The sequence below is a fragment of the Protopterus annectens genome, chromosome 2.part2 (assembly GCF_019279795.1).
Source record: "Protopterus annectens isolate FY-2018-M chromosome 2.part2, PAN1.0, whole genome shotgun sequence".
NCBI classification, from domain to species: domain Eukaryota; kingdom Metazoa; phylum Chordata; order Ceratodontiformes; family Protopteridae; genus Protopterus; species Protopterus annectens.
In genome coordinates, this window is record NC_056730.1 from 1,044,768,523 (window position 1) to 1,044,912,701 (window position 144,179).

A 144,179-nucleotide genomic window follows, 5' to 3' on the forward strand; every position below is an offset into this window, starting at 1 on the left:
AAAAACACACAAAAAAAAAATTCCTATATAAAATTGGATGCAATGTGAGTCGCAAATGCATGCAAAAAACCTTTGCAAACAACTATGTTATGTTCTTTCTATATAAAAATTCTCACATCTGTTAATTCATAAGCAATTGCAACACTGTACATCATATCAGATGTTAAAATGGCAGAATGAATACCTTCAACATAATAAGGAGCAAGTAAAGAATATACACTAATCCAAAACATGAGTTGTCATGCTGCACTTTATAATCAGCATTAGGCTTTATAGCATTCCATTGGATTTCCCTTTAACTCAAAGGATTCCATATGAAACATAGATTCTAGGATGCACTGTGTTAATGTAATGTGGCACTGTGTGAATGTAATGTCAAACAGAAGCACAGGTCTACTACCTAACAGTAAAACTCACATAAAAAAGACACAGTAAAACATAACACTAAATAAAACTAACCCATTCCTAAAACAGGAACGCTCATGCACATACATACCCTTTAGCTGCTGATAGTAATAAACTATTAAACTGCAGCTTAAATCTATCAACTATCCATGGAACTTACATTCAGGACACATTTCATTTGAAGGATGGTTCGATCCTGCACCCATAACTTCATTGCAAGTGTAGACTCCACAAGAACAACACAACACTGTCATCAGTCGCAGACCAAGCTAACAAACACTACTGCTCTGTTTGTTAAGCTCAGCCTTAAATAAACTATCCACAGCGCCATCTACTGTCAACTTCACAATATATCGGTTTAGCTGCTAATACCAAAGAATGTAAACTCAACCTTAAAACTGACAGATATTACTACAAAGAAAATTTGCCCATCTCACATATACACATTGCCTCAAACAACTGTCAACATATTCAGGTTGAAATATATAGAAATAAGTCTTGTGCTCTAATTAGCTAATATACCTACTAAACCCAAGATATTACATTCTTGTCACCAAACTACACTCACCTCCTTAATCTCCTGGCTCGCAGATATGTTTCCCAGAAAATTCCTATTCTCCTGAACAGGTTCCCCATGCATGTGAAACAGAGTTCCTCCGTAACACTACTGAAGACCAGCTTGGACCAATGGATGAGTAATCAGAAATTCCTCCTGATTTGGCACCTATGTCTCAGATGGACAGAGACAGTCAGTAAATTACCCTCTATATAAATCAAATTTGTATGTCACATTTGGGTCACCTAGCTAGGTTATGAGGGCCCTAGTGGTAATTAGCCTAGTATACACCTATGAAGCTATGAACCTATGTATTTGCATTTTTCTACAGTAAATACTTATTCCATGGATATTCATTTTTTTCTTTCATAAAAGTCATAACATCTTTGCAATAAATCAACAGTCTCAAAATGTATATTGTAAAATGTTTTATCTGCCCAAATGGATAAATGATCTCACATCTAACAATTTTAACCCCCATCAGAATTCTAACATTGTCTCACAAATATCTGTCTATAGCAGTACCTTTCTTAGGTGTTATCCTTCACCAGCCATGGCAATACTTATATTGCAGGCCCATTCTCTTTCTTATCTCCCACTGCAACCAGGGTAGCATATGTTTTACATGCGGACTGCAAACCATCATTTCTTTCATCTACAGTTCCAGCACAATGATCTCCTTGCAAATCTAGCTCCTGGAAAACCTTTGTTGTCCAGCAGCTCTATGAATCAACAAAATCCTCAACAGGATCTCTTTTAGTCTGTCCTTATAAAGTCCACCTTTCTGAGCCTTAAGCACCTAAATTTTCATGTTCTCCTCTCTGCATACCGCATCCTCAGTATTCAAAAGAATAGTTTCATCTGCCAGTCCATTATTCACTCGAGCCTCCTTTTTTCAATATCCTTCATACAAAACCACATATCCTTTTCTGTTGCACTTTGTGGATGTGCAGGAGGTCCATCAGAGTGGGGTCTGACAGTGAACCACTATCTTGCTTCCTCTATCCCAGCCATCTATGTATCAGAACTCAGGAAGCTCTGTAGTAATGACTAGGGAAAAATTTCCAGTGCCCTGGACAAATTTCCCCAGTAATATAAATACCACCTCAGGTCTCCTCTGATAAGAGGCTACTAGCCTAGTGGAACTGACTTCATCAACAAAAATAAATAAATAAAAATCCCCAAAATTCCTTCCCCTGCCATCTCTTTCATATTTTGGTGTGTGTGTGTGTGTGTGTGTGTGTGTGTGTGTGTGTGTGTGTGTGTGTGTGTGTGTGCGTGTGTGCGTGTGTGCGTGTGTGCGTGTGTGTGTGTGTGAGAGAGAGAGAGAGAGACTGAATGAGGGATGTGCCTGTTCCAATGCACTGTATGAGCTGCCAGTGGTAATTATTGCCAAAAAGTGCTGATTAGCACTGACGGTGATGATACTGTTTCAGAAATATGCACAAGTCAGTAATAAAGTCTTTTTCATTGTGGCTAAACTTGTCTTAATTGGATTTTCAATGGTCACATAAATGTCACTTTGTGGCAGTTGCAGTTTGTATAAATGCAGGGACTCTTTCTGAATCCCTGCCAGTGATTTAATACAATTACTGACCACCACCACAATCGGATTGCTTATTTATGAGTCTCTTCTTTCAATTTGTAACCTATTCCCTAATACTTTCTCTTATCTTACTTGTTTTGCCATAAATGGATTTACTTTTCCTTCCTTTTTTACCAGTTTAAAAATATGTATGCTTTGTTATTATGTCTTTATTTTTCTTTATTCATTTGCTACAGCTATCTTTCCCTTCCAAAGCACTGCACAACTTTGAATTCTAACAAAGTCTCAATGCCCTATATGCTTCCTTTTGTTTATTAAACAATTCCCTTTATATCTCTAAAATGTCTTAAACTTATCTTTTGCATTCTATGCATTATTCTTCCCATGAATTATAAAAATGGGTAATGCTCCATTGATCTCTCCATAAGTCTTGCACTTTTCACCTTCATTTCTTGAATTTTGTATTATTTATTTTATTTTACATTTATTGACCTGGCTAGTCTAGCTGGATATATGTACATTTTCAGTAGAGGCCCGAGGAGAAAAGCTCCAGGAGATAAAAAATGCAGTTTTAACATACATACAGAGACAGTAACATATAAAATCAAGGCACTCCTTAAAATGGAGAACATCGATATCTGTGCAGTGACTGAGACCTGGTTCAAGGCTCCAGAGAGCACCCCTGCACTACCAGGCTATAACTTATACCACACTTTTCGGCCATGTAACCTGGACTGGAACAGCAAAGGCAGAAGTGCGTCCATATTCATTAAGGATATTCACAATTCCAGGCTAGCTTCTCAGCATAATGCAGCCGAGGTTATCCAAGTGCAACTAACTCTGGGCAAAACTGCAATCCAAATTGTAGCTTGCTACAGATCCCCCACCATGCCCCAGGATTCCCACTCCTCTTTTCTTGATGTACTGGAAAATATTAGGGTTCAACCAAGCACCCTAATAATGGGCAATTTCAACTACCCCACCATTAACTGGGAAAACTACTCATGTACCAACTCCTTCACTCAACGCTTTCTGGAATTCGTAAACTCCAATGCCCTGGATCAACTTATCCATACCCCCACCAGGGGTCAACAATATCCTAGATCTAGTCATTACCAATATGTTCAACACCTGAAGTCAATGCCTCATTGGTCTGATCTGACCATAAGCTAATTACCCTAGATATCCACATCCTGCCCCCATGCCCCATTAAGGAAACCATGGTAAAAAATTTCTCCAAAGCCAACTTCATGCTTCTTAAGACAGAAGTGGTGAACTTCATGACACCCATGCAGATAGACAATACAGTTATGACTACTGAATCCTACACAATTGCACTTTATAAGCACTTACATGAGTGCATGGATCGTGCTATCCAAAACAGAACCAAGACACTATCCTCCAAAAAAAGGAAGCCAATCTGGTAGTCCCCTGCCATAAACAAACTGTACAACAGAAGGAAGAAACTGTTGCAAAAGAGAGTAAAATCCCATGAGTGGAGGAGGTCCCTGGTCAGCCTCAGTAAGAAGCTGCAATCCCTGATAAAATCCTCCAAAGCTAGTTACAAAAAACAAAATTGCCACTGATTCTAAACACAACCACAAAGCATTCTATAGCTATGTCTAGAATCTCAATGGCAACACTCAGATCTGCTCTGAGTTACAGCACAATGGCACTAAATATACAAACCCAACTGATATTGCCAACATCCTGGCAGACAGGTTCAGTGCTAACTTTACCCCCCTCACCCCCTAAAGAGCCCATCTCTATACCGGAAGAATGCAAAGTTCCTGTAATCACGGCTGCACAGGTAAAAACCACACTCTCCAAAGCTAAGTACACAGCATCCATGGGACCAGACAACATCCCAGGCTGCATTCTACATGAACTACAGAACAAACTGGCACCCACCTAAGTACCATGTTCAATCATAGCCTCACCTCAGGATTTGTGCCCGCTGAATGGCGCACAGCGACGGTTATCCCACTCCATAAGGGTGAAGCCACCACGGACCCCGAGAACTACCACCCCATTAGCCTGACGAGCCTGGTCTGCAAGCCCATGTAACGTATCATCATAGAACTTATAAACAAAGACATTGGTAATCTCCAGACTCTGGACCCCGCCCAGTTCAGGTTTGTAAAAGCAGATCATGGATCCTAAACTTGATAGACTTCTTTGAAGCAGTCACCAAAGCCGTAGACGAGGGTAAGGTGGTTCACACAGCCTATCTAGATCTTGCCAAGGCTTTCAACACCATCCCTCACTCTGGAATTATAGATAAACTCACTAAACTAGGTATAAATCCCTATGTCACAAGATGGGTTGCCAACTGGCTCACTGACAGAATCCACACTGTGAAAGTAGCAAACTCCAAATCCGACTTAAGACCAGTGACAAGTGGAGTACCACAGGGTTCAGTCCTGTGTCCTCTCCTGTTTGGTATCTATGTCTCTGAAGTACAGGCTAACACAGAAGGTCTTTGGCTAATGAAGTTCGCAGATGACTGCAAACTAGGAGCCATAATCGAAACTCCTAACGCTGTGGACATCCTAAAAAATGGCCTCACTGAGATAGATGCCTGGTGTCAAAGCCATGGCCTCAAGCTCAATGCCAAAAAGTGCATTGTCATCCCCTTTGGTAAAAACTCTGTACCCATGAACTACAACATAGGCGGTAGTATACTTAACATCGAAAGTGTGATAAGAGACCTTGGGACACAGGTGGATAGTAGTCTCTCCTTTGATAATCACATCGCCACAGTAGTCAGGAAATTCTTCTACATGTCACACCTCATCACAAAAGGTTTTTCATCCAGAAAAAAAGAGGTCATTGTTCCTCTCTACTCATCACTCATTAGACCCGTTATAGAGTACAACGCCCCTTTTGGTATGTACCTCACAAGATATCTACAACAACTGGAAAGGCCACAGAAATACCTCACAAAGAGGATTACTGGCTCAAACAGATACCCTATGCAGACCGTCTCAAAAAACTCCTGCTTTACTCCGTCGCATATCGCCTACTCAGAGGCAATCTCTGCCTAACATACAAAGCTATGTCAAACCCAGAGCTGTTGGACATGCTCCACTTAAAGAAGTCCCAATCCCTCTGAGCCACATGCTCTATGGACCTAAACCTTGTCACCACAATAAACAGAACATGCCGAAGGGATAGTTTCCTGTCCCAGAGACTTCCCATACTCTGGAATAAACTACCTATCTATATCAAACAAAGCTCCTCATTAGTACTCTTCAAGAAAAATCTTGATGATTGGATGGGAAATAGGAAATTCACCACGGGGATCACTTCTGTGGCTCTGCTCGACAGTGGCACAGGAAAATAATTTTCTTGGGTGGCAAAAGCCAGGGTACCTTTTTGGCTGGGCTTGTATAGGCACTAGGACCAATAGCCTAGTCCCTACCTATGAACCTATTATGCTAAAAAGGCTATACATAACAAAAAGGTTGAGGCAAAGGTATATACAGTCAATATGCAGTATGGTACAAAGGTAAGGTACAGAAGTTATACTTGATGTACCAAGAGGAATTAAATTCACAGTGTTTATTGGTTACAGTTCCTACTTTCATTGGTAGTAAGCAGCATTTAACTAATATAAAAAAATAGAATTTAAGAGATGATACAAAATAAAGGAGAAAGGATTAGTCTGGGTTGCTACAAGGGCATAACCAGTGTGATTTCAGGTGACTTTTGAGTTTTTGTTTAAAGAGCGGCAAGGAAGGAAGTGATGTAAGATCATCAGGTAGTAGGTTCCAGTTTTTACCAGCTGTGTTAGAGAACAGTGAGTCCCCTGCCAAGTTGTTGGAGTTACGTATGCTGACAAGTCATTTATTAGAAGATTGTAATGAATTAAGATTTTTATGCGGGATTATAAGGTTTGAAAGTATAGGGGTGTTGTTTGGGTGATTTAGGATCTTGTGGGATATGGTAAGTTGAGACAGTTGTAGCAGGTTTTGTAGTTCAAGCCAGCCCAGCTGCTTTAGATTCAGACAATGATAGGTTCAGAAGGGATTACCAGTGGCAAATCTGGCAATGTGATTATAAGAGTTGACCAATTTGAGAAGATTATTTTTAGACAGGTTAGTATATATGGGGGAGGCATAGAGAAGTGTAGAGATAAGATGGGAGTGGGAAATGGTAGATCTTGCTGCTGGTGTAAGGAATGGCTTAATCCTGTATAGGGACCCCATTTTTCTGTTGACTGTTTTTATAGTCTTATTAATATGGGTGTCAAAGTTGAGATTGTTGTCGATTGTAATACCTAGGAGTTTGGCGGTAGAGTCAGGGGACATGAGGGTGCCATTATTAGATACGACTGAGAAATCAATGGGGGAGGGCTTGCAAGTAGGTGTAAAGAGGAGGAGCTTTGTTTTTTTGGGATTGAGGAGGAGGCAATGTTTTGAGAACCTGATCTCCAATGTGTTAAATACTTTCTGAGTTAGGGATTGCAGTTCTGATGCAGAGTTGGCTGAACATATGAGTATTGAATCATCTGCATATTGAATGCAGGTAGCTTCAGGAATAGCTAGGTATAGATCATTGATAAATTGGGCAGCACAGTGGTGCAGCGGTTAACGTTGTCGCCTCACAGCAAGAGGTTCTCCGGTTTGATTCTCGGCTGGGGTGCCTTCTGTGTGGAGTTTGCATGTTCTCCCTGTGTTCGTGTGGGTTTCCTCCGGGTACTCCGGTTTCCTCCCACATTCCAAAGACATGCATCTGGAGCATTTCTCCCCGGGCCTCCGCTGAAAACAGGCTCTGTGGAACCTAGTCGGACTTTCCCGGTCAACAAATGTTAAATAAATAAATAAATAAAATATTGAGAATAGGAGAAGTCCTAGAATGCAACCTTGAGGGACCCCAAGGATTACTGGTAGGTGGGAAGAAAGACTATTCTCCCAGAGCACTGCCTGCTGCCTATTAGTAAGGTAGGAACTGAACCATTTTATAGTCTGATTGCTAAGTGAAAGAGATTTCAGGATATTTATAAGAAGAATATGGTTTACCATATCAAAGGCTTTTGAAAGATCAATAAAGAGTGCTGAAGAGAGAACATTGTCATTATGGTTTCTGTTAATGGAGTCAGTGAAGGATAGGAGGGAAGTAGTAGTACTGTGAAATGGTCTAAAGCCATGTTAGCTGTTAGCTAGTAAATTATGTTGAATTAAATGGTCAAGTAGCTGGTGATTAATGCATTTTTCTATTATTTTTGCTAAGGGTGATAATAGGGCAATAGGCCAATAGTTAGAAATTCATTTGAGTTGCTCCCTTTATGTAATGGTATAATGTGAGAGATTTTCCAGATGTCAGGGATGTTACCCTCATTTATGGTTCTATTAATGAGGATGGATATAGGATGTGGTACTGATTTGGCTGCTTTTTGCAAATATTCAGCTGGAATTTGGTCAGCTGAAGGAGTACATGGCTTAAGTTTTTGGATAAGCTTAAAGATGAATTTAGTAGAGATGGGTTTCAGATGGAAAGTAGGGAGGGGATTAGGAGAGGAGGTAAGAAGGCTAGATTTATCAGGGGATAGCTGGCAGGCAAGAGATTGAATGGCCTCTGTAATGAAGGTGTTGAAGGTATTAGAAGTTTGGATGGGAGTATTATGATTACATAACCCATCGCCCAGAACCTTTGTGGAATATTTTGGTTTGTTTGTTGTAGTTTGCTATAAAAGTTCTTTTTATCTGAGAGAATAGCCTTTTTTGTTACATTTCTCAAGTGTCTAAAAGTTTGTTGGTCTGTAATATTTTTGGTAGCACACCACCTAGACCAAGCTTTGTTTCTGACTAAGATTTTCTGTCTGGTTTCTTTTGTGAGCCAGGAGGCTGGTTTTGACTTGATTCCAACAGAGTGTTTTAGAGCATGCTGGTCAAGGATAGTCAAGAATTTTTCATTGAAGTATTTGACTGCTCTTCAAGTGAGAGTGTTTTTAGAGGAGTCCAGTCACAAGCATTCAACTCACTTTGAAATAGTACTGGGTTAAAGTGTTTATTGGACCTTGAAGTTCTATATGTGGGAGGTTGGGAAATATCACTTTTTTGTCTGATAGTGTAGGTCAAAGAGTGGTTGCTAATGTCATCTGGTAAGATTCCTACCTTACATGTTTGGAAATGGTTATTAATAAGAATCCAATCTAAGGTACTCTCTTTATTGTTTGGTTTGATAAGTCTGGTAGAAGAGTTGATGATTTGAGTGAAGCTGTGGAGATTAATGTGAGAAGTAGGATGTTTAGTGCTGACACACTTCCAATCAATATTAAAATCCCCTAGAATTATAGTTTATTGTGGGAAAGTTGATGAGATCCAGTTGAGGATATCCTCAAGTGTGCTAGAATTATTGCCAGGAGGCAGATAGATACAGATTATATATAAGAATTTATTTGAGTTAAGTTGAATTTTGGAAATAAGGATTTCTGCCTTATTATCCTGAGGGGGATTATAAGGTGAAGTGGTAACTTGTAGGCTGTCTTTAAAAAGAATTGCTACTCCCCCTCTCTTATGCTTTTTTCGGCCTTGTCTCAGTATATTATATATAAGTATATTTACCAGTAAGTCTTTTCAAACATTGCTCTATCCTTATAAATATCTCATTCATTTCTGTCATATTTATTGTGCAATGGTCTAAGAAACCAGATGTAATTTTACCACCTTCTTGTTCTTTCATATAAATGAATGTCGCTCATAATCTATTTTTATCTTTAACTGCTCTCTCCTATATACATAATCTCTTTTCTTTCTCAAAATACAGTTTACCTCACTGTATAATTTCTCTTCATTCTTTTATGTTTTGTGTTGTTTTTTTTTTTTCAAACCCCTTTATTGAATTATTACTTGTGACATTTTACATTCATATAAAAGTAATCACACTACAGGTAGCATAACAAACATTTTACTTCACATATATTGCTCTATATCATATAACCTGTGACATTACATAAATTATTCAATTCCATCTTTATTAAGCCATCACTTACTACATAGGTAATTATACATTCATATAAATGAAAACAAACCACATCAACACAATCCTAGTTGCAAGCTTTTATATCACAAACCATACTGACACACTCCCAGTTGCAAACATTATACATCACTTATAATCTACGCAATCATTTTCAGTCAAACATTACATAGCTCATTAAAGTCCTGCCGCCTTTTAAACAGCATTCCTCCCTTGCATGTATTGTTCCCACAATTTCCATTTTTCCTATGTAGTTTGCTGCTTCCCTTTTCTAAAGATCTCAGTTCCAGTTGTTTTATCTCTGTTATTATATTCATTACTTCTAGTATAGTCGGTTTAGATTTTGATTTCCATTTTCTTGTAATTGCTTTTTTTTGGCAGCCACCATTATTAGACACAGCAAGGCCTTACCATGCCTAGGCAATTCATAGCTCAAAGAAATTTTATATTTTGTCCTCTTTTACCATATAATGTTTTCAGGTTGTAGATGAAGTCTCCTACTGCTTTTGTGCTTGCATCTATCACTAAATATTCAACTTTCTCAAATAATGTCCACTTTCTTTGTATCATTAGTGCAATTGTAAAGCACAATGATTTTCAGTGGTCATCTGTCTGTTTGTAACTCTTATACTTCTCCCATATCTATTAATACCAGCACCGTATACATTAATTTCTGTATTTTAAAACAAATGAGCAGTTTCACAGCATTCTTCTGAACATTCCTGCCCATATTGCTTTAGGTTGTTCATTCTTATGATGTGAAACAAATCTAGTATCTCATAGAAAAATTGGGTCACTATCTTTTTATAACATCTTCCTTTGTCTTTTGTTTCTTTACCTTGTTTCCATTTGTATCATAGTCTCAGTCTTAGTATAACATTAAGAATTATCCCCCACCCCTTAAGTACATTCCTGCTGTACATCATACCTATTTTGGGTTTCAGCACTTTCATCTTCAATCAATCTGAATGTTTTATTAAGCAGTTTTTGTTGGATTTCCCCTTTCACCACCCTCTCGTTATCATCTGTTTCATCAGTAACATATTCATTCTATTGCACTTGACTTTCTGTTTCTTCCTTTAAAAGTGCTTTTTTATAGTATCACAGCATCATAGCAGAATACTAGGATAATGACTCTAGGTGCCTTTTTAACCCTAGCCACACTTTCCAATAAAATTTGATAGGTATTGGTTCCCAATGGTTTTGTGGGGTGTATATATGCTTGGTTGTGGATGGACAAGCATTTACAAGCTTCCTCTCTCTCTAATAGAGACATAGACCAGGGATATATTTGTGGTTCCCCATCCATTAATTCAAGTTTAACAAGTGCAGGACAGAACTCTGCTTCATATGGATGGGAAGCTTATTCATGAGAATGGGGAGCCTTTGAGACACATACCCGTCCCTCCAGCATGTCCTATTTATGTTCCAGGCAAGGTAAAGGTCCCTGGAATGGGTGTTTTTGATGCTATTTGTTTTATGGATATGCAACAGGTCCATTAGGGCTGGATCAGATGATGCTTTGAAGATGAGGCATAAGTTCCTCTCAGCAACTGTAGGAGACTAATTATAAGGACAACGCTTTAAGGCAGTTTGCATAGGACTTATTTTCTACTCCATGTATTGGTTTTGTAAGGAATCTCTGTGGGTGCTCCAGATGTTGTATATGCCTGGTCATGTTTACACTGAAGGTGGCATTGTACTCAATGACTTGTCTTATTATGAGAGAGGACTACAACAAAACAATGTCTTGTTTGGATTTAGATGTCATACCCTTGCTTATAAGTTACTGTGATGGTGGTGCTACGGTAGCGTTGTCACCTCACAGTAAGACGTTGTCCTGTTCAATTCTCAGCTAGAGCATCTTCTGTGTGGAGACATGCGTGAATGGGCGTACCTTCGTTGAAGGTTGTGCGTCAGGGCCGGCAACTCGGCACGTAAAAATCTACTCCCAATCATTAGCGGACCAGAGTTCCGCTGTGACGACCCCTAATTGGAAAAGCTGAAAGACACAATAACAACCCTTGCTTATAAGTTATACAACATAGAATGATTTCTTCACTAAGTTGACATCTGATGGTCAAAGGCCAAATTGCTGTCTTCATGTGTTCCCAAACTCTGACCACAGGGTCTACTCATAGGGGTGTATTATCAATGTAGAAGTTTGCTGGAGTGACTGTCTTTCTACTGTGATGCACTTTTTGGCACTGAGTTTTGAATCATGACTCTTGGCATCATTTACTAGTCTGTCTTAGACCTTCTTGCAGGACATTTGGGGGCTTCAATGACTGCATCCAATTTGCAATAATCTGTGAACTTTTTCAGTCAGAGACCCAGCACTGAACTCTGAAGCTTCTTACTAGCAAACTGACTTTTTTGTGAGGGTAGACTCCCCTATTCTAACTTCTTGGGTCCTATATGTGAACCATATGGCTATGCAGTGGGTGACAAAGGGGTTTATACCTAATTTAGTGAGCTTGTCCATGGTGGCAAAGTGATGTCAAATATCTTAGCCAGGTTGGGGTAGGCAATATACATCATCTTGCCCTCATCCATTGACTGTCTGATCTTATCAAATAAGTCAACTAGGTTGAGTAGGTAAGACCTACCCTTGACAAACCCAAACTTATTTGGGTACAATGTGTGTAGGTCACCTGTGTCATCATTTAGGATATCCATGATTATTCTCTCCACAGCTTTCCACATCAGGCTCATCAGGCATATTATAATTCCTCAAGTCTGTCTAAGGCCTACTCTTGTGCAGTAAGATAACTGATTCTTTCTCTCATTACTTTGGCATGAAGCCTGTTTGGAGGCTGTGGTTAGACAGTTATTTTAGTGGGCCCAATAGCTCATGTTTCATGCTGTTAGGGAGGCATTCTAAGGCACCATCAGATCCACTGAAACAATGTTTCTGGCCTTGGAGAGCACCTTAAGAACCTGTTATGTAGTAATAATTGGGGGGTTATGAATGTGGGATCTACTTAAGCAGGGAAAGTCTAAAACTGGAGCTACATTTGTTGACCAGGAGATTTGTTATTTCTTCGGGCTCCATATAGGTGGCACCATTTACAATTAGTTTGGTGCATTGCTGTGTATTGCCTTTGATGTTTTAGACATAGATGAAGAAAGCTTTTTGAATGTCCTTGGCCTGGGAGGCTATGTTTACCTCAAATTTGACTTTGGAAGACTAGATTAGTCCCCTGAGTTGCTTGTTAGATGGATGATTGAGTTATTATCTTGCTGGGCATTGCACCTCCTAATTTTGAAATATATTTATTCCCTTTTTATACAACTTCATGGTAGATACAGCTGTCTGAGATGTAAATAGGATTATATAGGATTTCTGTGACCAGTTCCACATAGGCAGCAATTTTCTCAGGGTTAGTGGAGTTTGAAATGTTGCCAGAGAGTCAGTAGCAGGAAATTCACCCTACAATAATTCCTTAATGATCCAGGGTTAGCCTGTGTCCCTGTTCTACATTTACTTCAAAGAAGACAGCTTTATGGTTTGACCTGGCCAGGAAGGGCATTATACTAGGGGAGGGTTTAATGTTCTGTCATGTCTGTGAGGACAGGGTCAGAGATATTTGTACCCTTGGTGGGCATACAGACTAGCTGGTCCAAGTTGTTAACTTTTACAAAGTTCAGGAATCACTAGGCCTGCACGTTAGGTGTTGTGTATAACTGTCTTTTAATTCTGGGGTAGTTACAGTCACCCATGAGTATGCTGCTGGGTTGAATGGGGAGTGTCTTGAGTAAATTAAAGTATGTGTCATGGTTTTCTGGGTTCATAGAGGGGCGGCCTATGGCTTGCAAGCATATGGCATGGAACTTTTTGTATGGTAATTTAGACGTGGAAAAGCTCATGTTTATCATTCTGATCTGCCATGAGTTGAGTCTGTTTTTAATGTTGACAGAGACAGTTCTACCTTTTGTACCGTTTTGTGCAGTAGCTGGTCTAAATGTGTGGAAGGAATTATAGACCTGCACTGCTGTGATGCTCTCCTTGGCTTTAAACCATATTTCAGTAACTGAGCAGATATCTACATTCTCCTGGATAAGGAGAACTTGCAGGGAGTAGAGTTTCTTGTTTAGACTCCTAGCATTGAGCAGTATTGCCTTAAGATTTTTCTGGGCTTATTTAGCTATGTTGGAAGATGTACCAGGTTGGCAATGCCTGGAAAAGGCACTATGGGTGAACAAGGTTTTAACAAATATTCAGAATTCTTTGTAAATACAAGCCACATTTTCTACATAACAATCAAGACAAAACTAACCACCTTTCCAAATTTTTTTGGAATTCCAGCTCTGACCTACTTCCCCACTGCAGCTGAAAAAAGGTTTTCATCGTTTCTATTAATGCAGAAACCTTCCTAAACCTGGAAATCCAGCAACTTGCTCTGAAATTCATAAGCTATGCATTCAAAATATTTTTACAAATAGCAGTACTTTCAATTTGCTTGGTGCCTCACTTTGCTACAGTATAACTTTGGACATTTTGCATCAGTCCAGCACTTCCTCCATCTCTGGCTGCAGTTGTAATGACATCGAATTGCCTTCTCAAAAATCTCAAGTTCCTATCTCCTTGTCAATGTCAAGGAAAACCAGACAATAGAGTCTAGCTCTTTAAAGAATAAGACTGAAAAATCTCATCAATTGCATCTCCCTCATCTCTGGCTCATTAATCATATGGAACAAAATGCTATCCTCAAATCCTGATTGCTACAGATCAGCTCAGTAAGTATCACAGTTTTGCTGTTTTTCTATATCTGTCTCCATTATTACAGTCATGTTCAGTTTTTGACTCTTAGGCTATATAGTTACTCTCCTCTGCCATCTCTGTGTAACAGTGACAGAGCTCTCTCCCCTTAAAGAGTAGATGAACTTCCCTGGTGTTCTGACCAAATTTCACCAAAGCAAAAGGAACATGTTTTGTCTTCAATGAAAATTAGCCTCAAATTGATTAATCAAACCAACAAAACAAAACAAAAATAAAATAAAATATATCTTTATTAAATCATTTTACTGCTTTCATCCTGAAACTACACGGGCTTCATCAGAAACATTAAGAACAAGAAAAGTAGCTCTTTATAAAACCAAATATCAAATCAGGTGACTAAAAATCATACCACCTGATTTGTTAATGTCATAACTTTAAATTCAAAAACAATAGCAAATTCTCAAAATTTCACCTGATTTTATATATTCTTATATTAAGTTAGTGATTAATGAATAAAGTATTACAGATGAAAGCGCTTAACCGATGTTCTTGTGATTGTTTGTGGTTGGAATAAATTGTGTGACTCTTGACCGGGTCCTGCTTCACTCGTATTGTCTTACATAGCTGAGACAGTTGATCGTCTCAATTGTTTTTATTTCTGCAGTTGTCTTTGGCTTTTTTGGGTTACATTTAGTTGTCGCTATGGACAGTACTGAAGTAGTGACTGAGACCTTATTGGACAAGTCTGAAGTGGCTCGTTTAAAATCTAAGCTGGATATTCTAAAAGACAATGTTTTGCGTCTTACTGATGTTGTGGGTCAATTACAGAGAATGCTCGTTAATTGGAAGTCCGTAAATGAGGGTACGGACAATCGTAACTCTTTATGCATTACATCACGCTCTACTTCTATTGAGATACCGAATGGACAGGGCGATCCTACTGGCCTGGCTAAGAGCGTGAATTTACCTAAAACACCTACTGGCAAGTTACAAGGTTGTAATAGTAGTCGTACTAATGAACATGACCTGACTTTTGATTGTTCGTTATTTCAAGTCGAGGATGATACCGAGCGTATGGGAGCTCACCCTAAATGGCAGGCACCCATTAAAACTTATGCTGCAAAGGCTAGAAATAAAATCAAACTGGATAATAAAAAAGGTACTGTACTGAATACATCTAGCCCTCAGGCTTTATCTGCTGATGGCAATGCACTACGTCATAATACTGGACATTTAAATAAATTGGATAATTTTTTAACTAATGATTTTGATTTTACTGTTGCTTCTAAGGGTATTGATTCAGAAGCATATAATATGAACGCATATAATAACAAAGGTACTTTAAAAGAGATGATTTACAGTTTAGGTAAAATGTTGTTCACGGTTAAAAGTATAAAAGTTGATAATGCTTATCTGAATAAATGCATCATATTAGGCATTGTCCCTATGGGACTAAGATTTTTTTAAAATGCCTATGGGTGTAACATTGAATCATGATACTAAAACTGAATTTAATAATCTATTTAATAGTTTTGGTCTCAGCTATATGAAATTAATTATAAAGAAAAATGATGAGAAATTGAGTTTGTTAATTAATGAAATTTATAAATTGAATAACATAATTGTTACTGATTTATTGTTTCCTCAGTGGAAAGATTTATATAATAAGCAGTATATATTAGCTGATAGTAAGGCTGAAAAGATATTTGATAGGAAATATAGGAAGATGCAACATGATGTTGAGCAATATGAGGAGAATAGAGCATATATTTAGAAAAAAGATTATGAGTCTATCCATAAAATGGATTTTAATGAACAAAATGTTGATTATAGACAGATTGGTACAAATTTTCAAGGGGGGCGATATTTCACCCCACAACAGAAAAAGATGTAGCAGAAAACAAATCAACATTGGAGATGAAAGTTTCTAATTGTAGTGTATCAAAGGAAACACTATTATGTAATGAAACAGACATCTTACCACTTGAAAAAAAAAGATGTAAATAGTAACAATGATTTTGATTGCAATATTAATGTATTTATGAATGAAGATAGACAAGTTCTTTTTATGAGGAATGATTTGAAAATATTTAATTATACTTCTATACAAATTAGTGATGAATTCTTTTCCTTGTTTCAAAAGGGTATGAAATATATACCCACAATTAAATTTAATCTGGTAGATACTATTATTGATATCAAATTGTTTTGTTGTAGACTTAATTTAGCATTACTATATAAAAATAATAACAGCTATAGGGCGCTGCCGAACGAAATGAAGAAAAAAAGTACATTTATACCCCCTACACATAAAAAAGTGCAAATTTTTAAAGAATCCACCTGTGCTGATATTTATGAATATAATAGAATCATTAAAGGAAGGAAATTTATTGACAACTTGGAGGATGTAGAGAGAAAATGCCTGGCCGAGCTGATGAGGAATAATGATATTCGAGTAATGAAGGCAGATAAAGGTGTTGGTGTCATATTATATAATACTATTGATTATATTAATAAAGTTCAGACTATATTAATTGAATCTGGGAATTATGATGTTGTTTCCCATAATTAAATAAATATAGGTTACCATAAAATTGATTTAGCTTTAGATGAATATTTAGTTGATAATAGGATAACAGTTGATACATATAACTTTTTGAAAAATGATAATCCTACTTTGGCGACAATAGTATGTATCCCTAAAGTACATAAAAATATCAATAACCCACCTTTCAAACCTATTATTTCTGGTAGTAAAGCCAAGACCTTTAACATAGGTGTAGTTATTGATGAATGGTTAAAACACACTTATCAATATATTTCTTATATAGTAAAGGACTCATGGATGTTTTTATCCAAACTAACTAGTAATAAATGGAAAAATAATTTGATATTTGTCAATATTGATGTGATTGACTTATTCTCGTGTATCCCTAGAGAACAGGGATTAGAATTTTTTTGTGATAGTTTGAGGAAACATTCCCGTCTAAGTTGGGACCGTATCAATTTAATTGTGGACATGATGAGTCTTGTGTTGGAACACAATTATATTTATTTCGAAGGCGAGTATTACAAGCAAACTCAAGGAGTGGCTATGGGTGCATCTTGTGCCCCCATATTTGTCAATTTAGTAATGCTTGAATGGGAGAATCAATATTTATTCAATAGTGACTATTTTAAACATATCATATATTATACAAGATTTTTAGATGATATGTTTTTATTATGGGATGGGCCTACTGATACACTTATGGAATTTTTTGAATACATAAATACTGCTAGTATTTTTCTGAAGTTTACATACAATTTTAGTCATGATGGTATATCATATTTGGATACTTATGTAAGCCATACGAGTTCCGGTTTTCAGTCAGAAATATTTAGGAAGGAAACATTTTCGAACGGCTACCTTGATTACACTAGTAACCATCCTAAACATATTCTTAAGAACATATATAAGGGCCAATGCATACGTGGGGCTAGAATGACATCTGATTATAATAAAATGAAAGACGAAATAAATAATATTTGAACTATGTTTATTAATAGAGGGTATCCTCTAGCCATATTAGATGACTTATCAGCTTATGTTATTAATGAATGGGGTAAAAAATTTTCACCTATTCTTGGTAATGAGAATTTTAACATATAAAGTACTATAAATAATGTACAAAAAGAATATAACAGAGTCTGTATTCTTACATATTCCCCATTCGTATCTGATATTAAGAACATTATAAAGATGCATTGGAATATATTGGTAACTGATGATGAACTATTAAATGTTATTGGCAGGGACCCTACTTTTGTGTTCAAAATGAGTATGAACATTAAGAATTTATTAAATACACATAATTATAGTAATAAGGTAACAAATATCCATACTAAAAAATGTGGACAGTGTAAACAATGTTTTGCCATTAATGAAGATGTAGGAATAAAATTGGATGATATTAATAAGACATATGTACGGTTTAGAAAGGGGAACTGTAACAGTAACAACATTGTCTATTTAGCTAAGTGCAGCACATGTGCTGTATTTTATATAGGGAAAACAGAGAGACAACTGAAAAGACGTATTTACGAGCACCTATATAAAATAAAAGTTAAAGATACTAAAAATGCCCTATTTAGGCATATAAATAAATATGGTGGTACACACATGTTCAAATTTGCAATTATTGATCAAATATTTCTATCAGCTAGAGGAGGTAATCATAAAGCACAGTTATGTGAAAGGGAATCTTTTTGGCAAATTGTAACCAATGCCACAAAATTCCCTGGTATTAATGATTTTATTTCTATCAAATCAGTATTACAACTTATGTAGTTTTTTAGCTGAGACCATTTTTATGTAACATATGTTTTTAATCTTTAGTTTTAATCATTTATGCATATATTTATTTATTCTTATATAAAAGGTTTTAATAGTGTTTATATGTAGTGTGTGTGTATATATTATGCATTGTCACTTTAATTGTGAACTTTCAGTTGTTCATTTTGGCGCCAAAAATTTTTAAAACTGTCAGTAATACACAGTTATGGTGTTCTGATGAAGTCTGTATTTACAGATGAAAGCGCTTAACTGATGTTCTTGTGATTGTTTGTGGTTGGAATAAATTGTGTGACACTTGACCGGGTCCTGTTTCACTCGTATTGTCTTACATAGCTGAGACAGTTGATCGTCTCAGTTGTTTTTATTTCTGCAGTTGTCTTTGGCTTTTTTGGGTTACATAACTTAATACTTGCCCATAAGCCGTGGTGGTACAGCAGTAGCTTTGTTGTCTCACAGCAAGAGGTTCTCCTGTTCGATTCTTGGCTGGAGTGCCTTCTGTGTGGAGTCTGCATGTCCTCCTCGTGGTCGAGTGGCCTCCGAAAGACATGCGTGAATAGGCATGCCTACGCTGAAGGTTGGGCGTTGGGCTGGCAACTCGGCACCATAAAAATCCACTGCCAATCATTAGTAGACCGGAGTTCCGTTATGGCGAAGACAAACAACTTAAAACTTGCCCATCCTTAATTTAAGCACACTGTTAATTAATACCCTGTCATTAAATCTGGGATGCTTCATTGCATCCAGTTATAACTACTATGTTAGCTCTACATATTCTGAAGACACTACCCAGAGATTTATTCCTCAAGAAATTTCTGTTTTTCAAATGATTATGCAACTACAAAGTTAGTTTATTTAAATAAAAGTGAGCTTGCCCTGCTCTAAAAAATGTTTTAAAGTTTTAGCATTTTTGCTCGAAATTTTTAGTTGGTCTTATTAGAGAGAGGGGATTAGCATACCGTAGCTATGCAGATGACACCCGCATTTACTTTACTTTCTATAGGAAACAATGTCTTGTGTGAATTCTTTGGTCATTGATAATGGAGCCATCCATTTTTGGGCTTCAAGTAATTGTTTGAAACTGAATATCTCTAAAACTGATGCTATGGTAGTTCATGCTACCTTAAGAGACTCAAGAGTGCACCTCATGGTCACAGTAGTATTTATGTATTAGAAACAATCTTTTTGTGTTGACCAACTATATAATTTAGGAGTTATCTTGGATTACAGTTTAACACTTTGGGACCAGGTGTCAAATGCAAAATCATCATGTTTAGACTTATTAAACATCTCCAAGATTGAGCACTTCCTGTCACTGGTTGACTTTTCAGTAGTAGCTCATGTCTTGGTATCTTCCAGGGTGGATTACTGCAACACTCTCAACCTGGATTGTTTTCAGATTATGCAGAACTCTGCTTCCACACACCTTACTGTTACAAGTCATTACCAACATACTACTCTTGTTTTTATGGCCTTCACTGACTGCCAATTTGGTTCAGAATTATCTATTAGATTCTGGGGTTGTTATATTTGTCCTTGCATGTCTCAATTCACATTTATCTAAAGGAGATGGTAGAGCTCTATAGCCCTAACTGGTTCTGTGCTCCACCACTCAAGGACTGTTAGGGGTTACATTGGGACTTTTGGTGTTATTTTTTTTTCCTTACAGACTCCCCATCAGTACTAGCTCACTGACTTCAGGGGTGCCTTTCTTTACCTGGCTTCCTCAGGTCTATTAAAACTTAACTTTTAGAGGCTGCTAATGAGGGTGGGATGTATGGAGATACTGACATTTTAGTTATTTTAATGTTTTTGTGTAATTCTATTGTTTACTACTTTTATCTGTGTCATTATTTTTATTAAGTGTATTGAGTGTTTTGTAAATAAAGTGCTGAAATGTGAAGTTGAAGTTTTGATGACATCTTGTCATACTATTTTGAGTAAGGCTATGTCAGTCATCAACTTCTAGACAAATAGTTTTCCCATTTATTTAATGTGAGCATCTTCAAGACCAAAACATGGTCAGTCTTTTAAGAAGGTGTAGGTAGTACTATGACATGCACATCCATGCACCATCTTTCAGCTAATCATTCTATACTCACTACTTATTTACATATTTGACACTGTACTACTGTGGTCCTTATTCCAACCATCTATCTACAACCCCTTTTTCCCAGTTTTGCATATGGGGTCAGATTGTCATTTCGACAGTGACAATCATCTAGAGCCAGGCTTTACACCACCAGGTATCTAGCCCTGCCACAGTAGTTCTTCCACATCACACACTCGCATACACACTCCCACCTATGGCCAGTTTAGAGTGTCCAATCCACCTACTGCATGTCTTTAGAATGTGGAAGTAAACTGGAGCAGCCAGAGAAAACCCATGTGAACACAGGGAAGATATGCAGACTTCACACAGTAGGCACCTCAGCCAAGAATCAAACTGGTGAACCTCTATGCTGTGAGGCAACAACACTATCCTCTGCACAACTATGCCGACATAACTTTATTTTTAATACTTTATTTGGACACTCCTCTACCCATGACTGCCAAGGCATTAACACCCAGGTTTAAAAAGCTCTGATCTGTTGATGAACTGTTTCATGTAACCCAGGGTACAGGGTTTGATTTCTTCCACCACCATTTGCCTGCTTTGTGACTCTAATGAGTCACTTAACCTGACAGTGCTCTCAGGTTGCCCTTGAAAGGGATACATGTCAGTTTGGCTTTTCTAGTTAACAAATGAATAAAAAAGCCTGTAATTCATATTGGCCCTTTAATTACTTCCAACCCCACATTATTTTGAACACTGGGACAGAGCCACGGAAACCAATGATCAAAGTTTTATCCACTGGGGCTACATCATTTTTCAAATGCTCCTAACATTGTATCTCTTCCCTGAGTAAGAACACATGATGTAGTAGCTGCTATGCTGCACCTCACATTGTGTAAGTACATGATGCTTCCACACGGCCATGAATCCAGTCTGAGTATATGCACACTCCTTGGAGGGCTCATATTCTTCAGGACCCTCCTTAGAATTCAGCAGTCTTGGGCCTTACACAAGGTGAAGCTTTATCATTGTGATTTTACCAACCATTTCCTGCTGAGATGGTTGCCCCAGTGTCAGATACTCATGTCCATCTGTCTATGATTTAGAGTCCAAATTTCTGTGCCACAAAACAGTCTTTGTGATCTTTCAACTTGCTCTGAAAGACAATGTACTTGTTCCTCCCATCCAGACTATCCAACAAGAAGAGAAGCAATGAATTCCCTGAACTGAGTCCTGAAAACTCAGACTGCAATCAATTACAGTAATAGTTTTGGACTGACGAATTGTTACAATCCACAACATTTATATTTTTAGTTATATCCATTGCTCCACCTTTATTTGTGGAACTCCATTATCCTGTGCTAAAACAGGAAGAGTGGCTTAATTATCAAAAGGCTGTTCTTTTTTTAACTTTAGATAAAATCAAAATCAGTAAGAAGCATTTAACTCGTATTCTTTCTTTCTGTCTCCTTTTTAAAATTTGGCCGACCTATTCTTTTAATCTGCTAAACCATGTTCCTCTCCAAATGCTGCATTATTGTCTGTTATATATTTCTTCTAAACTAGCTTCTTCTTATGTGCAACCTTTGCTGAGGTGTCTGGGATTGACTGACTATGAATGCTAGTTAGAGATCTCTGAATAACAGCATGACAACACACAACATGACAGGGGTTGCTATATTCTCATAGGTTCATAGGTGATTATTAGGCTAACAGCTAAGGGTCCGTACACGCCTAGCCAATATAACCCAATTTTACCCAATGTATGACTCCTGGGGGCAAGAGGATGGCATGGATTTGTGGCTGTGCATCGAGTAACTTGCAAATTGCTCCAGGTGTGAGTCTGCGATTCCGCATCCATTGATCCAAACTGTATTTGAAGAGGACCAGGAAAGACCTCTGCTTAATGTGAACAGGAAGCCTCTTCCAAAGAAGGGGCAATTTCTGAGACATATTTGTCTCCCCAGCATGTTTTGTTTGAGTCACAGACTAAGTTTAGATCCCTAGATCAAGTGAACCTCATTTTGTTTGACTTGCAGATGTGTAGCAGATCCATCAGGGCTGAATCTGTGACTGCCTTGTAGGTCAGACATCAGTCATCCCTTAATAGTCAGTAGGAGACCATGTAAAAGGATAGGGCTGTTAGTCTATCTACATAGTTCATGTTGTTTACACCCTCTATTTTCTTTGTGAGGAACCTCTGAGATTGCTCCAGCTGCTGTAAGTGCCTAGTCAAGTACATGCCAAATGGTGCACTGTACTTGGTAATTGCTCTGAGAGCTGCATATAGCGAGACTATCATTTCCATGGATCTAGATGCCATACCTTACTTATAAGTTGTAGACACATGGCAATCAAAGTTTAGGCTACTATCTATCTGTGCACCTAGATCTCTTACCTCTGAGTCTGCTGTTAGAGGTGTGCTATTGATGTTGCAATTTGCAGGGTATTTAACTTCCCAAATAGTATGATAATGCATTTTTTCACATTTAGCTTTAGGCCATGGTTCTGGCACCAGTCATTTGTCTGATCTAGACCCTCCTGAAGGATATCTACATCACTGGGGTATTCTGTGATTACCCCCAGCTTGCATTCATCAGCAGACTTTAACATCAAGAGGCCTTCCACATTCGCCTTGACTTCAGCGAAGTATATTTTGAACAGGAGTGGTTCCAGCACTGATCTCTGTAGCATACCAGTAGTAAGTAGCATCTTGCTGGATCAGAATTCACCCACTTTAATCACATGTGTCCTGCCCATGAGACAATTGGCTATCCATCTGGTAATGTAGGGATTTATACCTAGTTTTGTAAGTTTATTTATAATACCCGAGTGGGGAATTGTGTAAAATGCCTTTTCCAGGTCAAGGTAGCTGTTATGTACTGTTTTACTGTCATCCATGGCCTTAGTGAGGGTTCTCTTCTGGAAGCAAGTTGTGAAATTTGCTGTAAGGTTTAGTGCAAAGTGTCTTCCTTTCCTCCTTAACTTCACATTTATATACTTAGTGCTAGGTTTGACTTCTTTGCTTGAATAGAATATGTTCGGAGACGGGTCACCTTTAAAATCTCGAAATCGCGTTTGCCCGACACGGAATCCGACGGGACGAGAATACCGACAACGCAGATGACCGACAAGGTGAGAACCCGACGGACTCGGTAAGTGTGCGATCGAGTGAGGGATTTAGTGTTAGGGAGCGGACAGGTAAGTATGCGATAGTGAGGGACTGTGGGTTAGGGGTGGGTTAAGTGAGTTAGGGTTAGGGTGCAGGTAGGGTGTGTGTGTGATAGTGAGGGACTGTGGGTTTAGGGGTGGGTAAGTGAGTTAGGGTTAGGGTGCAGGTAGGGTAAGTTTGCGGTAGTGTCGGACCTTAGGGTTAGGGTTTGGGTTAGGGATAGTGCATATGTTATGTAGTGTACTGTGTTGTTTACGTGTAGTGTGTTGGTGTAATGGTTTTCGGTGTTTTGCGTTGTCGGCGTTTTTTGTTGTTGGTCTTTTCGTGTCGGTCATTAGTGTGTCGGGCAAACGCGGTTTCGAGGTTTTAAAGGTGATCCGTTCGGAGACATAGGTGTTCAGTTGTTGCCACACCATTACCATCATTACCACCAAGAGAGAGCTAACATTCTATCGTTACTACTTTCTTGTCTCACTCAATTGTCCCAAATACATCTTTGAACCGTTAGCGCCACAAATTAAAGTTGACATTGTTTATTTACTACTTTGATCACTTGGTAAGTGACCTAGTCCATATGCACCATTTATATCCAAGGTTTAAAGGTGCATCACAGGGCTTTTCTTTCTTTCCTTTCTTTTTCGTTCTTTCTTTCTCATCCATCCCTTCTTTTTCTTCCTGTTTTTAAGAATATGATTTTTATTACAACACTGTTTAGACTGTAACATATAATACTTTAAGATTGTCTTTTATAGACTGACTACAGAGCACTAAATAGTTATGTTTTGTTTTTAGTTGTTTTTAATTTCGAGGGATATTTTTTTCAATGCAATTATGGTCTTTTACGTAATGCGTTACTGACTTACAACAAGTATCATATTACATTTAGATAGGTTTTATATTACATATAAGTAGTCATGTGTCTCTAGCCTTAGTAATAGCTAAAACGGGTCTTGTAGTCTAGCCACCATGGCAACAAACAAACCAGACAGGCAAAAAAAAAATGGATAGATGGATAGATGGACAGACAGACTGGCAGAGAAAGTGTCCGTGACTATTTCCAGATCTGCTTGAATTCAGATGGAAAACATATTAATGCAGACTAGAATAATGAATGAAAAGCACACTAAACAATGTTTAGGTGTATTAGAATTTGACAGTTAATGTGTTTGATCTGGATATACTGTGACACTATGACAGAGAGTTTGAGTGAGAGAGAGAGAGAGAGAGAGAGAGAGAGAGAGAGATACTACTGTACAGTCCTTAAAATAAGTGATGATAAAAACAGAACAGGTGGAAAAATTGTGATATAGTGTTTAGTGAGAGTCCAACTACAGTGAAGGGCACGAGAGAAGGGGGTCATTCTCTGACAAACAATGAAGGCTAGACATTAATATATCCATCTTGATTCAAGAAGCCAGAGAATTTGCAGCACACAGCCATACCCTCTTACCTCCACTTAATTGCAGAGAGAAATATTTTCTGCAGAAGCATGCGATAAACCAACTAAAAGACACCTTCATGGTTGCTTTAGATGGCATCCCGTTTTCTTAAGCTATATAAAATGCATTACTATCCACAGAAACTCTGATGTCAGGACTGTCTGAGTCTTAATCCTTGTTTATGTAACTCATCTAGACTAGTTTTCCTACTATTTTAATAGAACTCCACTCTGACCACTTCTTATTTGTCTATACAATTGTATATTATAATAAACAACATGTCTTAGATTATGTATCTTCTTATATGATGTATTCTACTTCAGATTTCAGTTAATAATAGTAGGAATACCAAACAAAGTTTGTCAATAAACAAGGAGGAAAAACTAAATAAATATACTACATCTCCCACTCAGGAGATAATTACAAATGATAGCCATTTTTAAAACCATTGAACTATTTGATTTCTCAAGGTTGAAGGGCTGTAGCAAAGTCATCTGTCAACAAATCAGGTTCTTTATCAGGAAATCAGGTTTTGGTGAGTAGTATTCATCAATTTTTAACCCATTATAAATTCATATGCATTTCAGAAGTACATTTTCCCAAACTGTATACATGATTTAATAAGTGATGAAGCAGTTTCAATTGTAAAACAGTATTGGAGCTACTTTTTGAAATTTAAAAAAAAATTTGTGCTTTGTACAACTCCTGTCTTTTCACTTAGGAAGGGGCATAGTATCAGAGATAGACTTGTACATAGCAAATTTAAAGCTCCATGTTATAATGTTTGTAGGGTCCCTCTTTTAAAGGGTACTTATCTTGTGGAAAATACGTATCTGTATGTAGTACAGACTTTTAAGTATATTAATGGCTGTAACTTTAATGTATTAAGTAGTTTCTGCTGTAACACAGAATGTATTATTTATGCTTTAATGTACCCATGTGATAAGTTTTATGTGGGAGAGAGCAAGAGGTCTTTCAAGCTCCATCTTCAGGAACATATAAGATATTAAAAATTGGAAATATGAAATTCCACTTGCACAGCACTTTTTAGAATACCACAATGGAGACCCTGCAGGTCTGCAGGGCACTGTTTTATAAAGAATAGAAAAATGTGATGATTTTTTTGATGTCCAAAAAAAAGCTTCTGTATAAAGAAACTCTTTTCAACTTGAAATTGAAGAATGAAATGAATATTAACTGAACTGGAACTTTTGACTCTGTTCTTCAGTAATTTTATCCACCCACCTTCCCTTTAGTTTTCCCACCCACCCTCCATGTTTCTGTTTTGGTGTTAATCTTAGTGGCTTTGAAACTGCCCGCCCCTCTTGTAAATTTGTGTTTGGATACTCCTTCTGGGCCCATCTCATTTGCTCACTCAACTGAGTACAGTGAGATCATATTCTGATTTCAAGCACTCCTACTGTGTACAAAGAGAGCATCTGGGAAAGAGAACAAAAAAAAAATTAAGCTTGTTTCCTGCCTTTCCTGTTAAGTGGTCAAGACTGTTTGTAGGCTTCTGAGCCCCCAAGCCCTTTTGTGTTGGAGGGAAGCCTTCTAGCTGAATTTTGTTTCTTATAACTAGCCAGTTTTCTAGTTTCAGCACTCAAATCTGTTTCTTTGAACTCAGCACTTGTTCAGAACTCATTGTAAGCACTACATAAGCTGCAAATTACTACAGCACTCAACTTTCCTCACTTGTCTAGTGGAAAGCAGTTTTTAGTATTTAATAAATAAGCACTTATCCAGGCATGTCTAAGGGTCAGCTCCCAGTGATTTCTCCTGTCTATCTGATTAATCTGGGCATCTTGGGGCAATGCAGCAATTGCCTCATGTACACAGACAACCCTCTCCTCCTACCACCCAACACTACAACCTGTGAGAGATGCACTTATATAACCAAACTGGAAGCAAAGCTCTCTTCACCCAAGACTGGACTAGAAAGTCAAGAGGAGAAGGTAAACACTTGCACCACACCACACTCATCACATAGTCCCACAAAACCTACACCACCAAAAACACACACATAGAAACACAAAACACACACCTACATTCGCGGAGGCTTTCAATAAAAACCTGCCTAAGCATCAGGGACATCCAAAGCATAAATGCAAGCAAACTCCATCCCCCAACACAACCCAAATGACACATAGTCCACAAACTCAGTGTGCCACTCAACCACAGCCCATAAGGCATAACAACGTACCCAACACTCTAGTCATAGGTGACTCTGTAGTCAGGCACACTGATGTTTCACTCACTTGACTAAACAAGGAGAAAGTTACTGTCAGCTGCCTGTCAGGTGCCAGGATCCACCACATAATGCATGCGCTCAGGTCACTCCACAATAAGTACAAATATGACACTGTCATTGTCCATGTTAGTGTGAAGGACCTGAGATGTACCTCCCTGGACTACATGAAAACAGACATGGAGGAGCTCTCCGGTCTTGTATCCCAGGCAGGTATGACCCTAACCCTGAGTAGCATCCTGCCATCACCCAGAATGATACCACAGTACAAGGACAAAATGATTGACTTCGACAATTGGCTAAGCTTCTGGTGTCATTCTAAGGGGATCCAGTATTTGTCTGCCTGGGACGACATGATCGATAGACCACAATTCTTTGCCAGAGATGGCCTGCACCTGTCGTCCTTAGGATTCTGGATACTGGCTAAGGCTCTTGCCACCCCTATAGTGCCTTTTTTAGGCAAGGTTCAAATGACAAATTCACCACCGTAACAGGTACAAGCAAGCAAAATCTGAGGGTAATGCTATTCAATGCTAGAAGTATAAACCTCAAAATGCACTCACTCGAGGCACTCCTTAAAATGGAGAACATTGACATCTGTGCAGTGACAGAGACCTGGTTCAAAGCTCCAGACAGCACCCCTGCATTACCAGGCTACAATTCATACCACACTTTTCGGCCACCTAACCCAGAACGAAGCACTAAAGGCAGAGGCTTGTCCATATTCATTAAGGATATCCACACCTCCAGGCTAGTTGCACAGCATAATGCATCCGAGATTATTCAAGTGCAACTAACTCTGGGCAAGACCACAATCCAAATTGTAGCTTGCTACAGACCCTCCACCATGCCCCAGGATTCACACTCCTCATTTCTTGATACACTGGAAAGTATTAGGGTACAACCCAACATCCTAATAATGGGCGATTTCAACTACCCCACCATTAACCTGGAAAACTACTGATGTACCAACTCTTTTGCTCAACGTTTTCTAGAATTCATAAATTCCAACACCTTGGATCAACTTATTTACACCCCCACCAGGGGCAGCAATATCCTAGACCTGGTCATTACCAACATGGGAAACCGGTGTTCCACACCAGAGGTCAATTCCCCATTGGTCAGCTCCAACCACAAGCTAATCAGCCTAGATATCCACATCCCACCCCCAACCCCAATTAGGGAAACCATCGTAAAAAGCTTCTCCAAAGCCAACTTCACACTTCTTAAGACAGAAGTGGCAAACTTCATGACACCCATGCAGATGGACAATAGAGGTATGACTGTCGAATCCTATACAAATGCACTTTATAAGCACTTACACGAGTGCATGGCTCATGCTACCCCTAATAGAACCAAGATGTTATCCTCCAAAAAAAGGAAGCCAATCAGGTGGTCTTCTGCCATAAACAAACTCTACAACAGAAGAAAGAAACTGTTGCAAAAAAGAGTAAAATCCCATGACTGGAGGAACTCCCTGGTCAACCTCAGTAAGAAGCTGAGATCCCTCATAAAATCCTCCAAAGCTAGTTATGAAAACAAAATTGCCATTGACTCTAAAGACAACCACAAAGCATTCTATAGCTATGTCAAGAAACTAAATGGGAACACTCAGATCTGCTCTGAGTTACAGCACAATGGCACTAAATATACAAAACCAACTGATATTGCCAACATCCTAGCAGATAGGTTCAGTGCTAACTTTACCCCCCCCCTCACCCCCTAGAGGGCCCATCTCTATACCGGAAGAATGCAAAGTTCCTATAATCACAGCTGCACAGGTAAAAAACACACTCTCCAAAGCCAAGAACATGAGACCTGACAATATCCCAGGCTGCATTCTACATGAACTACAGAATGAACTGGCACCCTACCTAAGTACCATGTTCAATCATAGCCTCACCTCAGGCTTTGTACCCACTGAATGGTGCACCGCGACGGTTATCCCACTCCACAAAGGGGGAGCCATGACGGACCCCGGGAATTACCGCCCCATTAGCCTGGTGAGCCTGGTCTGCAAGGCCATGGAACGTATCATTGTGGAACTCATAAACAAAGACATTGGTAATCTCCAAACTCTGGACCCTACCCAGTTTGGATTTTGTAAAAGGCAGATCATGTCTCCTAAACCTGATTGATTTCTTTGAAGCAGTCACCAAAGCCATAGATGAGGGTAAAATGGTTCACACAGCTTATCTAGATCTTGCCAAGGCTTTCGACACCATCCCCTACTCTGGAATTATAGATAAGCTCACTAAACTAGGTATAAATCCCTATGTCACAAGATGGGTTGCCAACTGTCTCATGGACAGAACCCACACTGTGAAAGTAGTGGATTCCAAATCTGACATCAGACCAGTGACAAGTGGAGTACCACAGGGTTCAGTCCTGGGTCCTCTCCTGTTTGGTATCTACTTTTCTGAAGTGCAGGCCAACACAGAAGGTCTTTGGCTAACAAAGTTTGCAGATGACTGCAAACTAGGAGCCATAATCAAAACTCCTAATGATGTGGACAAACTACAAAAGGGCCTCACTGAGACAGATACCTGGTGTCAAAGCCATGGCCTGAAGCTCAATGCCAAAAAGTGTATTGTCATCCCCTTTGGTAAAAACTCTGTACCCATGAACTACCACATAGCTGGTAGTCTACTTAATGCCAAAAATGTGATAAGAGACCTTGGGACACAGGTGGACAGTAGTCTCTTCTTTGATAATCACATTGCCACAGTGGTCAGGAAATCCTTCTACATGGCTCATCTCATCACAAAAGGAATCTTATCCAGAAAAAAAGATGTCATTGTTCCCATCTACTCATCACTCATTAGACCCATTATAGAGTACAACGCCCCTTTTGGTATGTACCTCACAAGACATATACAACAACTAGAAAGACCACAGAAATACCTCACAAAGAGGATTACTGACCTCAAACAGATGCCCTATGCAGACCGTCTTAAAAAACTACAGCTTTACTCCATCGCATATCGCCTACTCAGGGGCGATCTCTGCCTAACATACAAAGCTATGTCAAATCCAGAGCTGTTGGACATGCTCCACTTAAAGAAATACCAATCCCTCTGAGCTACACGCTCTAGGGACCTAAACCTTGTCACCACAATAAACAGAACATGCTGGAGGGATAGATTCCTGTCCCAGAGACTTCCCATACTCTGGAAAAGACTACCTATCTATGTCAAACAAAGCTCCTCATTAGCACTTTTCAAGAAAAATCTTGATGATTGGATGGGAAATGGGAAATTCACCCCGGGGATCACTTTTGTGGCTCTGCTCGACAGGGGCACAGGTAAATAATTTTCTTGGGTGGCGAAAGCCAGGGTACATTTTTTGGATAGCCTAGTACCTACCTATGAACCTATGAACCTATGAAATATGGCACTTTAAGTCCTGAGGGGATGAATACGTCTTGTAATTGGAAGGTTTTAGTATAACATAATTGAATAATAAGTTAATTATTTAATTAGATTATTGTTCGTGATTTTTTATTGTATATAAGGTGTGTTTCAGTATATAATTTTTACTCCTTTGAAGACATTGCTTGCTGAGGCATTGGTTTGTTGTATTTGCTGTATACAGTTTTACTTAGGTTTCCTAGTTGCAGGTAAGTTTTGTTGCTTGAATAGTCTGTTTGTCTTTACTGGCAACTTGGGAAGCTGTTAAATATGACTTTTAACATGCAAGACCTGTCATCTACATGTTGAATCTCAGTAAACTACACAAAGAAAAAGAAAGTTTGAGGCTTCATTTAATAATAACAAAATAACTATATCCTCTAGTTCTTATTTTCTATTGTAAAAGAAAAAATAATTTCCTATTTTGGCTCCAGTATGAATTATTATGGACATGGGCAAAAATAGATTCAGGAATATATAAGGCACAGACTAGAAGAAACAGTAAACTTCATAAATTTTACATGCTGTCATAACCCACGTATGATTTTTAGATTCCATAATTTTCTAGAGTAACAGTTTCAGCAAATTTACTAAATAAACCAATAAAAGTATAAAATAACTGTTACCACATACAGAATAAGTATATGTATGCTTCACTTCTATATAAATCACATTAACTTCCCTCCACACCACATAGCATGCATAGTTCACACACCTGTGTCTCACAACCACTAAGGCTTAACCATAAACCCAACATATTAGTCATAGGAGCCTGCATTGTGAGATACACAGATGTGCCTCTCATCAGGCTGGATAAGGAGAATGTCACGGTTAGTTGTCTGTCAGGGGCCAGAATCCACCACATCACATACGCACTTAAGTCTCTCAACAACAGGTACAGTTATGACTCTGTCATAGTCCATGTTGGTGTGCATGACTTAAGATGTACCTCCCTGGACTATATGAAAAGAGACATGATTGAACTTGTTGAATATGTGTCCCAGGCAGGTATGTCCCTAGCCTTAAGCCACATTCTACCATCACCCAGAATGATGCCCCAATACAAACAGAAAATGATTGACTTTAACACTTGGCTTAGTTTCTGGTGTAGTTCCAGGTGGATCCAGTACCTGACAGCCTGGGAAGATATGATTGACAGATCATGGTGCTTTGCCAGAGATGGCCTGCATCTGTCTCACTTGGGCTTCAGGTTTCTGGCAAAGGCACTTGCCTGCCCCACACTGCCTTTTTTAGAAAAAATGATGAGGTTAAAACTACCAACGCAGAAATTTCAACAAAACCCAAATGGAAGGTCATGCTGCTAAACGCTAAGAGTCTAAACATAAAACTGCATTCATTGTAAGCATTCTTAACCCTGGCAAATACTGATATCTGTGCAGTCACAGAAACCAGGTTCAAAGCTGCAGAGAGCACCCTCAGCCATACCTGGTAACTCATCCTGTCATACATTCAGACCACAAACTGTGGGTAGTAAAGCCAAAGGAGGTGGAGTTTCAATATATATTAAAGACATACACACCTCCAGGCTGGTCAAATAGTATGACGCACAGGAGACACTCCAGATACAGTTAATCATTGACAAGACCCCTATACAAATCACAGCTAGCTACCAGCCTCCAAATCTGAATCAAGATGCCCAAACTGCCTATCTAGACCTCTTCAAATCTAACAAGATTCAACCCTTTACCCTTATCCTAGGTGACTTTAACTACCCAAACATAGACTGGAAGAACTACTCATGCCAGAACACAAATGCCCAGAGATTTCTCAATTTTGTCAATGCAAATGCTTTGGAACAGCTAGTTGATGCCCCACAAGAGGTGATAATATCTTGGACTTGGTGTTAAGCATTCTACCATCGCCCAGAATGCTACCACAGTACAAGCAGAAAATTATTGACTTCAACAATTGGCTAAGTTTCTGGTGTCATTCTAAGGGGATCCAGTATCCGTCTGCTTGGGATGACATGATTGACAGACCTCGGTGCTTTGCCAGCGATGGCCTGCATCTGTCATCCCTGGGTTTCTGGATACTGGATAAGGCTCTTGCCACCCCTATAGTGCCTTTTTAGGCGATGTTCCAAAGATCAAATTACCACCGTAACAGCTATAAATAAATGCAATCTGAGGGTCATGCTGCTCAACGCTAGAAGTCTGAATCTCAAGATGCACTTACTGGAAGCACTCCTCAAAATGGAGAGCATTGACATATGTGCTTTAATGGAGACCTGGTTTAAAGCAGCAGAAATCACCCCTGCACTACCAGGCTATAACGCATTCCACACCTTTCGGCCCCAGAACATGGGCCGAAACTCCAAAGGCAGTGGTGTCTCCATATTCATAAAGGATATGCACACCTCCAGACTAGTAGCACAGCATAATGCTTCAGGTACAACTAACATTGGGTAAGACAGCAATTTGGGTTGTAGCCTGCTATAGGTCCCCAACCATGTCCAAAGACTCTCACTCCATGTTCCTAAGCACCCTGGAAACTATTAGGGTCCAACCCAACACTCTCATACTAGGTGACATCAACTACCCCTCAATCAACTGGGAAAACTACTCATGCACCAAAACACTGGCCCAACGCTTCCTGGAATTCATCAATTCCAATGCCCTGGACCAGCTCATTTTTATCCCCACTAGAGGAAACAACATCCTTGACCTGGTTATTACTAACATGGTCAACTGTTGCTCTACACCAATAGTCAATTCCTCCCTGTTAAGATCCAACCACAAACTAATCACCATGGAAATCCACATCTCACCTACACACCCCCGCATAGGTAACCACCATGAAAAACTTCTCCAAAGCTGACTTTGGGCTCCTAAAAACAGAGGTGGCTAACTTCACGGCACCCATGTCAATGGAAAATAGATGCATGACTGCCAAATCATACACCACTGCACTGTACAAAGACGTACATAAATGCATGGAACTAGCTATACTCAACAGAACCAAGACGCTCTCCTCCAAAAAATAGGAAACCAATCTGGTGGCCCTCTGCCATTAATAAACTCTACAACAGAAGGAATAAACTGTTGCAGGAAAAGATGAAGTCCCAAGACTGGAAAAATTCCCTTATTAGCCTCAACAAAAAGTTGAGATCTCTCATCAAAACCTCTAAAGCCAGCTATAAAGGTAGAATTGCGGCAGACACTAAAAACAACCACAAAGCCTTCTATAGTTATATCAGAAATCTCCACCACAATACCCAGGTTTGCTCTGAGTTACTGCACAATGGTACCTCCTATACTGAGGCAACAGATATTGCCAACATACTGACCGACAGATTCAGTGCCAGCTTTACTCCTCTCTCCCCCACTTACAGCCTACCTCGATCTGGCCAAGACCTTTGATACCATTCACCACTCAGGAATTATTGATAAACTCATCAAACTAGGCATCAACCCCTATATCACTAGGTGGGTTGCAAATTGGCTCACAGATAGAACCCATATTGTGAAAGTAGTGGACTCAGACTGCCAACCAGTCACGAGTGGATTCCCACAGGGATAGGTCCTGGATCCTCTTCTGTTTGGCATCTACTTCTCAGACGTCCAGGCCAACACAGAGGGACTCTGCCTGACCAAGTTCACAGATGACTGCAAGCTGAGACCCATTATTAACTCCCCAAATTATGTAGAAATCCTACAGAAAGGCCACACTTAGACCAGTGACTGGTGTAGAAACCATGGCCTTAAGCTTAATGTCAAAAAATGCATCGTCATCACCTTTGCGAAAAACTCCATTCCTACTAATTACCACATTGAAGGGAGTCCACTGAACATTGAAGGTGTTATAAGAGATCTGGGGACACAGGTTGACAGCAACCTCTCCTTCGACCCCCACATTGAAACTGTGGTCAGAAAGTCCTTCTGTATGGCACATCTCATTACCAAGGGTTTTGCATCCAGGAAGAAAGAGGTCATCATCTCTCTCTACTCTTCCCTCATTAGGCCAATCATTGAGTATAATGCCCCATTCGGAATGTACCTCACTAGACACATGCAATAGCTGGAAAGGCCACAAAAGTACTTCACAAAGAGGATTGTAGGCCTTAAGCACATGTTGTACATGGACAGACTCAAAATACTCCTGTTATTCTCTGTCTCATATCATCTACTAAGTGGCGATCTCTGCTTGACTTACAAAGCCATGTCTGACCCAGCTTTGTTAGAAATGCTACATCTAAAGAAATCCCAATCCCTCCGCACCACATGCTCCAGAGACCTCAACCTCATTACCACAATCAACAGCACATGCAGGAGAGACAGGTTCATAGCCCAGAGACTGCGCATGCTCAGGAATAGACTTCCCATACATGTCAAGTAGAGCACCTCACTGGCCCTCTTCAATAGAAATTTTGATGAATGGATGGGAAATAGAAAGTTTACCCCAGGGATCACACTAGTGGCTCTACTTGATAGAGGCACTGGGAACTAATGTTGGGTGGCATGATGCCAGGGCACTTTTATGGGCTAGGCTTGTAAAGAGGCTCCAGGGCCATTAGCCTAGGACACACCTATGAACCAACACAAGTAACTACTGCAGCATCCCTGCAGTATCATCCTCCCTTGTAAAGCGTTCATGTTTGAAGTCACCATCTCCCCCAACCCCCCTCTAGCTAGGGTCAAACAAAAAAAACTTCTCCAAAGCTGATTACAGCCTCCTGAGGGATGGTATATACAGCTTCACAGCCCCCTCCTCCTCTCTAGGAACTGGCACCAGTATCCAAAACTATACCAAATTACTATACGAACATTTATATAGATGCATGGAATCAGGAATACCTGACAGGACTAAATCATCCTCTGTAAGGAAGAGTAAATCTGTCTGGTGGACATCTGCAACAAATTAACTCTATAACAAAAGAAAAAAATTGCTGTCTAGGACCAAGAAGTAGCAGATGCCCAATTGGAAGCAATCTCTCCTTAGCCGAAACAAGCAAATAAGAGCACTAGTGAAATCCTCCAAAGAAAACTTCAAGTCCAAACTGGCCACATTTACTAGAGACAATCATAAGGCCTTCTTTACATATATCTGTAATCTCAAAGGTAGCACCCAGATCTGCTCAGAACTGGTGGTCAAGGACATCACATATACAAATGCGGTAGATATAACAAACTTGCTGGCTGACAGATTCAGTGAAAATTTCACCTCTCTGCCCCCCCCCCCCCCCCATCAGTAAATCAGGACATTCCCAGTACTGGCCCCTTTCCCATTATATCTAGGGATCAGGTCATCACTGCTCTCTCAAAGGAAAAAAATACATTCTCCATGGGACTCGATGACATCCCAGGCTGCATCCTACATGAACTCAGACAGGAATTTGCAGCACCATTAGGTGTTCGATTCAACCAAAGCCTGAGTACTGGCTTTGTCCCAGCTGAGTGGAGATCAGCCACAGTCATCCCTTTACACAAAGGTGGAGTGTCCACAATCCAGGAAATTATAGACCTATCAGCCTAACTAGCTTAATCTTCAAGGCCAAGGAACAGATTATCATGGGCCTCATTATCAAGGACATCGGTAACCTACAAACACTCGATCCCACACAGTTTAGCTTCATCAAGGGGAGGTCATGTCTGTTAAATTTGGTTGACTTTTATGAGACAGTCACCAAAACTATGGATGAGGGGAAGGCAGTGCACACCACTTACCTTGATCTAGCCAAAGCCTTTGACACTATTCCCCATTCGGCCGTAATAGATAAACCCTCTCAACTAGGCATCAATCCATATGTTACCAGATGAGTAGCTAACTAGCTCACTGATAGAACCCACCTAGTCAAAGTAGGGAAAGCTACCTCAAGCAGTAGACCCGTATCGAGTGGTATACCCCAGGGTTCAGTCTCTGGGCCTCTGATATTTGGGATATACTTTTCTGAGGTGCAGGCCAAAACCAGTGGGCTATGGCTGACCAAGTTTGCAGATGAATGCAAGCTGGGAGCAGTCATCAATTCCCCTAGTGATGTGGAAATCCTCCAAGAGGGTCTCACCCAAACAAATGACTGGTGCCAGAAACATGGCCTCAAGCTGAATACAAAAAAATGCATAATCATCCCATTTGAGGAGAGTTACATCCCCACCAAATATCACATTAATAGCAACGTCCTAAGCATGCAGTCAGTCGTGAGGGATTTGGGCACCCAGATTGACAGCAACCTGACTTTTGACCACCATGTTGCTTCCATTGAACGGAAAGCTTTCTACACAGCCCATCTCATAAGTAAGGGTATCTCATCCAAGGAGAAGGAGGCCATAACATCCCTGTATTCTTCCCTTATAAGGCCCATTACTGAGTATAACACCCCATTCAGCATTTACTTTGCAAAGCATATGCAGCAGCTGGAGAGACCACAGAGGTTCCTCACCAAGAGAATCCAGGGCCTCAAAAATCTACCATACACAGATAGGCTAAAAGCCCTATCCCTCTATTCTGTTTCATACAGACTTCTCAGAGGTGACCTCTGTCTGACATACAAGGCAATCTCAGACCTCACCTTGACGGGACTGCTGCATATCCGCAAGTCAAGCTCCACTCGAGTAACCCACACATGCGGCCTTGGCCTGGTCTGTGACATCAATAGGACTTGTTGACGGGACAGATTTGTGTTCCAGAAACTCCCCCATCTGTGGAATAGACTCCCTCTCCATGTCAAGCAGCGTACCTCTTTACCCTTTTTAAGTGCAACCTGGATAACTGAATGGGAAATAGAAAATACATTCCTGGGATTCCACCCATGTCCCTACTGGACAGGGCCATCAGGTGCTGATTTGTCTATACATGGGCTAAACTTTTTGGCTAGGCTTATAAGGTCCTCAAGGCCAATAGCCTAGTAACTTCCTATGATCCTATGATTCTTCAAAGTCAGAAGCATGATAAGTAATTCAGAAAGGAAAGCAGTGCACATTCGCTTCTCAAAATGGAAGTGGGGAAGAGCAAAGGGTGTGGCTTTTGCCCTGTCTTTGCTTTATTCAAAGAGGGCATCTCTGGTCTGCACTGGCAACCAGTAAGAATATTTTTTTTTACTTTGCTACTTTCAACTAACATTTGTCAATATACCATACATCTGTGCATCTATCTATACAGTTAATATGTTATAGGAATCAATGGATTAAAAAGAATGAAAATCAAAGATAATCATTTTGCCATCCCAATAAAGTCTAATTAATTTTATGTAAGTATGCAAGTATGTATGTATGTTTTTATTTGTTTGCTTGTTCGTTAATTAATTAAATAATTATATTTGTTAACCTGGTTTGCCTTGTTGGGCAAATTCATTAAAAGAGAGGAGTTTGGAAGAAATGCATATAGAGCTGTGATTACACACACATATACACACACACACACACACACACACACACACACACACACACACACACACACACGCACGCACACACACACACACACACACACACACACACACACACACGCACACACACACACACACACACACACACACACACACACACACACACACACACACACAAACATAGTACAGACACCCTTGAAGTAATCAAGATTTAGATTAACACATTTTACTCATTTTTTAATACTGATTTCCTACAAAATACACATACTGACTGACTTCTTCATGTAGTCCGGACCCCCAGCAGCTGAAGGTTTAAAAACTCTACCTTTTTAGACTTGCTTGGGTCTCTACTGCACCAGACCAAGACCTCCCCATGGAGACTGGCCTAACTGAGGTGAATTTAGAAAGGGGGTTTTATGTTTCACTGCTGAAAAGAATACAGACATGGTGGGCTCCTAAAAACAGTTAATGTCTCCAATAAAGCTAAGTAAGGCCCCAGGACAAAATAAACTTAGCATGGAAGCCAACACATTTTACATGTTTTCTTTACATCTGCAGCAGTGTATGCAACATCTGTTTAGGGCATTTAGTGGTGTCATCATCCAAAGGGAGTTGTATAAATTTCTGAAGATTCCATGTTTTAATGTTTCACTCTGTTAAACAAATAAACCATAAACTGACAATAAATAATACTTAAATATGTAGTTGAAGAAATGTATCTGACAGGTCATCACAGTAAATGAGAGTGCATCTATATATCTTGTACAAAATTAAAGCAAGCAACATATCTCACTCCCTTTGTGTGTTTGTCATACAAGGGACATGTTCCAACACTGACTAGCTTGCCAGCTGTGAACAAGTACAGCAGGTGAGTCCAATCCATTTCCTTGTCTGACACCTCCTTAAGAGGAAATGGTTCCCTTTGTTCTGACAATACACAAATGACCAGAACAGAGGGGCACCCTATCATTAAAACTAAGCCTGCCTTGGAGCTATGTTAAAAGAGAGAGAGAGAGAGAGAGAGAGACTGAGGGAGAAAGAGAGAGAGAGAGAATGAGAGAGAGAGAGAGAAAACAGGGCAGGGAAGAAAGAAGTGGATCCAGTACAAAACAGCTAACTATCTAGTATTTCAGATACAGATGTTGCTTATACTGTCTCTGAAATAAACTGAAGTAACAGCTGGAAGTGAATTAAAAAGAATAAGTAGCAACAGAGTAGATAGAAAACAGATATCATCACAGCTGGATGCTGCCCATTCACTTAAACTTCATTTTGTAAATAGTGTGCAGTAGAACAGAATGTCATTTAACAGATTAGTGTGTTTATGTGTGTAGTATACAATATATGATACATATATAAATGAGTGCTACATGAGTTATCTCATGGTGAAACAGTAGTGTTTTCAGTCACTGGTTCAGTTTGGAGAATGATGTAATGGTTGAAGTTCATTATATCAACAGTTACATAATTCAAGGGTTTTTACCTTTTTCAAGTTTATGCAACCCTGGAGTTAATATATTTAATTTTTGGGAGGGTGGGGACAGACCCCTCATGTCAGGGAGTGAAGTGGGGGGTGTGATACCTTCCACGTAAAAAAAATGTTTTTTTTTTTATTTTACTTTTCATAATCACAAATGTAACTATTAGTTTACATTTGTGATTACTGTTTTGTGTTGATTTTTGTGGTGAATTATGCTAATCACCATTGAGTTTATTCAATGGTTTGTGTTTTGATCAAACTCACCGGAAAACATTCATTATAAACTCATATCTATCTATCTAAATATATATAGAGACAAATAAAATCACATATTTTAAACCAAACATATATAAATATAGGCATGTCTGAATAAAATGTAAAATACGTAATAATATATGTACATATATACATAGATGCATACATGCAAACACACACACACACACACACACACACACACACACACACACACACACACACACACACACACACACACACACACACACACACACACACACACACACACACACACACACACACACACACACACACACACACACACACACACACACAGTTCTACATACCTATGTAATATCTTTTTCTATGTTTTTATCACTTCCCACCTAACTACAGTATGTCTGCTTGCTGTTTCTCTGATTTGTATGTTTTTCTAAAGATAGTTATTGTAATGGCATTCCAGAATAAAAACACAGTCAGTGACTCTATTCTCTTATATCGCAGGCACTCCCTGTTCCCTATCACAAGGGGCAAAAAGTCCATGAAAACAGTATTCCTGAACTCATGCCTTACAAAATATCACTGATGCTTGTTTCTGGTTTTCGTGAATACTGTCCTCCTTCAATGGAATGTTGGCCTCTGTGGTACAAGTGGTAATGAGTAGGTGGAGACACTGTTAACACTAGATGAATAAGTAAGCCTTTTGTCAAACACTATGCGAAAAACGTCGTACGGACCCACTTAATTAAGAACTTGATGAGTACAATGGCAGGTCAATGAAGTGTGAATGTTAGTCACAAGACATCTATTTCAAGTATGTTACCATTACAATGCTGCTAATGTGATAATTTAGACCTCAGAGAAAACTGGTCATAAGTTAAGCCATCAGAAAGACTGGAGGCAGCAGCATGTAATCAACAACCAAATAACGGGGTTAGCAGACCAGCAAATAGTGATAAAGATAAGCTTGCCCCAGCTGTTGCAAGACTGAAATACTGTCCCATTTCTGCTAGCAATGACTCTGTCTAGCATTTCAGGTTCACCTCATTTTAAACTGCATTATTACAATGCTTATTTATGTGTAAACATCTGAAATTGATAGATACCTTAATGTGTCTTGACAGTTTTGCTTTGAAACAATTTTACTCTTTCTATATAGGTTTGCCCTGGATTTTTCCATGCTAATGTGCACTATTGTGCATTAAATTTAAGATTTTGTATCTTTAAAACATTCTTACTGTTTAACATGTTTTGTTATCCCCTTATTATCCTTATCTGTATTCTGTCTCTTGAAAAGAATCCTGGTGTGATCTACAGAGACATACTTTATCTTCTCACCTCCTTATCATATCACTTATAGGTTCATAGATTAGTACTAGGCTAACTGCCCTTGTGGGTTATTTTAAGCTTAGCTAATTATCCCACGTGAGAATCAAACCTTGCACCTTATGTCTGTAAGGCAAGCACCTTAACCATTATGCCAACCTCCTATCTTAAAGACAGGTACAGGCCTTGATGAGATATATTATATATTATATTGATAATAAAGATGATCTGCCCAAGTACTGACTGCTGTTCGACTCTACTTGTGTGCTCCACATTCTTCCCCATAGAGATGTTCATTATCATTTTTTTTTTGTTGTGTTTTTTTTACGTGATGTGATGGTGGTGTATAGACATTTTATTTGACAGGCTACCACATTTCCACACACCTGAATACAGTATAATTATCTTTTGAGTTGCATGTTGTCAGTCATTTGTTAAAGAGCCACTGTTTTAACTTGTGTACAACTTGAGCTATTCAGTCAAACGTCACCATCAGATCTGTTTTTCTTCATAAGCCTACATTGGATCCACACTGCCAAGCATCATGCCTGGAGCAGTACAGTAAATATCCTGATACAGTGGTCAGCCCATCGTGTCTGTAATTATGTCATCAGTCTTCCCCACTGACATGGAGTGGAATTATACCAGTTACCCACCAGATCTAAGTCTAATCTACCCTTTCAGTATATATAAGTGATATACATATTCCCCTTTTAGTTGCTTTAGTATTCTGGGTAAACTTCATCTGCCAATCACTTTTTCAGGATCTTCAGTGACCCATGGCTCTATCATATCTGCTTCTTTTGTAAAATAAAATGATTGTAACATATGCTTATATTACTATCACTAAGTATAAACCTGGTGGTGCTGCGGTAGCGTTGTCGCCTCACAATAAAGCACTGACTGGTTTGACTCTCAGCTAGAGTGTCTTCTGTGTGGAGACATGCATGAATGGGCATAGCTTCGTTGAAGGTTGTGCATTACGGCTGGCAACTCAGCACTTAAAAATCAACTGCCAATCATTAGCGGACCAGAGTTCTGCTATGGCAACCCTTAAAAGCTGAAGACACAACAACAACTAAGTATAAACCTTCACTATATTTGTGAGAGAGATGTAACAGCAAAGCAAATAGAATTTTTCCTAAGTTTCAGAAATCTTGCAGATGAATTTATGAATTACTGGTGTGCACAGCTAATGCCTCCTGCATGGAGGCTGTGGAGGGTTTTATCCCACCAACCACATTGTGGAAAACAGCTTCTAGATTTTGCTTTTCGTTTCCAGTTCTCTATCACACATGCAATTCAAATTTGATATTAATATTCATGATAGTGAACCAATCCCCTTTGTCAAGCATTATTACTGCCTGATGTACTTTCCCTTTCATCACTTTTATGGTGTAGCCATTCAGTGCTTTTGCATTTTCTTCATCAAACTCAGTCACATTTACCTTCTGCTTAATGTGCCACTTTCTGAATACACACAGTGTTTTGTTGTTCATAGGATCATAGGATTATAGGAAGTTACTAGGCTATTTGTCGTGAGGCCCTTACAAGCCTAGCTAAGAATTTAGCTCATGTTCTAACAAGTCAGTACCCTATGCCACTGTCCAGCAGGAACACAGGTGGAATCCCAGGGGTGTATTTTCTATTCCCCATCCAGTTATCCAGGTCGAGCTTAAAAAGGTTTAATGAGGTACTCTGCTTTACATGGAGCGGGAGTCTATTCCACAAAATGTGGAGTCTCTGGGACAAAATCTGTCCCACCAATGAGTCCTATTGATGTTAAAGACCGGGTCGAGGTCTCACGTGTGGGTTACTCAAGTGGAGCTTGACTTCTGGATATGCAGCAGTCCCATCAGGGTGGGGTCTGAGATTGCTTTGTATGCCAAGCAGAGGTCACCTCTGAAGAGTCTGTAGGAGACTAAGTAGAGGGACAGGACTTTTAGCCTATCTCTGTAGGGTAGATGTTTGAGGCCCTGGATTCTCCGGGTGAGGAACCTTTGTGATGTCTCCAGCTGCTACATGTGATTTGTGAGGTGCATGCCAAAAGAGGCATTGTACTCAATAATGGGTCTTATAAGGGAAGAATACAGGGATGTTATGACCACCTTGTCCCTGGATGAGATACCCTTACTAATGAGGTGAGCCATGTAGAAAGCTTTCCTTACAACGGGGAAATATGGTGGTCAAATGTCAGATTGCTATCAACATGGGTGCCCAAGTCCCTCCTGACTGATTGCATGCTTAGTACCTTATTATCAATGTGATAATTTGTGGGGATGTCACTCTCCCCAGAAAGGATGATGATGCATTTTTTGGCATTCAGCTTGAGGCCATGTTTCTGGCACCAGTTATTTGTTTGGGTGAGACCCTCTTGGAGGATGTCCACATCACTAGGGGAATTGATGACAGCACCCAGCTTGCAGTCATCTGCAAACTTGGTCAGCCATAGCCCACTAGATTTGGCCTGCAACTCTGATAAGTATATCCCAAACAGCAGGGGCTCCATTTTATTTCCTTGCTCTGTCTCACTTTTTTCCATGGTTTGTATTTATCTCCCTTCCTAATAGTGCTGGCACTCATTTCTTTACCATTCTCATTCTTTTAATAACCTCTATCCTAATTATTTGCATCTTTTTTTCACTTGTATTTCAGGAATGCTTTTTTCATTTTTCATAATGTTCTCTGGTACCTTCCACGAGAAACATAGTGGCGTTCACCATGTTTTTGTTTTGTTGATACACTTCATAGAATGACGTGCTGGTTCTGTGACTCTAGTATTACTTCTTCCCCACTCTTTTGCCATACAGAATCATAGACTCAGAATGTACAAGGCAATCGGGTCATGTGGTGTGATCATTTATGCCTTGCTAGTGCCTACCCTTATACCTTACCTCTGTTTTCAAGGAGTGATAGGGCAGTCATACCAGAGATGAGTTTATAAATGCCCATCCAGTTGTATAATTCCTTCATAAAGGAGGCGAGTGTGTTACATTGCTTGATCTGGAAAGGAAGTTTGCTCCAGGGAAGGAGTATTGGCAAATCTGTTTCTTCATCATGATTTATTTATTTGCTAAAACAGGTTCAGATCTCTGGTTATAGCATTCACAAGACTGCTTGATTTGTAGAGACATAAGAGGTCTTGGATTGTCTGTTCCTCAGTGGCCAAGTAGACAAGGCATAGATTGCCCCTAAGAAGTCTATAGTATTGTAGAATACAGGGATAAGGCCACCAGCCTCTCTTGATAGCTCAGGTTATTTGGTTTCATGATCATTTTTTTTGTCTGGAACCTTTAGGATCTCTCTAACTGCTTGATATGTTTAGTAAGATACATTTATTTATTTAACAGTTGTTTTCCGAGAAAGTGTGACTGGGACAGAGCCCATTTTCAGTAAAGGCCCAGGGAGAAAAGCTCCAGACACATGTCTTTGGAATGAGGGAGAAAACCAGAGCAAATCCACACAAATAGTAGGAGGACATGCAGACTCCAAATAGAAGGCACCCCAGCAGAGAATCGAACCAGAAACCTCTTGTTGTGAGGTGACAACACTAACTGCTGCACCACTGCGCCACCCAACATCCCCAGAGTGGCATTGCCTTTTATGATGGCCCTGCTCAGAATGGAATAAAGAGGGGTCAGGACTTCCTTGGAACTAGAGGAAGTATCTTTTGTGATTAGCTGTGCCAGACTGAGGGATTTCTTGACCACTATGGTAACATGATGCCTAAAGGAGAGAGAGTTATCCATCCATATTTTAAGGTCCCGCACAACATCTTCGTTAGAGAGTGGGATGTTTTCTATACTATAACCTGGATGAATTTTTTATTTTATGTTATTTTATTTTTTGCCAAATGCACCAATATTGCATTTTTAGCATTTAGATCTAGCCTGTTATCAGCACACCTGCTATTAATGTGTGTAACTTCACTTTGTAGTTTTAGCTGATCAAAAAGGGATTCAAATATAGCACTCAGTTTACATTCAGTGGCAAACTTGGTTAACCAGAGTTTCTTATTTTTGATTTGGAGATCAGAGAACAGTAAAAGAACTAGCAGGGAAATCTGTGGTACCCAGTTTGTTACTTTCATGCTGTCTGACAGCGTGTGTTCAGTCCCTCAGTAAATTAGCTACCATCTAACTACATAGAGATCAGTTTGGACCACACTAGTTTATATATTTATTTATTTATTTACTATTTGATGACTGGGAGAGTACACTGGTCAATTGACCCTTTTCAGTCACAACCCACGCTCATATGAGCAAAGGAAAAGCAGTACATGTGATAAAGTTTAAATGTTTGAATAGTATTTACAAAAATATATTTAACAGCTCTGTTTTTTCTTTGTTAGTAAATGGCACAAAGAAGCTTCAACTGGTTGCAAGGCAAAGACAGAAAGATAAAAAAGATAGTCAGACACCCTTTATGAGGGATGCCAGCAACAACCTTCTCACCAGTCCACAGGACAGCAAAGTCAGATGGAAGGAGTACTTCCAGCAGCTTCTAAATGCAGAAAACCCCATAAAAGCTGTACTGCCCCGACATAGCCTACAATGAGAGAAGAGGAGGAGCCCACCACAGAAGTAAGAACAGCACCAAGGAAAATGAAGTTAGGGAAAGCAAAAGGCTTGGATGAGGTCACAGCAGATATAATAAAGATGCTGGGTGAGATAGGGGAGAAATGGCTCCTGAGGTTATTTATAGCAGTGTGGAGAGAAAGGTGTATCCCAGATGACTGGAGAATAAGCATACTTGTGCCAGTGTAGAAAAACAAAGGTGACATTCACAACTGTAGACAGTACAGAGGCATCAAAGTCCTATCACATTGCATGGAAGTTCTGGAGAGGGTGATTGATAAATGAATACGGAGAGTAATAGAATGTAAGATGGTAGTTGAGTAGTTCAGATCTGGATCAAGATGCAGCACAACTGACCCAATGTTTGCAGTGAGATAGATAGTTGAGACAAAGCTAGAGATTAGGAAAGAGTTCAACTGGACATTCCTAGACTTGTAAAAAACATATACCAACGTCCCAAGAAAGCTGAGTTTTGCAGTACTGTGGTGGTTCAAAGTCCCAAAAATATTGTTAAAATTAGTGCAAGCTATGTACAATGACCCAATCACTCAAGTATGAATAGTGTTTGGTCTCACAGAGGGGTTTCCAGAGGGAATGGGCATGCATTAGGGTTCAGCTCTGAACCCACTGCCATTCATACTGATGATGAACTAATTAGCAAATAAGTTAGAGAGGACAGATCAACAAAGTTGGTGTATGCAGACAATGCGACATTACAGGCATTTTCTGAGCAGTACGTTTTCAGAACTAGTTTAATCCGGCAAAAGTATTCCTGCATCTGTATTGTTTGGTTTCTGTCCTGTGTTTTAAATCAGATATACCTGTTGTTCATGCTGCTGCAGAGAGCTTGACCTACTGCCAGCTGTGATATTGAGAAAAGATGTGTTTATTCTCATTTTTTGTCTGCATTTTGATTTAATATCTCTGTAATCTGTACAACTGTACTTATTCTTCTTCTTGGTTGTCCCCACCCACCCTCCTTGTTCTTGTTTTGGTGTTTTGGTGGCTCTGGAATTGCCCTCCCTTCCTGTAAGTCTCTATTTAAACACTCCTCCTGAGTCCATCTCATTTGCTCACTTAACCGAATACAGTGAGATCATATTCTGAGTCTAGTGTTCACTCTACATAATACAGAGAGACGTTTTGAGAAGGCCAACCCACTTAAGTTCTTCCTTCCTCTCTCCTTGCACTTCACTAACAAAAAAAAAAATTCATCTGCTTTTACTGTATTTGTGTTTCCTTCTTCTTAATTTTGCTTTTGCCTCTTCTTAGAAGTATTCAATTTTATTTATTCTGCTGCACTTATTGCTGCTTGGAAGTAGCCTGATTAAATTGTAATTGTTATTCTGTCTTTTGCTTTAAGCACTTGGGCTTCATACCGGTTGTTTTACATTAAGAAGGTTTGTGGTCTGCACTGTTGTGGCAGGACAGGTAGCTTACATCCTTCTAAGCTGGGAATTGCTGATTGAAAGCTCAGTGACTGCTATTCTAAAAGTGCATTAGTTCTGGTTTAAGTACTTGGGCTTCAGGCCAGTTATTCTACATTAAGAAGGTTTGTGGTCTGCACTCTTGTGGGAGGAGAGGCTGGATTCTGCCCCTCTGAGCTGGGAATTTCTGGTCACAGGCTTATTGTGCCTGTTTGTTCAAACTGTTTCTTTCTGAAATTGGTGCGCCTTGTTGCTGTAGCATAGGACCAGATTCAGGCCTGCTGAATCTAGCTTTGTTTGTATAACTTGATCACTGATCCAGGCCATCTTTTTTGGAGAAGGGTCCCCTGCACCCTAGTAGTGGGAGTGTGCAGTTAGAACTTGCCTGATTGAAGACTGCTGGAACAGGGCTCAGTTTTGAGTTTTTTCTGGTTAATTGGGTAACTTGTTTAAATCAGATTGTTTGTTTTCTATTGTTTATATATATATATATATATATATATATATATATATATATATATATATATATATATATATATATAAATTGCACTTTATTCATCTGCTTTATTTGCGTTTCTTCCTACTTTGTTACTAGGGGCATTAACTACAACTCTGAACTGAGTTATATAAAAATAAGTATCTTTTTATGTGCATTTAAAGTGTTTTTTGATTGTATCTGCTTTATTTTCTGAAAAAAAAAAAAAAAAAAAAAAATATATATATATATATATATATATATATATATATATATATATATATATACATATACTTGTTTCCCGCCTTTCTAGGCTAGTATAATCCAGTTTTCAGGTTAGTGCTGAATTCAGGGCTGTGTTAGAGATCTCTGTGTTTGCCCATACCTTACTTGGATAGAAGAAAGTTTCTCTGTTCACCTGTCAGAGAGGGGAGCATTGATCAGCCTCTCTGCCCCTGGAGGAGTGGTTTCAGGTCAGAAAGTAGTAGTTTCTTGGCCAATTTGGGCTAATTTCTATCTCTTTCATTTCCCTGCTATAAAAAATGCATTTGCCAGGTTTTGTGCGCCGGGCAGCGCCGCTTAGCTAGGGTATAACTATTGCCGGCTCCACAAAGTCTCCTTGTCAATTTTTCCCTTGGAACTAGACAAACATTCAACTTAAGCACTCAAGCTATTCATTTCTCAGCCCAGCACTTGCACAAAACTCATAACAAGCACTTATAAACCTAGCACTACAGAAGGACAAGGCTTCCTATTCAACCTTACCAGCCTTTCAGTAAAACAGTTTACTGTACCTATCCAGGCATGTCCAAAGGGCAGTTTCAGGTGTACTCTCTAGTCCAACCGGTGAATCTGGGCATTTTGAGGCAATGTAACAACTGCCTCATGTACACAGACAACCCTCTCCTTCTACCATCAAACACTAACACATGCATGAGATGCAGTTATACAGCCAAACTAGAGGCTAAGCTCTCTCAACCCAAGACTGGATCACACAGTCAAGAGGAGAAGGGAAATACTGGCATCACACCACCAGTCTCACATAGACCCATTAAACCAGCACTGGTAAAAAACACACGTAAATACATGAAAACATACTCAGAGGATTGAAATAAAAATCTGCAAAAGCAACAGCGCCCTCCAAAGCAGACATCCAAGCAACCTCCACCCCGCAACACAAACCATGAAACACATACTTCACAAAACCAGTGTGCCATGCAATCACAGCCCTCAAGGCAAAATAACATACCCAACATATTGGTAATAAGTGGCTCTATAGTCAGGCAGACTGACATCCCACTCACTAGGCTGAATAAGGAGAAGGTTACTTGTTAGCTGCCTGTCAGGTGCCAGGATCCGCCCCATAACACAAGCACTCAGGTCACTCCAGAACAAGTACAAATAAGACTCTGTCATTGTCCATGTTGGTGTGAATGACCTGAGCCATACCTTCCTGGACTACATGAAAAGAGACATGGAAGATCACGTAGCCCAAGCCGATATGACCCTGACCCTGAGTAGCATCCTGCCCTTACCAAGAATAATACCACAGTATAAAGAAAAAATTATCAGTTTCAACAATTGGCTAAGTTTCTGGTGTCATTCAAAGGGGATCCAGTGTCTGTCTGCCTGGGATGACATGCTCGACAAGCCACGCTGCTTCGCTAGAGACGGCTTGCACCTGTCACCCTTAGGCTTTCGAATACTGGCCAAGGCTCTTGCCACCCCCATATTGCCTTTTTAGGCAAGGCTCAAAAGACAAACCCACCACTGTAAATAGCACAAGTAACAAAAATCTGAGGGTAATACTACTCAATGCCAGAAGTCTAAACCTCAAAATGCACGCACTCGAGGCACTCCTCAGTATGGAGAAAATCGATATATGTGCAGTAACAGAAACCTGGTTTAAGGCTCCAGAGAGCACCCCAGCACTGCCAGGCTACAACTCATACCATACATTTCAGCCACAGAACCCAGACCAAAATACAAAAGGTGGGGGAGTATCCATATTCATCTAGGATACCCACACCTCCAGGTTAGTGGCACAGCACGATGTTTCAGAGATTGTTCCCATGCAACTAACAACGGGCAAAACTGCAATTCAAATTGAAGCTTGGTACAGATCACCCACCATGTCCCAGGACCTCCATTCCGCATTTCTGGAAACACTGGGTAACATAAAGGTCCTACCAAACACCCTAATATTGGATGATTTCAACTATCCAAACATTAACTGGGAGAACTACTCAAGTACTAACTCCCTTGCCCAAAATTTCCTAGAATTTATAAACTCAAACGCCCTAGAACAACTGGTCAACACTCCTACCAGAGGTGACAACATATTGGACCTGGTCATCACAACATGGGCGACCGGTGTTCCACACCAGAGGTCAACCCCTCACTGGTTAGATCTGACCATAAACAAATCACTTTGGATATCCACATTCTGCCCCCACCCCTGGACAAGGAAACCACCATGAAAAACTTTTTAAAAGCAAACTTCACATTACATAAGATGGAGGTGGAAAGTTTCAAAGCCCCCATGCTAAAGGATAACACTGCCCAAGCTGCAAAATCCTTTATTAATGCATTCTACGGGCACCTACAAGAATGTATGGATCGTGCTATCCCAAGCAAAACCAAGACTCACTCCTCCAAGAAAAGGAAACCAGTCTGGTTGACCCCTGCCATAAACCACCTATACAATAGAAGGAGGAAACTAGTACAGAAAAGAGTAAAATCCCAAGAAGGGAAGACATCCCTGATCAGTATCAGCAAGAAACAATGATCCCTCATAAAATCGTCCAAGGCGAGCTTTGAAAGAAACTTGCCAATGATTCCAATGATAACCACGCGGCATTCTTTAGCTATGTCAAGAATCTAAGTGGCAATGCTCAGATCTGCTCAGAGTTAGTGCAGAATGGCACAAAATACAATGAACCAACCAATATTGCCAACATCCTGGCAGACAGGTTCAGTGCAAACTTCACTCGCATCTCACTCCCAACAGGGCCCATAACCATACCAGAAGAATGTAGAGCCCCTAAAATCGCAGACACTCAGGTTAAAATAGCCCTCTCCAAAGCTAAAAACACAGCATCAATGGGACCGGACGATGTCCCAGGCTGCGTCCTACACAAGCTCAAAGACGAATTAACCCATAGAGTGGTGCACAGCAACAATTATTCCACTCCACAAAGGTGGAGCCACAACAGATCCCGGGAACTATCGCCCTATAAGCCTGACTAGCTTGGTCTGCAAGGCTATGAAGCACATCATCATGGAACTTATTGACAGAGACATTGGGAATCTCCAAACACTGGACCCTACCCAGTTTGGCTTTGTTAAGGGCAGATCATGCCTCCTAAACCTGGTGGACTTCTTTGAGACAGTTACCAAGACTATAGATGAGGGAAAGCTGATACACACAGCCTACCTAGACCTCGCAAAGGCCTTCAACACCATTCCCCTTTCTGGTATTATAGACAAGTTCACCAGCCTGAACATAAACCCCTATGTGACAAGATGGGTTGCCAATTGTCTCATGGACAGAACCCACATGGTGAGAGTTGCAGGAGCTAGGTCTGACTCTAAATTGGTTACAAGTGGCATTCCCCAGGGCTCAGTCCTAGGGCCCCTCCTGTTTGGCATATACTTCTCAAAGGTACAGACAAGCACAGGTTGACTATAGCTGACCAACTTCGCAGATGACTGCAAACTATGGGCTATAATTGACTCACCGGCTGACACAGACATCCTCCAAAAGGGTCTCACTGAGATGGATACCTGGTGTCAAAATCATGGCCTCAAGCTAAATGCCAAAAAATGCATAGTTATTCCCTTTGGAAATAACAAAGTACCCACAAACTACCACATAGGTGGTAGTCCCCTAAATATGGAAAACGTAATAAGGGATCTGGGGACCCAAGTAGATAGCAATCTTTCCTTTGATAATCACATTGCCAAAGTGGTTAGAAAATCCTTCTATGTGGCCCACCTAATCACAAAAGGGTTTGCATCCAGATCAAAAGAGGTCATTGTGCCCCTCTACTCATCACTCATCAGACCCATCATACAGTACAGTGCCCCATTTGGGGATGTACCTTACAAGACACCTGCAACAGCTAGAAAGACCACAGAAGTACCTCTATAGAGGATCACTGGCCTCAAACAGATGCCCTATGCAGCTCAACTGAAGAAACTCAAGCTGTACTCGGTTGTATACCGCCTACTCAGAGGTGATCTCTGCCTGACATATAAGGCCATGTCCAACCCAGAATTGATGGACATGCTCCACCTAAAGAAAACCTTATCCCCTCAAGCCACATGCTCTAGGGATCTAAACCTCAACACAACAATAAATAGGACGTGCTGGAGGGATAGATTCCTGTCCCAGAGACTTCCCATGCTTTGGAACAAGATTCCAGTCTGCACTAGGCAGAGCTCCTCACTAGCACTCTTCAATTTTTATTTATTTTATTTAACATTTGTTGACCGGGAATGTCTGACTAGGTTCCACAGAGCCTGTTTTCAGTGGAGGCCCGGGAAGAAATGCTCCAGATGCATGTCTTTGGAATGTGGGAGGAAACCGGAGTACCCGGAGGAAACCCACGCGAACACAGGGAGAACATGCAAACTCCACACAGAAGGCACCCCAGCTGAGAATCGAACCGGAGAACCTCTTGCTGTGAGGCGACAACGTTAACCGCTGCACCACTGTGCCGCCCAATGCTGGATGCCCTTGTTTCCTGTGATGCCTCCAAAAGGGCAGCCCCACCACAGACCTCAGCAATTACAGACCCATCAGCCTGATCAGCCTCATCTGCAAAGCCATGGAACAGGTCATAAATGACCTGATGAAAACCTTGACGAGTGGATGGGAAACAGAAATTTTACCCCGGGGATCACTTCAGTGGCTCTGCTGGACAGAGGCAAAGGGAACAAATCTAAGGGGGCGGCGAAAGCCAACACATTCTGGCTAGGCTTATAAATGCCTTCAGGCAAATAGCCTAGTACCTACCTATGAACCTATGAACCTAAGAACTTCAGCAAAGGGTAGGGGAATGGAATGCAAAACTGAAGGCACATGGGATGAAACTGAGTACATATAAGACAAATGTAAGGGCAGCAAACGGGAAAATCAGAAAAAGCTGAAAACTGAGATAGAAGGGAAAATAATGGAACAGGTTAACAGCTTCAAGTATTTGGGATGGGTGGTTGAGAAGGGAGGGCGGCCACGGTGGTGCAGTGGTTAGCATCGCCGCCTCACAGCAAGAGGTTCTCCAGTTTGATCCTTGGTTGGGGTGCCTCCTGTGCGAAGTCTGCATGTCCTCCCTGTGGTCACACGGGCTTCCTCCGGGTGCTCCGGTTTCCTCCCACATACCAAAGACATGCTGTAGGTGGATTGGATAAACTAAATTGGCCATAGGCATGAGTGTGTGTGTGTGTGTGTGTGTGTGTGTGTGTGTGTGTGTGTGTGTGTGTGTGTGTGTGTGTGTGTGTGTGTGTGTGTGTGTGTGTGTGCCTTCTGTGGAAGGTTGGGTGTCAGGCTGGCAACTCAACACCGTAAAACTCCACTGCCAATCATGAGCGGACAGTGATCCACTGTGGTGACCCCTAACCGGGAAAAGCTGAAAGAAGAAGAAGAACAAGGTAGAGGAGAAGGGAAGTCTGAATGAGGAGGTCAAAGCTAGAGTAAGCGGGTCTGCAACCAACTGGCACAGAGTGTCAGGTGTAATATATGATAGAACAATGTTAAAGAAACTGAAAAGTAAGGTGTACAAAACAGTGGTGTGACCAGTACTACTGTGTAGTACAGAAACCTAGGCAGTAGAAGCAGAAAAGTTGAGGAAGTTAAAAGTGACAGAGATTAAATGACTGAGAAGGATGTACACTGTGGGACAATTCCAGAAATGAGGACATAAGAGCAGAAGCCATGATACCTCCAATTACAGAAAAGGTCAAAGAGAACAGATTGCAATGGTTTGGGCATGTGCTGAAAAGCAGAAGACAATCTGATGAAGAAGATTTGGAATAAACATGAAGATGGGGCAAGAGGAAACAAGGGCATCCAGCAAAGAGATGGAAAAATTGTGGGAGAGACGATCTGCAACAGACAGGTATGAGTGTTGAAGAAGGCAGGAGGGTGGCACTAAATAGAGATGGTGGCAGTTGACATGATACTCCGATCCCATGTAGGAAAGAAAATGAGAAAAAAGGGGTTGATGATGATGAAACTATTGTCAGAGGTCTGATTTCTATATTCAAAAGGTAAGTAGTTCCATTTAGCTGGTTCTAGCCTTGAGGAAAGTTCTTTCACCTAGTGTGGTTCTGTATGTTGGTCTTATTAGGGTGAGGGGGTTATTCTGTGAGCTTCTTCATTTATATACCGTATCAGATGTTGGAAGTTTCCTTTTCCAAGGAGTGCAATAGGCTTGTTTCAGGATTTTGAAAATTAAGATACATAGCAGGAAAGTTGTCCTGTGTTTAACCAAGAGTCAATTTATATTTTTAAGGGCAATACAGTGGTGTATAAATGGGTCTGCAATGAAAATAAATATGTATATTTTGCTTTTAGTTATTGGATTTTGCTAGTGTTGTGGACTGACTGAAAGATTAAGAATAGGAGCCCATACTCAAGTTTGGGGATTAGTACACTTTTGGCTATTGCTAAGCAAGATTTTGGTGAAAGAAGATGTGAGATTTTATAGCACATTTTAAGTTTAGCGCTTTGATAATGTTGGCATGAGGTATAGTATCAAATGTTTTGGCAATGCTGAATTATGTGGTATGGACAGCATAACTACTGTCCACAGACTGCATTACTCTCTCAAAAGATTACCAGAGTGATCAGACAGGCTCTATCCAAACAAAACCAAACTGCTGGGAACCAAGTCTTATAAGAGTTTTTATACTGTAGTTTATCAGGTCATTTATGACCTGTTCCATGGCTTTGCAGATGAGGCTGATCAGGCTGATGGGTCTGTAATTCCTGAGGTCTGTGGTGGGGCTGCCCTTTTGGAGGCATCACAACTGCTGTGTGCCAAACCTTGAGGACAAAGCCAGTGGGTAAGCTCAGGTTGAATAGTTGTAGGACTGGGTCTACCATCATTTGTTTAGTGGTGTTCAGCAGGCAGCCTGGTATGTTATCAGGGTCCATAGCAAATATATATTTTTGTTTTGGAAAGTAGTTTTTAACAAGTATTATTTTGTGATAAGGATACTAGGTCTTTAGGTTTATATGTATTTGGAGCAGCTGGCTCTGGATGAAGTCAATTCTATATTTATTTGGCAGTACATTTGTAATATCCACTGGATCAGAGTAGGAATTGTAATTTTGAATGAGTTCAGAGCAATGATGGGTGTTATTTCATAACTTCCTGATGTAGGCAAAAAAGATTCATATTTATCCTTAGTGTCCAATGTTCTTCTAAGTTCATGAGAAGCCTTAGTTTTCCTGATGCTGTTTTTAAGTACCTTGGATAATCTTCTGATGTTATCCTTGATTTTATAGGTCTTTACTTTTGCTACATATTATAATGAGCTTTTATCTGTTATTGTATTGTTTACTTATGCATGTGGCCCACTGGGCTGGTTTGCTGTTTCCTTTCTATTTTGTTTAGTTTTTGTAGGAACTGGCAGGTTTATGCATTTTTTAGGAGAGCATAGAATTAATTTGCATAACTACTACCACTGTCTACATCTGGGGGTACAGCTATTTTAAATTTAGAAAGTTCATCATAGAATTGTAAGAAATGTGTATGTTTGAAGTCTTTGAATATTGTGACATGTGCCTCAGCTGTTTTAGGGATTTTGAAAGAGTAGATTACCAATTTGTGGTCAGACTTGAATGAGGAAGCGTATACTTGTGGGATAGTACATATAGCTGTTACATTTCAAAGGACCAGGTGAAGAACATTTTGACCTATGGTGGGCTCTTTGATTACTTGATCCAGGAAATTCTTGTTTATGAAATTGGGGAAATCTTGGGCATAGCCTACATTTGAATGATATAGGTCTCCTAATTTATTGAAGGGTGGTTAAAGTTATAAAGGACAGTAGAGTTTTTTTTGTGTTTGAAGTTCTTCCAATGTATTTAAAAACTATCTTTGGAGGTCATTGAAAAGGTTCTGTAACATGTTATCATCTAATGTTTTATTTAGGCTGAGTTGAACTTCAGTAAATTTGGTTCGTGGATGTAATGTGGTATTCAACAAATATGAATATTTCCACAGTTTTCATTAGGTCTGAAAGCATGGTAGGTGCAAAACTCTGGTATAGAGCATGTGCTTTCTGCACTCTTGAACCAAGTTTTAGTAATAATATATGCAGGTATCTAGTCACTCCAGTGGCACAGAGGGATAATGGCTTAAATATGACCAAGGCATCCCCAGGTTCAATTAGAATCTTGGGTAACTGATGGAGCAGCAGGGAGAGATTGACATGCCCATCTTGGTCAGGTGGTAGTACATCAGTGTCTCTTGATGACGATCTCTAGTGGAGGCTGGGAACATTACCAGAAGAGGCATGATCCAAATGGTAACAGTGGACCTGGCCAAGCTGCTGTGGAGGTGGGGCAATACACCTCATGCCCACATTGCATGCCTACCCTGGACTATACCACAAGCCACAAATTAGAAGGGGGTAGAAACAAGGTAGGCCGAAGTAAGACCTCACCAGGACAGAAGCTCAGATATGCTGAGCCCCTTTAACTTTGTACTTTGATCAGCCCTAACAATTACCAGAGTAAGATTGGGAGGGGCATGAAGTAGCTGGAAGAGCTGATAGGGTAGGGTACAAAGGCTGGTCTGGTAACAAAAATGTGCAGGAAAGAAGAAAAAAAATAATGCACACATGAATGTGCTACAAATACAGGAGGGCTCCGAGGTCAGGCAGTTTGTTATTTAGACTCTCAGCACTAGGCAGCACCAGGCTGACTTTGTTTACTATGTTTTTAAGTTGAAAGATTCATCAGCTAGACTCTGCCTGAAAAAGGCACAATATGCAAAAACATTTGAATGAGAGCTAAAAGCCATCCCTGGCAAAACAAGTGGGGCTGTACAGCAGTTTATCCCATGCTGACACTCACTGGAGCCCCCTTAAATGACACCAGTTGCTCAGCCAACTTTTGAAATCAATCACCTTTTCCTTTTACCTTAGTATCATTATTGGTGAAGGTAGGATTCTGCTAACTACTAGAGTCTTTTCTGCACTTGTGACATGCACTGGAGAGCACAAAAATGTCTCTCTACATTCCTTTTAGGATTTTATGCACCAGATCAGTTACACCCACGTGGGCCATGACCATTTTGTAGTCATATTTGTTCATCTTAAGGGTCTTGAGGGCCCATGGGACATCCAAGATTCTGGCACAAGAAAAAAACTCAGTCACCTTGTTTTTGTCCAGCATGGTGAGGACAGAGTCTGTATGTCTTAGTATGCAGTCACCAATCACCAGTACATTGTTAGTAGAGCATTAAAGAGTACTTGATTTGGTATGATTCTTTTCCTGGTGACTCATAGTTGTGGATGCAGATGTAAGTGTTGTGGTATTTATTTTATTTATTTATTTATTTATTTATTTATTTATTTGCATTTGTTAACCGGGTTGGTCCAGCTGGGTAAGAATTACCCTTTTTCAGTGGAGACCTGAGGGGAAAAGCCCCAAACAGATATACAAATACATACGAATAGAGACAAATTAACAATATTACAGAGGAAAACAATATTATGGGTACAATGGATAAGAAAAACAAACAATGAAAGTTTGAGAATATGAGTAAGGTAGGCCAGAGGCATGCATGCAAAATATTTATGAAAAGGTGTTCTGAGCAAGATCTCTGAATTAAGTTAAAGTAGGAAAAGAAATGATGATTTAGGTGTGGAGTTAGTAGTGTGCGAGTTTTAGGTGGGAGCATGTGAAGGACATTCCCATTTGCAGGAGAGATGGGAGAGAAGCATGGATTTGAAATTGTTGTGGTTAGGTATATTACGTAGTGGTGTGGGGAGATTGTTCCATAGTTTGGCTATAGTGTGGGATAGTAGTAGTTTACCAATTGGGTGGATGGGTTTGTGTACATGCAGGAGGTTTTGGCCTGTGGATCTCAGGGTACGGGTAGGTGTGTAGGGTGTTAGAGATTTAGCAAGAGAAGGGCATTCTGCTGGTTTAAAGATGAGTTTGTGGGCTGTTGTAAGTTGTAGGTACTTTAGGTGGTTGTGGAGTTCTAGCCAGTTTAGGGTGTGTAGGGAGTGACAGTGATGGGAAGAGTTCTTAGAATTGGTTGCAAATTTGCAGATTTTGTTGTAACAGGCCTCAAGTTTAGCACGGAGTCTGAGTTGTAGGTTGGAGAATAGGGGAGCACCGTACAAGAGAGAGGGGAGAAGAAAGGTAGATGCAAGGGTATGACGAAGATGGAGTAAGGAAGTAGTTGTATCTGTAGAGGAGGCCGATTTTCTGGTGGGTTTTTTTGATTGCTGAGAGGATGTGGGAGTCGAATTTTAGGTTTTCATCGATGGTAATGCCAAGTAGTTTGGTACTAGGAACGATTTCAAGAGGGGTGTTATTGTGGCTTTTGATGGAAAATTGGACTTTGTGGAACTGGGAAGTTTTAGTGGGAGTAAATATCATTAGCTTTGTTTTGTTGGCATTTAGGGCCAAGTGATGCGATTGCATCCATGATTCAATTTTGGAAAAGGCTGTGTGGGTATTAAGTAGAAGTTTGGAGGGGCAGGAGGCTGAGCAGATGATAGTGGAGTCATCTGTGTATTGGATGACTGAGGCTTCAGGGATGGAGAGGTGAAAGTTGTTAATGAATAAGTTGAAGAGCAGAGGGCCAAGTACTGATCCTTGGGGAACTCCTGTGGGTGTAGGTAAGAAAGAGGAGGTTGACTCTTTCCATTGTACAGCTTGCTGGCACGTGGAAAGGTAGCTGGAGAACCAGTTTAGGGTTGAGGGAGATATTTTTGATTTAAGTCTGGTCTTGCTTGACCTTGGAGGCTTAGGCAATGACTTGTTTTACCATATCAGCATATGATAATTTTGCATATATTTATGTGAGTGCTGTAGACGGAGTGGTGCTCACAGACTAAGCTTTTTTTTCAGGGCATTGCCTCCATCTTAGTAAACGTTTTATCTTTCACAAGTAGTTTGTAATGGGGTAAGTAGTACTTCATTGTCTGTGACCTTGAAACAGTGGCTGTACTGCCTAATTATGCCACGTGTTATGAGGCTGCCAGGTGAGGGAAGATAATGTGGCCAACTTTCTATTTAGTCCAAGAGTGTAAACATTTTTGGAAATAAGACTTATATGAGTGGTATTATATGACTCATCTGTAAATTTGTAGTATAATAGTTAATTAGTGGAGGTGCTCTACTAAGGTAAAAGCAGCTTAAAATAACCTTAACTTGGTCCTACATAAAGCTGTAACACTTTTATCACAGCCTCCTAGTGGGTACATCTCTGACTAGTCTGCTAGAAGTAAAACATCAATCAAAGTGTCTCTGACTATTGATTGCAGGTTTGCATGACTCTGTGACTGCAGAAACATAATACTTCCATTTCAAGTGAAAAAAAAAAAAATTAGCAAAACCTGTTTAAATAATAGTACAGACTGCAAATATCAATAGGTGACCATAAGTGCAGAATAAATAAAATACGTTCCTGATTTTTGTGTTCAAACAGAGGTCAAAACACCACTTTTAGCTTTTTCAGCATGTGTGCACTATGATCAGCCCCTGAGTCTTGTATCAAGAACACCAAACACCTCTCAGTTAGCACAACATAGCTGAGCTAAGAATTTAAACAAACCAATGAAAAAACAACTTTTGGTTTCAGTCAATGTTAGCTTTCCAGAAACAGCACCCACTTATCATCTGTTATTGAATAGTCACCACTCTCTCTCTCTCAGACGCCCAAACACTGGCTAAAACTTTGCTGTATCAGTTATTAAGTTATACATAGCATAAACTGAGGGAAATTGGCAGATTCAGCACAAGAAGATACTATAGTAATTAATTAATTCAGTTAGGTGTCACTCCGATTGTGTACAGGGATAAAGCAATGACTAAAGTGCAGATGAACATGGTTTGATTAGCGTTACAAATGGTTGACAGAGTGACAGGAAAGGATGGACATTACAATCCTGGAAAGGTGGCTGGTGACATTGGTATCTCTTGCAATGATCTCTGGTCTGGAGGCATTATGCTTTGGGAGGCATGGCCCTAGTGGTGAGTGGGTGGATATGGCTGAACTTCTGCAGAGATGAGGGAATATGGAACGACATCACCCATTACACAGCCACCTATGGATATTATCGCTAGTCACCACAGGAGGGGGAATTATTGAGTAAGGCATAACAAAACAAACCAGAATTCTGACGGCTGAGACCCCCAGGATATCCTAAAGGTCCATGACTGGCCTCAGCTAGTATCAGAGGAAATCTAAGAGTTGAAGAGTAGTTTGCTGACCCAGCATAGATGTGATGCACTGGGTAAGATGAAGCGGGGATCCCAAAAAATTAATTAAGGAGACTATATGATACTTCATTTAACAACAAAAAAATAAAATAAGTGATCAAAACTTGCTTAAATGTTACTAAAAACAGCAGAAACAGTTAACATGGAGCTGAAGTAGTAAATTTAGCACAGGGAAGCAACACAGCAATTACAAAAATGTAGATAGATAACTGTGCAAACACACTACGTTTTTTCAGCAAGAAAATTTAAATAAAATAAGCAAAAGTTATTTAAATAACAAAATTGTAGAAATTAAAAATAAGTGCAGAAGAAATAAGGTACTTTCCTGATTATTGTCTTTAAAGTAAGGTCAAAATGACACTTTTAGCTTTTCCAGCACATGTGCTCTTTGATCATCCCCCTGAGTCCTGTGGCAAAGACACCAAACAAGTCTCAGACAGCACAATATAGCTGAGCTAAGAAGTTAAACAAACTAATGGTGGGAAAAACAGCTTTTAAACAGCTTTTGGCTGTAGTCAATAATACTGGTGTTCCGGAAACAGTGTGCACAGTCCTGGCTAAACGTATGATGTATCTATCAGCAACTGTTATAAACAGCTGCAAAGCACAATGTATCTGAACTAAAAATTTAAACAAATCAATAAAAAATAACTTTTAAACAGTCTTTGGCTTCAGCCAATAAGGTTAGCTTTCCAGAAACAGCAGCTGCTTATCCTCTCACTAAATAGTCACTGATATCTCTCAGATTGCCACATATTGGCCTAAACTTTGTTGTATCAGTTAACTAGATTATAAATAGCAGCAATTGATGGAGAACAATGGACTAAACACAGAAAAGCAACTAATTAATTAATCCAGTTTGATGACTGTACAATGATGTCACCTTCCAATTTCTTCAATAATGCTGTCTATGCTGCAATATGGTCTCATATGTGTAGCTGACTCACTGAACTGTCATTTTGCATGAACACAATGAAAAAAAAACTGGATAAATAATGAACTTCTTTTTATGGTGGTCTGTTTGGCTTAGAGTGCCTACCCTCAGTTTCTGAACTATGATCTCTCTCTTTCATTATTAAATACTAGACGAAGGAAAAATTCTGATTTCCTACAGCAGAAGTGGTCTCTGTCTTGCCAGATGTAGTTAATCTGGAACAAATCTGGCCTTGATGACTCTGATCCAATGTACTTTAATTCACACATCCTGTGTTAAGGATCTTTCACCAACATCCCTTTCAGTATTCTCACATGTGGTACTGGCAGTCATAGTTGTTTTTATGGCCTTAATACCAGGTAGCTTGTTGGGAAATGGAGATATTCAATAACTCTGCTGGTTTTCTTCTGTAATAGCTGAACTGGCTTCTGTCAGCTTGGCCATGATTGGCAGAGGGCCAGGACAGTGCACTTGACAAGTGAGATAGAACAATGCTGACAAATGTCTGTAATGAGACATGTATGTAAAATTATAAGAAAGTGTCACATTAATGCCATTATGAATCATACCATACGTTCAGGTAAGTGCTAGGCTAGCGGCCCTTGTGGACATTTTAAGCCTAGCCAATTTCCATTTCTTTGTTCGATTTAGCCTGTCCTATTTGGTGAGAGATTGGACTTACCCATCCCATTGTCAATAATTATATAATATTCCTAGTGATAATAACTAGGATCATATCATAGTTAATTTGAGAAGACCCATGCATGTCCATTAGTAGTACAGGGGTAGTTATGGAGTGAATTTTCTGTTAACCATCCAGAGATTCATATAGACAGGGATGAATTTTGTTTTATGTGGATGGGGAGTCCATTCCAGAGAAGCTGTATCCTTTGTGAGATATGTCTGTCCCTCCAAACCATTCTGTTGTTGTTGCAAAAGAGGTTTAGGTCCCTAGAACAAGTATTTCTGATGCCATTTGTTTTGCTGATGTTCACTAAATCCATCATTAATAAGTCAGACGATGTTCTGTATTACAGGCACAGGTCACCCTCTTAGCAGTCTGTAGGATACTAAATGTAGTGGCAGGGCTTTGCAGTCCATGTAGGACGTGTTGTTTATGCCATATATCCTTAGTAAGGTATCTCTGTGGATGTCCCAGTTGTTGCATGTGTCTAGGCATATGCATATGAAAGGGGGCAGTATATTCAATAACTGGCTTAATGAGGGCTTAGTAAAGAAGGAACAATGAAATCCGTAGATGTAGACACAATCCCTTTGTTTCAAACTGAGCAATATAGAACAGCTCTCTTACAACAATGGACATGTTTAGGGCTAAATACTTAGGGCTCTCTGTGTATTATGATGTAACATAAAAGGCCCTGATGCTGTCTTCTTACCCCCAGCCCTACATGTGTGTGAGTCCACACACAACCACGAATGTAAATCATACACCCATGCAGTGCAACAATGCTTGGAGATAAGTTTTACCCTTTGATGAGAATATAAATCAACATAATGCAGAAGCTGTGACTTTGGTTACCTGAAGTCAATGGTAACTGAAAAGACACATCATGGGCCAGTTTCATGAATCTCTACACAATGTGCTGTTATTGTGTGCACATTGCGGCATGACACACACATAATAGTGTGCTATTTTGTATTCATTAAATGTCTCTACACTTCATGTAGAGCCACAAAACAAAGGTAAGCAGCAGAGTATGCTAATTAAAGCATAACTAGCCTCAGTAGATGCTAATTACCAAATCCAAGATGGCAGCACCATTCAGGAAGCGATAAATTAATCATGTACACTTAAAGTATCTCTTTGCCATAAACTCCATAACCTACTGGAATACAGGCATCATTACACTTAGAAAAAAAAGCAATGTTAGGGGCTGCTGCTCTCTTGCATGTGTATGTACAACAGCCTCAAATCTATGCCACTGCTGCTGTTAATAGACCTTGGCCAAGGCGTAGAAGGATATGCAGACCCCATTTAACATATCATGGACTGCATAGTAATGAAATATTAGAGTGATACAGGGTGGACAGGAAAACACTCCAGGAACTCTGCAACCTCTGCCGCCCCCACCTCAGACCCACGGTTAACTAAGGAGAACCTATACCAGTTGAAACTAAGGTATATGTAGCATTAAGGATATTATCTACTGGTACATGCCAAAGACTCACAGGAGATATAATAGGAGTGTTGTAGGCCTCAGCTTCCAGAATATTGCACCAATGTCTTAATGCTATGCTAGAACATGCAAGGGAGTACATCTATTTTCTCTGCACCCCAGAAGACAGAGCAAAAACAATGCAGTAATTTTATGGTGCAACACACTTCCCTGAAGTTTTTGGGCCATAGACTGCACACACATAGAAATAAACGTACCACCTGGTGAACAGGAAAGGACATATATCAACAGGAAGGAGTTCCACTCAGTCAGCTGCCAGGTTGACTGTAATGCCCGAGGGATCATCCTCAATGAGTGTGCTGGTAACCCAGGCAGTTACCATGACTCACACATATAGGTTCATAGGTTCATAGGTAGATACTAGGCTATCTGCCCTAGGGCATTTACAAGCCTAGCCAGAGTGTGTTTGGCTTTCGCCACCCTTTTAGATTAGATGACTGTGCCCCAGTATAGTAGGTCACAGAATATAGCCCATTTAAGGTTAGTTTAAAGTGCCCCTGTCTAGCAGTGACACAGAGGAGATCCCAGGGGTAAATCTACAGTCTCCTATCCAATCGTCAAGATTCTTCTTGAAGAGGGTCATTGAGGGGCTCTGCCTAACATGGATTGGGATGTTGTTCCAGAGTGAGGGGAGACTCTGGGATATGAATCTGCCTCTCCAGCATGTCCTATTTATTTCTGTGCTGAGGTTTAAGTCACTGGAGCGTGTAGCTCTAAGGGATTTGGATTTCCTGAGGTGGAGCATGTCCATTAATTCTGGGTTGGACATGGCTTTATACGTCAGGCACAGATCGCCTCTGAGTAGGTGGTAAGCAACTGAGTAGAGCTGGAGTTTCTTTAGTCTAACTGCATAAGGCATCTGCTTGAGTCCCTTAATCCTCTTGGTGAGGTACTTTTGGGGTCTTTCTAGTTGTTGCAGGTGTCGGGTAAGGTACATCCCAAATGGAGCATTGTATTCAATTATGGGCCTGATGAGTGATGAGTAGAGGGGCACAATGACCTCTCTTTATCTAAATGTGAACCATTTCATGATAAGGTGGGCTATATAGAAGGTCCTTCTAACCACTTTGGCAATGTGATTGTCAAAGGAAAGATTACTATCTACTTGGGTCCCAGATCCCTAATTACTTCTTCCGTACTTAATGTATTACCACCTATGTGGTAATTTGTGGACACTTTGTTTTTCCCCAAGGGGATGACTATGCACTTTTTGGCATTTAGCTTCAGGCCATGGCTCTGGCAACAGTTATCTGTCTCTGTGAGACCATTTTGGAGGATGCTTGTGTCAGTCGGCGAGTCGATTATGGCCCCCAGTTTGCAGTCATCTGCGAACTTGGTCAGCCAAAGTCCTCCTGTGTTAGCCTGTACCTCAGAGAAATATATACCGAACAAGAGAGGTCCCAGGACTGAGCCTTGTGGGACACCACTTGTAACTGGTTTAGAGTCTGACATGGCACCTGCAATTCTGACCATATGGGTTCTATCCCTAAGCCAGTTTGCAACCCATTTTGTGACATAGGGTTTGATATTTAAGCTGGTGAGCTTGTTTATGATGCCCGAGTAGGGTATTGTGCCGAAGGCTTTTGCGAGGTCAAGGTAGGCTGTGTGGACTACCTTCCCTTCATCTATGGCCTTGGTGACTGTTTCAAAGAAGTTGACCAGGTTCAAGAGGCAAGATCTGCCCTTAACAAAGCCGAATTGGGTAGGATCCAGTGTTTGGAGATTCCCAATGTCTTTGTTTATGAGTTCCATGATGATACGCACCATAGCTTTGCAGACCAGATTAGTCAGGCTTATAGGGCGATAGTTACCGGGGTCTGTTGTGGCACCACCTTTATGGAGTGGGACCACTGTTGCTGTACGCCATTCTTTGGGTACATATCCTGTTGTAAGGCTGAGACTGAACAGTGATTTTAAGTGAGGGTTCAGTTCTTCTTGGAGTTCGTGTAAAACGCAGCCCGGGACACCGTCCGGTCCCATAGATGCTGTGTTTTTTGCTTTGGAGAGGGAAGCTCTCACCTGTGCATCTGTGATGTCAGGGGGGCTACACTTTGTTGGGATAGTCACTTGCACGTTTTGGGGGGGAAGGGGGGGGGGAAGTTTGCACTGAACCTGTCTGCCAGGATGTTGACAATGTCTGTGGGTTCAGTGTATTTTTTGTCATTTTGCACTAACTCAGAGCATATCTGGGAGTTTCCACCCAAGTTCCTGACATAACTAAAGAAGGCCTTATGATTATCTTTAGCGTCTTGTGCAACTTTTCTTTCGAAGCTAGCCTTGGATGCTTTTATGAGGGATCATAGTTTCTTGCTAGTACTGATCAGAGTTGCTTTCCCTTTTGGGGATTTTGGTCTATCCTGTAGTAACTTCCTCCTTCTGTTGTATAGCCTATTTATGGCTGAGGTCCACCAGATAGGTCTCCTGCCTTTGGAGGAGTGTGTCTTGGTTTTGTTTGGGATAGCACGATCCATGCATTCCTGTAAGTATCCATAGAATGCATTTGTAAGGGATTCTGCGGTTTGAGTCATAATTTCCACTAGCCCGGGGGCTTTGTAGGATTCCATCTCAGTTCTGAGAAGTGTGAAGTTTGCTTTTGAGAAGTTTTTGACTGTGGTTTCCTTTGTTGGGGGTGGGGACGGGATATGGACATCCAAAGTGATTAATTTATGGTCAGATCTTACTAAAGAAGGGTATACCTCAGGTATAGAACATAGAGTACCCATGTTGGTGATAATCAGGTCCAATATGTTTTCCCCTCTTGTGGGAGTGGTGACCAGTTGTTCCATAGCATTTGAGTTTATAAATTCTAGGAACCGTTGGGTGAGGGTGTTGGGGCTTGAGTAGTGCTCCCAGTCTATGTTTGGGTAGTTGAAGTCACCCAATATAATGGTGTTTGGAGAGACCTTCATATTCTCCAGTCTCTTCAGGAAAGCCGAGTGGGGTTCCTGAGTTTGGGAGGGTGGTCTGTAGCAGGCTACAAACTGGAAGGCAGTTTTGCCCACTGTTAGTTGCACATGGATGGTCTCAGATGCTTCTTGCAGTGCCACTAACCTGGAGGTATGGGTATCTTTGATGAATATGGATACTCCCCCTCCTCTTGTGGTTTGGTCTGAGTTTTGCGGCCGAAAAGCGTGGTATGTGGTATAACCTGGTAGTGCTGGGGTGCTCTCGGGAGCCTTGAACCAGGTTTCTGTTACTGCACAGATATTGATATTCTCCATACTGAGGGGAGCCTCGAGTGCGTGCATCTTGAGGTTTAGACTTATGGCATTGAGCAGCATTACCCTTAGTTTCTTTTTCCTTGTATTGTCTAAGGAGGTGGGTTTGTCTTTTGAGCCTTGCCTAAAAAAGGCACTATGGGGGTGGCAAGAGCCTTTGCAGAGCTTTACACAAGGTTTGATAGTGGTTATGCTCCACAAGGCCATCAACTTGGTTATGCAGGTTATGAACACGAACCATGGCTCATGATGCCCATCAGAAATGCACATCCCCCCACTGAAGAAGGATATAACAATGCCCATGCTCAAATTAGAAAGATCACAAAGCACGTGTTTGGCATGCTGAAGTCACAGTTCCGGTGTCTAGACACATCATGGTGTGCTCTGCAGAATGACTCAGGCACCTGCTTAGAAATACTCACAGCCTGTGCTATGTTTCACAATATCATCTTAAGGAAGCAGTTACACAAGGACAACAAGGACTGGGACCACACATTCCTGGACCACAGGCAGGGCCAGCACATACAGATAAGGATTCTGAGAGAGAACCTCCAGCTGCACAGGGAGTCAGCACAAGTAGGTGTGCACAATATGCCCCTGCATTGGCTAAGAGGCAAAGGACAGTGCACACACATGCTCACCACTTAAGAGGCAAAGGATAACACAGACACACACACACACATCACATAATGAATACACATAACAACCTAAGCACATCCAAATAGTAAAAGTAATGCCAGCCAATATCCACAAATTTTACTTCCCCATGTAATAGCTGTGTATAGATAGCATCATGTAGAGACAGCCCTAAAGGACACTAGTAATACCTGTACTAATGTCAAATAAAGTGTGGGACCTGTAGTATAAATCAAATGTGTAAGAAGATAAAAGTTACTCATACCTGCATTCTGTTAGCTGTAAATGTGGTCAAGCAGAACCAGTGTGAAGTATCCAACAATGGCATTATTGGCTTATATGACTGATATATGCTATATACAGCTATGCATTTTACACAATAACCTGCATCAGGCCAGTCAGCTACCTACTTTATATAAACCAGTCAACAGGCCATTTAGAGCAGCATTTTCATAAGTACATCAATATGCAGAACTGCAATATCATTGATTTGAAGGCATGACTTAGAATACTAACTGAAATAATCACTCTGAAATGACCATGTACAAAAACATCCTAGTTTTTCTTATGTATATATGTATATACATGTGCATAATAGCGACATCTTGAGAAAGGGTTACTTAACTATCCACTCTGTGCATCACACATATGTGCAACACTAAGTCAAAACAAAATTGTCAAAGGGCATGGCACAGTCATTATCATTTGCACAGGGTGGTGTGGGAGGCAGAAGACAAAGGCTGACACCAAAGTAGTGAGTATGTGAAAGTAAGGCACACAGACATTCATTAAAGTAGAACATTTCTCAGGCCAGTAACAGGAGATGTGTCACAATCAACATTAAGGTTTAAGTACCTTGCATTTGTGTGAGTCAGTATGGGCCCTTTCTGTGAAATTGTGTGTGTGTGTGTGTGTGTGTGTGTGTGTGTGTGTGTGTGTGTGTGTGTGTGTGTGTGTGTGTGTGTGTGTGCCTTTGCATGAACATAATCAAGGTCTGTGCTAGCACTGCATAATGGCAGATTGGACTGATGTGAGCCATGCATGGTAGAGTGGTCAGTTCAATTTCATCGCTCTCTACCTTGAAAACTGCCTCTACCAGGGGTAGCACTATCACTCCCACATCCCCAGTTCAAAGCTGGGGTGTTACCTGAACATAAGCAATATCTGCTGGATGAGTTCTCTTCATGACTACGTCAAGGACCATGACCTCTGTGGCCTACCATGTCTGGATGTTGACACTTCAATCACTGATGGAGCAGTAGAAGTAGTGCCATTATCTGAGCAGGATCTGGCACGACCATGTTGTCTAACAGCAGAAGATGCTGCAGCTTTAAGGACATGTTGATGCTGACCCTCCCCAGCAGATGTTCCATCACTGACACTAACCAATCCAGTGTGTCCCTCATCCTATCCAAGCAGGCACCCATATGGTTGAGCCAGTCATGCACATCAGAATATGCCTCATTTAGAACTTACAGTATCTCTTCCGAGGTCATGGTGGAACATGCCTGTGCCTCCATGATGGCCCAATGCATATGTCTGGTGGCATGTAATGACATACCAGTGTTAGTAAAAGGGTGGACAGTAGGCCTCCTATAAGCACCTTTAGCAACCTTCCTGTGTGGTACCATGCCCTCATGATGGCTAAGAGCAGACTCAGCCAGCTCTGTAACTGGAGTAACCACACTACCCTGATCAACTGTGTCATCCTCAACCTGTCCTATATCTGAGGGCTGAGTGGAATGGGTATGCTTAGGCATACTGACTGCGTCTGACATAAGGTCAGGGGATGTGTGAGCCATAACATCAGTGTCAGGCCGAACCTCTGCACCCCCCAGACTGTGCCTCTTTATTGCCACCTTCATCATCAGAGCCTATGAATACTCTGACATCAGGTGGGTCTGAGCTCTGCACTGCCACTGTCAGGATCATCTGTGATAACAAGCAACAAACACAAGAATGAGAGCAATAGTGACTACAAATGATCCACACGGTGTTCTAAACACTCATGTTAAATTATTCTAGATGCTAAAGGACTACAATAATTACTCTCTCCTCAGACCTACATCTAACTAACGGCTACTACTAATCAAAAAAAGTTTGTTTTTACTATGTGCAGATTGTCTTTGGGATTGCAATACTGATGTACCTGGAAAAGAGGAAGGCAGTGGAAAGAAGGCTAATAAGCATCATAATACAAATGACACAACAGTAAGAGAATAATGCTCTGCCTATCACCCCCTTAAGAAATATTTCAGAATCAATTAGACTAAACAGTTCTCCCCCAACAATCTCTATTGGACTGTCTCTTCTAAGCAACATGTCTTGATGTGTATAGATATATCAGAAGTATACAAGTATTAATGCATAAAGAAGTCTAGAATATCAGGTAATCCCTTATATATAGTACATATGGAAGTTGTTCTAGGGACACACTTGACCTATCATCCTCATCAGCACCAACATCAAGGAGTCTGTGTGAACTCTCTGCTGAGCTGTCAGGGTCTCTGACAGTGGACAGGAACTCCTCAGTTTCAGTATGTGGTGTGATTTGGTAGCAGGACCACCCTGTTCATGTGAACTGCAGCTGTCATCTTACAGGCCACTGTAATCATATCAATGGCATAGTGCTGCACCTGATTATAGTTTCTGGCATGGCCATCCATTGTGTTTATGTCAGTGACTAAATTTTGCCATATGCTTTTCCTGGCAGAAATATCACCTTTGCCTTTGTCAAGCAGGAAAAATCCATGGCATTGTAAGGTTTGAATGATGACCTTGTTCTCTGTATCGCTGAGTGGTGGCTTCAAGTGGAACAGATGGTCTGGATGCCATAATCCTGTATATCATAAAACATAAAAAAGACAAAACATATTTGTACCACATAAATTATTCTCCTCAAATAAAATTTGTTTGCAACCATGAACAATTGAACAGACAAAAGCTCATTCAGGACTACACACAAGTTAAGGGACCCACCCCCTCCAAAAAATGTAATGCATTAGCATTTCATCCATTGTGTTAACATTTTTGTAATGAGGACAGCAGTTGTGTAACTGGACTACTGGATGGCAGTATTATCAATAAATAGGCAAAAATTCCTAGTAGAAATGCCAATCCATTATCACTGGTCTCTCCACTGTTGTGGCGGTCACCCCAGGACATCTGAGAATCCTAATACATGTGCTCACTACACATGTATAACTCCTCGAAGTTGATAATAAACACAATACACGTGTCTGCACTGACTTGTGAAATGTTAAGAGTTAATGGTAATACAATACTGTGATATAACCATAATTTTCATTAAAAAATGTGAAAGCAGAGCAAAATCTGACATACCTGGACTATGCCAACAGTGAATGAAAAAATGCATACGTATAAAAACATTATATTGCATATTAGAAATACATTCCAATTATAAAAATGGAAACAGTTTATGAAGAGAACAAACATACCTTAAGGAAAATGTTGTAGTTTGTAGACAGTTCATCTGCAAGTAAATACCGGTAATGGTCAGTCTGTATCAAAATAGTCTCCTTCCTTCAAGTTCCCTAGCTACACTGTTACTTTTATATGGCGCAGATGTCAGCCCTCTGAGCACTGTGAAGATGCAAATGAGATGTTAAATCATTAACATTACTGAATATCAAACTTCTCACTTGGTGTACTGGAGATAAACATCATGTAATGAGCTACACAACTGCATGCACATGCCTTAGGACTGCAGTGAGTAACAATGAAAATTGCTAGCTGCTAACTGCTTGCAAGTGTTAATGATTACTTTGAATACAGCAACAAGCAATACTCAAGAGACTCCTCTCTGCAGTGGTTGTGTCATGGAGAATAGACATAAAAAAGCATGGAAGCACCTTGAGAGAGATATGAGAACAATCTTAATAACACTGATATTTTTTAATAATAGCACACTCTTGACCCTCTTATTAAAAATTGTTCTTCAATGCCAATCAGCTATATTACACATTGAAACAAAGAAGCAAAGAAATCTGCATGGCATTGCATTTCTGTTTGCTAAACTAAGAGAAAGGGAAGATGTTCAGAAAATAAAGAGAAGAAGTAGCTGCAGTATTGGCAACCTTACATTAATATGGTGTGGGCTATTATTAGCCTAAATATGTTGTCCATTTCACATTCATCTAGACATGTTCAAGCAAATGAGAAAGGAAAATGTGATCTTTCTTCTGGTGAACCTACAATTTGGTGGACTGTTGAGTCAGATCTCGATGGAACATACATTTTCTGATTCCTCCTCTAAGCCTGTGTTGGTGGCAAAGAGGGATAATAGATACAACTGAGTGTGCATTGGTATTGCACTGACATGAAGGTTCAAATCCAGATAGTGTACTATTTGGGAGAGTTAATGCTTATTTCCTGAGTATATGATAAGGTTGTAAGACAGGCAAAGTAATTAAATATCCCAGTCCTGTATTTTCATTATTATTATTGCAGGTTGGTTGCTAGTATTTCATTGTTTTATTGCGTTCATCCTTTGCACATGATTTGGCAAAGTACACTTTGGACTGGCAGCATTACATGGCAGTGAATGAGAGTGCACTTCCCAAAGTACAAACTGAAAAATTAATTTGGAATGTCAACATTTTAGAGTGACAGAGGTGCGCTTTGATAAGCACTCTGAACAGCAGTAAGTGAAGAAATTCTACATTTCACCTAAGTATCATTGTAGCACAAGGTATAAATGCAGTGAGTTGAAAGAAAGAGGACATATGATGCAGGGCTTGAATTCAGCTTACAGACATTTTTTTTAACTTGGATATAGAATAACTATATAATAATATTATGTTGTATATGAAATGTATAAGCTGAAGTATGTGATAATCACCTGTAGCTCATGTGTCTTGAGGTTACAGAAGTTGTGTTGCTCTCAGTCACCCATTGCCCTTATTAATAATAATACTAAATTTCTATTTTTTTATTGTCAAGTATTATTGCACTGATGTGATTTTTATGTAATATTAATGTGAAACAATATGTATCTAACTGGAGCTTTTCTCACTGGGCCTCTGCTGAAAATGGATCTGTGTCAAGTCGGACTTTCCCGGTAAACAAATATAAAATAAAATAAAAAATAAAATAATTAGCAGCAAGGGATGTTGTATCATATGACAGCTTGCAAATTATTCTAACAGAAAAGGATTAATATGGGTACTGTGGACAAATCTGTTACATATGTTGTATAAACTCTCAGAATCATACCTCATCACAGTAAGAAGCACTTCTTAATGACATACTTTGTGTCTTGACTGGTCATATGTAGTCTACCAAGTATGACCTTCTGTCTTTGTCTGTATGTCCCCTTTCTGAGCCATTGACACTACATGACATGCTGCTGATGTTAGTTCATATGTTGCTTGTAGCATTTGAAGCAGATGCAAAAATGCTGCACGTCGTGGTAATGGTATAACTGTTGAATGAAAATACAAGTCCTGTTTGGTTTTTGTTTTTTTTTTTTCAATATAATTTTTTGGGGACTTTACAATTTGTACATTGCTTGGCAGAGCACAAAAAAGCCTCACAACTGAAGGAAAAGGTGCAAAATTTAGTTTCATTAGTCTCCAATAGTGAAAACACTCCTGGCACCGTTGCGTGGCTTTTAACGCTGTAGCTTGTATTAAGTAAGTAATATGCACCTGGTATCGACTTTCTTTTGTGGCACAAGCTGTAAATGCAGTGAGTATGGCCCAATGACAGAGTTACTCTGGGGTGCAATTCCATACTTTGTGAAGAAAATTCTGAAATTATTACTCAAAATTTAAGTTTTACTTCCATCACAACTTCATATACTTTTTTTTTTTTTTGCTTTCTGCACCAGTTCACTGCTGAGCAGTGCCCAATCAAGCTTACCTGGTTAAGGAAAAAAGTGAAAAAGTTTATTTGGGCAGTCTTCTGTAGTGCAAACAGGCTTATCAGTGATGCATGAATGTCAGTACTCCGGACAGGGTGGTGCAGCGGTTAATGCTGTTGCCTCACAGCAAGAGGTTCTCTCATTCGATTTTTGGCTGAGGTACCTTCTGTGTGGAGTTTGCATGTTCTCCCTGTGTTTGCGGGGGTTTCCTCCCACATTCTAAAGACATGCTTCTGGAGCATTTCTCCCTGGGTCTCTGCTGAAAACAGGATCTGTAGAACCTAGTCAGACTTTCCTGGTCAACAAATGCTAAATAAAAAAAAAATACTGAGTAGAGAACATCCACCTGGTACAAGAGCAGTGAGTTTATTGCAGAACACAGCTGATCCAGGATTCAAATCCAGATAATGCTTATTTTTACAAAGGGTGTCAGAATGTCATTTCTCATAGCACTTTTATTAGGAAGGTAACACTACATACAAACGGCTATCATGCATTGCAAGAAATGTATCAATAATGCTTGCATACCTACACTTTTTTGGGTAGCATATCTCATTAATGACTTACCTATGAAACCCAGTTAATTGTGTATGCAATTGCTTAAGCCTGGAAATTATGATAAGTAATTAAAACTGCACTAGCATATTTATGATGTGCTCAATACTTTAATTAAAATCAGCTTGACTCCTCTCATAGCCAAACTATGTGTTTAGGACAGTATGTGTTGTGAAATGTGTATGTATCATGCTCCAACCTGTATTACTCATCACATTAAACACCATCCATCTGAAATATATTTGCAAGCAGCAATACTGCCTCTTACATGGAAATGCACTTCCCAGGACTTCTGAAAATCACACCAACATACAGGCCAATTTGAAGTAGGTTTACTATCATAATGTCGAGCGCATATTGCTCGACTCTGCATCTGAGCGACTTTTGTCAGCGAATCCCATAATGCAGAACAGTCAAAATGTCACAAAAACACTGAAATTAACATTTCTGAACACTCTACACCCAAAAGCAAGGGCTAACATGGGTCAAAAAGGGGACAAGATTTTGCGAATCACAACATTTGTATTCCCAATTTTGGGATGTTGCCGCTTTTGTACATACTCGCTCGACTATCCACCTGTTGACATTATGATGGTAAACCTTTGAAGTATATCCCCATTCATATAGAATGCTGTACATATCTAATAACCATGGTGGAAAAGTAGTTTTACTGTAGTGCTGAGCAATAATAACTGGACTTGTAATTTATGCATCCTTTATTCCACAGGTTTGATTCCCACCTTGTACAACTAACATTTTACAGTGTGCAAGGCACCATAAATTATGTTCTAAGTCATCCTATTTAAACTTCCAAAGATCAAGGATTACAAGCCAAGCCATTAAGCATTTCAGTGTTGACAAATGGAAAAAAGTGTGAATAATCAGGCATCACACATAATAAATCTCACTGCCAAATTTCACACCATCATTGCTGTTTGATGAAATCCCTGACTCATTGTCTAGCAATGGATTTCTCTACTTTCCATTGCTCAAATACAGTTGGTATGGATATGCATTTTTGTGCAGTGGTTGTTTAATATGAGATTGGAACTTGGCACCATTTCAGACATAGACTTGTTGCTTGATTTCTGCAGACATGGCTAGTGAGGGAGATATGATGCTAAATTTAAAGTACAGAGGTGGGTTGATGAAGAGTTCAAGGTTTTTGTGGCACTCCTCATAAAGCACTACAGCCATAGCCTGCTATAGGGGGACTACACTGGGTCTAAGTATAAGACCGAAGCTTGTAACAGCCTAGATAAGGCTTTCCCAATGCAAATGGCATCCTATTGCACCAGGAAGCAATATCTTCACCATAACAGGGAACTGATACACTGCAGGAAGAACTTCCTTAGCCAATGGGAAAATGAATTTCGAACTGCCAGCATCCCTCAGTTGTGTATACTGACCCATCACCATTCAAAAGAATGAAGTAGATAACCAAGATTGTTATTCATTATGCTTTCATGTCTCTTCTTTGCTATTGTACAGTTGCAGAAGACACTGCAGCAAACACAAGGGTACCCGAAGAAAGGTTAAATTGCCTTAAAGAGGTATGGGGTATATATGCATCAGGGCTTACTGTAAACCTAATAACCATTGTAACTCTATGCAATATGGCAGTGGTGAAATAAATATTTGTATTTATAAGATCATAGCAGTGCAATTGATTAATGGTACAACAGAGTAAGGCATTCTCATTATACCTGTATGTGGCAAAGGTGAACACTCTACCTACCTGACCCTAACATTCCTAAGTCTCTTCCCGAACACTACTCTCTCTTTGAAAGTAAAATAAAATGGGCATCTGTCCCACAAAAAAAGACCCATACATAGCTCTCCATTTCACTTATGTATTTTCTTAACACACTTGATTTGGTACAATTAGCTGTACAACATTATTTTGTTGTCACCTACCCTTGGTGTGGTGACAGTCCAAATTCAGTAAAATTCTGTCTATAGTTCTGCATTTATGTTGTGAAGAACTGGATAGCTATGGTTCTCTCCCACTACCTTCCCGCACATTCCTCTATTCTTTACTTGTGTCCTCCCCTCTGCTTGCCACCACCCCCATCTCACCACTTTTCTATCAACCCCTTTTTCACATGTTTAATCTGATCAAAAAGTAGAATCGCACACAACACACATGGCCAGAAATGGCTCATAAAAAGCCTTCACGTTTTGTCCTCAGCAGTTATGTTGAGTTTGGCATTGAGAACTAATGATGAGTGATGGCGAATGGCTGCTCACTTCCTATGGCAAAACCTGTTCAGTTGTTGCCTTCACCCATGGTATTCTGGTTATTCTACTGCCAAGGTGCTTAAACATGCAGCACTATCACAATACAGAGTTAAGACAGAATAAAGGAAACACTTGGCAACAGTTACTCTAAAAGTTATTTGACTAGTAGATGTAGTAAAGTACAACTTCCTGTGTCGAATGTTGACATAAATCACTTGTCTGAATATTGCTTTTAGGCCATAGTATAAAGGGTTCAATTCCAGGTGTGTGTCACATTATATCTTACTGTGATGTTATACTTCTATGATATGTTTAATGACATGCATCTTAATTTTTACCAGTTACGACCTTTCAGGAGCAGATTTTGAATACTGTGGCAAAAAGCATTTGCAAAAACATCCATGCCCATAAGGAAGAATTATTAAACCACAGTTACTCTACTCATGTCTTAATCATGTTTTTCCTCTCCTATACCTTCTTGATCACCATAACCATCAGGTAGTGATACAGAGCAGGACAGATTACTAATGAGGACACACCATAAAGATGTGCATTAATGACCCATAACACCACCCTTTTGAAATGTCTGTCCATCTCTCTCTATCTTCACCCCTTCTCTATCACCCTTTTTTTTTGTTGACTGTTCATTAGGCTGATGGATGTAAAGTTCATCTGAAGACATTTTCATATTGTCATTATTTTGTTGAAGGCTAATACCTGCATCTTCATTTGGCTAAATAGGTTATCACTGTTCTTTCAATTGTACAGTTTTTACACTTCTGAAGTAAGGTTTCCTTTGTGGTGTGTTGAGATAATGATCATATCTCTAAACATCACGTCAAGAATTCTAATCCAGTATCAGCTGAATCTTTTATTTACTATATTTAAGCGTCTCTTTCATGTGTATGTGTTGTCTATGGATCTGTCTACCCCCTTCTGTTTTGTCTGTTGTAGTCCTTAGCATTTCCATGAGGTCTGGCAACATGTAAGAGTACTATGCAATGCTAAATGGAATTTCAAGTGTTATTGCAAAATGTGGTGAGTTTTTGCCTTAGACTGCATTGGCATAGTTAGCTTAATGCAAATGCCAATGCATCGTCTGTGCTACACTAAAACAGATTTAAGGTAATAAACTGTGATAGAATTACTCTTCCATATCCATCCTGCCGGATATCACGTAAAGTGTAAGGGAGGCTACAACTGATATACTGTTGCCTACCTGATGCCTTTACTGAATATGTTGCAAGTGTCTCTTAGAATGTGATTGAAACTTATTGCAGCATGAGTTCCTCTGTGGTGTGCTTCGATAACCAACCTCTCTGTAAAGTTTTATTTCTACTGTCAAAGATTTGAATCCTGACATGTTATACACTAATGTAAATTTTCTCCATGTTAATATTACTAAATGTGTGCTACATCTATTATCAACAAACCACCATCCCCATATCACCATCATGTTTCCAATTTCATTCTTCTTCAAGCAGATGTATATGGATGTATTGGTTAATTTCACTCCTCAACAGTCTCTATTCTATGTAGATCATTTCATGGTACACAGCAGGGCACCTTCTGAATGAAGAAACACCTAATACAAAAACACACCATAATGATGTTTATAAATGTCCCATAACACTAACTCTTTTGTGTCTCTCCATCCCTGTGTCCCTCATCACCTCTCCTGGTTTAACATATTATACTGTAAAATATTTAGTAAGCTGATAGATGAAATGTCCATCTTATATCGTTTGGATACTGTCCTTACTCTGAGGAAGCATAATGTCCACAATTCACAAGACATCCTGCCCTACACACATTTAGGATAGGTGCTGAGTCATACAAATATTTCAAAATACATACCATTCTTGTTATGTTTAACAAATTGTACACCCAGTTACCTGTGATTTCTCTTAAAGCAGGGCTGATATGTAATAGGTATCAAAGTTTATTTCAGTAGGCATTACTGACACAATTTGGGCAATCAATATATTTAAGATAGTCATTCCTAAGTAGTGTTACAGTCATGATCATAATTACTTATAATAATCACATTTTGGTACCCTTTGTATAATTACCTGCATACTAGATTCAAACCCTGCTTCTCTGCACTTACACCTTGTCCCAAAGAGAAAGGTAGATGATAGATGGATTTTCCACACTCCGTACTGTCCAGAGTACTAATGGCCTTGCATCAATGCCTAGCCTGTTTGCACTACAGAAGGCTGATCAAATTAAAGTGTACACTTTTTTCCTTCAGAAGTGATCCCTGTTTGCTTGACACCTAACATTGCACAAAGGGGGAAGACAATTGCAATTCATTTTTGAATAAAACTTTTGCCCTAACATGTCAAAGGGGAGTACTACATGCAAAGTGTATATCTGCAAAGAACTGAGCAAGTACTGCCATGACAAATGTTGACATAATGAAATGTTAAACATTAACATAAAACAGATCTCTTCTACTTTTATACACAATCAGAGCATTTTCTCTCTGCTCCTTATTTGCATAAATGTTTGCGGGGAGCACCACTGAACACTGCTACTTCACATTCCAAGTTCAACACCTCAAATTAGAATTACATATGCGCTAATACTTTGCCAGCATCTGTGCCAATGAATTTATCTGCACTGCACTTCAGGAAGAAATTTTGAACAAAGGTAAGTATTGTTAATGGATGTTATTACTTCATTACATGGAAATGGCTTGTTGTACTCAAGAGAACTGCAGTGAAATGTGTGGTTGACTGAACACTTCATTCTGTACAGTTATGTCTGCACTGCAGTACTTAACACTTGCAAATGATATAAAACCACATAGAGCCTTGGTACACATACTTCACCATTACTTAGTCCTATTGCATTGGAGAATTAAGCATTGTTTTCTATTGACAATGTGCATTGTCCATGCAAGAGCAGATACCATTTATTTATTAGTAGCATTCATTAAGATTTACATACCATCATCCTAATCTAATGAGCAATGAATGCTTCACTGTACATCCTTTGCTGCACAAGTGTGTGTCACATTTACACACCGTCATGTAAAACAGGTATGTGTCAGTATCAGTTCTGCAATATACATTAATGACAAAATAGCTGACCTAAGTCAGCAGTGTGTATTTATTATTAATCAGAAGATTGCACTTGCTCCTTCATATCAACAACTATGGCTTTACCCAAAAACATCACCATCACAATATCTTCTTTAACACAGAATGAGAACTTAATCCCTGCACTCTCACACTATACAAGTCAGAGTTCTTCAGTGGCACTTGCATTAAGTACTGTGCCCTCTAGATTCTATAACCTAGATATGTAGGGGGTTCTTATCTCGAAGCAGTGTGTGTGTGTGTGTGTGTGTGTGTGTGTGTGTGTGTGTGTGTGTGTGTGTGTGTGTGTGTGTGTGTGTGTATCTCTATATATGTGTATATATATATATATATATATATATATATATATATATATATATATATATATATATATGTATGTATATACACACACATATCTATATGAGGGTTTGTATATAGTCAGGTAAGTATGACCTTATTACTGCTAGCCTCAATCAAATAGCAACCTGGAGTAGCATTTAAACTGGACAAAGAATTCACATAAATGTCAGACCGTTCTCCCTGCATCATCTTCTCTGCAACACAAGGATGATGTCATTCTCCATAAAGTGCAACCTCTCACTTTCCAAGTCAGACTTTTGTTGGCATTTGAATTAAGTACTGTGTTTTTTAAATTGTGCAAGTAGATAGGTAGAGAGTTTGAATCCCACAGCAGTCAACCTGTGTGTGTGTGTGTGTGTGTGTGTGTGTGTGTGTGTGTGTGTGTGTGTGTGTGTGTGTGTGTGTGTGTGGGGGTTGCATATAGAGTCAAGTAAGAATGACCTTACATACTGCTGGCCTCACTCAAATGACATCCCCAGATAAACTTTTACACTGTAGGGTGAGTCCACATCAGTATCAGACCCTGCTCCCAACATCATCTTCTCTGCAACACAATGATGATGTCATCCTCTATAACGGGCACTGTTACATTGTAGAAGTCAGACTTCTTTGGGGTGCTTGCATTAAGTACTGTGTCCTCCAGATTGTGTAAATATAAAGGTAGGGGGCACTAATCTCACAGTAGTCAAACTGCGTGTGTTTGTGACAGTGGGGCTACAGCATCAAAGGAAAATTACTTCAACAGCTGTGTTTGACACACTCAGAACAAACATTTGCATGATCAGATGAATCCCACATCCCCTTTTCCCTCTCTCCACAAACACATGCTGTCTGCAATACACTAATGAGGTAATCCTTTTAAAAATACACTATTATACTACTCAAGTCTACCCTCTAAAGTGGCACATATGTATAATACATTTGCATGTAGATTGCGTGAATAGACAGTTAAGGGGTTTGAATACAACAATGACTGTGTGTGTGTGTAAATGTAAAGGGATGCAGGAGTGTATTACACATGTTAGTATTGTTAGCACTCAAACTCCTACATTGCTACAGAAGTCAGTTTTTCACACACATGTCCTTTGCAAGACACAGCTGATGTCATCAATTCAAACATACAGTCTGGCTCACATGAAGTCAGACCTCTTCTGTGGTGTATGCATATAATACACTTGCATGTAGATTGTGTCAGTAGATAAGGAGTTCAAATAAATGACTGACTGTCAAGTGTGTGTTTCTTCCTCTTATTGGGCAGAACAGGCTGCAAATACATAAATGACATGCAGCTATGAAGTGTGCTTGTGCTGTGCTACCACTTTTTGCAGAAACATGATGTAATACACAGTGGTGATGTCATCCATTGAAATGTGCAGTGTCACAATTGTAAAATAAATATTGAGTGGTGCTTGTGTTCCAGCAATCCTTCAGTAGCTTGTGACATTAGGTGTATAGTTTAACCCTGATTTCTACATATACTCAGTGTACATGTTATTAACAGTGTTGTTATCCACATGTGCTATGTTTATACATATACATTGTTTCCACTGACAACAGATTATTCACATTTTCATTTTCAAGTGCTGTATTGAAGACTGATGCTGTCATTTGATCTGATTTTCCTTCCATACCAGTTGTAGTAAGACACCTTCTTAGGACTGATGACATGAGATGATGTAATATTTGTTGTTGCCTTACTAAGGCATGTGTTTCAATAAGGTTTACATCTTTGGTGTAGATAACTGTTCTACCATGACAGTGACAACAGCTGGAGGCTGCATATGTGCTTGGGTATACCTGACATCAGGCAATGTTGTCTGACATACAGCAAGATTATTTCAAAGTAATTACAGGGACACACATTCCTTGATTCATTAACAAGATGTAATGCTTTCCCCATAACAAAACATGTCACAATTGGCAATGCACTTATACCATGGCATGTTTATTGATCTCACTATTGTGCTGATTTTCTCAACACTTAGTCAAGTGTTCAAAACAAGCACTGAGTGACTTTAAACATTTGTGTCCTTAACTGCTCAGCAGTAATGACATCTCACCCAGCTGTAATGTGTCCATATAGAATGGCAGAGGCCTTTCCCAGCTATTTTATCAGATAAAGATTATGGGCAACCGAAGTACATCTGATGTAATGACTTTGTATAGGTGGAGTTCAACAGCTGTGTTGGCATTCCCACTATGGTGTATATGATTTATTGCCATATTATTAGTTGGAGGAGTTGTACAGCTTGATGTTTAATCCTCGCATTGGGAATTATTTTGTGTGAATGTACCAACAACACACAACAATGATTACATCACATCAGTATTATCCCTTCATATGTTGTATGAATGCATGTGAATGTATGTTTAAATTTCATGACAGAAGAAAAATTTGCTTTGCCAATGTCATGGTGAAAGTGCTCCTGAAATACATGCATTGAGTAGTGCATTGTACACAAGTGTGCTCTAGTTCCTGGGTAGTATATGTGTAAAAATCTTCCCTGACCAAGGACCACTGATATAGGACAGATCACAATTCTGCACACATGAGCATAGTCAATTAATTGCAATCTGACTGACACACTGATATGACATTCATTATCAGTGATCCTTTCTTAATTCACACATTAATTTCAGTTGTTTGTGACAATATTCATTGCTATCTCCTGTGACAGAAGCAGACAATACACAGCTCTGTGGAATAAACTGCATCATAGTGTGGTGTCTGCATCTGTTTTTACCTGTCTGCCCGATAACTGTGTCAGGCAGGAGTGTTTTAGGCAAGGGTATTATGTATGGCACATTCTGCTCACACATTTGTAAGCCACACACCTACTTATGGGATCCATACCTATTAGAATATGAAAATTCATAATTCCTTTCAAGGATGATCCTCCTTGTACGTGTTATATCTATTTCTGTGGTGTATGCATTTAATACACAAATCAGGGCTAACATTGATGACATGGGTTAGATTCTTGCAAAATGATATTATTACTTATGAATCAACCTTTTTGTAAAATGAGAAGAATCTTTATTAAATTATCATTTATGACACAGGTAATCATACATTTATATAAATGAAAACAAACCATATTGACATAATCTTAGCTGCAAGCATTATACATCAAAAACAATATTGATGTAATTGCACTTGAAAACATTATACATCACTTATAATCTACCCAACCATTATCAGTCAAACATTACATAGCTCATTTAAATTCTGCCTTCTTTTAAACCTCATTCCTCCCCTATATGTATTGTTTCAACAATTCACATTTTTCTATCAATTTGCTCATACCCTTTTCTGAAGATCACAATTCTAGTTGTTTTATCTCTACTACTATATTCACTACTTCTAGTACAGCTGGTTTAGACTTTGATTCCCATTTTCTACTAATTGCTTTTTTTGGCAGCCACCATAACTAGACTCAGCAAGGCCTTACTATGTCTAGGCAATTCTGATTCTGTACGATAGCTCAGAAAAATAATTTCCCTAGATACACCAATTTGTTTACCCAGTATCTCTGATAGAGTAGTCTGCAGGGAATCTTTAAAGTCTGCCAACTCTCTACACTCCCAGAAAATGTGTTTCCAGTTATCTCTTTCTTCCCCACCACACCTACAACATTTCCTGTCTACTTGGCGTAAAAAATACCTATGTAAACATTTCCAAGAAAAATCCTAAATCTTCTAGATTTTGTTGCATATTTGGGAGACATACATATATCCCTCATTGTTTCTTTGTGAATTGCTTATCCAATCTCTCTTCTCAATCCTTTCTAACCTCTTCTGATTGATTCTTATAGTTATCATGTAAAATTGTATACACTCTACTAATTATTCCCTTTTAACAGCAGCTTCTGTTCTAGATTCTGCTAAAACCTCTACCAATGCTGGTCGTACATTTAGGACCCTCCCAAGATTCTTTCTCTTTGTCTATACTCTGATATCAATCCCTGATAGGGAAGGCAATCTCTTACATGCAATCCAAATAAACACTTGCCCCAGGATTCATGAAGCTTGCACCAGGTGCAGGCATAGCGTCGGCATTCTAACACCAAAGATGGCCACCGAGCGATTCAGGTATGAGCTGTTCCCAATTGCACTACCTGCGTACGCTATGCCCACACAACTCCTGAGCCTTGTATGCTAATTACCCCATGTGCAGTAGTGTAGCATGCAAATGAAGGTATGTAGCGATTCAGGAAGTGGTACAGGCATAGGGTAAGCATGCAGAAATTTAAACCGTAGAAAACAGTTTACATTTTTGCAAACATAAAACCAGAGCCATGACAACTGACCAAACACATGTATTATATTGTTGATATATGCCAATGGCTAAATATATAGCCATTGGCATAAAAAATGTACAAAATATAAAATTAACATTTAATATATATATAGTCGCACTATTGTGATGTGGAAGCGCAGGGCAGCAGTGCGCAAAGGGGATCACAAGGAATATATAAAAATATAGAATAAAACCGCAATGAAACACATATCACGATTTCCCCATGATAGTCAATGGCAGGCATGCTACACCATACTCATGGTGCAAGGGTTGCTAAGGGGCAGTGACAGTGTTATGCACAGTAGCTAGAATTAGTAGGCAATGCCATGCAAATGAGGGGAGTAACAGTGACTCGCAGATTCCCCACTGGTGTAAGGATGCACCTCACAGTGTAGCATTATAACACCAAGGAGAGCCCTTGAGATAAAGATGACATCAACAGAGGGGTGTGTCGCCATTGCTGTAAGCACATTGAAGCACTGCTAAAACGGTCTACCCCTAGCTAGGCAAAGCTGCAGGATAGGGGTGTGTCGAATTGCCTGTAGCTGTGCTTAGCTGAGAATACACAAGGTAACCAAGTATGCATGTGAACGGAGATGAAAATGCACATAAACCTGGTAAATGGGTATGCACGGTGCACACTGCAGCTGAAACAGGAAGGATATAGGAAAGAAATAAGGAAATGCTGCAGCAGTGAAACTGGAGTACAAATGACTAAGTAACACCTAGGAGCCTACAGTGGGCCATTGACAACAGCTAACAAGGCTGCAAGCAGCTACCTGCAGAACAGGGAAGGGGAGGGGCTGTACTGCAAAGAAACAGGAAAGTGTCAAAGCAGAACAAAGCCGATATGCAGTATGTCAGCTACAAGGCAATTTTGCCATGACTGGGTAGGGAAAGTACAAAACAAGAAAGACGGCAGGTGGATGCATGCCTGATAATGGGAGGGGATCCAAGTCTAAAAGTGAATTAAAGGGCAACAGATTAATCAAGGCAGGTAAGTAGATCTCCACAGTAAAGCCCACACACTTGCAGTGCTCATTGCAAAACCCATAATTAAGATATGCAGCAGCTGGAATAGCTCATACACACCCACTTACATCAGCAGCATCCATAGCACAATACTATAAAGTGTGAAAGCACCTCACACACATTTGTGCATTCCCATACACTCTGCACCAGTGGTGTATACAGATGGGAAACTTTTATTATGTACATATTAGGGGCTGCCATAGATTTCATTCACCAGCATGTGTTGGAGACTGAAGGTGGTGTGGAGGATGATGCACATGACCACCGCAGGCACCAGAGGAGGAGGAGAGTGTTCAGACCCAGGGTAACCTACCAGGGGCTACATGATCTGGAGATAGGAGAGCATTACAGGGTGGACAGGGACACCCTTCAGCAACTTGTGGAGCTGTGCCAGCCACGCCTCAGAGCCAAAACAAATAGAGAGGAACCCATCTCAGTGGATATGAAGGTATGTGTAAGCCTGAGAATACTAGCTACAGGTACCTTTCAAAGACCAACTGGGGATATCATGGGTATCTCACAGGCATCAGCATTCATGGTACTACACCAGTTCCTGAATGCCATGTTATCACATGCCAATGAGCACATATACTTCCCCCAAACGCAGGAGGAGTTGGCCAGCAATATGCGTCTCTTCCACTGTGTGGCAGAATACCTGGTGGTACTGGGTGCAATAGACTGCACGCACATACACATCAAGTCACCACCCGGTCAGCAGGGTAGGTGCTACATAAACCACAAGGGATACCCCTCCATCAACTGCCAGGTTGTGTGTAATGCCCAGGGCATTATCATGGATGTGTGTGCTGGCAGCCCTAGAAACTATCATGACTTCCACATCTGGTATGCCTCACAGCTGTATCAGTTATTTGCCAGGGGGGACATCCCAAATGGCCACCTGGTGGGGAATGCAGGCTATGCACTGGAACCATGGAAAATGACTCCCATCAAAAATGCACACACACCCATGCAGGAATGCCATAATGAGGCACACACACAATCCAGAATCATCATAGAGCATGTGTTTGGGATGCTGAAATCACGGTTCCATTGCTTGGACATATCTGGTGGAGCCTTGCAGTACTCTCCAGGAACATGTGCCCACATCTTCATAGTGTGTGCCATTCTACACAATATGGTCCTGTGGAAAAAGCTGAAGTAGGGACAGAATGGTGAAGGCTCTCACAGCCCACCACCATTGCCAAGGGCCCCACAGGCACAGAGGTACTCAGACCATGAACACCCTGAGCCAGCCCCTGTAGGCAGACGGAGGTGTGCCCAGTATACCCATGCCTTGGCAAAGCGGGAGCATATAGCACACACACTGACAGTGTAGGCACCTAGAGACTGACACCTTTCTCCACCTGCACACACAGTAAAAATGGATGGCACACACACAAGACTACCTGTAAACTGTCATGTATAGGCAGTCTACTGTGTGCATCCAACATAGGCAGCCCTCAACTATTGCACACACAACAGCCATTGGCACAAGGTAAGTCAACACCTGAATAGTAAATTAAGCTATCAGCATATGCGGATACTGTATGCATAGATTCATAGGTAGGTACTTGACCAACTGCCAGAGGTCATTCATAAGGCCAGCCAAAATGTGTCAGCTTTTGCCACCCCATTGATTCATTAACTGTCCCTCTGTGGAGCAGAGCCAATGGCAGGATCCCTGGGGTGCATCTACTGTTCCCCATCCGCCCTTCAAGGTTTCTCTTGCAGAGTGTTAGTGAGGGGCTCTGTATAATGTAGTTAGGGATTTTGTTCCAAAGTATGGGGAGTGTCTGTGACAAGAAGCTGTCCCTCCAGCATCTTCCAATTATTGTTGTAGCAAAGTTCAGCTCACTACAGTGTGTGGCTCACCGTGACATGGATTCCCATAGGTGGAGCATACCCATCAAGCCTGAGTTCGACATGGCTGTGTTGGCCAGTGGAGATCAGCTCTGGGTAAATGAGATGCCACTGAGTAAAGCAGGAGTTTATTCAGTCTGGCTGCATAGGCCATATGTTGGAGGCCAGTATTCCCCTTGGCGAGGTACATTCGTGGACCCCCCAGCTGTTGGATGTGTCCTGTCAGGTACATCCCACATGGGTTATTATACCCTATGATGGGACTGATGAGTGATGAGTAAAGGGGCACTATAACCCCAGTATGTCTAGATGGAAATCCTTTAGAAATCAGATGGCCTACATAGAAGGCTGTCCTAACTACTGTGGATATATGATTGTCAAAGGGGAGATCACTATCTACCTTAGTCCCCAGATACCCCATTACCTCATCTGTATTAAAGTGGCTGCCGCTTATGTGTTAATATGCGGGTGCCAATTCCACAATGGAATGACCATGCAGTTAGTGGCACTTGGCTGGAGGCCGTGTCTTTGGCACCCTGTGACATTCTCTGTGAGGCCCCTTGAGGGATGTCTGTGTCAGCTGGACTATTAATCATGGCTCCCAGTTCACAGTCATTGCCAAACATGGTCTGCTGTAGTCCACCTGTGTTTGCCTGTACATCTGAGATGTATATGGCAAACAGTAGGGCTCCGAAGACTAAGTCCTGTGGGACACCAGTCATGACTGCTCAAGAGTTGGACCTGGAGACCGCTAGTCATACCATGTGGGTTCTGTGTGTAAGCCCGTTGGCAACCCAACCTGTGATGTATGGGTGAATGTACAGGCTGGTGTGTTTATCAATAATGCCTGAATAGGGCATGGTGTCAAAAGCCTTGGTGAGGTCCAGGTAGCATGTGTGAACCACCTCCCCCATCATCTAACGTCTTGGTGACTGTATGTAAGACATCAAACAGGTTAAGTAGGCATGAACTGCACTCAACCAAGCTGACCTGGGTTGGGTCACGTGCTCAGAGGTTGCAATTGTCATTGTTAATGAGTGCCATGAGGATGCGAACCATATCATTGCAGACCAGGCTAGTCAGGTTTATGGGGTGGTAGTTACCATGGTCAGTTGTGATTCCACCTTGATGGAGTGGAATAACCGTTGCCACGTGCCATTGTATGGGCATGTAGCCTGTGGAGGGTCTGAGGTAGGAATGTTTAATTAGGTGGAGGGCAGTTTGTCTTGTACAGTTTGCAAGATGCAGTCTGGGTCAACATCTGCCTCCATTGACGCTGTGTTCTACTGTTAGAGAGGGCCATTTCCACCTGTGCATCTCTGATGGTTGGGATACTGTACCTTTCGGGTAGTGTTGTGGGCTCTTTAGGGGGTGAAGTATGCACTGAATGTATCTGCAAGAATGTTGGTGATATCAGTAGGGTCAGCATATTTTGTGCTATGTTTCACCAGCACAGTGCATATCTGTGTGTCACCACATAGATCCTTGACATAGCCAAAGAAGACTTTGTGGTTATCTTTCGAATCCTTGAGTATTCTCCTGCTGATGTTAGCCTTGGATGATGTCATGAGGGACCTACGTATCATACTAACAGTGGTCATGGATGTCTGCCCTTCATGGGATTTGCTGTGTGTCTGGAACACTGTCCTACTTCTGTAGTATAGCTTGTTTATTGTAGAGGTCCACCAGGTCTACCAGTGTCCTTGTCTAGGAGGAGTGAGTCTTGGTTTACCAGTGATGGCACGATCCATACATCCATGTAGGTGCTTATAGACTGCATTTGTAAATCTGTCTGTATCTTGAGCAGTGTTTCCCCTTAGCATGGGGGCTGAGAAACCCCACAACCCTGTCACTAGTAGTGTAAATTTAGCTGTAGGAAAGGTATACACTGTGGTATCCGTGGGTGGGGGAGATGCTAGGGTGTGGAAACAGTGAACAGTTCATGGTCAGATCTAACCAGTGACTGGTTTCCCTCCACTGTGGTGCACCTGTTGCCCATGTTGGTGATGACCACATCTAGTAGTTTCCACCCCATGTTAGGGAGGTTACAACCTGATACAGGGCATATGAGATGATACATTCCAGGAAGCACTGGGCCTGGAAGTGAGTAGCAGAGTTCGTTTCCCAGTTAATGGTATGGTAGTTGACATCGACCAATGCCAGGGTGTGCGTTAGGACTGTTGTGTTCTCCTATGTCTCCAGGCAGGTGGAGTGGAGGTCCTGGGTCATGGAGGGTGATCTGTAACAGGCCACATACCACATTGCAGTTGTGGCTAATGTTAGCTGCACATGGATGATCAGAGAGGTATCATGCTGCCCCACTAACCTGGAGGTGTAGGTATCCCTGATGAATATGGATACAGCCCTTCCATGTCTGTGTCATTCCATGTTCTGTGCCTGAAATGTGTGGTATGGGTTGAAGTCTGGTAGTGCTGGTGTGCTCTCAGGAGCCTTAAGACATATTTCAGTTACTGCACAGATGTTGATGTTGTCCATCCTGAGCAGTGCTGTGAGTGCATGCATGTTGTGATCACAACCCCTGGTGTTGAGTAGCATAAACCTCATTGAATCTGCTATTGTGCTGTTTACAGAGCTGGTATTCACCTTTGAGACTCTCCTAACTAAGGCACCATGGGGGCACTAATAGCCTTGGCCAGTATTCCAAAGCCTAAGGCTGGCACAGAGGCTGGTATGGTATCATTGCATGCATCTTCCCCATCTGTGCTTGTTTTTCATCTCCCCTGTAGGTAACTTACTGGTAAGCAATAAAAAGCCTTAAACTTATACAAGTCTTCTAGCTTCCAAGATAGGCTTTTGGAGTGACCAAGTATCAGTGTTCTCTATGTTCTTGCTGTACTCAGCTGTTTCCTGACTACATAGTGATTTCTCACTGTGTATTATGATCTGAAGGTCTGTTTATTCACATATTATGGCTGTGATGGCCTGCACATTAGAGGTTCACAGATAACCTACTACCTATCTGTCCAAAAGCAATTAGAAGCATAGCTACAGTGTGTTGGCCTTCCCTGCACCATTGATGAAATAACTGAGCCTCTGTCAAGCATAGCCAATGAAGCAATTCCAGGCAGAGTTGCTGGAAGCTGTTGAAGACTGGGGTTGTGGAGGGCAATAGGGGCATTTAATGATCTAAAGAGGGCATGTTAATGTGGCAATTCAACATCATTCAATTCCCCCAACAGGTCTTGCAGCTATCAAACTGGACAGGATCCTCCATCCCCTGGCTGTATGATTCTGGGACACTGACCACTGGCTTCTGTTACCCATTCACACAACAAGGTTTCCCTTGAAGTGTGTCAGTGAGGGGTTATGCCTAATGTAGTTAGGAATGTAATGTATTGTCTCACAGTACATTTGTTATATGTTGTTATTTCAAGAGTACGTGAAGCTCAGTAAGTTTGGGGGCCACCGCCCTTTGCTTAGCCTACCTTACACATAGAAATCATCTAAACAGGAAATAGGCAAAAGCAACATTAATGTCAATAGTGTAATGGTTACAGCATCCACATAGTATCTGTGCATTCGAGGTTACAATCCCAATAAAGGCAGGGATGTTTATCTTGTGCAAAAGTATACCTTAACCACAGCTTGCATATATAGGTAGTAATTGTTTGTATAATAAACATTAGAAACACCCATATAAACCCATGTGTGCTGGAGAGTACAGTCAACAGAGAATGTAATGTTATGTCAGCACATGGTGAGATGTTACGTCACTAACATGTATATATCCGGAGTAGTTAACGGATGTGGCTGTGTTTGCTTGCACAGGTTTTACGTTACAAAGTTTGTTTAACTGTGTTTAACCGCTGCTATAATGTCACACAAACACTTTTAAACATGCTTACAACTGCTTATATGAGCCTTATTCTGCAGAAAAAATATTTGTAAAGCATCGCAGGTTTGAAGCCTGGACCGTGCACACTATAGTCATGGGACTTACCACTAAGCCAGCCAAGGTGTGCACTTGTTTCATGGTCCTGAGACTACACCTTATACCATATCCACTTCACTGTAATGATCACAAGTGGGACAGTCACTTTGTGTACATATGTACAGTACATTGTAATGTACTGTAGTTTATGAACCAACATATTCCAGTCTACATATGTATTACTCTTACAAACTAATATGATATATATATATATATATATATATATATATATATATATATATATATATATATATATTTCAGTATATTTCAGTGATGTCTGCACATATATATATATATATATATATATATATATATATATATATATATTATACAGTTACATCAATAGCCATATATTAAACATCTATGAACACACTTTGTGAAACAGAAGCACTCCAAAGGAATTGGAGTGTACACAAAACACATGCAGCTCTGGTATTATAACAATTAATATTAACCTAATTCACCATAGAGGAGATGATTGTTGTGTATGTGAAGATTGGGGTGGGGGAGGAATGATGGGTAATGCAATCATGCATCAAGGAGGGCCTGGGTTGGATGTCCAATAAGTGAACTGGAGGGGCATACATGGAGTATGGAGACAATATAAAAAGGACACAAAGCAAGAACCTTTCTCATTCATAATACACCCTGTCATGTCACATTGCAACACCTAATTTCACAGACATATGAACATTGACATGTAAAAGACATATGTACATCAAATGGCTGTTACATTTGTTTTCAGTAGTGAGGAATGTCTGTAGTATAATGTATATTCTAAACACCATAACATTTGTACATATCTTAGATGCCTTAGTGGTAAAGCCAGTGACTATGGTGTTCATGGTCCCGGGTTCAAGGGCTGTTAGGTTATTTTGAAGGCCAGAATAAGGGCTTTTGCATGCAGGTGGATTAAAGTGTTCTTAAACATTTGTAAGAGGGTTTCCACATGTTTGCACGATGGTAAGCGGTGCTGAAACACGGTAAATGGAGAAGTGCTTCACACGTTTGACCTTTGCTTAACGTCATGCAGACCGTGGGCAAACATACTCACAACCATGTAAATGTGCGTTATTCACACTTTCCCTACCAGTGCCTACTCTGAGAGGTAAAATAATAACACCTTCCAGGAGTAGCACCCGCAACCATGTACTCCAGCCTCAGAGTAACCTAACACTAAGCTACCTGGGATGTACAGTTGTGTATGCAAACAGGTTAAAACACAAAAGGGAGGAATGTGTTGAAGCAGGACAACCCGCCATGTACTCAATTAAAAACATCTACACATCTATGGAGGTACAGATAAATGTATGCAATAATAGGTGACTCTATAGTCAAGCACACTGATGTCCCACTCACCAGGCTAAACAAGGAGAAGGTTGCTGTCAGCTGCCTGTCAGGTGCCAGGATCCACCACATAACTCACGCACTCAGATCACTCCACAACAAGTACAAATATGACTCGCATTGTCCATGTTGGTGTGAATGACCTGAGACGTACCTCCCTGGCCTACAGGAAAAGAGACATGGAAGAGCTCTCCGATCTTGTAGCCCAGGCAGGTATGACCCTAGCCCTGAGTAGCATTCTGACATCACCCAGAATGATACCGCAGTACAAGGACAAAATGATTGACTTCAACAATTGGCTAAGCTTCTGGTGTCATTCTAAGGGGATCCAGTATCTGTCTGCTTGGGATGACATGGTCGACAGACCACGATGCTTTGCCACAGATGGCCTGCACCTGTCACCCCTGGGATTCCGGATACTGGCTAAGGCTTTTGCTGCCCCTATAGTGCCTTTTTTAGGGACGGTTCAAATAACAAATTCACCACCATAACAGGAAGAGGCAAGCAAAACAGAGGGTAATGCTACTCAATGCTAGAAGTCTAAATCTCAAAATGCACTCACTCGAGGCACTCCTTAAAATGGAGAACCTCGATATCTGTGCAGTGACTGAGACCTGGTTCAAGGCTCCAGAGAGCACCCCTGCACTACCAGGCTATAACTCATACCACACTTTTCAGCCATGTAACCTGGACCGAAACACCAAAGGTGGAGGTGTGTCCATATTCATTAAGAATATCCACACCTCCAGGCTAGTTGCTCAGCATAATGCATCCAAGGTTATCCAAATGCAACTAACTCTGGGCAAAACTGCAAACCAAATTGTAGCTTCTACAGATCCCCCACCATGCCCCAGGATTCTCACTCCTCTTTTCTTGATGTACTGGAAAATATTAGGGTTCAACCAAACACCCTAATAATGGGCGACTGCAACTACCCCACCATTAACTGGGAAAACTATTCGTGTACCAACTCCTTAGCTCAACGCTTTCTGGAATTCATAAACTCCAATGCCCTGGATCAACTTATCCACACCCCCACCAGGGGCAACAATATCCTAGACCTAGTCATTACCAACATGAATGACCGGTGTTCCACACCTGAAGTCAGCTCCTCATTGGTCCTAGCCAGCCATAAGCTAATCACCCTTAATATTCACATCCTGCCCCCCTCACCCCCACTAAGGAAACCACAGTAAAATATTTCTCCAAAGCCAACTTCATGCTTCTTAAGACAAATGTGGTAAACTTCATGACACCCATGCATATGGACAATACAGTTACAACTGCCGAATCCTACACAAATGCACTCTATAAGCACTTACATGAGTGCATGGATCGTGCTATCCTAAACAGAACCAAGACACTATCCTCCAAAAAAGGAAGCCAATTTGGTGGTCCCCTGCCATAAACAAACTGTACAACAGAAGGAAGAAACTGTTGCAAAAGAGAGTAAAATCCTACGAGTGGAGGAGCTCCATGGTCAGCCTCAGTAAGAAGCTGAGATTCCATATAAGATCCTCCAAAGCTAGCAATGAAAACAAAATCACCACTAATTCCAAGGACAACCACAAAGCATTCTATAGCTATGTCAAGAATCTCAATAGCAACTTCCAGATCTGCTCTGAGTTACAGCACAAAGGCAAGAAAATTACAGAACCAACTGATATTACCAACATCCTGGCAGATAGATTCAGTGCTAACTTTACCCCCCTCTCACCCCCTAAAGGGCCCATATCTATACATAAAGAATGCAAAGTCCCTGTAATCACAACTATGCAGGTATAAGCTGCCCTCTCTAAAGCCAAAAACACAGCATCCATGGAACCGGACAACATCTCAGGCTGCGTTTTACATGAACGTCAGAACAAACGAACTGGCTCCCCACTTAAGCACCATGTTCAATAATAGCCTCACATCAGGCTTTGTGCCCACTGAATGGCACACAGCAACAGTTATCCCACTCCACAAAAGGGGAGCCACCACTGATCTCAGGAACTATCGACCTATTAGCCTGATGAGCCCAGTCTGCAAGACCATGGAACATATCATCATGGAAGTCATAAACAAAGACATTGGTAACCTCCAAGCTCTGGATCTCACCCAGTCTGGGTTTGTGAAAGGCAGATCATGCCTCCTGAACCTGATTGACTTATTTGAGTCAGTCATCATGAGGGTAATGTGGTTCACACAGCCTATCTTGACCTCGCCAACACGTTCAACACCATCCTCCATTCTGGAATTATAGCTAAACTCACTAAACTAGGTATAAATCCCTACGTCACAAGATGGGTTGCCAACTGGCTCACTGACAGAACCCACAATGTAAAAGTTGCAGACTCCAAATCTGACCTCAAAGCAGTGACAAGTGGAGTACCACAGGGTTCCATCCTGGGACCTCTCCTGTTTGGTATCTACTTCCCTGAAGTACAGGCTAACACAGAAGGCCTCTGGCTAATGAAGTTCGCAGATGACTGCAAACTAGGAGCCATAGTCAAGTCCCCAAATGATGTGGACATCCTATAGAAGGGCCTCGCTGAGACAGATGCCTGGTGTCAGAACCATGGCCTCAAGCTCAATGCCAAAAAGTACAGTGTCATCCCCTTTGGTAAAAACTCTGTACCCATGAACTACCACATAGGCAGCAATCTGCTTAACACTGAATGCATGATAAGAGACCTTAGAACCCAGGTAGAAAGTAGTCTCTCCTTTGATAGTCACATCACTACAGTAGTCAGGAAGTCCTTCTACATGGCACACCTCATCATAAAAGGGTTCTCATCCAGGAATCCAGGAAAAAAGAGGTCATTGTTCCCCTCTACTTGACATTCATTAGACCCATTATAGAGTACAACGCCCCTTTTGGAATGTACTTCACAAGACATCTGCAGCAGCTGGAAAGGTCACAGAAGTACCTCACAAAGAGGATTACTGGCCTCAAATAAATGCCCTACACTGACTGCCTCAAAAAACTCCAGCTTTACTCCGTAGCATATCACCTACTCCGAGGTGATCTCTGCCTAACATATAAAGCTATGTCAAACCCAGAGCTGTTGAATATGCTACACCTAAAGAAATCCCAATCCCTCCGAGCTACATGCTCTAGGAACCTAAACCTCGTCACCACAATAAACAGGACATGCTGGAGGGATAGATTTCTGTCTCAGAGACTTCCCATACTCTGGAACAGGCTACCCATCTATGTCAAGCAAAGTTCTTCATTAGCACTCTTCAAGAAAAATCTTGATGAGTGAAAGGGAAATAGGAAATACATCCCAGGGATTACGTCTGTGTCTCTGCTCGACAGTGGCACAGGAAAATAACTTTCTAGGGTGGCGTAAGCCAGGGAACCTTGCTGGCTAGGCTTACGTAGGCCCTTGGGCCGATAGCCTAGTACCTACTTATGAACCTATGAACCTATATGTATATATATATATATATATATATATATATATATATATATATATATATATATATACACACACATACATGCCTGTAGGTAGCATCCAAAGTGGTCATATCTGAGTATAACATGGAACATAGCAATCACACATTTCACCCCCCCCCCCAAACAATATAAACATAACATATGAAGAGTATATACCAATACACTATTACAAATATGTTCTATGGACACAGTCACCAACACAACTGCAATGACTGCAAATATCCATGACAGAATTACATAGGTGGCTTCCATTTTGCAAAACTTTATTACATTCCGATGTATTGACAAAAGTATTCAAGGACTAACTGTACCTGCATGCTATACAGGAAGTATTTAATAGTGCCTTAATGAATCAGCCTGCAATTACCATAGCATTAGTCCACTAAGGGATAGGTGTTCACATAGGGAAAGAGCACCCACACACATATAGACGTTGTATAAAAGGGGTTCCTACACACCTGCATGTGTTATGTACACCCACCAACATCTAACCCACAACCAAAATAATTACATCAATACATACTGTCATACCATAACCAATAATGCAACTACTGTACAACATCTGCTGAAACCTTAACATACCTGGACACAGACTCACTAACATGGCCCTATGTGAAATAGTTGCCGTTATACAATTGAACAACTGCTGATGTAACAGGGTTTGTATCAACTAATCCCGTTTCGGAGGGTTGAAAGGTTCGTACACCAGGAAGTTTTACCGAGTACTTATTATTAGCACAGTATGATACACAGTAACACCAAACTAAATATGTCTGGTTAGCACAGTGTAAATTCCCTAATATTATATGCATAGCTATGCAGCCTTGAGCTGGTCAAACAACCTGGCCAGACTGAAACATGTGCAGAAGTATTAGGTACAGACAAACCCTGCAAAAGTAGCAATGTTCAGAAATCTAACAGCAGTACTCACATTTAGACCAAATCCTCTAGGCATTACACACAATATATTACTTTTCATCTCCATAAAGCTGTTTCAATAGATTTCAAACAACACTTCCACACTGTCTTCCTTACAAGTAAAGCAAAGGGACAATGCCCAAGTGGAGTACTCAGTTATACTCCACTGTAGCCATGGTATTGGCTAACGCAGTAGCAGCGCAGCTGATGTGCATGTAATTAGCTACTTAGGAACACCAACTGGTCATCGGAATAGCAAATGTTACTGATCTGTAACTATAAAAGGTTGCCTTGTCACACATTCAAACCATCTGTATCTACTTGTAGGACAGTACAAAACACTGAAAGATGAACCGAAAACTAGTATTAGACTAGTTAATAACACCTCCGATTACTAAGACGGTATGTATAACATGAAGTATGTCTGTGTATGTAGTACCTGTACTGTAAGAATTACAGTGTAATCAGTGCATATAGTGGAAATAGCTATCTTGTAGTGATGTATTGCTGAGCAGTAGTAATGCTTGTAGTATTCTATGTGTGTACTGCTGTAGGTCACACGGCACACTCCACATACACCACAAGGGATGATATGGGCTTGGAACCCACCAATTTGCTTCCAGCCACTGTCAGTGTCAGGATTGGTCCAACAAGTATGCGCTATAACAGGGGATAGTATATATCGATATATTGTATAACAGTCGATGTATGTATGGGTGTATAAGTAAGATGAACATGTTAAAGGTGGGCTTACTGTGCAAATATGGTGTGCATTTTGGGATATTGTGCCAATAACTGTGTAATGTACAGTATTCTAGGCAGATCTGTATTCTATTCTACATAACAGTTTTGTTATGTTATGCAAACAGTAGTTATGTCTATTGGCAATTACAATACTCAGTGACAGAATACATAGCATTAGTATTCATCTGACAGGTTAGCAGCATGATAGCAAATATAATTGGAAGAGCCAGGTAACTATCCATGCACTTAACACATGTAATATTCACCTCTCTACTATCGTTTGCAAGCAATAATAACTGTGCATGTGTACATGTTATGCAAATGTGTAGTGACCCTTTTTATAGGGCTGGGCCAAATGGCTGTGTGCACACCTACATAGAGTGGATACTGAGAGTAGAGACACACTGGTTGAACTACCAGATGTGTGTAGCCAAACCTTTCATTGCTAACCTAACAGCCACCTGCATATACTGTATGTAAGGTAGTGCACAGCACTGGTAATGAAACAGGTTGCATATCATCTTTAACTCCAGTGTAACATCTGCAGTAGAAGTGTAAGATGTAGGAGACACCTGCCCATGCGTAATAGCCACTTCATATGTGATGGCTCACACTATCTGATTATATTCTGATCATGTTGATAGTGGCATCAGAGTCTATTGATACATGACTCTGTTTGGAGAGTGGGTGTCTGTGCCCAACAGAGCTCATGGTCCTGGTGGATATGTGAGTATATACCCAGAGAAGGAAACAGACCTGTAGACACTTGCATCATCTGTAATCAACTAACAGGATGTGATATGCTCCTCAGAGGAGGATTGCTGCTAAAGGTAGCTAATGTTTCTGTAATAGCCAGTGTTGTCATGTCTATAACACAAATATTTACATGTGAGCATCACTGTCGAAAACATCTTCATAGGCAATACGTAAACTAAATACAGTACTTGGTACTTGTAGTACTGACTGCTCATAAAGGCATGTCCACTAGTCAGCTACTGGTGTTTCCTAATGTCAGCTTTGTGTATGTGGCCATCCTGGGGGAATGTAATCTCTATGACATGTACACTGCCAGACCCATCTAACACCATGCCCCACATATTGTTTGGGATGCAGCTACAGGGGTAAGCTGGAAGGCAGCCCAGTCTTCAACCATGACTAGACTGGACAGTCATGAGGTGTAGGTTAACACATGCAGCTCATCAACACAACCAACACATGCCCTTACCAGAACACAGTAAGGACACCCACACACACCACCGGAAATCACACACATTCACAGACGCGTCTAAGTATATGGCCAAACAAGTGAACCCCCAAGCAGGAAGAGACAGACACCAAAATACACAAACTGTATGACATAGTTTGCATAATTGTGCCACACCTCTGAATACATGACTGGAAACATGCCTAACAGTATTCATTTGTAAATGCAACCTCTAGCACTAAGTTACACACCAACCTATACAAGGGCATACATACTGTCAGCTGCCTGTCTGCCATGATTAGCCACATACTCATACACTCAGACCACCTTTTGAACTATACACATGGCTCTGGCATTTTCCATGTTGTTGTGCAGGACTTGTGATGCAGTAGCCTGGACTGCATGGAAACACATGTAGACTCTATCAGGTCTTGTAGCCCATGCAGTTATATCCCAAGACCTGGGTAGCATTCTGCCATTGGCCAGAATGATACTGCAGTACTGGGACAAAAGGATTGTATTCCACAATTGTCTAGTGTAGTGGTGCATGTCACAGGGTATTCAGTATCTGTCATCCTGGGATAACATGGTTGACAGACCATGATGCTTTGCCAAACAGGGCCTGCACCTGTCACCCCTGGGAATATGGATACTGCCTAGGGCTCATGTTTCCCCTATAGTGTCTTAATCATGCATGGTTCAAATGAGGGAACACTGCTGTTACAGAGACAGCCAAGCAATAAACTGCGGGTCTCGCTACACAATGATACATGTCAGAAACACTATATAGACACATATATGTCAATCCCTAACATGGAGAACATATCTGTGCAGTGGCTGAGACATGTTTCAATGCTCTGGAGAGCACACGTGCATGACCATGTTATAACACATACCTCACCTCTTGCTCATTATCCTTTATTGGAACACATGGGTCGTAGGTGTGTCCATATTCCTGAAGGATATGTACACCCCCACACTAGTTGCACTTGCATAACTTCAGATGCATTATCCTGAGCAACTATCTTTGTGCTAAAGTGGATTTCAAATTGCACCTTGCGACAGATCACACACCAGTACACCCCCACGCTAGTTGCACTTGCATAACTTCAGATGCATTATGCTGAGAAGCTACCTTTGTCCCAAAGTGGAATTCAAAATGCACCTTGAGACAGATGACCCACCAGGCTGTGGACTTCCCAACTGTCATAATGTGCTGTAATGGGGAAAATTAGGTCTGAGACAGAACCATAATAATGGCTACTCTCAACTATTCCATTATGAACTGGGAAGACTCCTCATGTACCAACACCTGTGCTCAATGCATGTTGGATTCCATCGACCCCACTGACCTGGATCACAGTAGTCACACAAACAGGGCTAACAGTATGCTACACATAGTTAATCTCCAATACCAATGTTATGTTTCCAAAGACCAGAGTGGTGAGTGCCATGGCACCCATGCAGATGGACAATGCATGTGCAAATGCTGAATTCTACACAAATAAACCTTAAGCAGTCGCATATGTGCAGTGATTGTGCCATTAAAACAGAACCAGGATTCAGCCCAACACAAGCAAGTAGGCAAACTGGTGGTACCATGCTTTAAACTGTACCACAGAAGGTAGTAACTGTTGCAAGAGTGAACACACATGAGTGTAGGTGATCCCTGGTCAACCTCAGTAAGATGCAGATACACCATATAAAACCACACAAAGCTACTATGAAACTAATCAGCCACATACTATGAGGCCAAGCACAGAGCATTCTTTAGCTGTGTCATTAATCATAATGGCAACGACAAGACCTGCCGTGCTGCACAGCACTATGGCATGGGAAGTACTGCACCTACAGATATAGCACCCATTCATCCAGATAGGGTCTCAGAGAACCTAAACTCACTCCCACCACCCCCCCCACCCCCAACAGGTATACTTAGTAATATATCCATGTACACTACAGGACCCCTGTAATAACAACTATGCATGTACAAGATGCACTCTCTAATGCCATACATACAGCTTTCATGGGACCTGTCAACATCCCAGGGTGTATCCAACATAAATGTAAGAACATTCAGCTATCCACATACACATCATGTTCAATCATAGCTCCATGTCAGGCTGTGTACACACCGAATGGTGCACAGCAACAGTTATCACACAAAGGGGGAGACACCATTGATAATGGGACATAGTGCACAACTACCCTGCTGAGTTTGGTCTGTAGGCCATGAACCATGGTCAACATAATTGATGGACTCGGTACAGCTGTAGATGACAGTATGGCTGATTCACACTGCATATCATGACCTTGCTAGGTCATAGGACACCATCACCCATACTGTGTTCCAGCTACACTCAGTAAACTAGGTGTATATTCCTATGTCACAGGAGTGGTTGGCAACTGGACTGCTGGCAGAGCCAACACTACAGAAGGTGTCTGACTAATACATGCACATCAAACCAGTGCCAGACACAGTAATACAGGGGTCATTCCTGGTACTCCCTCTCTTTGTTATCTGTACCACACAGACTAACTCAGAAGGCATCAGCCTATTGGTGTTTAAAAATAACTATGAACTAGGAGCAATAATTGACTCAATGTGTGCTGCATTCAACATACAGAAGGGCCTTAGTGTGTCAGATGTGTGGTGATGTATTGCATTTTCACCCCCTATGTTACAATTAACTACCACCTAGGCAGCGGTCAACATAATGGCAACTGTGTGTATGGGATGCAGCTGGACAGTACTTCCCTTTGATAGTTACGTCACCACAAAAGACAGGTAGTCATATGTGGCACCCCTAATCATAACAGGGTGCCATCCAGGAATATAGAGATAACTGCGCAACCATACTCAACACCCATGTGACCCATAATAAATCACATATTTCCTTTAAGGGTTATTGCCCATGTGTAGATGGCCTACACTGCCTTCCCAATCCCTAGCTGCACTTTGTAGCATGCAGCCTACCCTGAATAAAGCCATATGCAACCCAGAGGTGTTGGACATGCCACACTTAACACATCCTGATCCCAAATAAACACATATGTCATGGACATCCACCTTTCTAGTGCAAGGATCACAGCATGCCTGACAGATCTCTGCCCCATACACTTAACATACTCTTGCCGTACTATGCATCCCTGTCCAGCGAAGCTGCACATCGCCCCTCTCTGTGACATGGTGTGATGACCACATGCCAAATATATCAGTAACCATGTGTATCAGTTCTGTGGCACTGCTTGAACTGGCCACTGAAACTTACATGTCTTTTGCCTACAGCTAGGTAACCTGTCTGCCTAGGCTCATAAATGGGCCAGAGCATATAGCCTACTAGATCACTATATCCATACATGCTATAGTTGATATCCAACCCTGCAAATACCATCAAGCTAGCTATTGTCCCATGTTTTACACATGTGCAACACAGGCAATACATGGCAGGATGCTACACAGCTGTACAGTGCCATGTAGATGTATATAGCAAAACACATACATGCTTGCAAGTCTGCAGGGTCACAGATCATGTCCATAATGGTTATGTATGACTATATATGTGACATATACACAGCATTAAGATTGATTGCATTAATGTGAACACATCCGGCATGTGCTGATAGGTAAAGACACCACTACAGGCAAACAGACATGCCCCCATCAAGACAACATCCACATGGTGTATGAGCAATGTCATCACATGACACGCACATATATGGTGATAACATCTCATCACCAGTAGGTGTCAAATGTGTGTGACTTATACATGTCAGTATAGTATAATGTATTGTACTGGCTTATGTGCTAACATGGACATTGCATCCTGTAGCTATCACACAGGTGTGGATAATGATCTTACTGCTGTGACACTCATGTTTCGGTACCTCTGGCATTTTGCAGCGACAGCAGCCTGTGTCAGGTGAGATTGTTATTATTTACCAGGCTTGATAATGCACAAAACATATTAATTGCATGCTATCTGCCATAACACACATACACATAATGTATGGTGGTCCTGTTAATGGACACTGGTCAGACCTGCAATGCATCACACTATTTACCTATGTGAAACAATTGAAGACTGTATGAAACACCTAGACTAAACCTTCCAAAACTGTCATTGCCTGATGTATGGACAACAGTGAATACAATGGTGGAGGTGTGTTCTGCTGTAGGGACAGGTACTACATATCAGCATTACACATGTTGGGAATACAAACAGCACTGTACAGAGAGCATATGTGTGCACACACTCTAAATGTGTTGGAGCTGGGGTATGACTGGCCCACAGGATACACCCTTGTGGAGTATACCCTTGCTATGAATGTCACACAATGTCATGTGCTACCAGGTATGTCCATGACATGTAGTGGACTGACTGCAACACTGCTCAACTATCCTGCAAAACGTGTCTCACATCCCATACATACCACCCTTTGTCTGCATAACCCTGTCCTCAGTGGAGTATATGACATCTATGGGTGTATGTCATATGGGATAACACTGGCATGTGAAATAAGATGACCACCACAACCATTGGACTGAACATGTGTACACATGGCCATGGAGGATGGCCAGAGACATGAAGCAACACACACAGTAGAAGTGATGTCATGTGTGTACACCCTGTTGTACATTGACTCGACACAATACAACTATGGCCTTTGTGTAATGGTGATATTGCAGATGTGAAACACTAAACATCATACAGGCCTGTGCACAGCTTGTGTAGGCATAACATGAAACCACCACATAGCATATCTTGAACATCTTGAGTGTGTCACGACATGGAAGCATTCACCTATATAGTATCCAAATACATACATGTGTTCCACAACATACGCATACATCCACATCAAGCTACAAATACCGTACATTCACCTTGCTGGTGTCAGACATCACTGTCATGCTTGCTCCTCATGTGTGTGAGGTACACAGATGGCATGTGGGACATAGAGTACTTGTAAGTTAGCCATGTGTGGGCATAGTTGCCAGGTATCAGTAATATGGTTGCAAATGTGCAAGGGTATCCTCCATATACCCTTCTGTGACCTGTGTCACACATTACACATTAGGGTTTATTGTGTATACACCTCAGTGATGTGGGTCACATTCCACATTAGATATGTATTGTATGTGAACATAGTCATGGATATGAACTGTGTCAGTAGCTCACACTGTATAGCAATTGTGAAGCCACATGATGCCCTGCAATGGCTATGCACATCAGCTCAATGTGCAGTATGTCCCTGCATATTTGTAGGGTGGGCAGACAACATTGCATCAGCTGAAGGCCCACGTTAGTATAACGCATCCCTGCATTAGGACACCATTACCATACTGTAGATTGGAAAGGACACCATTGTGTTACACATGTATGCATGTCATTCAACATGGCAGCAGAAGACATGTCCTACTACATGTGATTGTCAAGGTCATACACCACACAGCAGGCTGGTGTACTTTAAACCTGTGCTGGTCTGTGGCACCATTGCAAAGTAGGGACAGCTATGTCAAACATGTGTGTACAGCCACATGCACAATGTCTACACTCAGCTCAGGGGTAGGCAGAATAATGTTGAACAGACATGCACTGCTTTGGGGGAGATATGCAAGCTAGGGTTCAGGCAAACATAGTATGCAGTCGACATACCATACTGCTCATGTCCTCACACATAGGGGCAGTGGCCAACACAAAGCATTAGTGGCAGATGTACAAAGGTCAGCGATGGTCTGTTAACATGTGGTGTATGTTGCAAACACCATGGCAGCACGGTGCAATGGTGCAAAGTGCATGCATTGTGTTGGAGGTATGGGGCATAGGCTACTAACACAAATGGTGCAATAAAGGTATGTATGCTAACCACCACTATAATTGTGTAAGGTGCATGCCGTCTGTTATAACACATGCATGCTGTTGTGTGCAACTCAGTGATGTATGATAACTACCACTATAATTGCCTAAACTGAAACTATAATTGTCTAAGCTGAATGCCATCTGCCATATCACCTGCATGTAACGTGTGTGTCTGTGTGTCTGTCTGTGTGTGTCTGTGTGTGTCTGTGTGTTTGTGTGTCTCTGTGTGTATCTGTGTGTGTGTGTGTGTGTGTGTGTGTGTGTGCGTGTGTGTGTGTGTGTGTGTGTGTGTGTGTGTGTGTGTGTCGGTGTGTGTGTCTCTGTGTGTGTGTCTGTGTGTGTGTCTCTGTGTGTCTGTTTGTGTCTGTCTGTGTCTGTGTCTGTGTCTCTGTCTGTATGTGTGTGTCCATGTCTGTGCCTGTGTGTGTCTCTGTCTGTCTGTGTGCCTCCATCTGTCTGTGTGTCTCCATCTGTCCATCTGTGTGTGTCTCTGTCTGTGTGTGTGATTGTCTGGTATAACTTGTAATGTGCAGTTCTTGTCTTCCCCTCACAGGTGTTGAGGTAGGGGCATTGCCCTCCTGCAGTCCACCTGATGTTAGTGTCCCCACAGACTCTAGCAGTGATGATGATAGTATGATTGAGGCACAGGCAAGGTTGTCAGGGGCTGAATCTGTTCCATTGGTTGCCATTCCACCTGTCCCCCCTCATCCTGGCACACAGTTCCCCTGCCTGCACATACCCCATCACCACTGGCCATAGAGGAAGGACAGTTGGCAGGTGGTAGCATGAAACAGGGAAGTGAGGTGACTATGGAAGGTGTGCCTGCACACCATGATCCCAGTCTACAGACAGGTAATGTCCCACACAGGCATGTGCCCAGCACTGCTCGTAGGAGGACCACTGGCTAACATGCCCCTGAAAGACAAAGCACATCAGCTGGAGTCACCAGATGCATATTTCAGGCTGTAATCGAGGCACAGGCACATGCTGAATGGCACAACAGAGAAGGTCTGAGGCTTCAGAGGACTGCTGTCCGTTCATTAACTGACAACATCCAGGCACTTGCAAATGCTCACTGTGGCGGTAGCAGCAGCAGTGTAGCTGGTGCTGTGCAGTCCACACCAGGACACAGCAGGCCACATGCACATGGTCCTGGACGGTCCCAACAGGGACACTATTCCAGTGGACATGTGTCATCAGATGATACCCAATCTGGCCTCTGCCTGGTAGTGCCCGGGCAATTCTTGGCAGGCGCAGGTCACATGGCCGTAGCCGGACACTGTGAAATATGAAACCTGCTTTGTACCATCTGCAGCTGTCAATAATACCTCTGTGTAAGCCAGCCACATGCCAGGCCTTTGTGCATGCATACACACACACTGGAAACAAATGTAGGGCATCTCAACACACACGCGCATAACATCCACACACACCCAATGATATCACAGGCCCTAACACACACATGATGGTAGAGCCTAGGCATCTGGCAAACATTTTCACCCTGTGCATATGATGATGCCTGTTCCACATCCCTGTCATCCACACCATTGGTGCAAAGACATGTTCATATGGCCTGATGCACAGGGTGAACATACTAGGTAGACAATTGTAGATTAATATTGTTTAGTGGTGTTGATAGACAGCAGACATGCCATGTATTGTGGTTTTAGAATGCATTTTGTACGTTTGACAGTATGTATCATGGGTAACAACACCAACAACATGTTGATCGTGATGTTCTGCCTTCCTCTTTCAGGTGTAGTTGCATGTGCCGGGGGATGTCGGTTGTCAGTATGACAATACCTGCATGCACTTTGTAGCTTCCACATCACAGTTATATTCTCCCATGTTTCAATTATGTTTACTGTTCTAATGATCCAAGAGCATGATAGCTGTGTAGTAAGCTACTGTGTTCAGAGCCGTCACATCCATAGTGGGTGACATCACAGGTATAGTTATCTGGAGTCCGGAGTGGGTAAAAGAGTGGTATGCCAGATGACAAGGGTAAAGGCCAGTGGAAATAGTGGCTTCTCATTGGGAAGCAGTAGTACCCACTGCCATGACAGCATACAAACACAGACACACCCACACACTCAGGGATTCACAGACACAGTAATACACACTCTGACACACACACACACACACAGCTGCCAGTGTTTGGATGAAAACCCCTGGCTATGTACATATCATCATTATACTATTACGCAATTACAAGATGCACCACAGAGATTACACATGTATAGGTAGTTGGATTGGCCTAAATTCGAGGACATCGACAGGGATACTACAGTGCAGTGAGTGTATGTAGGGAGGGTGGTCCATCATTAGGCTATTTAACAACAGGTCACACCCCAGGGTGTACATGTTAACAGGCGGTTAGTATGCCCATCTGCGATTGATGATATCAACAGAGTGCTAGATTGCATTGAGTGGATGGGGGAGAGGGCATTAACATTTCACTATGGTAAAATACAGCCTCACTCCAGGAACTGGACAGCCATACACATACACACATACACACACACACACACGCACACACGCACACACGCACGCACGCACACACGCACACACGCACACACACACACACACACACACACACACACACACTGGCATTCACAAAGATATACACCTATGTCACACACATACAGACACTTTAAATGTGTGAGGTTTAGCCACCTGCCTATGCCTTTCTTTCTACACTTCACTCAGTACTGGTGTCAACAACAGTGTTGAGGAGAGTGATAACATGTGGGATGTATTCCCAACCATATGTGACATATATGGACACACACACCCACACGTGCCAGTACTGTGAATCAAACACTTGCCTATCTCATGATAGGTACTACAAACGTACAGCACTATCGCATCTGGTACAATGCTTACTGACTCTTTCCTTTGACAACTGTGCTGATATATATGCACACTATATGCACAGGGGAGATATTACTGTTACAGGTGTCATGAGGTTTGCCTTCAGTGTCACCCTTACAGCATTCTACACTGTCTGTCTTCCACTTCAATTAACAAAACCTTACCTTAGCAGGTACACAGGTTATTGTAGGACTGGTTTTAACACAACAGTGAGCTATCCTCAGTAATCATTCATCTGCAATGAAGCCCCACCACTTAGTAGTCATGTCCAAACATCTGTCCGTACCTAATGTACGGCTTACTGTACTTAGAGCATATCACAATATACAGTTAGCAATGTTGAGGTTGTATTGCAACAGCATGATGTACTAAGACAACAGCCATCTTCAGACATCAGACACTGCACACACATGGAATCTACACAAACGTCAATGCATTGCATTAGGTGGACATCTCTAAAGACATACATGCCAAATGAGGTGTTGTATGATATGATAGGTGTCATGGGTGACCAGTAGAGAGGGGATATTACCTCTGTCAACATAGATGTTGAACCTTATGTACTGTTAGTATGCTATCTGTCATGTGCATGTGTGTAATGACTGTAGCTGCATGTATGTAGAAAGGAAAATGAAAGCTATGGTAATGTAATTTATGTTGTATGAGTGTGGGATGTACATATCCAGGGCAGGTACGGTTAGGTCATATCCAACCATGAGGGTGTTGTTTACTGGTGTACAGCAACAGTTGATCATGTTAATGCTGACAACATCCAAGGGACCCTGGTATGTGTACAACTGAGCTGGTTAAAAACAGTGGTATTATTGCATTACATAACACATTATGCAGCTGTGTCTGTACATGGGTACTTTGCACAGTTGATGTAGGCCTAGGTACAGTCCACCAATAGTCCACCAATCAAGGGTTATCTGGTTGTCTACCATACTATATCATACCACATATGGATGTGTGTTAGTAGTCTGGGAACAATGTGATGTATGTCTATGAGGATACAACCTAGAAAGCAACATTTGCCACTTCACCTGTACCTGACTCATCTGTGATGCTTTATGTCTGAGTAGTGGTCTTTACATGTGAGTAGCCTTTATGAATATGTGTACACCACCACCTGGAATGGTCCATACCACTGTTATGGCCCACATGTCTGGATCTGAGTTATATGGTGGCAGTGCAATTGTGCACTACAGAGACTTCAGCCAGGTGTTCCTCACTTCACAGATGTCAGTATTTCCCATTGTAGGTTCTACATTGAGCAAATGGATTACTAAAGCCACACATCTAGCAGTGGTTAGCATAAGCATGAAATACAATTGTCATGTAGTTGTCAGGGTGTTACTTCTGTGTGTAGGACATTTGCCTTGGAATGCGTCTATATTGGTAAATGCGACCTAGGTATTATCCACACACACATGTAACATGGATGCATGTGCTCTGTGTTGAAGGCTTGTCATTCAATCATGACAGCCCGGAATGACAGACACTGGACAACCTCATAATAACAGCAGGACATTGGCTCATTGTTTTGGTCTAGCAGTTGCCACATACCACGACATCACTGTGTGTGGCATTAATGTGCTTGGTAGCAAATGCCTCATGTAAGGTGACAGACAGCAGCAGAACTTGTGTATATGACCAATGTGAGATATACTTAGGGTAGCAGTCCTGCTAATAATGACAACTACTAACACAGCCGGGAGAGGTCATCTTGACACCTGCACCTCAGTACCATTACACAAGGTGGCTCTCACATTATGCTTGCACATGCCACTGTTCCATGTATAATGCCACTGTCCACAACCTGCTATCAATGTATGCCTTTCAGGGCAGCAAGGTGTGTGACACATGCTGTAGGTAGCATCTGCCTGTGTGACCTAGGTAACCTATTATCTGTCATGTCCACACATGCATGAATGTGTATACGTAACATATATATGTCAGTACTTCATGTACATGTATTCATGTGTATCACACAGCACAGACACAGATATATCATTTACAGGCCACATACAGGTATCAGGTAGTAAACCAGTATGATGTGCATATATACTGACAGGTAAGATGTACCTAGCTGTAAACCTGTGTGTTTGCAATAGGAGTCCATTACAATGTGTTCTATACATATAAGTGTTTGAATATGCACACTGTGGCCTTCAGTGGTAAGAATTGGAGTGCATCCCAAACAGCCCTGTGCTACTAAGTGTATGATCATACCCAATGGCACCTTGTGAACTTTAAGTCAGTGCATCCAACAAGCCCTTTGTTACTAAGTGTATGAGCATGCCAGTATAACCCTGTGTAGTTGTAGTCATAGTGCATCCCAAACGGCCCTGTGCTACTAAGTGTATGGGCATGCCCACTGTAACCCTGTATAATGATAGTAGTTGTCCATTCTGCAGATGGCCATACTCCAGTTCAGGTTCCTGTTGTGCTACAACTATACCTCTCAGGCCTACCTGCAGATGATGTGTCTTGTTTGTGCATACAGGTTGTAATGCCCCAGAGACTTCCCTTGCTCTGGAATAGAATCCCAGTTTATGTTAGGCAGAGCCCCTCGATGAGTCTCTTCAAGAGGAATCTTGACGAGTGGATGGGAAATTGTAAATTTACCCCTGGGATCATTTCAGTGGCCCTGCTAGACAGAGGCCCAGGAAACTAATTTAAAAGGGAGGTGAAAGCCAACACATTCTGGCTAGGCTTATAAATGCCCTTAAGCAGATAGCCTAGCACCTACCTATTAACCTATTAACCTATTAATGGACACCTACTTTAAACAAACAGGTCTACAGCTATGTACTTCATGACTGACAGTCTCCCTGCTGTTGTCCTCAGTTGTAGAAGGGCAGTCTGACTGCCTTGGAATGTGTAATCTCTGTGGTGCATCTCGTAACTGCGTAGTACTGTAATAGTGATCTGTAGATAGGCAGGAGTTCTGATCCCACCACTGGCAACTGAGTGCGTGTGTTTGTGTGTGTGAGACAGAAAATGTCTGAGTGTGTGTGTGTCAGCAAATGGGTGAGGGTGGTTGTTTGTATGTATTTGTGTCTGCATCCTGTCATGACAGTGGGTTTTGCTGCATTCCAAAGAGATACCTCCTTTTGCACTGGCCTTTATCCTTGACAACTGCTAAACCTCTCTCTTCCCCCCCTCCCCACTGCAAGTAATCAGTCCTGTGATGTCACCCAGCTCAGAAGTGGAATCAGAGTAAGTGTAATTGTATGTCTTTTGTGGTACATACCCCAACTGCATACCACTGTATATAGACAAGACGTTTATGCACAATATTGGCAAGTGTGTGCGTGTTTGTGTGTGTGACTACCTTGTAGCCAGGCATACACATGTGTAATGTCTTTTAGCACACCATGGTAGCCATCTGTGGTGACCAGCATCTACAAAGTATTACATAGTTAGGAATGGTAAAGAATACACAGTCCACCATGACTACAGTTGGGTATGTTATTTTCCTGTGCCACCGACGAGCAGTGACACAGAAGTAGTTGCTGGGGTGTAGGTCCATACCCATCATTCCCCCACCCTAACTCCACAATCCCCAGGGTAGATTACATTAGCCATCATTCCCCAACCCAAACTCCACATACACAACAACCATCCCTTCTCTGGTGAACTGCTTATGATTTAAATGTTATAACACAAGAGATGCCTCTGTTTTGTGTACACGTCAGTTCCCCTTTGGAACCCTTCTGTGTCACAAAAAACGTTCAGACGTGTGTGTGTGTATATATATATATATATATATATATATATATATATATATATATATATATATATATATATGGCTATGGCTGTGTCTGTATATATGCATATATATATATATATATATATATATATATATATATATATATGTGTGTGTGTGTGTGTGTGTGTGTGTGTGTGTGTGTGTGTGTGTGTACATCCCATAGGTGCATATATATATATATATATATATATATATATATATATATATATATATATATATATATATGTAGTTATGAAAGTTGTACAGATGTAGACTTGTCTTTGTTGTTTCACAGAGTACAGTACACTCAAGGGTACTGTACATGTGTACACAAAGGGACTTTGCCATTTGTTTTCAATACTGTGGAATACCTGTAGTAGGATATGCATTATAGACTCCATGCAGCATGAGTACAACTCAGATGACTTAGTGGTACATCCAGTGACCTTAATGTGCATGGTCCAGGGTTCAAGACCTGCAAGCCTTGTTGATACTGTCAATTAGGGCTGCAAAAGACAGTTGCAAGCAGGTGTAAATGTGTTTTCGTGACAGTAAGCAGCAGGTATCAGACATATATACAACCCGCAGTACACTTGGAATGCCCTTCTTTGGCAATCCTACTGATGTCACCCACCTACGAATACACCTCTGGGACTGCTGTAACTCAGTAATCTCCATGGTACATGCTGTAACTGCATAATGCTGTAGTGTGTGTAACTGCATAATGCTGTAGTGTGCTAAACTAGTTTGGTAGGTGTTCTAATCCTAGACAGGTCAATTGTGTGCGTTTGCTTGAATGTGAAAGAAATTATGCTTTTAGAGTATGCATACTCTTTACAATTCACATGACCACCTTTGGCAATCCTGCTGATGTCACCCACCTAGAAATACACCTCTAGGACTACTGTAACTCACTATTCTCCATAGCGCATGCTGTAATTGCATATTGCTGTAGTGTGATAAACTAGTTAGGTAGGGGTTCCATTCCCAGGGAGGCCAAATGTGTGTATGTCTCTGTCTGCCTGAGACAAGAACAATGCTTTTTAGAGTATGCACACTCTTTACAAATCACATGACCACCTTTGGCAATCCTGCTAATGTCACCCACCTAGGAATACACCTCTAGGACTACTGTCACTCAGTATTCTTTGTAACGTGTGCTGTAACTGCATATTGCTGTAGTGTGATAAACTAGTTAGGTAGGAGTTCTATTCCAAGAAAGCCCAACTGTGTCTGTCTGCCAGAAAAAGTAACAATGCCTTTTAGAGTATGCACACTCTTTACAATTCTCATGACCACCTTTGGCAATCCTGCTGACGTCACCCACCTAGACATTCACCTCTAGGAGTGCTGTAACCCAGTAATCTCAGTAGCGTGTGCTGTAACTGTGTAGTACTGCAGTGTGATACACTAGTTAAGTAGGGGTTCTATTCCAAGACATGGCCTGTGTGTGTATGTGTTTGACTGTCAGAGCCTGTGTGGAGGTGGGGGTGAGTGTCTAACCACTGGACATGTTAGGGAGCAGATTTTGTAGTTTTCCTATATGGTATCCGTCTTATATGTCACAATGTCCGTCTCACGAGTAGTACAGATGTCAGTCAGCCAAGGGACTGTGTTGGCAAGCCATACACCTACATCTAGCTAAAGGCCTGGTGAACAAAGTATGTAACCCTACTATTACCCGGAATACGTCCTGAACCCATGTGTCATACACAAACACACTTGCCTAGAATATCCCATTATGCTGCTAGTACGCTGCACATTGATGACAGATAGGCATGGTGTGATTGCAGTGGGCTGCAGAGGTCATGGCACCCTGTACAGCAGTACAATAGCACATAATTGCAGACAATGTGCCTTCACTATGTTCCCCACTGGATGCCTGCAACATATGTGGTGCCATCAAATGTGATCCACAGAGGCCATACAATGCCTTACACATGTGCCCTGTATGGACTGATGCCATTGACACCAGGGAATACCTGTATCATGCTATCAATGTAGGTGTAGGGTCAACCTGCTGACTATAAGCAGGTCCTGCCACACCAGGCCAGTACTGGCATATCAGAGGATAACAGTCTGTGCATACAACATGAGCCAGCCAAGCCAGGTACACCTGTACATGTCACTGTATGTTATTGTGGGACATGCACATCCCAGGCAATGCCCATGTCAAGGACTATCAAACACAGACATGGCATGCATTGCAAAGCTATGGCCATACACAATGGTAACCAGGATGTCAGGACCGTTTATGTATTTATTGCATTTGTTTACTGGGAAAGTCCACTGGGCCTTGGAGAGCCCATTTTCAGTGGAGGCCCGGGGAGAAAAGCTCCACGTAACAGTATTAAGAAAAAAATATGTAAAATACAGAAAAATAAATGAAAAAAATACAAATTAAAGTACAGAAACTAAATTATTTCAGTTACAAAAACTTAACACTTACAGAAACTAAAACTAGCAGGTAACACATTAGTAGTAGGCATGGGTTTTCAGTTTAACATCTAACTAGCAATCAATTCAGTAGCAGTAATAGGCATGGATTTGCAAAGAAATCAAACAGTATAAAATATATGTCAGAGTATGAACTGTATTACAATAGGTATCTTGGATCTGAAATGAAGAGGACACTAGCAGAGAAGAAAGACATGGAGGAAATAGTACAGGAGAGTTGGTGAAGGAGGTATATAGAGAGAGGAGAGTGGCTAGGTAGGTAAGGTATACAATATCCATCTGTGTGGGACATTGCAGACACTACACCCCTGTACCACATTGCACACCATTGTCGGGTGGCGTGATGCCAAGGATTACCCCTCACTCAGCCTTGTACAGCCATCTTGCACAGCCAACCACTACACACCCATGAAGCAATGCACACATGCATATCAGTACTGGCACCTTGTGTCTACATGTGGGGTATGATTCTCCCAACCACAGTCACTTCCAGTATAACTCCCATTGGCATACTGACAGATATCAAACATGTTCACATGCCCTAGCCCATAGAACCTCCGGATATCCCTGTGGTGCATGTAGTACCTGTGCATTACTGCAGTGTGGCAAACTAAGTAGTTTGGAAGTGTATTTGTAGGCCTGGAAAAGAGTGTCAATGTGAGTCCATTAGAGAGAGTGGCTGTATTGACAATGACATCCGTTCATGTGGACAGCCATGTGTGCTACACCTAATGTATGTCTACTATATCTCTGTTGCAGATGTCACTCACCAGAACACATATATGTTCTTACAGCACACCACCATGTCAACTTTGTGTCACATGGAGTAACTGCATGCACTTGTAATAGCAATGACTAGTCAGTCAGGAGTTTGAACCCCTGTACTGGTAGGTGTGTGACAGAAGATGCTTAGGTTTTAGTCTCCAAGCCCTTCTCTGATGTACTTTGCCTCTGTCTGTCCCTCCCACACATTATCTAGTGGATGTGGAGGTGTACACCTGCTCAGCAGCAGCTTGTGTTTTGTAAGTGATGGTCATGACCAGGTGGTGGCCTCTGCACCTATTGCAGTCCTCCTCTAGCTGATTGCATGTGGAACAGCTGTGATGATGTTCCCATAGCCAATCATATGAAAAACGCAGTACAATATCTAGCAACATCATGTTGGTGTTTGCCCATGACAGTCGCTGTGAGTGGTACCTGGATCTGGTGTTTGGTAAACTGCATCACAGATGATATCTGGATGTTCCTCAAACAACATACACAATGGGAAATAGCTTAAAGACAGGAGGGTGATTTGCCAGACATGACTACAGCATGTAAGTGTAGCTATGCTTCATTGAAACTACTGCTTGTTTAACAAGTTGTGTGTAATAATGGCTATTCTGCATGTTTTAAAACTGACAAGACAGTGCTCTGTTTGTGAGGGACCCCATCTGTAGGGTCATCTGTGGACTGGTCAGTGTGTGGAACCATTTGTTTCCTGTGCAACCATTTGTTTCCTGTGCTACTCACTGAACACACATCTATGAACTGCAGGAGCATAGTGTGAGGATTGCATTCAGTACATGGTGATAGTGATGAGTTACTGCCATTGCATCCCTGATTGGACATATGTTACATGAAACAGTGGTATGACAGACACTGTCTGAGGTTCTCAGTGACATGCCAATAATGGGCCACTGTTCATAGCTGCAGTCACAAGTCTTCTACACTTTGTACATATGTCATGCAGTATATATGCATGTGTTGTGCTCCCTCTGCAAATGTATACCATCTGTTGTGTTGGGTTGATGGTAATATCTATGCATGCTGTTATAAGTAATCCTGAATGCTGTTGACTATTACTAAGCCATATCTGTGTTTAAACTGCAACACCATAGACTGTATGAGTTTGGATGTCTCGGCAGAACCTCCTGTCCCACTTCAGCTGGCCATGGCACAGGGCACCAGCTCATCTGGGGCCCAGCCTTTGACCTCCACCTTTGTTGGCTCTGAATCACCTTCTGGTGGTACCGCCACTGAGTATGGGGCTTGTCCCCCCTGGGAGTAGGTCCAAACAGGAACATGTCCGCTGTCGTACAGTCCAGGACGTGGTGTGTAGGGGGCTCAATAACAGGTTTTGCGGCTAGATAAGCTAGCTCAAGGGCAGAGTGTCACATTTATAGGGTGAGGCTGCCCCTCCTAGACAGCCCCAGCACTGCCACTTTTGCAGCTGTTTTGTTGCAGTGCTGGCTGCCCATGGCTGGGGACCTCCGTCTCACTGCTTCCATCTGGGAGCTCTTGGGCTTGTGACTGCCGAACACCCCTCCCTGTCTGAGGTGTATCCCCCCACGTGTCATATACCAACCCTGTATGCTGTCTTGTCTGTCATCCTACTCTACCTATCCTCCACGAGCATACCTACTCTCCTTCCCCCACATCCCACTCTCACCCTATGGAAACAAAAGGCCAATCGGTTCCTAGAACAACATTTCCCCCATACATAGCTGTCCATTTCACACACGTGTCCACTGGGCACATGTAACCCTTTTAATATGCATCACAACATACTCCAGTTGTCCTCATCCCTGTCTCTCAGGCACACGATCCTAGTATGCACATGACTCCTAAATGTTCCAGGTACACGTGATGCAGACAATCCCATTGTACACACAACACTACCGGTCCCTCTATGGTTACCCCATTTACCTTTATGATGATGATGATGTCACACACAGCACCTTGCAAGAATACTGTTCTCACATAATGATTGGACAGGAGCTGTTGTGTTAATGTAAATAACATGCACAGAGTGATGTATATGGCCAATGTACAAATGTTTGCGTGTATGAATGACACATGTCTGTCTGAGGGAGTCTTGATATTACATAGGACAACACAACTACATAATACAGGCATTGCTGGTATTTCCCTTTTCATTCCTTTGTAATGCTTTGTTGTCACATGGGATGTAACTGATATATCTATATATATGTATGTATCTATATTTGGACATAAACACTTACACATACATCTACATGATGGAATATATTTCCTATACTGTTGAATGACTGCGCTGGATGATATGTTTGTGATAAGGTCTGATGTCTGTATATCTGCCATGGCTTAGTGGTAAATCACAATAGTTATGTGTGCGTGGTCCTGGTTTTGAGCCTTGCAGAGGCCATTTATTTTGTTGCTGGGCAGAACAAGGCCATTGGATACGGCGTGATTAAGGCACATTAAAGCAGTTGTGAACGGGTGTGCGTGGATTTGCACGGAGCTAAGCAATGCTAACCTCCGGTTACAGTTTCCTACACTCAGTTAGCCTCTACATTGCTTTACCAGTGCAATACTCGCATACTGGTGGACAAACAGGCTTACACCCGCTTGCTCCTGCACTTGCAAATGCACTGCATTTGGTGTTTGCATCTGACACACACCCCTGGGTGGGAGTGTGGACTACGATATTACCTTGTGATGCCTATTACATCGGATTACATGCTTACAGTATCGGGAATGGCTGCCCATTAGGTGACAGCATGCCGTTCGACTGTACAGAATCTGCGGCCTGTCCAGAGTTTGATTCATATTATTGGTGTGTTCCTCTTACAATCAGCACCCATTTGGCTAATACATGGGAACTGACACTCTTCAATACAAACAAGTAATTGGGTTTTGAAACCCACGTCCTTCAGCCGAGTCATGCTACTGCATACCTAATATTCTATCATCTTTCCAAGATTGTCAGTGGAATATGTGCTTTCTGTCCCTATCAGACCTCTCATACGACTGGGGAAAAATACAAACTGAATCAGGGACACGGCATAACAACATCAGGGACACATTTAAATTATTGATGCTATTAACCTGACACATTGACAGACTCAAGAGCATATGAATTCATACACATTTTCTGAGGTAAATAATGTTTATAACTCTTAATTGTTGTCGTTATTCATTACGTGTAATTCACCACCTTTCCTCCAAATGTCACTAGTTTTAGGAGGGATTAAGTGGGACAGAGTTAGAAATTGAGTCAAAATCAGGGACATCCCTGGAAATAGGGGACAGTTCAGAGGTACGGTCCCTATTTGTTCCACCAATGATTTATGTCCTATCCAGTGGATTTGCTCTTAGGGGTTGAGAGGTATGGGCGTCAGCTATGCCCATTTTGGAATATTACTTACATCCTCGGGGCAGTCCTAATATGACTGCACCAGCCAACACCTGCATGCCTATGCTCATAATTGCATACCCATAATTCCCCCACCTGCTACTCCTCTACAGCACTCATCCTTACTGTGGGTGCAGGTGAGGTATAAACACACTACTACACACTGCTCACTCTCCCTGTGTCGGGACACATGTCGTACGTTGTGTCGACCCATGGGTTATTAGGCTTGCACAACCTACTAGTCCATGTACATCTACAGCCTAGTTTGATAAGTCATTACCAGGTCTGCCTCCAATGATCATTCATTTTTGGTGTCCCACAAGGGACATCGATGTCTATGTTTCAAGATTAAACCTGGCAGGTCTCTCCCACTGGTAGTATCCTGCCCGTGGTCTGGGAAGTAGTGGTGTGTTTACCTTTATTGTGTGTCTGTATGTCTCACCAGCCTAGTTGGAGGGCTGGGAGGGGGTTGATGCTGCATGTTACACTTTTGTTTATTGGACCCCTCACCCCCATATGCACAGTCTGTGAACATATGTAACTCATAACTGCTGTATCATATCCTAGCTATATACATGTGTATATTTACAGTCACACATATATATCTATATACATTAGTATATACAGATATATCTGTATATGTATGCATATATGTATATTTATATTTTGCTGTCTATATATATATATATATATATATATATATATATATATATATATATATATATATATAACAACATATCAGTCTATGGGTGCCTGCATATGTATATATTTATATGTGGATATGTACCTGTATTCTGTCTCTGTATGTATACATTTGTACTACGGAGAGGGAGAGGCTTATCTCTATGCCACTATGGGTATATACACACACACATACCTCTACATATATACACCTACATTTTGTTATTCCGTTCCTTGCCATATAGATTACACTTTGCTGCAGTGGGACTCATAGTGGGTGTGGCTGCTCATTGGGCGATGCCTCTGCCCAATGAACACATTCGCTTACATCCCTAGGGCTGTCCATATAGGCCCACATCAGCCAACACCTGCACACCTAGACCCATAAGTAGCTAAACATGGTTCCCCCATCCGCACCTCCTCAACAGCACCCAACCTTACTCTGGGTCTTGGTCTGTTCTGGAAACACCACTACACGCTGCCCACTCTCCACTTCATGGGACCCATTTCATACCATTGTCTCGGCCCATGGATCATTAGGCTTTCTCATCCTTGTATTCCGAGTATGTATACACCCCAGCCAGAATGTTCGGTCTATCACCTTCTTTTGGTCTTGCCAATTTTTGGGGTGTCCGCAAGGGATGCTCCTGTCTGTGTTCCAAGATTAGAATATATATGTGTGTGTCTGTAAAGCAATGCATACCCCGCGCAAATGCACTAATACATGCTTACTGGTGTTTATATATGCTTGAACCTGATTACTAGTGTCTTATTCATTATGACACTGACACTTCACTCCAGTTAACTTTTAATTGATATTTTGCAGGTTATACAGCAGACAGATGTCGCAATATGTTCATGTACAGATTACCGATGGTAAATGGTATGTGATGCAGTGGGATTCGGTATGGGAATGTTTGTTTGTTAGATGGTTGCTCTAACCAATACACTATTGCTGTGCTGCTTAATTTGCATATATACCCATATACCCATAGCTCCTGGTTCCCCAAACACACACCCCAACGCCTCCCTAACACTGCAGTCATCCATTCTCCAGTTGGATTTGCGGTGTATCCACACCACTACACATTGGCCACTCCCTGCTCTTATAGACCCATCCCATCGGTTGACTCAATCCATGTATCTTCAGAACTCCCAAACGTTTAGTTCACAAACATTGGTGACATGAGCAACCAAAAGAATACTATTCACAATTTTTCGGTTGTCCCACATCAGACACGCATGTGTTTATGGCAAGATTAGACTCTATACTTCAGTACATCCTAACTCCCGTTAACATGACACTACTATAAATTAATAAGTATGACTATGTGGTAATGCACACATTATACATGAGAGCCTAATTATGTACGTGTTTGGCGTATTTCTTTTACAAATAGACCAGTTTAGTAATAGGCACTGCCATAGCAGACAGATCACAGGAATGATTCTATGTGTGGGAAAGTCCTCACATTTGATTTTTTTTCAGCACAACACTGACTTTGGACATTGTACACACTTCTGCGTTTTAGGAGTTTCATCCCGTTCCTCTTCTGCACAACCTATTATTTTATCTACTGTCAAGGTTTATAAGGGCACATTCATGTTATTTATGTCTGCAAATGGAATGAATGTGTTACAGAGAATGTACTTCTACATATTGATGTCTGCATGTGTGTATGCATATATACTTATAACAAACTCGCTGACCTCCACGGTCTGGTCCAATTAGAACCAGCCGATCCAACCCTGGCACGCCTGGCTCCATAATTTCATACCCATAGTTCCTCCACCCTACCCATGTTCAACATACACGTATACCATCCATTGTCCACTTGTTATCACAGCCATGACACACCTCCACACATTGCCCTCTCCCAAGCGTTAGGGGCCCTACACGTATGTTGTCCCAACCCATGTATTCTCAGGCTCTCCCACCATTTAGTCCTTGAATATACCTGTCCTTGCTTGTGTAATGGTCGGATGGCCAAATGGTCTATCAATTTTTGGGTAGTCCCACCTGGGACTACCCTCTGTGTGTAAAGTAGACTTAGAAAATCAACAATGTTACTCCCACTGGTAATATCCTGCCTGTGGTGTGAGTAGCAGTGCTTTGCTCACTCCTGCCCAGATTGATATGACATACGCTGACAGCGCTATATAATACTGGGGTTGCTGTTGATTCCGTTCTCATTCTTCTTGTATGCTTTATTGTTACGTTCTTCTTTCTTCATATATATATATATATATATATATATATATATATATATATATATATATATATATATAGATATATGTATGTATATACATTATATATCTGTATATACTTATATACATTTCCTATGCTGGACACTGCTTAGACCCGCGCAAGTTCACTCAGACTTGCTTACTGGTACATATATGTGTTTACTGCTGCTTATTTATACTTACATCTGCTTACTAGTACCTTATTCATTATGACAGTGGCACTTTGCTTGATTGATATTTAAATATCTCATGCGATACTCTTATGTCAGTTTTACAGCAAAATGGCATTCATTCCACATGGAAAATCATATGTGCTATCGTTGGGCTTATAGGTTTATAGGTTCATAGGTTCATACTAGGCTATCTGCCCTGGGGCAATTATAAGCCTAGCCCGATTCTGTATGGCTTATGCCACCCCTTGATTTGAGTATACTGTGCCCTTTTTAAGGTTTAGTTTACTGTGCCTCTGTCTAATAGTGACACGGGAGTAATCCCTGGGACAAACCTACGATCCCCCATCTACCTATCGAGATTCTTCTTGAAGAGATTCAGTGAGGTGCTCTGCCTCACATGAACTGGAATTCTGTTCCAGAGTGAAGGGAGCCTCTGGGTTATGAACCTGTCCCACCAGCAAGTTCTATTTATTTCTGTGCTGAGGTTCAAGTCCTTCGAGCGTGTGGCTCTAAGGGATTTAGATTTACTGAGGTGGAGCATGTCCATTAATTCTGGATTTGACATAGCTTTGTATGTCAGGCATAGATCACCTCGAAGTAGGCAGTATGCAACTGAGTAGAGCTGGAGTTTTTTTAACCAAGCAGCATATGGCATCTGTTTGAGACCCTTGATCCTCTTGGTGAGATACTTTTGGGGTCTCTCTAATTGCTGCAGGTGTCGGGTAAGGTACATCCCAAAAAGGGGCAAAAGAAACTGACTGCCTTTCACTGTAGTCAGGGATTGAACCCTGTAATCTGCACACATAAAACCATCTCCCTAACCACTAAGCCAGAGGAGTAGCTTGAACCGTGAATGCCTGCTTGTTAGGCGGATGCTCTAAACATGACACTATTGACATTTATGTTGATTCAGCATGTTTTTCTCTATTTGAATTAATACAATGTGTAAGCTACGCTCAGTGGAGGGCAGTGACATGCAAACATGCTGTGCTTTACTTACACCTATGATATTGCAGCAATTCAAATGTATAATAGGGACACAGGGAATCTAATTATGAATGTTCTAGGGACAGGGCTCAACATTCCACTATGTGCTTGTGTGTTTACTACTTCGATTTTATTTCACTGTTTGTGGACACTCTTGTATGCTTAGCATACATTTTGGTATCCACGGACACTGAATTACTGACTTACTATTAGGGGCGGGCTCTACTAGTAGGCATAGTAGGTTTTGCAAGTGTTGGGGCATGTTTACGCCTACGTAGAGCACTTGTACATGCCCCCTGAACTCGCACACATTTCCTGTGTATGTCGAGAGTGCAGCGGCACGCCCTCATTCATATTCATATGGCGCTGCTGCGCCATCTGTAGTGAGGACGCTCGGCACAAGGCTAAAACCGTCCTTGCGCTGAGCTTCTTGAATCCCGGGGTTGGCATCTTCCTATTCTATTACCTTTCCCTCTCTTGTTATTTGCTCCCAATACCTTGGTTCCTTTGCCAGTTTTCTGCAATAAATTATAACCCTGTCTTGCCTATTGTCTGCATCCCTAATTGCAGTCATCCCTATCAACAGACTTTCCTTTCTCCATTCCCATGTTGACTTGGTTCTTAGGATACTTTCTGCTACTTTATGAATATAATATTCTAAATGATTATTGTTATTCTCCTTAAAGATCTACATAAAAAAATCCCAGTTTCTCCTTGTTTCTTGAGCTTTTGTTTCGTCATCAACCCTTTCCACTTTAAATTATAAGTTTCTACTTGGGCTATGCATAAGAGCCTTAACTGTGTAGGTCTGAAATACCCATTCAAATTGGGCAATTCCAATCTGCTCTGTTATATTGGAAGAATCAGCTTATCCCATTTGACTATTGCTATCTTCCCCTCCCAGACAAAAATCCTTCATCTCTGTTTTAATTGCTATCCACAACTTCTCCTCTGATTGATAAAAGTATGCCTGACCTGTGTATAAGACTAAAGGGACTAAAAACATTTTACTCCTGAGCCATTCTTATTCTTCAACATGTTATATTGATGAAATGCAAGCTACGCAAAAATTCCCTTAAGTATGTACCGTCATTGCTAAATGCCATCTCAACTCAACGTCATTCACATTTATTTCTCATTTACTTCTCTCTATTACAATGTAAATTTGTGTAATTTTCATACCTTATACTATCATGTCTATTTTTATTTACCTATATTTGCTCAGAAAGTGTGACCACCATTACATATGTGATGTCCCTGCTCTGGGCCAATAATCAAGCAGGATCAATCCTCACCACTGACACCAGTGAGGGATGTTCACTTGGAACAAAGATAGATGCATACAGTATTTCCAGATGCAGTTCTCTGCACCAGGCACAATTTCCATTAAGAGTACACAGGGAGCACACTCTGTCCTGGGGCAGGTTTTCCCCTCTCTCTCTCCAGACCCCAAATAAGACTCCCCACTGACACAGTTGTAGAGCTAAGTCCTCAGCCGAGTGTTCCAAGCCAAGTTCCTCACCATCCCTCTCTGTGAAACTAGTGTTCTGTGTTCCTGCTCCAAGTAACTGACCCACACACTCTTTGAGATTTGATTTTCACACACACACACACACACACACACACACACACACACACACACACACACACACACACACACACTTGGGAAAGGCTGGCACAGATTTACCAGCTACGCCCCCTCAGTCCAGACTATAAACTAGGTACTGCCACCAGAGCACTCAAAAGCCAGCTACTCTAAGGCTCTTACCATGGTATCCAGTTATACTTAGTAAAATTAATACTAATACAAATGGTATTGTTTGTCCATTGCAGCAAGGCTTTCAGAAGTGGCCACAGTGTCATCAAAAAATATAAGCACTCTCAAAAGGTTAAATATTCTCTAAAAGATCAACCACATGAAATGTTTAAATATGAACAGTAAAAAACAAAGCAGGAGGTAGCAGCCACGGCTATGTAGAATAACAGCTTTATTAGTAAAAGAGGTGAGCGCTTTCGTGGCACCAGCCACTTCATCAGACAATCAAAGAATAGTAAAGCACAGCATTTATACCAAGCTTATCATTGCCATCAACTACCCGATTACTCCTTAAAGCCATATACTTAGTATAAAAAGTTCATTGCTTTCATTGGAGTTGGCCTTTGTTAATCTGGCTGCTGTCCATGCAGGCATGCATAACAGGTTTGGCCATAGACATGCCTATTTGTTTACTCTGTGTGTTTACTCAGCACATTTTGATGGCTGCCAACATTGCTGGCCATGAAAATTTACTTGCATTTATTTAAGGGGATGAGCAGCATTCATATGCAATTACCACTGCTGCTCATTCTGCTAACATGTAAACATTGTGTAGGCTTGTGTGTGTGTGTGTGTGTGTGTGTGTGTGTGTGTGTGTGTGTGTGTGTGTGTGTGTGTGTGTGTGTGTGTGTGTGTACGTACACATATACATATTTATATATATATATATATATATATATATATATATATGTATGTGTGTGTGTGTGTGTGTGTATAAAAAAAAAAAATATATATATATATATATATATATATATATATATATATAGGCGTACCTTCATTGAAGGTTGTACGTCAGGGCTGGTAACTCAGCACGTAAAAATCAAGTGCAAATCATTAGCGGACCGGAGTTCCACTGTGGCGACGCCTAACCTAAAAGCCGAAAGACACAACAACAACAATATATATATATATATATATATATATATATATATATATATATTATCTGGTTAATACTTTTTTAACTTTCTTTTTTTTTCACTTCTAGATTACTAGATTGGAATATTTGAATCCCCTTCTATTTTGGCAAAAACAGTCTTCTTAATATAAAATTTGATGATGTATATGCTTCCCTTAGCATTTGAACCTGATCATGCAAGCCAGACAGATGGAAGTCACTGTAGCCCATACCTCATGTCTGAGATAAAACATTTTCTCTTTACTGTCAGGCAAGATTAATAGTTAAGATGGTTAAAGCCAAGCACCACAGGAATAACAAATCTTCCCAACAACCCTACTCTATTCTCGAAAGAAACAAAGCATTTAGTTGGAGGTGTGAAACCTTCAACTGACACAACCTGTGACTCTCCTACTATCTCAGTCAAAAGCATCAAATGCTTCTTTTGCACTCCAAACAGCACTCATCAGTATCTCAATTCAGCATTCTCTGTATCAACCTTTCCATTTGGATAAATAAATAAGCTAGAGAAAATCTACTTTCTTTGCTACATAAAGTACCCAGCCACTTAAAAGACCTCCATATTTAATTAACAATTCACCCTCTACTATCCTGTACTCCTAAGTGTATCTTTAACCAATACTTTATAACAGGCACCAACAGAATCCTCTAAAAATCATCTACTATCTTACCTTTGCAATAATCTCCTAACTCAGGCAAACTGGGATACCGTAGGATAGTTTAAAACTCAACTTTCTAGCTAAAATACTTAAAAACCTGTACAATGCCCAAAATTATGGATTATCTGTTCCACCCAGCAATGCTCAGTAATGCTTTTATCATAGATTCTGAATTCTAGCCACCCATTATATAGTGACTGCCCTTATTTACACCATTATGAATAAAGGCATCAGCTCAGGAACTATTGCTGCATACCTAAGAAAAGGCTTCTGTAGTCCTGATTGACTTTATGCCAATACTGGTCAGCACTGGCATTGCACAGGAGCCACTTAAATATTTAATAGACTGTCTTACCACAAAAAAATCAAAAAGTAAAATTAACCTGCATTCTCCTAACCAACCACCTCACTTAGAAGGGCAACTCAGTCTTCAGCCTTATCCCTGTTCCCTTCCCTAAGTTAAAATACAATCAATAGAATATAATTTTTAATACGAAATTTGATATTCATATGCATTTATGAAATGGATTCTGTACATTTTTTTCCTGACTGCATTTACAAGTCGGGCTGACACAGGATGGCTTTGCAATGCACTCAAAACATCTTTGAATATGGGATTAAATGTTCTGGATGTTGTTGTCTTTGGCACTCAAAACATCTTTGAATATGGGATTAAATGTTCTGGATGTTGTTGTCTTTTGGCTTTTCCCGGTTAGGGGTCGCCACAGCGGAACTCCGGTCCGCTAATGATTGACAGTAGATTTTCACGAATGCCGAGGTGCCAACTTGACATTCAACCTTCAACGAAGGCACGCCCATTTACACATGTCTTTCAAACACCCACCCAACTGCGGGGAGGACATGCAGACTCCACACAGAAGGCACTCCCGCACTCCAGCCGAGAATCGAATGGGAGAACCTCTTGATGTGAGGCAACAATGCTACCACTGCACCACCGAATGAGTTCTACTATATCAAGGAACATGACAACAATATAGTTTTTTGCAGAAACAGTGTTTGTGCTGACAGGTGTACTATTACAAGTGGAATGACAACGGGTGTGAAACACAATTTGTGTCTGCTTACAAGAAACAAATGAAACATCCTGATTTCACTTACCAGGTTGTAAGATAAAAACTTTTGGAAACTCCTTTGTTACTATGGGCTAGGATGTGTAGCCATCTCTGAGTTACCACTGACCTGTCTCATAATATAAATATTATAATTAAATAAAAGGGCAGACTGGGCTTGTACATTTAGCATGACATAATTAATTCTTGCTTGCTAATATGTTTCATGTTATTTAGAAGATGTCTAGCAAACATTTTTATACCATATATACAACCTCCAGTGGCCTCTGTGATTGCTGAAAAGGGAATGTGGCAACATGTCAGATACTTGAGTAGTTTTAGAAATTAATTTTTTGTTCTGTCTTTCTGCTTTTCCCGGTTAGGGGTCGGCACAGCAGAACTCCAGTCCGCTAATGATTGGCAGTTGATTTTTACGTGCCGAGTTGGCAGCCCTGATACACAACCTTCAATGAAGGTACGCCCATTCATGCATGTTTTAGAAATTAATAAATACATAAATAAATGTAAATGAAAATATTTTCTTCAGTTTCGTTGTTAACCATATCCTGTCATTAACTTTGCTCTCTCCATCAGAGTCATAGGCTCGGATGTAAGTACTAGGCAATCAGTCTGCAGATCATTACAAGCATAGTCTAAAGGCCACATTCAAAAGTTCCCTCCAGCCAGAAGGAGGGCAAAACTAGATAGACTAGGGAAGAAATGAAGGATGCCCTTGCAATTATCTAGGTTTACTTAGAAGCTATTAAGGGTGCTATTCTATTTAGCATGTATTGGAAGTTTGTTCCAGAGGTGAGGGGATATGGTGGGATATGAATCTATCACACCACGATGACCTCGTGACTACCAATGCCACTAAATGTGAAGAAGATGCTATTACCCAGACTGTTTCAATGAATAGTCCACAAAACACAACCTTGGCACTAAGAGCATAGAGGGAGTGCACTACTGTCCTGGGTCTGGGTCTCCAACCTCCACACATAAATTAGACTGCACTGTTCACTTACAGAGCTACACCACTCTCTCTGTGAACCAATGTCTCCCAGTGCTCCTCTATCCACAGTAACTGCCTTTCACTCAAAGTATTATTTTTTTCACATTTACACACATGCACACAATTTCCAGGGAAGGGCGTTGAATCCTTCAATTCCACATAGATTTCTTCCTGGGCCTGGTAGTACTGCCACCACTCTGAAGTAAGTCAGAGATTTCCTGTTTCTGGTATGCTCTGATTGTGCCACTTGACATCTATTTTACAGGTAGTTAGCCAAAGCAGTCTCAAAAGATGTGGCCCTTACAGTGTTTTATTCCTCATTGTAAATGGTTACCCTCTTCTCAACTAAGCAACAGTGCATAAATATTCTTGTAATAAATAAATACCAGCCATGATTGCTTAAAGATAATTGAAATGGGTTTTACTTAAATAATAAAGAAAATAGCATGAATATAAAATAAAATATACATAGGTTGGCATACACGGAAGATTAAAGTAAAGTGCATTAAACATGGAATGCATACAGAAAAAATTAACTCCAGCTATAAGTTTCCTATCTAGCTGCTACAAGGAGTACTGTACCTTAGAATGAATAGCTGATTTCCACAGATAGGATGTTCTCACAGCAGTTTCATACTAGTTTCTCAACATTTCATTAAGTCACAATTATATAGCCAAAGTCCTTATGTGACTTCACTGTTGTTGTGGATACTGGTCATAAACTAGCTAGCCCCACACCCATCACAGCAGTAAGAGTTTGTCCCAATACCTTCACATCTGTTTCTTATTTGCATCCCAAATGGGTCTTAAAAGTTTCAGTCACTATTGCATTCCAATGCTGTTTCATCCTCATCTGTTATCTTAAGAGAAGGTGACATCCTGTCTGTGAACTAACCCCTCACTCTATCCTTTAACATCTGGACAAACAAAAGTGTTTGCTAGGTAACGTATATATTGCATAATCAGCATATCAGAAACAGAAGAGAAAAACAACATGCAAAGAAAAATACATTTTGCTTGCTTCAGCCTAGCTTAAGCACATTTCACAATCATTCACTTTTAGCCTGGCATCATCCCTGGCTTCACACACGCCAACATGCCCTATTTATCTGTTGAAAAAGATTTAGTTCTTTTTGTTCTCTGAAAGAATAAGAGGTCAAAGAGCACTGGAAATTTTATGGCTCGAAAGGCTGGACACAAATCTCCATAGACTCACAGGTAAAGGCTAGACATACATCCCCGCAGGCTCACAGGTAAAGGCTAGACACAGATCTCCATAGGCTCACACGTATAGGCTAGACACAGATCTCCATAGGTTCATAGGTAAATACTAAGCTCAAACTAAATTATCCTGTTTGGTTAGAGATTGTCCTTACCCATACCATGGTCATTAATTATATATCACCCCTAATGAGAAAAATAGGGATAATACCATAGATAATCTGAGGGAACACATGCATATGATAATGCATTTAGGAGCTCCCTTTGTCCATTAGTGGTACAAGAGGCAGTCCTGGGGTAAATTTTCTGTTTCCCATTTATAGATCCAAGTTGTGCTTGAATATGGATGGGGATGAACTTTTTTTTTTTTTTTGCAGATGGGGAGTCTATTCCAGTGCTGTGGTATCCTTTGCTTTGATATACCTGTCCCTGCAAGCCATTCTACTGATGTTGCAGAGGAGGTTTATATCCCTACACCAAGTATTTTTGATATCATCTGATTTGCTGATGTGCAGTAAATCCATCAGTATTGGGTCAGAAGATGCATGGTACACCACTCACAGTTTACCTCTTAGCAGTCTTTAGAACTAAGAAAAACATTGTTTTTAACTAAGAAAAACATTGTTTTTCCTCCATGTCTAACAGAAATATGTGTATAAGATGCAAAATAGGGTCTATGTTTAACAATTGAATGGAACTTTCATCATACATAGACCATCCAAACTTCCCTTCATCAAACGGCTATATTATCATAAACATTTTCATCAAACAATCATAGTTGGTCAACATGAAGTGAATGGGATGTAGTACGCACTTATTGGTAATGTAGGGATAAGGAAACCTGCCCTTTCCCCACTGTAGTGTGATCTCAGAGTTGGTATATATAATTAGCGGGAGGTGTGGGGCGCTGCGATTTGTTAAGCACCAGACCCTCCTTATGTGGGTGGCTGTGCCCTCACCCCCCCCCGCTAATTATATATACCAGCTCCTAGTTCACACTACAGTGGGGTAAGGTCAGGTTTCCTTATCCCTACATTACCGATAAGTACATACTATTTTCTGTTCCTTTCATGTTGGTCAAGTATGATCATTCAATGAAAGTATTTGTGATCATTTGTTCATTCAATGAAGGGATGTTTTGATGGGCTATGTACGATGAACAGCCATTTGATGAACGTTCTATCTGATCCTTAAACACAGACCCTTCAAAATATGTATGCATATATGACCATTTATAGTGACTGCACAGAGTGCCTTGTGAATTAGATATTGCTGTAAATATGTTGCACAATATACTCAAAAGGTGTATTGCTAGAAGTGCAATGGATTTAGAGCAAATATTTATCCTTTAAAACAATTTTAATAATGCTGGCCATTAAAATCCCTATAGTACAACAAATGTCTGGCCATCATAAAAATAAAATGTCTCAGAGATAGTCTACTAATTATCCATAAACAAGTTGGCATTGTAATTATTTAAAAGTTTTAAAAAATGCAAAGGAAGATGATATAGCAACTAATATTGTAAATGTGGCTTTCTTTGATTTTAATACAATGGCCAAGCACCCGTCTGCAGCTGCTTTTTCCTGAAAAGACGTCCTATAATTCTGGGAGCCAATTTTTACCCACTGAGTAACTTTAAGTGCTTTTGATTACTGAAAAGGTACATGAAAGTGAGAATGAGCATGCCTAAGCTGCAAAGCTGATAGCAGAGCCCATGATGTGTAGTCTGATTAATTATGTATAAGACTCATTATATGCATACTTCTCAACTGTCCAGAATTTTGCAGAATGCCCAGATTTTTTGGCTCATATTTTTTTGGTCTGATTCACATAAAATCTGTGGTTTTCTGGAAAATTATTGAGGATTGCAGTCACTAAATAATAATAAGACATTTGACTTTCAAATTTCATACCTTCAAAACATGCATGTTAATATAAAACCTGTTGTTCTAGGAACCGTTTAATTTATAAGAGAAATATTCAAAATCTATCCCTGATTTGGCCCTTTGTTCCTCCATTAGTTTTGGCTTTATCCAGAATTCCTGATCAAAGAAATTGAGAGGTATGAATACAGCCTTTCACCCACTGTTCTTTACCTCATTCTGTGATGTAAACATGAATCGTTAGACAAATTTGAAAGATAGCATTCCAAGTTTTGATATTTTAATGCTACAGTTGCAAAATATATATTTGTATAGCTCAACCAATAAAATGGACTTCTACTATTTAAACTCGTCCTGCTCAGTCTGGTTATTTTCTGCCTGCGCAAAGATGGACCCTGTTGTGTGACACCTCCAGTGTATGCATCTTATTGGTTTTCCATACAATCTCTGTGGGTGGATTTGGCCCTGGCCTTTGAACAATCAACTCTTTTTTTCTTGCCTTGCACAGATTTTGGAGTGGTCATGCAAATTTCCCAATACCATCTACATTATTTTAGACACAAAGAAGGCATATGATCAGAAAACTAGCAAATCTGGTGAAAGCACTACAACTGTACAGGGTATCTTGACAATCATTGTGGGTCAGTCAGTCACTGTATTTGAAGAGAGAGAGTTGTCTGCATTCCCTGTGTAAAGTTGAATATATTCAAAGTGGACACAAACTTTTTCCAAGGGCATTTTGTGCCTGCATGATTTTATAAATAGAACATCAAGGTGCAGCTGAGACCTGGAAATTATCCATCTTGAAGAAATAATGTTTGTGTCATTTTGTTTGAAAATTATGTTCTCCTCTTATATTAAAATGATTTTGATCTCCACTACTGAGTGGGAAATAGATGGGAAGAAAATGAGTACTTCTGAATCAGGTGTTATATTCTATCCAAGAAAAAGTGGAATGCATCCTGCAGATGAGGGGAGGGTAACCATCTCAAATGGAAGAGCTTGGGTATCTTGACATCTTGTTGAAGAATGAAGGTAAAGGAGATCAGGACTCTGACCAGCTAATGCATGTACTGGTATCAGAACTGCAGACATTGTACTGGACTGTGATGATGAAGCAAGAAGTGAGTCTTATGACAAAGGTAATGTTATGTATCAATATATGTCTCCATTTTCACCTATAGTCAGAATCCTTGGGTAGCAACTGGAAAGCTTAGAGTACAAACACAAGTGGCAAAAACAAGGTTCCTTCACAGAATACCCAAGCAGACTCTCTGTCTCTCTCTATATATAATGGAATTAGCGGTTTAGCTGTCTGGTAGAATCTTGGAGCTCAGCCATTGTCCCTTTGGGCTACAAGGTATTATTGAGGGAGTTTGGAAAATTAATGAACGCCTACAGTCACCTACCATGAAGGGTATACCAGGAATAGTCTACTAGAAGAAGATCTAGAAGCAGATTCAGAAATGCTGCAGGAATGATAGAATTATATCTCAGTTTACATGAGAATCCCTGGAGATATCACATGGTGAGATGAACAATTGTTACAGAGGTTATGGAAGTCTACTCTAAAGCTCAGCTTGCCTCCACTGAGAGTGCCATTATAAGCACAAACAGATTAGAAACTTGATGGATGTCTGTGTGGGAATTGTGCCTTGCCATCTCAAACAAATGAACTGCAATAATGTATTTACTTTACAAATTATGATATATGACAGTCTTAATAACTTATTACACACCTCACTTATACTTGTTAGTACAATGTCCTTGGATGTTGTAATTCAGTCAATTCTGTGAAGCGTGCACATTGAATTAGAAGTTAATATTAGTAATTTAATACTGTATTATTATAATACTTATTGTCTGTAAGAGCAAAAGCTTACCCCTACCAGTTATGAACTACATGTGCAGGGGGGTTCAAGTGGATTTTCACCTCTCTTACAAACAACAGTAGGGGGGAAATTCAGTTTGCATATACTTGATTAGGAATGTATTTAAAATCAGGAAATATATTGCGCAGCCATATGCACTGTACTCACAAAATACATATGTGCATAGTCCGGGCTCTCCCACCCTTAAATTAATATACAATGACATTAGGGGAAATGGTGTGTACCAGCCTCCTCATTCACCCCACTTTAAAAAAGAGAAAAAACAAACTATTATGGAAACAGAAGAAGGTAAACATCAGCACAGGCTGCTTTTACCATAATTTAGCAAAAACATGTAGATCATACCTCTCAGCTGTCACAGATTTTCAAAGATATCACTGGTTTTGACTCAAATTTTAGCTCTGACCCTCTTAATCCATTCTAAAACTGACGAGTTTTGAAGAACAGATGGTGAGTTACACTTAGTAAATAATGACATTAATTAGAGTTATTGACTTCTTTTGCTTCCGAAAATGTATATTAATGTACGTTATTCTGCCAATGTCACAATAGTTAATAGTACTAATATTTTAAAAGTGTTCCTAATTGTCCCTGATTATTTCTTGATCTGTCCCTGATTCTGTTGAGATTTCTCCCTGATTCATTGAGAACTATTGCCTAGATCCCTTATGAAAGTGTCTAAGCAGAGGGATGTGTCACCTACATGGTATTTGAAAATGTTTTGTTAACCAAAATTAACTATACTACATTTTTTCATATTTAACTTAGAGCAGTTGTCGTTGCAGCAGTTGTTACCATGGTCTAACCCATGTTGGAGCAGTTGTAAGACAGTAGAATGTCAAATAACAACACACAAACTTATATAACTATAGGCTAGGAGTGTTAGCCTAAAGGTCTGAGAAAGAGATACTAAAAAAGAGATGCCCCAACGCTAAACCCAAGAGTCCTGTCAAATAACTAGCTAGCTATCCACTGTACAACATAAGTATTCAGATTTGCTGATTTATTTTATCACTTTAACTTGTACTCTATTTCTTCTGTGCAACTGTTTTCTTTCATGCTTCCACTTCAAGTTATCTTTTTATTTCCTCATTCACTGCAGTTCTTTATTTCTCTTTCTTAATCTTCTTTACTCAGAATTAGCTTTATTCATGTCCTGACAATTGTTATTCTACTGTATAGTTGTACACAATATATATAACAGAAAGAGTTGTTCTATATATTTAAAATATAACTATTTCAAATTCTTTTTCACTGATTTCATATTAATTTAATTGAATATTATTCGAATTGTATATTCTAACTTACTGCTTGTTTATATATTTTATAATGTATTTATTAGATTTTAGCATGCCGTGTTCCTCATAGTTTTTTTCTTTGATAGTCATCTGAAAATGGCTTTGCCTACATGAGTATTGTCTAACAGCAAAAACAAGGGACTACATTGAAGTTGTCTAAGCTATTTCCTAAAGTTTCACCATAATTCAAGAATCTTGTTCTGTACAACCTTTATGTAATATCCAGCTTAGTTTATATATATGTATGTATGTAGGTGGACAATGAAGTCCAAATCTTTTTTTCCCTCACACCTACTCCAGAAAAAAATCCTGTCCTGTCCTAGAGATGTGCTAGGCAAGCACTGTTTTGTTGCTTAATGCCATTTCCTACAGTGCTACTTTTACCATTCAGGACCTACATTTCCAGCATAGGATCTACACAATCACTCCACTAACTATTCTTCTGTCACTGTCCAATTCTTTAAAAAAAGTTTGATTTCACAATATGAATGTGACATCTTCCTTCATTATCATGACAGATGTGGTGAGTCTCTAAAATGAATGAATTGTTTAAATAATTATAAACCACAATTGCCATGATACTGCAGTAAATATGACAAAAATATTTGTACCATCAGTGGTCTTGCATGTTTTAAAGATAAGAATCAGCATAAACTTGTCAGCTAGCAAGCTACTGAACTTTAGAATGGATGCTGAGAACTACTAGAAGAGATCATTTATGCATGCAGTTTAAAAATATTAAAGAGTTGTAGCCTATATTAGAGCGCAGAACATACATAACATGCTCCGGTATCCTTTTTTCTTTGCACAGATTAAAGTGAATGTTAATGAAGCTGGTCAATCACTTTGTGTCTGGCTTATTATTCTAGGCCATCCTGAATACCAAATTGACACATGCAATCATAGATAAACAAAAAAGTCATTTTGTTTTTAGTTTGAAAAGTTCTACAGCAAAAGATGCAAGGAAAACTATCAATTTGGTGATTTGTTTGCAAACAGGAAAGATCCAGAAATTAGATTTATTGCTGATGAAGAGTAAAATATCTGAAAAGTTTGAAAATGTACATGTGTACATGCCTTAAAGGAACGAGATCTAAAACTTTCTAATATGTTTGAGTTCCATGAGGTTGAAGGTGAGAATTTTGCTGTGGTAAGACAGAAATTTTGCCGTGCTCTGCACCAAGAAAGTCTCTACCACAGAGCCACTATATATTCTTCAGGAGGGCACAAGACACCCCTGAGTATACTGATGTTTACGTTACTGAATTAATGAATCAAGCAAAAAGACTCTGAAGTTGATGAGGTGGGAAAGTTTACTTGATAGAACTTGTTTAACATAGAATAAAGTGGTTCATGTGCAGATCAAGTGAAATTGCATTGTCATAGTTATAAAAGTGCACAGAAGTATTCGAAATATAAAGTTACATGTGAAATAAAAAGTTAAAAATTAGTAAAATGTGTAATAAAAGTTCTAAAAAGCACATCAAGCATAAAAACCATAATAAAAAGTAGCATTGCATGATTAACGCCGACATGACTACAAGGGATGGAAAGGATACACTGGACAGCAGGGAATAGTGCCCTAAGATATAGAACAGCATTACAGGAATGTGGGAAATATTGTACACAACTCTTAAGTGCCATAATTGCACCAACCACTGTGTGAGGATAGGGGTTGGGGGATACAGAAGACCACCAGGGAATGCATTATCATGATGGAACAGAAATGACTACAAGAATCAAGGGTGGGGGAGCCACTGAGTAACAGGGAGGAGTCTCTAAAGTGTCGTAATGCCACCAATGTTGCTATGGTGAATTGGTGATAGGTGTGGGGGGGGTTACTGTAGAACCACCAGGGTCCAAGGCATATGTGCTGTAATGGCATAGAGGACCAGTGGAGGGTAGGGACAGGGACACAGACTATAGTGTGTGTGTGTGCGTGTGTGTGTGTGTGTGTGTGTGTGTGTGTGTGTGTGTGTGTGTGTGTGTGTGTGTGTGTGTGTGTGTGTGTGTGAGAAGGAGAGTGACTGGAGGGGGATTTCACTGCCTGCACAAGCAGCAGGATACCACCACAACATGCAGATATACCATGATTTGCACATTGCGATAGTACTTGTGATTCAAGAAACATGCAAATTAGCAGCTAATGAGATCTGACCCTGTCACGGCTAGCATGCTCCTGAATCACAAATGGACATGTCACACTGGAAGTACCTTTAATTAATTCCTGGCTATATGTGTCAGAACACCATCAAGGAAATGAGCAGTCTGTGTGGATAATTTGTGAAGACAGTGTATGTCTAATTATCACTCCCATCAAAACAGCAAATAAAATAAATGTTGCTTTATTTTTGCAGGGGTTCCACATTGGGGGTGCACTCCCACACTATTCTGACTGTATGTATACATACTAACTCTGACTTCTCATAACAGGGAGGAAAATGAGTGACCTCTAACTCCACTGTTTTTGATCACAGAAATTAAAGCCTACACCGATATTAACAAAAATTGACTTCCGTAACCCAGCTAGATATACTTTGTTAATATAAGCCCTATCTATAGATGTAAAAAAATCCTTCCTACTCCTACATTACATGTGCAAATTCCTGATCTAATCTTCAGAACTACAAGTTGATGAAATCTGTTCTGATAAAATATATATGCGGTGGTATAGAATAAACTGAGACTCAAAGAAATCCAATCCACCGTGTCACAGATCACTTGATTATAGAAAAGAGCTATTTGCCAAGGCATACAAGCACGTAAAGCTCCTTTAATATATTTATGTTGAAAAGCATTGGTAAAACAGACCATATATATCATTAACTATATTTAGGAACTGCTGTGCAAGGCATTGCCAGGACTGAAGAGAATGTTGTTGAGACGACAGAGATATGATTTTTTTTATTGCCAGTTGTAAGCCAACAAAAGATGCACATAGAAGAAACCCCTCCACCCATTTTACTCATTTGTGCAAACACTTTCTGTAACCTGAACCATACCTTTGCCCCAACCCTATACATTACATTACTAAAAACCCTTTCCCTAACAGTACCACTACCAAGGAGACAACTGATCTCAATTTTGTAGCTGGGGTTTCCTGACAAAGGGCTTTATTAGTGGGAAAGAAGTATTCGATGTTTTGTGATTTGCTGTTATTAATCAGAGTGTTTTGTGATTCTCTCTTTTTTTTCCACCATTTGTTATTCTCTCTTTTGAGTTTTCAACCTTTCATAATAGAACACATGTACACACACACACACACACACACACACACACACACACACATATATATATATATATATATATATATATATATATATATATATATATATATATATATATGGGTCTACTTTGTTTCATCCAATGGTTAGTGTCTCCTAACATTCATGTACTAAGCATTTAACTAAAATTTCCAGCATTATAGTTTGTCAGCAACATGAATATTCAGCAAAGTATAATGTAACTATAAATACATACACACATATATCTGTATAATTGATAGAGCTATAGATAAATTATCTCTATATTATCAGTCTAATAGACATATACAGATATATACATGTATATATGGTTCTGCTTTGGTCAACTGCTTACATTACTGACAAGCAGGAGAGGCATTGCTGCCAATCAAAGCACAGGTTTGTCAATTAGTGATGGAGCTGACTCAAAGCAGTAGTCAGTGAAGAGTCTAAAGGGCCAGTGTAACGTGCTAGTGATGTACAGTATCAGCTGGTAACCAGACAGTCGACTGCTGTACTGTCTGCAAACAATTACATTCACAGTCCTAAATCTCCAGGAACTGTAAGTAGCAATAAATAATCAGTGTAGAAACGAGGGCTTGCATAGCCACAACCATGTCATCAGGTAGTAATAGGTGCATGTTCCTAAAAAAGGAAGCATGACGACTCAGCTTGAAATGCAAATATGTGAGAGTATCTTGGGTTCATAGGTTCATAGGTTCATACTAGGCTATCTGCCCTAGGGCATTTATAAGCCTAGCCAGAGTGTGTTTGGCTTTCACCACCCATTTTAAATGAATTTTGCTATGCCCTTTTTCGAGGTTAGTATACTGTGCCTCTGTCTAACAGGTAATGACTACATTATACTTGGAAGAGTTCTCATTTATTTTTCATATTTTTCCTCTCTTGCCCTCTCTTTCTTCTTATGTTTCTCAATCTGTTTACTCTGGCTGTCTATGCTTTCTACCTCTATTGGTCCTTAAGACATTCTAAAGTCTCTTTTATTGCCAACAGTAGTTGGCACCTGGTCCTTTTGTGTTAATGCATCATCACGAATGAATCTGAGATTGCATACCTTAGACACAAATCCAAGCCTTTCACCCCCAATAAGTATTGGTACAGCAGTGACAGATTCAAGTTCCTGAGTGTAGCATGCTGAGCCATGGCAACTGTCTTAGTCATTCTGAGTTTGAGTTGGTTACAAAGTATAATCTGATAAACACATTAAGGATAGTCTATTATGGAATTCAGGACCAGAAAATGATCCTGAGAGCAGGACAAGCAGAGATGAATATTGTAATATAGGAATGATATTATAAACTGTACCAGATCACTCTGTAGCTACAGATTCATGGTGAAAGGAATAGGTCTCAGCATGAAGTTCTGTAGCATTCTGCAGTCCAAAGGGAAAGTTGAGGAAGAATTGACACCTGAAAATACCCTGTGTGAGCTTACAGAAAGGTAAGACTCAAAGTAATCTAAGAAAACTCTCAAGATACCACTCTAATTTCCTAACTAATGCAATAGGATACCGTGAGCTTTTGTTTTAATATCTATCTTAGAATTAAGAAGTTAACTCAAAAGTGAATAATGCCTTATATTTGATGCCTTGACTAGAGCAGTAAAGACAGTAATGAGGGCTTCTTCAATACAATGTCAATCCACAAAATAAATAAATGAATAAATTAAAGTGTATCACAGGAGTTGTATTTCTAAAGAAGAGCCAAATCCTTTGTATGAAGTGTTAAACCAAACACCATATGCCTGAGTTGGTGGTAGCTCAGGCAGATGTAAAAGATCCTAAAGTGACTTATGGGAAAGAGCAGGAGTTCCTGATGCCCGGCTCAAATTTTCCCTAGTTAGTACCACAGATCTTCCTTGAAAAGAGGCCTGGAAGGACTAACCCTGTCAACAAAGTATAAATAAATAGTTGCACATATACTACTTCAAGTATCTTACAAATAAATTGAAAGTTTAAATTGGGTGGCAAGGAACAAGGGTGTCTCAATCCAGCATCAGTCTTTGAGAAACTGTCTAAGGCATCCTTTAGAAGAGATGGACAGAAGCCTTAATCCAAGATGAACATGATAGTCAAGCAGGACATGGCTCAGGGTGCATAGGCAAGAAAAGAAGAGCCAAATAAGACAATAATTAACACCACATGTTGTATGGTGCACACATTAGGCTATAGAGATAACTGCATAGTAACTGTGCAAAGTAAAGTGAGTTTGACACTTAGCAGAGACATCAACAAAACTATTACTCTCAGAGATGTTAACAAAACTATTACCCTCAGAGACATTAACAAAACCATTACCCTTCTCTGTACCTCATCCCCACACTTGATCTGTTGAAGCAAGCTTAGCCAATAAGAAATGAACCAGCAAGTTCAAATTCTACAGATGAAAATGCCATCCTGCTGCTAGGACATGGTAGGCTACACAACCTCTCAATCATATAGAAGAGCACCTAAAATAACAGCAAGAAAACTCTCAAGTTATTTGCATGGGTGTTGAAGAGAATTATTCCACAATCCACATCTTAAATAGGTAATGAAGGATGCAGTCCCTGTCAGAATCATACTTTATTGCCATTTGGATGGTTTTCCTGCCTATCCGTAAAATATATGCTGATGCACTGTGACTGCCTTGACAATTTGTGTTTTACTGATCATGTATGGGAAATCCCTGTAAGGCTTGGACAGTGATTTATTTATTGACATTTGATTACCAGAAAAGTCCGACTGGGTAGAAGCCCATTTTCAGCAGAGCCTTGGGGAGAAAAGCTCCAAATTGTTACAAAACATTTTAAGTACAATACTTTTACAGTCTTCAAAATTAAAACAAAAACATCTGCAATTTAAACAATTATAACAAATATAAAAAAAATATATAAAAAATACTTTGTACATCTGATGAAGTGATAGATGAAAATTTTTGATCTGATCAGATGAAAAGATGAATTTTTATCGTTAATGGTTTTATGCTGTGGAGAGCCTTCATTGCTGCAATAAATTGTGTTTTGTTCCCTGAAGAGTTTGCCTGCTTTTGGTTACCATCGGGTTGCTGAAGATTTGTTTATTGGACTTAACAGCAACATTTTCTCTTTTTCTTGAATTATAACAAATTAGACATAATATAAAAACATTGGTTAAGAATCTATTCAAGTTATATGACAATCATTTAACATTTAGAGAAATGTTACCGAATTTGTAGAAAAGTTAAAGGTAAGTTAGTCTAATAAAAACAGGAATTACAATATGAAGTGAGGGGAAAACAGGCTTGTGGTATATTTAGAGAGAAAATCAGAGAAGAGAATATGGTAGAAATAAGGAAGTAAGTGAAGAAGGGAGAGTAAGGAAGTATAAGGAGGGATAAGGTACTTTCTCACATTTAGGGATATAGTTTATCCTAGTTTTGAGCAAGAACAGAGCCATATTTTTAGCTAGGAACTCTTTCAGTGTGGTTTTGAAAGATGGGTGGGAAGGTATTGACCTGCTGGATATAGGCAAGGAGTTCTAGGCCTTAGCAACCTTGTACTAGTACAGACAATGCCTAGCAGATTTGCTAGGTTTGTAGAAAGACAGGGAGTTTTGCTCATTGGATTGCAATAACTGACTGGGAACATAGTTGTGCAGAATGTTTTTTAGTGCTGGACAGGCAGATGGATGCTGGATAATTGTATAGGTGGTAAGAAACTGTGTATGTATATGTTAGTTGATGAGGCAGTTCTAACCAATTTAGGCTATACAGTGGTGGGTTCTAAAAGGGGTATTTGCTACAAATTTAGCAACTTTGTTATAGCATTGTTAAAGTTTTAATTTTTGTGAAGCCTGAAGGTTAATAAGGATGGGAGCACTATAAAGAAGAGTTAAGAGGAGATAAGTAGTGGTAAGTGTAGTTTTAGTTGCATCTGTGAGAAAGTTTTTGGCTCTGTAAAGCATCCCTAGTTTTTGATGAGCTTTTCTTATACAATTTTGTATATGCAGGTAAAATGTAAGACTATCATCCACTATTACCCTTAATAATTTGCTAAGTTACTTCAATGGCTGTATTATCAAGAGAGAGGACTTTATATATTTTTTTCCATGACAGAGATATTTAGGGAAAAATAGTAGTTTGGTCTTTTTTGGGCTGAGCATGAGTTGTGAGTTACGAAGCCATTTATTTTTGAAGATAAGTAGCTGTGACTTTGACAGCAGTTGTAGTTCTTTGTTTTCATCAAGCAAGATTTGTAAAGTTAAGTAAAGCACATTTTGCAAAGAAAGTGCATGGTGTGCTGATAAATTTGTTTATATATTTCTGTCATGTGAATTTGCATAAACACAAAGCAAGTCATTTCAAAATGAATGACTATTTGTTTTAATTTATTTAGGCAAGTTAAAATTTTGACCAATGTATGCATCACTCTGAGGAAATTATCTTGAAACAGCTTAAAAGTGAGCACAGGGTGATAAAGCTTCCCTCTGTATGACATAGGTGACATCCTGGTAGCGGCTGCAGGTGCTGAAATAAAGAAGGACCACTGAATAAGATGAGATTGCAAACTGAGCTGAAAATGAAAGATATAAATCAATGCAGACAAACAGAGAGAGAGAGAGAGAGAGACAGAGAGAGAGAGAAAGCAATAAGAGAGAGAGGAATATGAATGTCAGCATGCAATGCCTCGTGCTATTGCTGCCAATAAAGGAAGCGTGAGAATGATTCAGGGCCAGCAGAGGTGGCAAACATAGTGAGCCAGAGTAAATAGACTGCAAGACATAAGAGAGAAAACAATATAAACATGAATGAGAACTCTTCCACGTGTAATGTATGGGGATGTATGGTTTAAAATGCAGATTTCCTGCAACTAGTCAACACTTAAAAAGATACTCCCACATATTTGCATTTCAGGTTATGCACCCTATTTATTACTCTCAGTTTTATATCAGCAGTGCAAAGTGAACACTGACACCATGTTGTTAAGTTCATCAGGAAACTGTTTCCCAGGACAGTGAGGGTGAAGATTTCGACAGTTTCATGAATGCATTAATTGGTTCTGTATTGTGTAGCATGCTAACTAAGAACAGGAAGGGGGGCTACTGACCTTAGAGCTTACAGGAAATGACCTAGATAACATTAGAAAATAAATAAAGGAGACCATGAAGATTATGAATTTGTGATAATTCTATTAATTTCAAATAAATCCTTGAAATTTACAAAAACAAGTTCAGAAGTCTCAGAAAGGAAACGAGTGACACGGGGTGACACGTTTGTGAAAAGTGGCACATTTATTTAATTTAGTGGAAGGCTTTAACAAAAACAGTAAAAAATGTTTGAAATGTTTGTGAGTGAACTGTAGTCTATAGCAGAGAATCCTAAGTTTTCATTTCCAGGCAGATATTATAAAACTGGTGTGGACATGGAACTAAAGTTGGTTCTGGCCAGTATGTAATCAGTTGTGTACAAGAATCACTCTGGTGAAAGGGGACATAAGGAGCTGCACATTTACCTGTCAGAGCCCATTTCTTTACAGAAGCCAGAAATATAATTACATCAAAGGAGTATCCCTAGCGACAAATAGACAAGTGTCAATTTTTTTTTTACAAAAACAGAGGTAAACTAGAGAATGCAGCATAAGGAAGAAGTGACTGCTATGGCTAGCAATGTCCTTAAATTCAATTTGTAAATAAAAGTCATCCGGCGAAAAAGAGAAAGAAAGAGGCACGTGATCAAAAGACAGCAGTGTGTAAGGCAAGTATCTCAAATCCCCCTTCAGAGGTCATGATGGAAATAAAGGAGTGGGAGCAATGCTTTTAAGCATAGAAGGAATCAGTGTACTATTGCAATGAGTTGTTGCAGAAACAGTGGATTTTTTTAGAGGACTATAAGGAAAGGAGTATGGGTAGTCCTGGCAGTCTAGTATAAATCACTTCAGCTATAGCCTGTGATAGAGCAAAATAGTATTAGTTGGGATTAAATGTACAAAAAGAAAGCTGATACATATTTTTACTGGCAGAGTATTGCAGAATATTTGTTCATTTGAATTCAGTGGGCCAGATTCACAAACCATTGCCACAATGATGTAAGAAAATGTACGTTACTAGAGACCATGAGCAGGTTTGTGAGATTAAGAGACACCCATTCTGTGAGAGTAAACTAAGAAGTAGTAAAGTTGGGTATGCTAACGGCCATATAATGACATAGTTGTTGTTTTTCTTTCGGCTTTTCCCAGTTAGGGGTCGCCACAGTGGAACTCCAGTCCATTAATGATTGGCAGTAGATTTTTACGATGCCGAGGAGCCAGCTCGACGCCCAACCTTCAACATCGGCACACCCATTCATGCATGCCTTTCGAACGCTACTCAACCATGGGGAGGATGTGCAGACTCCACACAGAAGGCGCTCCAGCCGAGAATCGAATGGGAGAACCTCTTGCTGTGAGGCGACAATGCTACTGCTGCACCACCGCAACTTCTCATGTAATGACATAGTAGTGAGGAATATTATTAAAATTAATATCTTGGTATATGCAAACAAAACAAATCCAGATGGAGTTGCCATTTAGAAACATATAACAGTGCATCTCAGAGCTGTGAGCCTCATGGAACTAACTGTCATAGATTCCCAGAGTTCATTCTACTGTTCTCAGTTAGTTTTTTCTCTAATCCCTTAAAAGTTGTGTTTCACCTTTAGATGTGGCATACTAACCCAGCAAGCATACAATCCTGTTAGTTATTTAGTTAAGCTGTAGAGGTTTGGATTTACCTACTTAGAGGTTCAGCATGTGTTGTACCTCAACCATTTGTTGAACTCTCTTCAGAGAATGCTGCTTAATGCCATCTTCCATAGTGCTATGAGAAGCAAAGGTTTCCCTCATGCTTATTTGGCTGTCTGGGCATGATGACTTTGCAAATGAGGGCTGATTGCACAAAAGGTTCTAATCACTCAGTTTCACTCATATGATGTACACTAGCTAAACTTCACACTGATTCATACACAAAAATTGTGCACATGCCAGGTTACCTGTGGGTAGCAGTGCTCATGACAAGTTAATTTGATGTCTTTTATAGGTTCATAGGTTCATAGGTGTGTACTAGGCTAATGGCCCTGGAGCCGCTACAAGCCTAGCCCCCCCAAAAAATTGCCCATGTACCACCCAGTGTTAGTTCACAGTGCCCATATCCAGTAGTGCAACTGGAATGATCCCTGGAGTGAACATCCACTCATCAAGATTTCTCTTGAAGAGGGCCAGTGAGGTGCTCTGCTTGACATGAATGGGGAGCTTATAGGTTTATAGGTAAAGGATATCTGTAATTTAGTTAACACATACTAAGATCAGAGTCACTGTTTTCCTTAGTTCACCACAATAGTCCTAGAAGTAGAGCTGCCAGATTTCACACTTCAGTCTTCTATGTTCAGCCACTGTCATGCAGTACTTATATTGGGTTTTTCCACCACTGCTCATGCAAATTAACTGGCTCCCAATTGTGCTAAAATTGGCATATGCAAAAATGGGTGTGACTACAATTATAACAGTGGCAATTAGGGAGGTAGATAAAGAGTTTGGAGCCCAAAGGTGGTGCACAGAGAAATCCAAAATCATCCTCCATTTGCATTAAAGACCAAAGCTCTTGGAAGAAAAGTACTAAGGGCCACAGCATAAGGCAGAAGCCTAGAGAAGTCTGGCACAAGATGCCACCATTACAATGATCTTAAGTGGAGAAACCTTGACCTCCTGGCAGATGGGATGCCAATGATGAGGTAGTAGCTACCAGCTATGTACTAGCTTACCTTCCACATGCAAACTGACACTATCCGCCATGCAAATGTGCAACAGGCTCTCATCTTGTTTTCTACAGCCCCTGAATAGATTGCAT